At 35.4% G+C, this 144179-nt stretch overlaps 4 protein-coding genes across 6 annotated transcripts in view; 2 read left to right on the top strand and 2 right to left on the bottom strand.

Annotated features, from left to right (window-relative positions):
- The window catches only part of TEX30 (testis expressed 30), a 21725-nt gene extending 5753 nt beyond the window's left edge, over positions 1–15972 (bottom strand). The window contains exons 1-3 of one of the 2 annotated variants that reach the window (XM_044667185.1): positions 15892–15972; positions 749–822; positions 236–481 (exon numbers count right to left, since the gene is read on the bottom strand). In XM_044667185.1, coding sequence (XP_044523120.1) covers positions 236–481; positions 749–766 — 264 coding nt within the window. In that variant the 5' untranslated portion in view covers positions 767–822; positions 15892–15972. Of the gene's footprint in view, positions 1–235; positions 482–748; positions 823–15451; positions 15591–15891 lie in introns of those variants that run through there. The other variant, XM_044667186.1, reaches the window with a different exon arrangement.
- An 8972-nt stretch (positions 15973–24944) lies between these two features.
- POGLUT2 (protein O-glucosyltransferase 2) lies at positions 24945–45704 on the bottom strand. The gene is made up of 10 exons (XM_044667184.1): positions 45529–45704; positions 43887–44092; positions 40589–40794; positions 39656–39733; positions 36699–36871; positions 36255–36492; positions 33892–34101; positions 32701–32790; positions 27059–27166; positions 24945–25141 (listed from the first exon to the last, which is right to left on the bottom strand). The coding sequence occupies exons 1-10, from the start codon at positions 45702–45704 to the stop codon at positions 25124–25126; spliced, it is 1503 nt and encodes a 500-aa protein (XP_044523119.1). The 3' UTR covers positions 24945–25123.
- A 12257-nt stretch (positions 45705–57961) lies between these two features.
- On the top strand, positions 57962–101322 carry BIVM (basic, immunoglobulin-like variable motif containing). 2 transcript variants are annotated; one of them, XM_044670541.1, is made up of 10 exons: positions 57962–57999; positions 67818–68398; positions 71509–71635; positions 75033–75128; positions 75999–76103; positions 77745–77839; positions 95560–95692; positions 97100–97183; positions 97843–97939; positions 99607–101322. In XM_044670541.1, exons 2-10 carry the CDS (start codon positions 67918–67920, stop codon positions 99898–99900), a joined length of 1512 nt encoding a protein of 503 aa, XP_044526476.1. In that variant the 5' UTR covers positions 57962–57999; positions 67818–67917; the 3' UTR covers positions 99901–101322. The 2 variants fall into 2 exon arrangements, with proteins under 2 accessions (XP_044526476.1, XP_044526475.1); XM_044670540.1 differs by having other exon boundaries at positions 97097–97183.
- A 4170-nt stretch (positions 101323–105492) lies between these two features.
- On the top strand, positions 105493–141900 carry ERCC5 (ERCC excision repair 5, endonuclease). The gene is made up of 16 exons (XM_044669339.1): positions 105493–105580; positions 108357–108532; positions 111019–111134; positions 111884–111970; positions 114082–114142; positions 119687–119830; positions 120665–120872; positions 121312–121751; positions 122361–122472; positions 123561–123898; positions 124512–124631; positions 125962–126175; positions 126829–126973; positions 130400–130600; positions 132247–132331; positions 140958–141900. The coding sequence occupies exons 1-16, from the start codon at positions 105493–105495 to the stop codon at positions 141549–141551; spliced, it is 3129 nt and encodes a 1042-aa protein (XP_044525274.1). The 3' UTR covers positions 141552–141900.
- The last annotated feature ends 2279 nt before the right edge of the window (positions 141901–144179 follow it).

Genomic DNA, 144179 nt, shown 5'->3' with positions numbered 1-144179 from the left:
TCTGAAGCAAGATTCTGGACTCTAAATTCAGCCCTATCAACTAAGTCAAATACCCTGAGGAAAGTGACTACATCATCATCTTTTTGAGAACCTTGTTTAAAAACAGGATTTTTATAATTGTTTACTAAATAAATACCCCAAAAGTATAACTAAAACCAAATGAATATAATCACTTTCTCTGGATTTTCTCACACAGAATCTTTCTTTATGAAACATAGCAAACAACTTATCTTACCAAAACAGCTTTATATGCCTTTATTCGGTGTGTGATATTGAGGCCTTTACATGTAAACCTCAGGCACAGGATCCCATTACTTGCAAGGTGGTTTGCCAGTGATTTCAAATGAGGAAAATTCATATCTCCTGCAGCTCCATGGGTAAGAATCACTGCATATATTAACACCTGATCAGTTAATATCTTGTCAGGGACAGTACAAACAGCATCCAGGTTCTTATTTCCAAAAGGAATTTTCAGATTAACCTTTAAAGGAACAGACCAAAGAGACAAATAATTACTTCCTAGCCCAAGTAACACTACTAAGATTATTTAGTTGTGAGAAATAGCCCAGCATTTGTTACAGAGTTATAACACCTGTTTCTCAGAGAGAGAACAGGATATAAACAAGTAAGATTATTATTGAAGGCTGAAATTGGAAAGAAAAGATGGCCTGAAGTTAAATGTCTTAGGGAAAAAAAGAGGAAAACCAAGAATCGAGAAAAAAAGTACACAAATGAACACATACATTACCTCTGAATAATTACTCATTGTCAGGATCAGTTTGGAAACAAAACATATACTTCTCTGAAGCGAACACTTTCAACCTGAAATCAGAAAACAACACTGGGGTGAATGACCACCTTGAACAGTTAAGAGAAACACATTAAAAGCCAAGTTCCGTTCTAATTGATTATGTCACACTGAATGTTGAGTACCGAAGGTTCTTTTCAACGTTTCTCACGGTTCCCATGGATATTCTTCATTAGTTTTATGACCTAGGGGAGTAAGCAAGTAGTAAAAAGAAAAGAGTAAAATACCAAGGCAAGACGGTACAGTGGGAAAAGATGGTTTTTGCTAGCTACCTTACCACTTGTGAGTCTTTGGCTCTTTTTTCAAAAGCCACAAAAAAGAACTCCTTCCCATCTCTAATAACAACAATAATAATGATGATAAGGATATTAGCCAACACTGGCATATTGCTTTAAAGTTTTCAAACACTCTCATCTGATACAATAACCCTATGAGAAACTCACTATCATCCTCATTTTGCAGATGACAAAAATGAAGTTGATAAGTATTTTACCCAGGATCATCCAACTAATAAAATCTGAGGGAAGATTTAAAACTCAAGTAAGGTGTTCCTTATTACCAAATCTAGCGGTGTATCTACTATTCTACTGAATTGTCAATAAAATGAGGAAGTTGACTTTAATGATTTCCAAGGTATCTTCCAGTTCTAAATCTAAAATCCTTTGTTACGCTGGTTTAAAAAATCAACATGGAAGGTTGGATCAAATGGGTGGGCTGGAAAAGGTTGTTTTATCTCCAAAAAAGGAAGCAGAATCTCAGAGAAGTCTAGACAGGTCTCTCAACAAGAACATTAGACCATGGTGAAAACTCAACAATGAGTCTTAAAACAAATACATGTAATGAACTACACTAAACTGCTTATTTTGGTTTCTGCCATCGTAGAACCAAAGACATAGAGCTGGAAGAGGACCTGAGAGGCAACCTGGTTTAATCAGAGTGTGCACCCAGAATTATATAGATTTTATAATCTATATGATTCATCAGAAATATTTTATACCAAGTCTTCTGAAAATAGAGCCATGCTCTTTCCTCAGTAACACATTGCCTGCTATTTTGGGAAAACCATCCTCCAAGTCTAGAATGTATTATTTCCTCAACTCTGACTTTCAGAATCCTTCACTTTCTCCTTGTCTCTTTGATTTATTTAAGAATCTAATTTATGTAAGGCATTAAGCCCAATCAAGTATTCATAAACGGATAAAATGGGGTCCCTTCTCTCAAGGCCCTTCAAGCTACCTCCTCTAGGAAGTCTTCCCTGAGCTCTCCCTCAACACCCCAACCTGGTTAAAAATACTCTCTTGTTCCTTAAATTTTCCTAAAAAGGGTGTGTCATATTTATTCCTTTGGCTCTGTTACTCCCAATCTTAAATATTTACCTACATATATTATAGCAGTGGTTCCCAAACTTTTTTGGCCTACCACCCCCTTTCCAGAAAAAATATTGCTTAGCCCCCTGGAAATTAATTTTTTTTAATTTTAATAGCAATTAATAGGAAAGATAAATGCACCTGTGGCCATCACCGCTCCCCTGGATCGCTGCAGCACCCACCGGGGGCAGTGGTGCCCACTTTGGGAATCACAGCATTATATTCCTATCTCACAACAGAATATAAAACCTTTGAGATCAGGAACTGATTTTTTTTTTAAATCTTAATATTCCCACCAGTTACACTTATGCCTTGACTGTGGCAAATATTTGATAAATGTTTACTGAATTGAAACGAATAGGATTCTAAACATCATTAACCACAGGCACTGCCAACCACAATGTAGAGCTGTGGTGTTTGGACATTATCTAAAGCCAGCCCACTTCTTTTTTTCTGTTACTATCTTATCTGTCAAAGCCTTCTATGGTCCATAATCACTTTCAGGGTCCCTACTACTGTTCCCTAGAGGAACTAGCCCTTCTTACCTTTTCTATGTATTTAGACCTTCCCTTTCTCCTGCTCTCCCCTGAAACTTTGAGAACTCAGTATTTGTTGTGGCAACAGTTATCAGAAACATTCTAGAACATTTCAGGAGTGGTATTAACTGTAGGCAGGAGATGACAGTAGAGACAGGCTTTAGGTCTTTGAAAAAGGACTGATCCTGTCCAGCTGGGAGAAAGCTAAGGGGTGTTCACACAATTAGCCAATAAACATAGAGCCAGACCAAGAAGCCCAACCCCTTCATTTTATAGGTAGGAAAACTGGCCATCAGAAAAGAGATATGATATGTCCAAGGTTATACGAGGAGATGCTTATTCACATATATGCATAGAAAATAAAAAGGAAAAAAAATCAGAATACAGTTACTCAATAAGCATCCATTAAGGAGTTATTCTGCAGCAGGTGCCATACCAGATGCTGAGCACACAAAGAAAGGCAAAATAGACCCTGCCTTCAGGCACCTTCCACTCTAACGGAGAAGGCAACGTAGCTCCTACCAATACCTATCAGTAGAAGGAATGCAGCAAGCTCAGTGAGTTTCTGGTTGATGAGGTGCAGAGCCAAGGTGGCAGAGTAAATGCAGGGAAGTGACCTGAACTCTCTCAAATTCCCCTTTAAACAACTTTAAAATAGAAACTCTCAAATAGAGTTCAGATGAAATAATTTCCAACCCAAGACAATTTAGGAGACTGGCAGGAAAGGTCTGTCCCACCAGGGTGGCGGCTGAGCTGGGAGCATAGTGTGGGAGTGAGCCTTGGAGGCAGCTACATCAACTGTGGCAGCAGCTTCAGGGGTTCTGAGCCCACAGCCTGGACAATTTGTGGAAAAGAGGTTGGTTACAGGGGATCCTTTGCTGGCACTGGGTACAGGATCCTGCTGCCTTGCCCATACACAGCTCTGGTCACAATCCCAGGGTGTAGAGGACAATTAGCCCACTAGTGTTTATGGCTTATGGGGTTCAGGGACTCCAGACCCAGTTTCAGGGCAGAGAAGAGGACCTATGTTGCTGATGAAGGAGAGAGAAGGATCCTAGTCTCAGGTCCAAGGCATAGAGAAGCACTAGCTCTTTCAAGCCAGGAGAGCAGGAGCCTGAGTCATATTTCCAGGGAAATAAGGAAGGCAAATAGCATTTGCCTTCACACAGGACCAAGGGCTCTGGTCACAGGCACAGGGTAGAGAAGAGTGCTTTTGATCACTCATAGATCAAAGCAAGGCCAAGAGAACAGAGCGATTGCACCTCTCCTTTAGTCAAAACACCTTAGGAGAAATGAAAACATACAACCACCAAGAATAATTTTGAAAACAGCAACGTGGAAAATTTGAAACTTAAAATAGTGGCATCTCCACTCAGAGCAAAGCTCAAGTTTAATATAAAGTTAAAAGTAAAGAAATAGGCTAGAAAATATGAGCAAACAACAACAACAAAAAAGAACCTGACCATATGAAATCATTCCAGTGACAGAGAAGATGAAGACGCAAATTCAGAAGACAATGTAAGTTAAAACATTTATATGCTAAGCCTCAAAGAAAAATGTGAATTAGAAACAAGCCCAAAAAAGAATTTTTGGAAGAGCTCAAAAGGGATTTTAAAAATCAAATAATAGAGGTAGAGGGAAAACTGGGGGAAAAAAAATAAGAGTGATGCAAGAAAATTATGAAAAAAAAAAAGGCAACATCCTGGTAAAAGAGGCTGAAAAAATACTGAAGAAAATAATACCTTTAAAAACAGGGCAAGTGGAAGCTAATGACTCTATGAGACATCAATAAACAACAAAACAAAATTAAAACAATGAAAAATATGGAAGGAAATATGAAGTATCTCATTGGAAAAATAAATGATCTGGAAAACACCAAAGAGAGATAATTTAAAAATTATTGGACTACCTGAAAACCATGTTTTTAAAAAAAGCCTACATACTGAGGAAAATTAATGTTGTAATAGTAATGTTTCTCTATAAAACATTTCTTAAACCTTGGGTTTCAGTCTGCTTCCAAGCTAAAGTAATTTACTACCAGGCTTCAAGGAATCTCACTAGGCTGGATTCGTTTGTCTTCTATTGAATATAGGGTAGTGATCTGCTGCTATTTATTTGTAAACAAGAATTCTCTCTTGAGACATTTGAAAGAAAAAGTCTTCTTTGTTCTTGCTAAATATCTCATCTAGGTTTGGGATAACCAGAAAAGAGCTGCTGAAAATTTGGTTGAGTCAACATATTCTCTAACCAAAGATTGCCAGAAGTTGAGCTTCATAAGCTCTCTGACATTCATTTTCACAGCATGCCAGAGAAGGATATGTTGCCCACATTTCTCTAGCTATTGAGTTTTGACCCATTTCAGCCACATTTCTCTGGTTGGGGAGAGCAGGGTGTGTCTTAGTCTTAGCTTCATTCTGGCAAAGACTCACCTCCCCTGTGATGGAGTAATATGAAAGCGGAGTAGAAGTCTCTAAGTCTACCTTCTCTTTCAAAATATTCACCAATAGGGACTGTCAGGAGAGGGACAAAGGTCAAACTGTCAAGAGGTCACACTTCCTTTTATAAGCAAAAGGCAGGACTCACACGAACTTTTTTTTCCCTAAAAAGAAGCTGGAGAAAAGGATCCCTTCTTTGTTAATGGGAATTTCATGCCTCTATTAATAAACAATGTTATTCTAACACAAATGGCCTCATCTTTTCTATTGGCTAAAATCCAAACACAATCGTACTTCAAGAAAATATCAAGGACAACTGCTCTGATTTCCTAGAACCAGAGGATAAAATAGAAATAGAAATCACCTCCTGAAACAGATCCAAAATGAAAACTCTCAGGAATTCTATAGCTAAATTCCAGAGCTCTGAGGTGAAGGAGAAAATATTACAAGTAGTCAGAAAGAAACAATTCAAATATTGTGGAGTCACTATCAGGATAATACAAGATTCAGCAGCTTCTACATTAAATGTCTGGGGGGAGAGGGAGGTTTGGAATATTTTATTCCAGAAGATAAAGGAATTAGGATCACAACCAAGAAACACCTACCCAGCAAAACTGAGTACAAACCTTCAGGAGAAAAAAATGGATATTAAATGAAATAAAGGACTTTCAAACATTCCTGATGAAAAGACCAGAGCTAAAAAAGAAAATCTGACTTTCAAATATAAAACTCTAGAAAAACATAAGAAGTTAACAAAAAAGAGAAATCATAATGGAGTCAATAATGTTAAACTGTTTATGCTCCTACATGGAGAGATGATATTTGTAACCTCTAAGAATTCTATCATTATTAAGGAGAGTTAGAAATAATATACATAGAGAAGAACATGGATATGAGTTGATTATGATGGGTTAATTTCACAAAAATAAAATTAAGAGACAAGAATGAGGGATCCACTGGGTGATGGGCGAAGGAAGAGGCAGAACAAGGGAAATTATCTTATATAAAAGAGGCAATAAAAAAGAGCTTTTAAGGTGGATGGAAAGATGGGAGGTGGAGGGCAATGTCTGAACCTTACTCAGAATTAGCTCAAAAAGGGCATGACATCCACACTCAGTTGGATATACCACACTCAGTTGGATATAAAGACCAATCTTACCTGACAGGAAAGTAGGGAGAAGGATAATAAAAGAAGAGGAAGGCAGATTAAGGGAGAGAGTTGTCAGAAGCAAAACAGGCTTTGGAGGAGCGAGATTAAAAAGAGAGAGGGCAGGATAAATAAGTAGAAAAATGAGAAGGAAATAAATAATATGCAATTAGTAATTATAGCTGTGAAAGTGAATGAGATGACTTACCTATAAAAGAGAAGCCTTTGGAAGAATGGATTAATAATCAAAGTCCAATATGTTGTTTATAAAAAATGCATTTGAAATTGAAAGACACAGTAAAAATAAGGCACTAGAACAGAATCTATTATGCTTCAGCTGAAGTAAAAAAAAAAAGCAGAGGAAACAATCCTGTTTTCAAACAAAGCAAAAACAAAAATAGAACTAATTAAAATATAAAAGCAGTGAAAACTACATTATTCTAAAAGATATCATAGACAAGGAAGTAATATCAATAATAAATATATATGCCCCAAATAGTATAGGATTCAAATTCTTAAAGGAAGAGTTAAATAAGTTACAGAAGGAAATAGACAGTAAAATTATAGTACTGAGGGGCCTCAACTTTCTCCTCTCAGAGCTGGATAAATCTAATAAAAAATAAACAAGTTTAAAAAATGAATAATTTTTAAAGTTAAATAAAAAGTTTAAAGTTTAAAAAGTTAGTTTCTCTCTCTGAAGAAAACTGAATGAGAATAAAAAGAATAAAAAGAAATATACCTTTTTTTCTCAAATATACATAGCACCTATATAAAAATAACCATGTATTAGAGAATAAAAATCTCATAACCAAATGTTGTTAAGCAACATATCACTTTTCACACACATAAAGTCAGATCCAAACAAGTGAAGAAATATTAATTGTTCATGGTAGATCAAGCCAATATAACAAAAATGACAATTCTACCTAAATTAATTTAGAGCTAGAAAAAATAATAAAAGTCATCTGTAAGAACAAAAGGTTAAGAATATCAAGGGAATCAGTTTTAAAAAAGTGAAGGAAGCTGGCCTAGCAGTACCAGATCTCAAATTGTATTACTAAGTGGTAATCATCAAAATAATTTGATACTAGCTAAGGAATACAGTGGTCAATTAGTAGAATCAATTGGGTACATCATACAAAGAAATAAATAAAAGTAATCTAGTGTTTGATAAATCCAAAGATCAAGACTTTGGGGACAAGAACTCATTCTGTGATTTAAAAAAATGTGCTAGGAAAACTGGAAAGCAGTTTGGCAAAAACTAGATATAGACCAGCATCTCACACTGTATAACAAGATATGATCAAAATGGATAAATGATTTAGACATAAAGGGTAATATATCAGAAGCAAATTAGGAGAGCATTGAATATTTTACCTATTAGATCTATGGATAAGTGAAGAATTTATGGCCAAACTAGAGATAGAGAGCACAATGGGATAATTTTAATTACATTATGGATAATTTTAATTATATTAAATTAAAAAGGTTTTGCACAAACAAATGGATAATTTTAATTACATTAAATTAAAAAGGTTTTGTACAAACAAAACCAATACAACCAAGATTAGAAGGAAGGCAGGAAACTACTTAGGGAAAAAAATTAAAGCAAATTTGTCTGATAAAGGCCTCATTTCTCAAATATATAGAGAACTGAGTCAAGTTTATAAAACTGAATCATTCCCCAATTGATAAATCGTCAAAGGATATGAGCAGGCTGTTTTCAGAAGAAGAAATCAAAAATATCTATAGTCATATGAAAAATGCTATATATCACTGATTAGAGAAATGCAAATTAAAACAATTTTGAGGTATCTCACACATATCAGATTGGCTGATATGACGAAAAAGGAAAATGACAAATGTTGGAAGGGATATGGGAAAATTAGGACTCCCCTTGATTGGGAAATGGCTGAACAAATTGTGTTATATGATGGTGATGGAATACTATTGTGCAATAAGAATTGATGATCTGGAGGATTTCTATATGAATTGAAAGAACTTCCAGGAAATGATGCAGAGTGAAATGAGCAGAACCAGGAGAAAATTGTACACAGAAAGTGAAACATTGTGGAATAATCTAATGTAATGGACTTTGTTAGTAATAGAAATATGATGATTTAGGATAATCCAGAGGTTCTTATGAGAAAGAATGCTATCCACATTGAGAGGAATTGTGGAAGTAGAAACGAAGATGAAAAACATATGACTGATCACTTGTTCATATGGGTACATGATTTGGAGTTTTGGTTTCAAAAGATTGCTCTATTGTAAAAATGAATAATATGGAAATAGATATCAAGTGATAACATTTGTATAACCCAGTGGAATTGCTTGTCGGCTCTGGGAGAGGGGAGGGAAAGAAAATGTATCATGTAAATATGGGAAACAGATTTTTAAAAAGAAAAAAAATTTAAATTTAAATTTTTTTTTTAAAAAGAGCAAAAAATTGGGACATCAATGCATTGCTGGGGAGTTGTGAATTAGTCCAACCATTCTGAAGACTAGGTAACTGATCAATAAAATGAAATCAATTAATAAACTTTTTTTTAAGTATCTCTATGTGCCAAGAATTGGGTAATTAAGAAAACGAGAACATCCTTGATAGGGCAAATTAAGAAAGTAAGGAAACAGGATGGGTTTAGGAAGGCTAAATTTAGGCTTAGGTTTGCTAAGTGCTAGGGATACAAACAAAAATCCTCTCAAGGAACTTAATTTCTAAGATACAACTTCTTCCTCCCTTTCAGGAGGGGACCACATCACATAGTTCACTGAAAAAAAAAAGGTCAGGTCATAGAGGCTTCCTCTCCTCTCCAATTCCACAGTCTGACATCACCTCCTAGATTCTCCTCCAATGGTCCAAACTCAAAGGAAGACGGTTCTCCAAGATAACATCATTTTCTTTCTCTCTCTCCATATGTCCTTGATCTCATTTCCCCTTCCTTGTGTCCTTCTGGAACTTGTCCCTTCCATCATTCCCTCTCTCTCCTCAATTTTCTACCTCCCTTTAATTTGCTGGCTCCTTCCAAGCTTTACGAAAACATGCCTCAGTCTCTCCTCTCCTTGAAAAATATTCCCTTGATCCCACCATTCTTGGAAGCAATCACCTTAAGTCTCTCCTCTCTTCCGTGGCTACACTCTTAGGAAAACATCCCTATTCTCGGGACCTCCACAGCCACACTTGCACTCATTATTCGGTCCCTGGTGATGCTGCTTCCAGTTTCACCATCCAATAGAAACAGCTGTCTCCCACATTTCCCAGGGCCTTTGCTTATTCTCAATCATTGGTTCTCTGAAACCTCTGACCCTGACGACCACTCTTTCTCTCTAGATCAGGAAGTCTTAGCCATTTAAAAATAAGCCAAAACTCTTCCCTTCTGTCTTAGAAGCAAACTAAGAATTGGCTCTAAGACAAAAGTGTGGAAAGGACTAGGCAATGGGGGTTAAGGGACTTGCCCAGGATCACATAGCTAATAAGTGTCTGAGGTAAAATTTGAACTCTCCAGACTCCAGACCCAGAACCCTATCCACTATGCTACCTCACTGTCCCCAATATATTGTTTTGATTGAGATATATATATGAAGAAAATCTGGTCTCACCCCTATATGTGGTTTGAAAAGTGAGGAGTTACAATAGGGTAATAACAACTATTTTCACTTATCATGAAAATAGTTTTGACCTCATGGACTGCTCCTTGAAAGGGTCACTGGGCTTCATAGGGATCCTCCTACCATCCTTTGACTATCACTGCTCTAAGCCTATAAATTGATTACAAAAAAAAAAAAAAAAAAGGTGCTATACCAACTTAACACTAAGTAAGAGAATTCACAAGTCACTTGCTAGAGTGGGTGACAATTCCAGAAGCCACTGCCCTGCCCCTGGGGAGTACTAGGCAAATTGAAAGACTGTGATTGGTTCCTGTAAAGTGGAGGAGGGGACGGGAAGTGACATGGAAAAAGGACTATTAAAAAGTCCTGAACTTCCTGTCCAAGGGGGTTCAGTTCTTGGAACTTGACTTTTGGACTTTGCCTTCAGAGACTCTGTGTCGGGGAGCTGGGTAAGTAGCTGGCCTTCCTTTCCTGACTTCTGGAGAGATTGGTTCTGGAGAGGTCTTCCTAGTCTGACACCGGAGCAGCACTTAGGGTGATAAGCTAGACATTCTCTGTACCTACATTTCTCCAATTTCACCCTTTCTACCTCTTTGTAAATAAAGCTACTCAAAGTCATTTTGACTTAAGCTATAATATTTTTCAAATTGGTGACCACAATTTGAAAACTTTAGAACTTTCATATTAGCATAAAAACCTAAATTTCTATATTCTTACAATTTATTCAACTATGAGTCCACTATTCTAATAAAATGACAAGGCCAGTCCCTATCACAAATGCTTGTCTTTGGATGGTCCTTTTCTTGTATCTCAGTCACTTTCATGTAGTTTGATAGAATCTGTATTTTTTTTTTATTCAAAAGCTTTTTCTAAATCTAATGACAGAATCTGTATATGATTTTTCTTGTTTTTATTATTGGTGTGGTTAAATTTTCTACTATTAAACCAATGTTCCATTCCTGGTATAAATTCAACTTTATCTCTCTCATTGGCCTACTTGCTGTCTCCCACATAGGGATAAGACAGTCCATCTCTGGCATGGGACCCAGGGTTTCCTCCAGACACTCCAAACTCATGCAGGAAATTCCCTTCCTTCCTTGCATTCTTGTTTTACTGAGGAAAAGGTGATCCTGAGCAAAGAGCCCTGAGAGAAATATTCCCCTTGGGCTCTGCCCTAGATTTTGTGATGAACACAGATATACACCTCCCAGTTCTACTCTGATAAGCATCAGGTTGTAGCTAAGACATCTAATCATCCCCTGAACTAGTACAGTCATCCCTTGTGTCTTTGGGACATAAGATATCACTCTATCCTTGTTCAGGTGGCAAACCACTTCTGCTTACATGGTGACATCATCCCATCTCCTCATCTCTAGTCATGTAACCCCTGTTGTCTAAAGGGTAGAAGAAGCCCAGAACCCATCTCCTCCAGGAGAGAGCGTCTATTCTTGCACCTGTCTCCCGGCCATTCAACATTGCTTTCAAATTAATAAATCTCTTTTTATTTTTAAGCTAATTTTTGGTGTCTGTCATTCCTGTCAAGGACACCCATCCAGTTCCAGGGTTTTACTTCAAAGTTCCCCCACATCATCTCCAACTTCTAGGCCATTTCCACTCTTCAAGACAGAACAAATCATAAATGAATTTCCAAAAACAAAACAAAACAAAACAAAACAGGACAAGATGGACTCACAAGTGAATTCTATTAAACATTCAAAAAACAATTCCATTTTTGCATAAATCGTTTGCAGAAATAGCAAAAGAAGGGATCCTACAAAATTTCTTCTGTTGTGTTCCAAGTTCAGTCTAACACCAAAAGAATTTGTCACTGGAGCTCTGCTCATCTCAGGCAAAGCTTTTTCTTTTCTTTTTTTAAACCCTTAACTTCTGTGTATTGACTCCTAGGTGGAAGAGTGGTAAGGGTAGGCAATGGGGATCAAGTGACTTGCCCAGGGTCACACAGCTGGGAAGTGTCTGAGGCCGGATTTGAACCTAGGACCTCCCATCTCTAGGCCGGACTCTCAATCCACTGAGCTACCCAGCTACCCCCTCAGGCAAAGCTTTTATGGGGCTATGGAGAGAGGTAGCTCAGGTTGGTGGAACTGTCTTCCCCAGGAGCAGTGAGGGATAGGGTTTCTATAGAGGAAAAATCCAGGTCCTTCTGCCCCTCCTCTAGGTTGGGCTTGAGGAGATGGACAAGCACCCCTGGGTGGCTCTACACAGGAAGAAACTAGTGGAATTTCCCCTGATGGCTGGTCACTGGAGGGAGCCAAGTGTCTCAAGAGGCAGATAAGTGTCCCTGGTCTTTGACTGGGGCTCAGGCTGAAATTGTTTGGTGCCCAGTGGGTCTAGCCCCCAATAAGCACCCTTGGCCTTGGCATTTGTGCAGGTGCCTGGCTCAATCTAGTCTGATGTCATTTGGTGCCTCACTCAGGGGTCCCAGCCCCAATAATTTCTAGAACACAGATATTATCTTCATACATAAACCAGGCAGAATCAAAACAGAAAAAGAAAAGTAACTCAATATGCCTAATGAAGATTGCAACAGTAATTTTAAAGAAATAATTATTAGCAAAGAGGCTAACTAACACAACATATCTGAAATATTATACACTATGACTAAGTTTAATTTATACCAGGAATGCAGGATTGATTTAATATTAAGAAAAAATAAGCCATATTTAAAAATTAACAAACCAATTAACCTTATCAATAAAATAAGAAAAGTCATATACAGATTAAATCAATAGATTCAGAAAAAGCTTGTTAACGACACTAGAAAACAGAAACAAGTTAGACTTTCCTTAAAATTTTAAATAGTATATATCTAAAACCAAATTAGCTTTATATGTGAGGGATAAAGTTGAATTCATAATGTTATAGGGGAGCAAATTAGTGAACCCCTGGGTTCGGGAAGGAAACCATTCTCAAGAATGAGAGGACTCCAAACTTAGCTTAAAAGTAAAAAAAGAAAGATTTATTAGTAAGATAGGATTAATGGCCAGCAAGACAGCATGAGTGGAGCAGCCATGGGAGGCTCCCCCCCCCCCCAGTCCCCCAGTTCTCGCCCTTTTGTATCCTTTCTGGTAGTGTCTACCTGACTCCCTGCACTCAGGCAGGGAGTTGGTATAGGGTCCGTCCTAGACCCTCAGGGCCTAGACTGTCCGGGTGTGTCCAGGAGGTGTATCTCTTTGCCTATTTCAACTCAAAGGAATTCCAAAGACAATGGTCCTTGCCTTGGGGGGTCTCAAGGGCAGGAAGGGGGAAGGGAATTCCCCTGCTCACAGCCAGCCAGAGTCAAGGGGTACAGGGTCCCTGCCATCTCTGCACAATGCCCATGTCAATAACAGTAATGCAAGATTGGTATAAAAGTAGAAAATGATAAACTTAATTAACCATATCAATAAGAAAAATAAGAAAAATCATAGATTATATTCAGAAAAAAAGTTTTTTAATAAAAAAACATTTATTTCTGTTTAAGATACTAGAAACAGCCTTAAAACAATAAATAGTATATATCTAAAACTAATAGTTACCATTATATATAAGAGGGATAAGTGAGAATTTCCAATAAAATCAGAGGTAAAATAAGGTTGACCCTTGTCTCCATTTCTAAATGATATAGCTATTTATATGTATTTATATTACATATATTCATATAATTTTTATAAATTTATGTGATATAAATAAAATACATAAAATATGTTTATATATAATATAAATACTATATATTATGATTGAAGCAATAAGATAAGAAAAAGAAATTAAAGGAAAAAAAAACAAAACTATGGCTTTCTGCAGATGAAACAATGATGTACTTAAAGAATCCTAGAGACAATCAAAAATTAACTGAAACAATGATTTCATCAAACCTACAGGATATAAAATAAATTCACAGAAATCATAAACACTTCTATATAATACTGTCAACTAGGTCTTTGGGAACCCCAAGTTTGCCCTTGTCCCCTGAGAACTTGCCCCAAGGGAAGTCCCAGACTGACCTCAGATCAAATTGTACAATAGACCTTAAAGTACTTAATGATCCCAGTTTAGGTGGGACTAGTAGACAGAATCAAATGTCAAGTATCTTTTTTGTCTTAGAAGTGTCTCCCATCATATCAGAGTCCTCTTGCAGGAAGTCCAGCTCTTGGATGGCCCTTTCTTTAGTAGCCAAAGTAAATTAGGCCACTCCCTGATGCCCTAGCCTCTAGCCACAACCTCTTTTCCAAGCCTGTTTGCAAACTGTCTATGTATGCTTGCTATACCTTGTTCGCCAAAAAGGTATATAAGATCCCTATGTTCTATTATTCTTTGGAGAATCCTGTGATCCTCTCTGAGACTCTGTCCCAGAGCCCTTTTGCTCTTGGCTCTCTGTGGCTGCGAAATATTAATGGACCTGTTCTCTCCTAATTAAAGACTTGGTTTTGCTGACTACTTTAGTGGTTCTGTGTTTTTCCAGGTTGACAATACCAGTAAAACCCAGAAAGAGCAAAGATGGAAAGGAGGAAATTTAATTTAAAATAACCACTGAACTGTATAAAATACTTGAAGAGTTGATATACCAAGGTAAGCAAGAAAATTATATAAATACAACTGCCAACCACTGATTGCCAAAATATAGACCCAAATAAGTGGAAAAATACAAATTGCTCATAGGTAGTAAAAGAAAAATAATAAAAATTACAATACTACCCAAATTTCATTATTCGAAGCCATACCAATCAACTAAAGGATTATTTTACATTACTAAAAAAATAAATAAATAAATTTATATGGAGGATAAAAGATCAAGAATCTCAAGGGAAATAATTTAAAAAGTGGATACAAAAAAGTATCAGTAGCAGAATTAGATCTTTAATTAATTGTACTATAAAGCAGTAAGTATTAAAACAACCAATGGATTGTGGGAGGAAGAGGTAAAAAAAAATAGATTTCTATTAATTTTTTTAAGCAGAATGAAAAAGACTATTTGCACTGAGCTCCACCAGGAGATTCCTCGGTTCAAATTCTCTTTCTATTACTACTTCTCTGATCTTGAGCCTCATTTTCCTCGTCTGTAAAATGAGGGGGTTGGATTACTTTGGAAGATTTCCAGTTCTAAATCTAGGATTCTGCGAATGCTTTTCCTCTTTACCTCTGAGTCTTGAAACCCTTAGCCCCCTTCCCCTCCCCTTCGTCCTCCTAAATGCTTTTCTGGGTACTCCGTACATACCCAAACGGTCAGAATATCTTGGAAAGCCAAACAAGTTAAACTGTACAAGGGACACAGTCCTTTTACACTTTGGAGGGGGAAATTAAAACCTGGCGCACTGCTGGGTCCTAGTAGCGGCTCGCTGGAACGTACAGCAGAAGATAACTGGAGGACTCTCCCCTCTCAGGAGGACCCACTATTAGTCAGGAAGTACTGGGCATAGAAATACACAAATGACACCCATTCTGGCCCTTTTAGAGCTTACAGTCTTGGGGAAGGAGGGGAGGAGTGACAGGGGAAGATAACCATCTCGGCCCAATTACCCAATAGCGACACTAAAAAAGTTACAATAAAATACCTAGAACTTCCTCCCGGAAGACAATTCCTCGGATCAGGGAGAGGCACACCACACCCCACACATCCCGGGAATGGCGCGAAAACATGCCTAGGGAAATTGAGCCATTGAATCCAGAAGCACCAATCAAGCTAGCGTGGAGGTTTCTTTGGGTAATTGCACGCCAGTGCGATTATATATGCACGTTGGGTGCAGTTGTACACCCTACCCAGGAGAGGGCGCCGCTTGCCTTATTTCAAACCCTGCTTACCTGGCATTGCTCGGAGTCCGTGAGCCTACTAGACTACGCTAGGCTTTTCGCCACCCCAGCCCACTCCCACAGTCCTGGGGATGATTTGTCTTTCCCAGGACTTCGGCCCCTCTTCCCCGGGTCTGCGGGGGGGGCCGCACGCTGGCCGTTTGCCTTTCTTGTTTGCTATCTTACTGTTCCAGAGACCTCTCACCTCTGCTTCCGCCGCTTCTACTCAATAATAAAACTGTCTGTGAACCATTATTGAGCATCTACTGAACGCCATACCCCGTGACCCACCGCTAATAGTCACGCGAGCCCGCGAGGTGGACGGGCTGGCGGCGCTAGTGAACTGTGAACAGCAGAAGAGAAAGAATTTGTCCTGGAAATCCCTGGAAGGGGTGGGGAGGGAGGGAAGGAAGCGCGCATTTGTTTAGCACTTAACTGTGCGGGGCACTGCGAAAAGCTCTTGATGGTAGAGAAGGGATGAGCTCCATTTTGGGATTGAGAAAACGGGTTCCAAAGGAGACTCGGAAAAAGCGCCACCCCTTCTTTGAAGCCTCATCCCTGAGCTCGCACTCCTTCCCCCAGGAAAGGTGTCTCAAAACAAAGCAACCTCTGAAAGACTCTATTAGAGATCTTCTAACCCCAAATTTCTCAAGCTGGGTTCCATTAACTTTTTAAAAAAATATAATTTTCTATTTCAGTGGAGATGATGTCCTTTATAATCATATGTATTTTATTTTTAAAACATCTTTCTTAGAAGGGGTCTTATACGCTTCACCAAAGAGATCCATGACACCCACACAAAGGTTAAGAGCTTCCGATTCTAGGTAAATCCCGTCATTTTACAATTTAAAGGAACTTGTTCTCTCAGGACTGGGAGAGGAGAAATGGGCACAGTCAACAGCAGAAAAGGATTTAACCTGATACCCCTGGTCTAAATCCAGTGTTATTCGTTTTTTCTTTCCCTCTGCCCTCCTAGCAGGAATGCCCTGTCTCTTTAAATTAACAAAACTGCTTTTCCCAAATACCTAACTCAGCCCCAGCATTGTTTGCAGCAGTTTGTTTATTTTGTTCACTTGTTTTCAGCAGTGCCCAACCCTTCATGACCTTTTTGGGGTTTTCTTGCCAAAAATACTGGAATGGTTCGTTATTTCCTTCTCCAGCTCATTTTGCAGATGAAGAAACTGAGGCAAACAGGTTTAAATCACCTGCCCTTGGTCACACAGGTATTAAGTGTCTGAGTTCATATTTGAACTCAGGAAAATGCCTCTGGAAGACTCAATCCACTTCGTCACCTAGCGGCTCACTCAGTATATAATATATATAGAGAGAGAGAATCAAAATTGCTGAAGCAATTTATGTGAACAGATTTTTTTTTTTTACTTCAAATACTGGGCACTGTGGAAAGTGGTACATGATTTCAGAGTATACATTTGGAAGCATAATGAGAGCATTCATTAGTCTCCTTTAAGCATTTGCTAATGGCCTTGACAAGTTCATCCTTTTAAAATTTTTTCTCAGTGAGAATTTCACAGAAACCGAAAGATAAAATGAGTTGGTAGGTGTTTTTTTCTTCTACAAGACTATCCAACCATGTCTCAGATTATAAAGGGCCTGAAGCAAGGCAGAAAGAAAGGAATTTTCAGTACTTGGTAGCATGCGATTAAATTTTATTTCATTGTTCACTACTTCTTGACATCTAAATATGTATAAAATAGCCTTAATTCCATCTCTCAAGATTGGAATAGTCCTACATGGTGTATGTCCAAACTCTATATAGCAAGTCCTTCTTTCACACCAAAATCAATGGATGAAAACGTGAAGAAACAACAAGGACAATGATCAAAAAAGTAGCAAATGATCTAAATAGTTTTATATGTCTTTGGAATAAAATCTAGGTGCTCCGAACAGTGTAGGGCACATAGAAGTAGTAACTTTAGCAATTAAATATGTTTTCCTTACTCCTTCATTCACTCAGGCCTGGAATTGGGCATCAAACACTTTCTAGCTGTGTGACCATAGGCAAGTCACTTAACCCTGATTGCCTAACCCCATGGTGGTAAACCTATGCCACACATGCCAGAGGGGGCACTCAGAGCCCTCTCTGTGGACACCCACATCATCATCCCAGCACAGTTTGCCAGAGTTCATTACTAGAAAGCCCGAGGGGCATAGGCTCTCTCCATGGTCACCTCAGGATATTTCTCACATCACCCACCCCTCTAAAAGGTTTGCCATATTTGGCCTAGCCTTTGCCACTCTTTTGTCTTAGAACTGATACTAATACAGAAGGTAGAGATTTAAAGAAAGGAAAGGAAAGTATTCATATGTACAAAAATATTTATAACAGCTTTTTTTTTTAATGGCAAAAAACTGAAAACTAAGGGTGTACCTTTCAATTAGGAATGACTGAACAAATTATGGTTTATTAACGTATACTATATTTTTTTAATTTTAATTTAATTTATTTAATACATTTAGAATATTTTTCCATGGTCCCATGATTCACATCGCTTCTTACCCACTGAGACTTCAACAAACAAGTTAGCTAGATTTTGGGACTCCATTTTGGGAGTGATCTCGTAAGCTCCTTCTCCCATTACCCAACCTTGCTAAGAGACCCTTTCCAGTTTGTCTTGCAATTATAGAAAAGGATAGAAATAGAGATGGAAATAGAAATAGAAACTGAAGGAGAAGAAATGAGGGGAGAGATTCTTAGGAGTGGGAACCCCAAAGGTTCCCACCCAAGTGATGGACCCCATAGAAACAGAGAAGAGGGCACCCCCAAATCCCTCTGCCCTTCATCCCTTTCCACAATCCCTGAATTGTGATTAATAAAAGCCATTCATTAGTCAGATAGTGTTCTGGAGTGGCTGAGAAATGAGAGGGAGGGGAATCACAGCTTGGTCTGGATGCCTCCTTGTTGGAGCCAGACCACCAGCTGTGAAGTTGACTGACCCCGGGGGAGGCTTGCATGAATCCTGTCCTCATTCAGAATCAGATTGGGGTACCCAATACCTCATCTTATAGAGAAGCCTCATCCCCAACTTCTGTGGGGCGGCACAACCATCCAGGTCACCCAGTTTCAGGGTGACACCCCCTTGAAGTATCCCAGTGTATATTCAGAGGGAGGAGAGAGCTAGAAGAGAACATCTCACCTGATGGACTCTATCTCCCCTCTGTTGTAACATTGGTTTACTGGCTCTTATTATTCTTATATTCCCTCATCCCTCCAGTAGCCAACAAGCAATTCCACTGGGTTTTACACGTATCATTGATCAAGACCTATTTCCATATTATTAATATTTGCAATAGAGTGATTGCTTAGAGTCTACATCCCCAATCATGTTCCCATCAAAACATGTGATCAAGGAAATGTTTTTCTTCTGTTTTTCTACTCCCACAGTTCTTTCTCTGGATATGGATAGCTTTCTTTCTCATAAGTCCCTCAGAATTGTCCTGGATCATTGCATTGCTGCTAGTAGAGAAGTCCATTACAATCGATTATGCCACAGTGTATCTCTCTCTGTGTATAATGTTCTCCTGGTTCTGCTCCTTTCACTCTGCATCACTTCCTGAAGGTCATTCCAGTTCACATGGAATTCCTCCAGTTTATTTTTCCTTTGAGCACAATGGTATTCCATCACCAACATATACCACAATTTGTTCAGCCATTCCCCAATTGAAGGGCATACCCTCGTTTTCCAATTTTTTGCCACCACAAAGAGTGCGGCTATAAATATTTTTGTATGCATATTTTTCCTTATGATCTCTTTGGGGTACAAACCCAGCGGTGGTATGGCTGGATCAAAGGGCAGGTAGTCATTTAAAGCCCTTTGGGCAGAATTTCAAATTGCCTTCCAGAATGGTTGGATCAATTCACAATTCCACCAGTAGTGCCTTAGTGTCCCAATTTTGCTAAGGTCACATTGAATTCAGATCTTCCTGACTCAAGACCCAGTACTTGATGCACTGAGTCAGGTAGCCACTGTAATGGAATAATATTATACCATTAAATAATAAAACTAACAGGCTGATTTCAGAAAAATCCAGAGGGCTTTTTGAACTAGTGCAGAGTGAACAGAACCCGGATAATCATTTATACAATAACCACAACGTTGTAAAGACAAGCAACTTTGATGGATTTATTCAAGAACTCTGATCAAGTCATGTACAGGTTGAGACTTTTTTTGGACATGACTAATGTAGGAATTTGTTTTGCTTGACCATACATATTAGTAACCAGGGCTTTGTTTTTATTTCTTTCTCAGCTGGGGGCTAAAGGAAGAAGGAAGAAAAAGAAGAGAGGAAGAGAACACCAATCTGAAAATAAAATAAAGTAGAATTTTAAAAAGAAAGAACTCTGACTAATTCAATAATCAAGCGTGATTTCAGAAATGTAATGATGAGCTATGCTACCTATTTTCTGACAGAGAAGTATCAGATTCAAGGCATTAAATGAAAGATACATATTTAGACATGAATAATGTAAGTATATTTTTTGTTTTTGTTTTTGTTTTTTGTTTTTGTTTTTTTTAAACCCTTGTACTTCGGTGTATTGTCTCATAGGTGGAAGATTGGTAAGGGTGGGCAATGGGGGTCAAGTGACTTGCCCAGGGTCACACAGCTGGGAAGTGGCTGAGGCCAGATTTGAACCTAGGACCTCCTGTCTCTAGGCCTGACTCTCACTCCACTGAGCTACCCAGCTGCCCTGTAAGTATATTTTTTGGCTTGACTGCATATTTCACAAGTTTACAAATGTAGGTTTTTAAATTTTATTTAATGATATGAGCTGGGTTGGAGAGAATATAAATTCTTGTTAATTAAAAAACAAACAAAAAATAAAGCACACTTTCCTTAGTAAGGTTGTTTTTTTGTTATTTTTCAAAGTGAGCAGAGAGCAATTTTACTCTTCCATATTCTCTCTGAACCTGCTATTCATCTTCAATAAATTTAGTCAATCACTCAAAAAGCATTTATTAAAGGCCCATCTTCAATACTTCTACAGATCTGTGATGTCATTATTGTATATCTGGGATCAAAGTCTCACAGCACACATTCTAGTCCATTAATGCCTTCTCATTATGCATGATTCTCATCTTTGCAGTATGTTTTAATGGAAAGAGTCCTTCATTAGAAGTCCAGAAAACTTGTAGTCCAATCCTGGATAGACTGTCTGCTACTTTTGTTATCTGGGTTTTTATTGATGATTTGAATTGATAAATGTTACTCCAAATATATATATATATATATAGAAAAAACTGATAAATAGAAGTATGTATGATATGGTTATATATATATATATACACACACACACATATATATATGTATATATGTATTTTTTGGTCAAATGATACCTTTTACTATATAGAGTGCCAAGGGAAGGAGACAGCTCTAAATTTAAAATGTAAACAAAAAATATTTTTTTAAAAAAAGAAACACATTTCTTCTACAAAATCATTGTGGGACCAGCAAGAAAAAAATTTAAGAGAGCTTGCTTCATGAATGTGTTAATTTTTCTCAAATGAAATGGATTTTATTAGCCAGAATTTGGGGATAAGGATTAGGTGAGATGCTGAAGTGGGATCTTTGATCAGCCGGGGGCAGACTTTTGGCACTGAGAAAACTGAAGAGAGGTTAACAGAAATTATGTGGGGAAAAAATCTTAATTCAATCTACCTTTCCAGTCATTTCATTTTTGTATATTCTATATTATAGTCAAACTGGATTACTGTTTACTCATTGAACTTGACATTCCATTTCTTGCATTTATAAAAGCATCTCCAATGCCTGAAACCCTCATGTTCCCTCTCTTCCTTTAAAGTTTAACTCAAGTATTATATGTTTGTAATATGTCTCAATATAAAAAATTTAAGACTAGTGTGATAAATGAATTTTCTTTGTAGTTGTAATTAAAACTAACTGTGCTGGGGGAAAAAAAGCTTCCCTTGCTCCTACTTGTCCAATTCTTTGTTTCTTGCTTTTTAAAATTGCCTCTTAAGTATTTCCCCTTTGGCTCAGAGGATAAAGTGCTAGGCCTGATATCAGAAAGACTCATCTTCCTGAGTTCAAATCCAGCTGCAGACAGTTCCTAGCTGTATGACCCTGATGACAAGTCATGTCACTTAACCCTATTTGCCTCAGTTTTCTCATCTGTAAAATGAGCTGAAGGAAATAGCAATGTTCTTCTATTTCTGAAATAGTGTGTGTGTGATTATATAAGAATAGAGTTAAGACCTCCCACTGCTAATTGCTGTATAAGTACTGCGCGCTAATGGATTGCGCCACTGGAGCTCCTGCTAGTTGCAATAAGGCATTCCAAGTATATGTAGATGATAAAATATATTCTCAGAAATTTCTACTTACAACCCTAGTCTTGACTTTAAAAACAATGAGCTAAATTATCCTCATACCTTGTTACTTGTAATAGAGTAAAAACTTCTGGATGACAGATGAATTCTCTTTACCCAATGAGATACTATTAAGTGTACATGAATTTAATAAATGACTCCTTTCATATACTAAGTGCTACCCCCAATGGCAGGGAAACAATATAACTTCTAAAGTAATATGAGGTGGCTTAGGAAATAGCTTAGGATCATCAGCTTTGGTCAGCCGATAGGAAGGACATGTAGCTATCAACGCCATATTTATTTGTTATAGAAGAACTCTTTATTATTTGGGAGGGGAAATGGGGGAGAGGATAGTTATAAGAGTGTAGTTATACTATAAAAAAGGGAGGAAAATATATCAAAATATTTTTTTAAATACAGAGTAGAATGAAAGGAAATGCAAAAGCAAGGAAGATGAGAAGCAGACTTAGGCAAGTACTATAGTGTTGGGACTAATGTTTAATATGTACTTTAAAAACAAACTCCAAAATGTGTGAAGCAGATGTTCTTGGAACTTTTGTTCTCAGGACCCTATAGACTCTTAAAAATTATTGATGATCCCAAGGAATTTTGTTTGTGCGTTTTATCTATTGATGTTTATAGTATTATAAATTAAAACATAAATTTAAAACGTATTTAAAATCATAAAATACCTATTATATAACATAAATGGTATTTTTATTTTTATTTTTTAATTTTTGAAATATTTTATTTTTCCCCAATTTCATGTAAAATTTTTTTAACATTCTTTTGAAGAATTTGAGTTCCAAATTCTCTTCCTCCCTCCCACCCTACCTCTTCTCACCTTCTGAGATAGTAAGAAATCATATATATTTTTTACTTGTGCTGTCATGTAAAATAATTTTCTAAACCTAATCACATAGAAAACATTAAAAAACATAGAATTTCTTTATTTAATAAATGGCATTTTTAAGTGAAAGATGCCTTTGTTTTCCCAAACAATGAGAAGAGTGGGGTTTTTTTTGTTTTATATATTTTTAGTGTCTGGCTTGATAAAGCTAAATTCTCATATCTATCTTTTTACATAATCTGTGGTGATATTTTGGTTGAAGTATAGAAGAAAGTCTGGCCTCACATGAACACACACACCCCTAAATGAATATATACATATATATTTACCAATTAAAATACTTTTCAACTATACATATGTATACTACTAAGTGTATATGTATTTGACAAATATTTTAATAGGCAAATACAATTGTGGTATAGTATATAAATACTTTTGTCCTTGAGGACCCCCTGAATAGGGTCTTAGGGATTCACAGGGGTTCACGGAGCACACTTTGAGAGCCAATGTCATATAATTTCAGAATGTCATACAATCCAATTTTTCTGTTCTTTATATAAGGAAAAGCTATTTGTCAACTTCATGAATTAAAAAAGGAAAAATAATTTACTTCATGTTTCCAGATGAAGAATCTGAGGTTGAGCAAAGTTAAATGACTTGTCCAAGATCACATAGCTCGCAGAGAGTAAGACTAGTATTAAAACACGGGCCTTTGGACCCCAAGTTCAGTGCTCTTTTCCCTTCAGCTTTTTCCTTTCCCAATGACACATATATCTCTCTGTTGCACAGAATATTCCTTGCTCATGTCAAAATTTCTCAATAACAAATAGTGTTTTCTGATATATATGTATATAAAATAACTTCCTAAAACACACCAAATGTGTCTCAGTCACATATAGAGTGCTTTTCAATTACATTTAGCCATGATAAACATCTGGTTCATTTAATAGTAAACACATTTAATGGTAATACTTGATACCGAAAGTACATGTATATAACTATATTACCTGACTGATCCGACCATTCTGGAGGGCAATTTGGAATTATACCCAAAGGGCTATAAAACTGTGCATCCCCTTTGATCTGGTAATGCTACAAATGGGACTATATCCCAAAGAGATAATAAAAAAGGGGAAAGGACCTACTTGTACAAAAATATTTATAGCAGCTCTTTTTGTAGTGGTAAAGAATTGGAAATTGAGGGGTGTTCATCAATTGGGGAATGACTGAACAAATTGTGATACATGTTGGTGATGGAATACTATTGTGCTATAAGAAATGATAAGCAAGATTTCAGGAAAAGATCTGTGGGATCTGCTGGAAAGATCTGTGGGAACTGATGCACAGCAAAATAAGCAGTACTGAGAGAACATTATACACAATAACAACAATATTGGACGATGATTATCTGTGAAAACTTGACTACTCCCAGCAATGCAATGGATTTGGGACAATCCGGAAAGACTTGATGGGGAATGCTATCCACTTCCAGAGAAAGAACATGGTCAATGAAGGAATCATTTAATCTCTGTTTGCCTTAATCCTCTGGAGAAAGAAATGGCAAACCATTCCAATCATCTTTGCCATATTTCTGCCAAGAAAATTCCAGCAGAGGTCACAAAGAGTGGGACACAACTGAAAATAACTAAACAACAATATATTTGTTACAAGAGTTTTTTTTCTCTTTCCTTTTCTTTTTTCTTTCCTTTTCTTTTTTCCTTCACTGGTTTGAGTTTGAGAGGAAAAGAATTGTTTATTAATTAAAAAATTAAATTTGATTTAAGAAAAGGATTTATTCTAACCCTAAGATTCCATTATTCAATTATCTCTTAATATTTGACACTATATGGTTCACTAGTGACTTGAACAAATGGGCACATCTTCTGAAATAAGAGATTCTGCTTGAGAAAAAAACCTCTGAAACTACTTTTTGAAAATTTTATCCAGGAAAAAAAGCATTCTTTCCTTTTATAGATAAAATAAACAATTCACTTAATAACAAAAGACTTTAAAATAATGATTATTTTATTTTTATTACAAAACTGTAAAAATGTGTTTTAAACAAAAAGTCCTGATAATAACACTGCATATAATAAAAAAATTGTCTTTTCATAATTTGAAATATTGCACTGCAAAGTGTTTCTTGTTGTTCACTTAAGTAGTGTAATAAAAATCATCTTTTTTTCTTAAGGAACTTTTCTGAGCACCAACATTCCAAGAAAAGACGTTTCTTAACTTCATAGTTCATCTTTGGCCTGAAATTACAAGGAACAAAATTATTAATTTCCTCACAATCCTTTCATTCTCATTACTATATTTCTTTATTATTTCTTGGAATGTAAAATAGGGGAGAGAGTCAGAGCCCTCACTATGGGCCTGTGGACCCAAAGTAAATAACGTTGTGGGCTCCCCTACAGCATTTTGCCTAGGTGAAATTGGGTGAAAATGAATGTCATGAGAAGTCACTAAAGGGAGAAGAGAATATGACATAGTAGAAAGGAGACAGATTAGGATAAAGGAAAACTGGGTTTTAGTGCTGGCTCTGATTATACTCTTTTCAAATACTTAGATTATATGACTATAGGCAATTGAAACTCTACGGGATTCCCTTTCCCCAACTGCAAAAGGGAGGTCTTAGGTTTGATAATCTCTAAGGTTTTCTCAGTTTACTTTAAATCATAAAAAGACAAAGTGTGGAAGCGCTGCAGTCCTACTGCCCAGTCCTTAGTTTGCCTAAGTGATGTATATGAGGTATAATTATGGCCTAATTATATAGAATATCTAAAGTCTTTCTTCTTTTTCCTTCCTTCCATTCATTGGCAGTGAGCTCTTTTCTTTCCTACTGATTATCTCATTGCTCTTTGCCTAGTTAGTCACTAAAGTAAACTAGAGAAGGAGAGGGATAGGAGGTAGAAGAGATTATATAATTATGACAGGTGTAGGTAATGATCAATAATGTAGGTCAATAATATTACGTTATAAAATTATCCCCCCAAAACTGAGTCCTCCCTTCATTATGCTAGTGCAGAGGGATGACTGACTAGCCAACATGAATGTATATACCATAACTTTTAAAAATTATTATTATACTCACATTATTACACTTATTATTATTATTAAATTATTACACTTAATTAAAAATTATTATTACACTATTAAAGGAGCGACTGATATTGTCTACATCAAAAAAGAGAAGATTTATTCTTAAGAAGAAATTTTAGCTCTAATTTAAATTTTAAAAAATAACATTTGGAAAATTCAGGAATATAACCCCCCCAGTCAATATTATCAGCACTTACAAAGGAAATTAATCTCTTCTTAGAAAATAAAATACAATTATTAAAATATTATAAAAATAGATATTAATAAAAGCCTACTCACTTTCAAAGCATGTTTACATAAACATCTTTTTATGTTCTATTAATTAATTGCATTTCTTCTCCAAGAATTTATTAAAATCAATCACATTAAAATAATTTCCATTAAAAAGCAACTTCAGATATACAGAAATGCTCATTTAAAAATATCTTTAAAAACTCTAAGATATGCATACCTTGATAAAACCTATCATGGTTTATATAAGATCCTGGAAAATTAAATAATTCCCTTGATCTCAAAGACCTTTAAATAAAAAGTCTATTTTGTCTCTTCACAAGATCTACATTCATAAATCCATTGTATATGTGAAAATATATTTGTTTATTTTCAATAAGGACCTTTCCTTTGTCAGTGAATCCTTTATCTGACAAATACCCACAACCTATGATCACCCTCATCATTGACCATCTTCTGGATTATTGAAAAGGTATGCTAAATGGTTCCACTACCGACTCATTTTATCTAACTTCAATTAGGCACAGTACAACATAGCAATCTTTTTATTGATGCCAAATTAGATTTAAGTGGAGTATCCCTAAGAACCATCCATGAAGTCCTTGACTCAGGAGGAAATTAGAATAAAGAGGAGGGGACAGATGTGAGAAAGTATTGTGGAGGTATACTTAAAGGGAATTGGCAAATAATTGGATTTGGAGATGGGTGAGAGGAAAGAGTAAGGTTGTGACCAAGGTTTCAAATATAGAAGACTAGATGAATGGTACTACAAGTAACACTAATAAGAGTAAAGTCAGAAGAAGCACAGTTTGGAGAAACATTACAATAGCCAGACATACCTTTTTTCTATGACAGTTACAGGGAAAGAGGTCATCTTCAGACTGAGATTCCACTTTCTCCATGCCATCTCGAACTTTGGGTTCAGTCACTTGTAAACTAGCATATTCCTGGTTCAAGAAGAAAACAACACTTCCATTCTAAGATATTCTAAGATTTTCCACACCTTCTAAAGAACTGAGGATGCCTAGAACTTTATTTTTATACAATCAATGTTTGCAGATTTTGGGTTGAATATATCCTAACAACGTCCATGCCACAGAGTTCTGTTATAGGGAGATCCCTCAATCTTCTTAGCCAGTATGGGGTGGGGAGGGATATCAACAGTTCTAAACATGCACACAGTACTTGTTCTGATTCCTCCATTATATACCTAACACCTGGTTTGTACTACTCATCTATCACTTAGTACATATGTGTCTTTATCTCTATGTGTCATATCCCCAAATTGGGCAATAAGCTCCAGGAGGGCAAGTGTGGCATGTTTTATATATATATATATATATGTGTGTGTGTGTGTGTAAATAAAACTTTGTATTTCTCTCAGCTGCCAGCATAGTGTTCTGCATCAAAGACTCTTGAACTGATTTGTCTTGTACTATAGATAGATATATATTGTGAGACTTAGGGTGAGGCACTTAATTTCTCAATTCTCTAGGCAGCTATCTTAAACTATAACATTCTAGTGAAATCTCAGGTCTAGTCCCTAACTCAGACCCTATCTTTTCCTTTCCCTACCCTTCCCTCCTTTCCTTCCTTCCCCTTACCTGCTCTCTTAGATTCAATATTGAGTACTGGTTCCATGCCAGAATAGCTATAAGGGCTGTGAAACAGAGCTTACCTGACTTGTCCAAAATGACAAAGCTAGGAAGTATATATTGGCTCTCTATCTACTGAGGGACCTAGCTGCCCTCATTTTCGAATATATATCCCCCGATATACTTCCTTCCCAAGCAAGACATCCATTATAACAAATAATAAAGGAGGAAACAGGGACAGGTGCCAATCTGCCGTGGTAGAGAGAATTTCCTCACCTAGGAGTCCTCTTTTTCGGTCTCATTTCCTACACAATGATACTCAGTGACTGGAATGCAGAGGTAAAAATAGATGAGGACAATGAAAAATATATTGGAAAACATGGATCAGGAATGAAGAGTTTTAAGTTATTTAAATAATCTCTCTACTTCCTTATCTTCCACAATAGATATTTGTTTATATATTGCAATTAACTTCATGGTGGCCTTTTGATCATAAGCAACACAATTCTAGAAGAGCAAGCAACTAAGAAAGTCATGTTTTGTGGGAAGCCAATAAGAGAATAGATAAAAATCTGAGACTCCTCTTTTGACCCCTTTTATGATCCCTGTGATTTCTTGTTGAAAAGTATTGTGGCCTTCTTGAAAAGCTTTAAGTTCCTATCAAAGCTGAATTTAAAGGGTTAACACTGTTAACATAGCAAGGAATGCTGCCACCTGGTGTAGCCAAGGCCAAAATCTTAGCAGGGACAATTCAACCCTGAGAGGGATACTCCCCAACTTGGCTTTCTGATAAGAACCTAGTCAAAATTCAGCCTTGGCCTTGGTCTATTCTGAAGCCAATGTTTTGTGTTTTGATGTGACATAATTTGTAACTTCTGCGCATCTGCAAAGTTTCAGGGGGGTTCTTTTGTGTGAAATGAGTCTTGAAATATATATATATATATATAATAAACTCCATGCTCCTGGAGCCAGAGCTGGAAGCATGAGGTAAAAGACAACTCCCTTGTCCTGTCCTTATTTCCTTATCAACTAAACCGTCCTTATCAGATTATCAGAGATGATAAAGAGATCTCGACAATGTTTCATGTTGCCTTTGGATATTTGATAACATCAATTCTGCCAATTTCTCTATGTCTCTATGGAGAATCTACAACCCATTTAGCTGCAAATAATTTAGCTACAACTTGCTTATATTTCTTGGCTTTATTTATAGCAAAGATGTCAATACTGATGATTCATTTTATTCAGTGGTATGTCCCTTTGCTCATTACTCACCAAATATCTCAACTTTAAAATGCTGACTGTTAATATTTCCGAACAATTTAAAAACTGGATTTTTAGCACTCTCCAACTCTTCTTTCAACCTTTTGCTACAATTATTTTAGGAACAGAAGAGGATCACGCAGGTGTGAGGACCATTTTGCATCTGTCTTTGTTTCTGAGATTACCATGGCTGTTATGGGCAATGACTTCAACTATGTGGATCCTCAACAAACACTATCTAGTTCCAAGATGAAGCCTGAAGCTCTTTCAACTTATGTAGAACCTGCCAGAGCTTTGAGAACCTAAAGACACTTCTGTGCTCTGATGAGGCATTAATGCAGAATTCTTGTAGGCAGGGTACTGTTTTTCAATATATTAGATGAAGGGTATGAATGCAAAAGGTTATCCCAGGCCAGAGGAAGGATAGAGATTTTTCACTGGGAATCAGAGAAGGTATCATATGAGCTGGGATGAGTAAGATTTGGAAAGAAATAAAGAGAAAATAAAGGGCAATGAGGCATGCTGTGAGAAAAGGTATGGAAGTGGGAGAGTATTCAATATATACATTCATTTTGTGAATTGTCCAGAGTGGCTGAAGTATAGCACTCATAGAAGAGGATAATGTGAGAGAAGGCTAGAAAATTGTATGATAGAAGAAGGCTAGAGTTAGGGAAACTGGGTTCAGATGCTGTCTCTTATGATTCTTACTACATATGGGCCTTTGGCAAATTTCTTCATCTCCCTGGTTCTAAATTTGTAAACTATAAATTTATGAAATTAGGACTAAATAACCTTTAAAGTTCCTTTGAGTTCCAGACCTATGATCTTTTGATGCCAGGAAAGAGAGGGCCACAGTAGGTTGTAAAGGACCTTGAATGCTAGGCAAGAAGTTTGAATATTTATTAGGGACGAGTAGTGGAAGATAATGAAAGGTTTTTGAGTAGAGAAATGAGGTGATCATATCAGCATAAGAAGGAAGGTGTTTTGGCTACAATATAAAGAATGAATTGAAAGAGGCAGAAATTGGAGGCCATTTGAAAACTGCAGTGCAACCCAGATAGTTCATAGGTAATGAAGGCCTAGATTCTGCTGATGGCAGTCAGAATAGAAACAGTAGAACCAAGACTTGGTTTTTTATCTAAGAACTTTCTATTTATTAGAACTGTCTTAAAATAATAGAATATGTTGCCCCTTGATGTAGGGTTTGCTTTCCTCAGATCAGGGCTTCTTAACCTTTTGTGTATGTCATGGACCTCTTTGGTAATATGGTAGAGCCAAAGAACACTTCAGTATAATGTTTTTAAATAATTAAAGGAAATGACAATTTTTAAGTAGAGATTAACGGATATAAAGATGTAACTATTTCTTATCCAAGTTTGTGGACCTCCTGAAATCTATTCAGAGAACCCCAATTAAGAACCTCTGCTTAGATAATCAGGTGGAGCAATGGATAGAGTGCTAGGCTTAGAGTCAGGAAGACCTGAGTTCAAATACTGCCTCAGATACTAGCTGTGGCAAGTCATTTAACCTCCACCTGCCTCAGTTTCTTCATTTATAAAATGTATATAATATTTATATAAATATATAACTATGTATTCATGCACAGGTATGCATAAATATATAAATAAATATTAAATAAAATGTATATCATATTTATATTAAAAATATAATAATAGCACCTTGGTCCCATAGGTGTTGGGGGGTATTAAGTGATAAAATAATTATAAAGTGTTTAGAAGAGTTCCTGGTACACAGTTCAAGTCAGAATTGTGCTTTAGGTAGAGACTGAAACAGATGACCCCTAGGGTCCTATGCTATTGAGTCTAGTCAATGAATATGTTTTAAGTTCCTACCTTGGACAGAGGATTGTGCTCCCTCCTAGGTCCATGGTGGTGAATCTATGGCATGCATGCCAGAGGGAGTACTCAGAGCTCTCTCTGTAGGCACACATGCTGTTTTCCCAACACAAAGTTTGCCAAAGTTCATTACCAGAAAGTCAGAGGGACTTGGGGCTAGGCTGCTCCCCTCCCCTCTCTCCACGCTTCCCTGTGGACATTTCTCACATCACCCACCCTTCTAAAATGTTTACTATCATGCCGTAGGCTATATGAGATACATTTTAGAGTCAACCCAGTCCCTCCCTTCATAGAGTTTATAGTCTCTTCTCTTTACTATTTTAGTATCTCCCTTCTACCCCTTCCAATTTTCTTCTCTCCTCCTATTAAGTGAAGATTGCTGTTGTTGCTGTTGCATCTTGATAATTAACTTTTTTTTTTTTAACCCTTGTACTTCGGTGTATTGTCTCATAGGTGGAAGATTGGTAAGGGTGGGCAATGGGGGTCAAGTGACTTGCCCAGGGTCACACAGCTGGGAAGTGGCTGAGGCCGGGTTTGAACCTAGGACCTCCAGTCTCTAGGCCTGGCTCTCACTCCACTGAGCTACTCAGCTGCCCCCGATAATTAACTTTTAAAACCTTAAATCTGATGTTGAATGACACATGTACAGCATTGCATGTGGTGGTGTGGCCATTGTATCCTTGTATGACACAGACATGCCATTGTATGCTGCTGTTGTCATGACATAATGCATGTGTGTTTTATGGTGACACATGTGACACTGCTTGACGGGCATTGTTTTGTGAAAAAGAGATATCATGTAAGGCATATGTGTTGTTGTGACCAATCAGCATCATGTGTGAAATACCCATGTGTCACTGTGTGATACAGGCATGTTTCTATAAAACAAGGGCATGTCATAGCATGTTATGTGCATGTTGTTATGGAGGCACATAGTTGGCTGGTGCTGGTGTGCCCTGGCATGACAGGCACATCATTACATGGCCCAGGTGTGTCACTGAATGTTACCGGCATGTCACTGTGCCACAAGCTTATTTTTACATGAATTTGTTGTGCTGTTTGAAATAGCATATAACAACACATGCTTTGCATATGTCATGTGATGCAAGAATGTAGCTGTGTGACACATGTCTGCATGATTTGGGTGTGTTACTGCATGACATCACATCATGTAGGCATTTTGTTACTTGATGCAGATGTGTCACATTTGTGTCACTTCCTGGTCCATTTACTGACTAATAGGCTACCATCTACCCCTAAGGATTGCTATATATTATCAAGGGATAGTGACCTTTTCCATCATTTGGTCTAATGCCTAATGACCCCTTCATTTTCTTATTGTCACTGGCAGTGATCTACTTGCACCTTGGTCTTTAATCAGTTATGATGTGTCTTTGATTTTCTATCATTCACAATTGTGAAAAGATGTAGTTACACAATTTTATGTGTATGTTTGTGTATGCTTACAAATTATTGGGCAGAATAATACTTATACTATGGGGGCAAAACCACAACTTATATTTATATCACTTTTGAAAAAACTGACCTGGGGGTTAGCTAGATGGCTCAGGAGATTGAGAGCCAGGACAAGAGATGAGAGGTCCTGGGTCCAAATCTGGTATCAGACACTTCCTAGCTGTACGATCCTGGGCAAGTCACTTAACCCCCATTGCCTAGCCCTTATTGTTCTCTGCTTTGGGACCAATATACAATATTGAATCTAAGATGGAAGGTAAGGGTTTAAAAAAAAGAAAAGAAAATACTGACCTGGAAAAGCTTGAAGTAATAACAAAATATGTTATCACCCATGAGGTTGTCCCTTGCGAATTCCTGCCCTGCCTTGGCTATTGCTTTTGCCTACAGAAGAAAAAATGTCACTATTCAATCAATATTACATCATTTTACAAAGAGGCTTCTATTTTAATGTGAATGAAATGTTCCAATTTGTGTATATGATACGGTAGCATAGCCATGAGGTGAAGCCAGTAATAGAAGATGCCATGAATGGGTTTCTTATCTGGTAAGGAAGACATTTAATGTTGTGCTCCCTTTACAGGCCAAGGAAAGTCATATTAAAACAGGGTGGCTGGGGAATTCAAATTAGAGAGAAAAGAAAGTAGTGAAGAAGAATTGGAAGAAATCCATCTCCCATTTTCCCTCCCCAGGGATATATAAAATAAATGCAGCAACAATGATCTTGTGAAATGAATGAGAACTCAATTTCATTTCTATGCCTTTCAGTAGCCAATGAGGCTGCTTTTCTGAAACTCCTCATTTCAACAAAGACTACAATCACCCACTTAGGGATAGAGGAGGTAGGCTCCCTACCAGGGTGCCTAATGACCCCTTCATTTTCTTATTGCCACTGGCAGTGATCCACTTACTATATTGGGTGGCATAGCTGCTGGTGGTTTATGACAAAATCGTTAAAGAATAGAGAATTTTCAGCCACAAGTATATGAAAGGAATTGGACTGAGCATCTTCTCCTGTGCAAACTTTGAGTTTGGAAGAGGAAGGGAATGAAAGTAGCATCTATGGGGAAAATAGTTAATTTTTTTATTTCATTCAGGAATTCAGGAGTTCTATACAAATGAATCCTAAGGGCTTGTCAGAGCATTTAAATAACCAGTTTAGTAGACATTTCCTTTGGATTTCTCCATGAATCCCTCTGCCAGTATATTTCCTACTCTCCACCTCCCCCATTCATCCTTTTTTAGCTTTCCTTGGTGTGTGGTCTTCTCCCTTAGGTTATAAGCTCCTTGAGGGCAGGGATTGTCTTTATTTTGCATATATGTATCCCCAGCACTTAGCACAGTGCCTGTTCCCTAGCTGACTCTTAAATGTTGGTCGACTGACATTTGAACTACATTTCAAACCCCAGCCCCACTCACTTATCACATTACAGTAACAAAGAGTAAGTGTTTAATTGAATTGAGTCAGTAAACATTTTGCCTTACCTCTTCATCATGGTCTTTAGCCCACTGAAGTTTTTCCAAAAGATCACTCAGGTTGCTTTTCACTGGGATGTAATGTTTCCAGGGTTGCAGCTCATTATAAAAATGTTCATAATAAATAGAGTCTTGCTTTAGTACAACACTGTTACCAACGAGTAAATAAGGCAGCCGGTATGCTGCAACTGTACCATCGATATTAATCTGATACTTATGCTGTAAAACAAGATGCACCAGACAGGAATTGCAATTAGGTTTCCTTATCACCTCTTGAGACACTGTTTGGGCACTTCCCTGCTTTCACCATTTAGCTAATGTTATCATGGTAATGTTTTATTGTTACACGCATACTGCCTGGGAACTAAATGTTCATTCAGATGATGCCCTGGAGACCACAAAATCAGCAATAAAACTAACTTTGAAAGCATCTATTTTTTTTTCATTGAAGATTTTACTCAGAAGGTGACACCATAAGGAATATCGTGTTTATTTGTGAAAGTGTGATGGCTGTAGTCATTTATTTACTTCACTTTGTAGGCCTAATGAGATCACGTTCTGTACCATGTTAACTGTCTCTTTTAAACACCAGATGGCTATGCAAATGTCTTCTGGGAATAACAAGGCTTGGGACAAAAGGGCTCGAAAACTGGAACATTTGAAGAATTATAACTGGAAACCTCTAATATGTAGAGAATGCTTTGGATTAAAAAAAAAAAGAAAAAGCTCATGTGAAAATAGCAGAGGCTTTTGAGAAGTCTGTCATCATACAGAATGTAGATATACTAATGCATTGTGGTGAAGCTGTGATTTGGTTTGATTATTTTGAAAATAAAAATTTAGAACCATACTCAAATAGTCACTAAATTGAATAGCCTCTGATCCAGGGATAATATTTTAGGGATATATTCCAGAGGTCAAACCACAGAGAGAAAGGATTCATATATGCAAGGAGGCTTATAACAACCCATTTTTTAAATAATAAAAATTTGGAAAACAGATGCCCATCAACTGGAAAATGGCTGTACAAATTGTGATATATAAACATGATAGAATTATGTTGCAGTCATAGGAAACAACAAACAAAATTCAGGGAAGTAGGAGAAGAGTTGTAAGAACTGATACAAAACTCTGTCAACACCTACCCTAGTACCTTACCTCTAAAGTGCTTGATAAATGAAGCTATCAGTGATAGGAAGTACACAACAAAACACATAATGACTAATAAAGAAGAGGTAGAGCTAAAAATGTTTTTAAATTATAAAATTAATTGACGTGAAATGAAGTGAGCAAAACATTTTACTCAATGATGAAAACAATATAAAGGAAAACAACTTTAAAAGCCATCTAGTCTCTAATCAAAGCAATGAGCAATAGTGATTTCAAAAGACTGATGATCAAATGTACTTTCCATCTCTTGACAGAGGGAAAATGGACTGAGATATGAATTCTTAGACATGTCTAATGTGTTGATTTGTTTTGCTGGATTATACATATTTAAAAGGAAGAGTTTCTACTGGGGAATGGTAGGGGGGATGATTGACTGGTAGGTACTGACAGATAACCAAAAAGAGAAATATCATAAAGCATTTTTTAAAATGCACAGAAGAAAACACAAAAAGTACAAAAGGGAAAATAGATAAAACAATTTCATAATCACCTTGTTAAATTTCAAATATATTAAAGCCCATAAATATTTTTTTAAAAAACAAACTGTACAATTCAGTTTCCCATAGAAGCTCCTTATTCTTTGAATAGTAAAATGTTGTATTTGTTTACAATTGATACTTCCATACACCCGCACATGTAAAAAAATTCATTAAAAAAAAGAAATCTCATAGGCTGTAAGATGTGTTGGGGTAGAAAACTCAATAGAGCATACGTGTACTGAATGAATCATAGGGCTACCATTTTCCCTTAGCTTATCTGCCTTCCTACATTTACCACCACCACAGAATTTTCAAAGATTTCTCAGCAAAGTAAAAATTATTCAGTGAAATAAAACATTCAACAGACTGGAAAAGAGTTTGGTGGGTTAGAGCTATTCACATATTAGATACAAGAAGCTCCCTTTGATCTTAGGAAAGCAGAGGTGATATAGTATTTAACCAGAAACTAATTAGCATCTATTTTCCACCAGATGGCTTGGGAATACCCACCTGGGAGCCAAGTAATTCTTATCTGGAGCCAGATATTAATAATATGTGTGGCTGTGGGGAAAAGAGGATTAGATTAAATATTTTATGAGCAAAATGTTTTAATAAAATAGAATATAGCATGTAAATGAGGTCAAACTCTTGAGAGTTATAAGTTTGGTGACAAACATGAAAACCCTGAAAAAAAGTCTTAAAAATGTACTGGAGTCTTCTTACCTTAAAGAAATCAAAAAATGAAATGTGCTTCACAATGGGACCATATAAACTTTCATCATGTTTAAAGAAGAAAAAGTTGGTAAAAGCAGCATCTATGAGTTCTGGGTGTTTTCTACTGAGTTTTACAAGTTCAAGTCTTTCTTTCCTGCTGTCTCTTCCTCTCCAGAGGGCTGTAGTATTTTTGTTCTCCCATGGGGGTCCTGTGTTAGCCTGGACAGACATCATATCCAAACTCACTCTAAAAGACAGAAAGATCAAAAGATTTTCCCTTCTAGAACTGTCATGGACTCCCAGGTTCTATACATTAGAAAGTTATATGATTACATAATCCTAAGTAATCATATAATTGATGACTCAAGAGATAATAGTTTTATTTGGATAAAAGTCAGCAAAAAAAAAAAAATAAAATTTCCTGCTCTGAGAAAACTATAAGTGACTTCTTACCGGCCCATAGTTTCTAAAACAGAGTCAGTCAAGTCATAGGTTGGCATCACAATATCTTTGGAATCAGTAGATCCACACCAGGAAAATATGGGATGGAGGTTTGCATTGGATTTCCTTTTCTCCAAAGGCCAATCTCCTAAATTAACAAAAAACTCAACATCTGGCATTTTCACCTAAGAAAATAAAAATAATTCTGGTGATTGACTGCCATTAGAGTAGTTATTTATGTCATGTAGTTATTTCTTAGGGTAACATTTATCAGTCAAATCAGAAATGAAAATCCAGTGAAATGATCAGTCCCTGGGCCGTGATGTGTGAGCCCAAGTTGGTTTAATAATAATAAGGATGTGCTGGATGAATCATCCTTATTATTATTAAACCATCATTTCACTGAGTTTCCATTCTAATGCTGGTTGATTAATGCTTCTCTAAAAATAGATCCATTTCTCCTACAAAATCAAAATGGGAATAATGTAATAACAACAAAATAAGAAATTAAAAAATCAATTGTAGAGAGAGAAGGAGGGAGACAGAGAAAACAGGAGAAGGAGAAAGGGAAAGAAGGGAAAGGGAGGAGGGAAAGAGAGAAGGTGGTGGGGAAAGAAGTAGTAGGGTCATATGTATCCCTTTGAAAACAAGTTAAAACTTTAGTTTTTGATTGAGCAATTTATCTTTAAATCATGAAAAATATAACAAGTTGACAATCTTCTACCAACTTAAAAATAAGTTAAACCCAATGCATCATATCAACATATTCTCTCCTTCTTAATAGAGAGAGAGAATAGAAAGCTAAACTTTGAGTTAGGACTGTGGTTTAAATCTAAACTCTGATATTTAATAGCTCTGTGATCTCTGGCAAGGCAATAACCTATTGCGAACCTCAGAAAAGTCTCTGAGGCTTAGCTACAAAATTTTAGAGGGATTACCATTTGCACTGGCAATAAAACTATAAGTCCTTGCTATTTTGATTTTTCTTAATAAAAAAGTTTACTTTTATGTAGCACTTTTTTTTTGCTGACTCTCTTATTGTGCAAACAACTTCAATGTTTTTTCTATAAAAGAGAAATGGGAATTTTTCCTATATTGTTCCATATGTGTAGAATATTTGTCAAGTGCTAGGTAATCTGTTTCTTGTTTAATTGATTGGATTTCATTTATATCATACATTATACCACAAGAAAATCAAACAATTGGTGCCTTTGGTTCAATAAATGTCTTGAAAATGACTAATATAGCAAAATATTTTATATATTATTACACATGTAGAATCTATATCAGATTGCTCAGGAAGGGGAGAGGGTAAAGAAGGAAGAAAAGGCATGAGTGAATTTGGTTCCAAATTTTTAAAAATGAATGTTGAAAATTGTTTTTTACAAGTAATTGGAGAAAAATGAAAATATTAAAAACTAAACATTTGTTGATTATTCTACTGATCCATTAATTAATTGAGCAAGCATTTATTAAATTACTATTAGGTAAAGAGGCATTGTGCTAGGATTAAAGAGAAAAATAAAATGACTCTTGCACTCAAGAAACTTAAAAGGAGAGAGAGTATGGCATCATTCAACAGATTAATAATATAATGTTGACAACGGAGATACAAAGTAATTTTGTGGCACTGATTGGGGGTTCAAATAGGTTTTTTTCTGAAAAGTAGCATTTTAGCTGAAGGAAGCCAGTTATTCATTTGAGAGAGCAGTTCAGGTGAAGAAAGAGTTTATGTCAGGCACTGAGGACATCCTATTCAATGGCAAAGACTTAGGAGATGGAAATGTGTATGAGGACCAGCATAGAGACCACCCTGGCTGGAAAATAAAGTGGAACATAAAGTACTGTAAGGAAAGAAATGCAGAATAAACTTGGAAAGGCAGGCAGCAGCTAAACTGAAGCATTTAAAATGCATCTGGTGATTTTTTTCTATCCTAGAGGTAACTGGTTCCCACTGGCATTTCTTGAGTGGGAAAGTGAAATGGTGAGAACTTAGCTTTAGGAGTATCAATTTGTTAGCTGTGTGAAGGATGGAATAGGATCAGAAAGAAAGTGGGATAAAGGGAGACCAGTTCAGAGGCCATTGTAATTGTCCAGGTAAAAGGTGACGAGGTCCTGAACTAGGAGAGTTGTCATATGGCTCGACAGAGAAGAATGATGTCAGAGAGATTGTGGAGGTAAAATTGACAAGTCTTGGCAACTGGTTGGATATAGGCAAAGAGAGTGAAGGCAGAATTGAGAATGACTCCTCAATTGTGAACTTGGATGACCAACCAGCTGGAGTTTTTAATGGTAATAAGGCAGTTAGGAAGGGGAAGTGCTTTTGGGGAAAAAGATGGTGGTTTATTTTGAACATACAGAAAAACTGAGTTGGAGTTGACCAGTATGCAGTTTGTGGTATCAAGAGTTGGTGTCTGTCGATCACATGGTTCAATAGGGATATGATTGAGGATGTAGATGCTAAATGATCACTCTATTGCAAATATTAATAATATGGAAATAGGTCTTGATCAATGATACACATAAAACTCAGTGGAATTGCATGTTGGCTATGGGAGGGGGGTAGGAGGAGGGAAAGGGAAAGAAGATGAATCATGTAACCATGGACAAATACCCTAAACTAATTAAATAAATAAATAAACTTAATTTAAAAAAAGAGTTGGTGTCTGATTGTCATTTAAATTAAATTTAAATTTAATAAAGGTATCAGTCATTTAAATATGGATGTCAACATACTGCACTAGAATCTTCACTACCCAGTTCCAATTCATGTAGCTTTTAAGTATCCAAAACATCTCATTCCAAGGCTGTTTAATCTATGAGGCTGTCCTCTGCTATGGATTGTAAGGGTTATAATATAGTGCTATAATATAGAAGAACTCACTGATGTTTAACAGTCTCTAAATACTGCATAGAAAAATGCTTGAACCCAAGATAGGTATTCTAATTAAGAGATAAAATATACTCACTTTTCTGGTCAAAGAAAGTAGGATGGCATCCATGAAAATCCTAAAACCTACATGTTCACCATGAGTCTTGATATAAATCTAAAAGAAAATTTGAAACCAGTTATACCAGTAAAAAGTATTGCCTTCATTAAGAACAAGCAAGTCAGGGCAGGTATATGGCTTAATAGACAGAGAGGTAGGCCTGGAGTTAGGAGTACCTGGTTCAAATCTGGACACAGACACTTCCCAGCTGTACGACACTGGGTAAGTGATTTAATCCCAACTGCCTTCCCCTCACCACCCTTCTGCCTTAGAACCAATATAGAATTTAGTATAAATTCTAAGACAGAAGGTAAAGGTTTTAAAAAAACCAAGCAAGTCATATGGTTGTTATAGCAATTTTTGATAAAACTATGTCTAGTGATATATAAATGATGAGAAAATCTTGAAAACAAATTTAAAAAATTATTCCATGCATTATTGTATTGTGTAAAATCAATCACAAATGCAGTCATCCTGTGGTGACTCCATGTATTAACCTTATTTTACTTGGGGAGGGTGGTTCTTCAGGAGAGGTTTCTCACTATATATCTCCTTATCATGACTACATGCAGATGCCAACATATACTCACTTACCCAATTTCCTCAATAGACTCATGGATCAAACTCCCTAAGTAATGGGAGAATTGGGGAGGTACTAATCCTACCTCTTCACCATTGTGTGACCCAATAAAAATATCTTTTCCCTTATATGGAAGGATACCTTTTCTATAAAAGAAAATACCTTTTCTAAACAAGCAAGTCACCCCTTAAATATGGGTAGGTCCAAAGGCTGCCCCACCAATGTTTTTTCTGCTTTGGTGTTAATAAACTCCTTTTTAACTTTATCTTCCTGAGTTTTGTCTTTGAAATTAGAGGAAAGGACCAGACATAGAATTTTCCTTTTAACAGTACCTTGTTGTCTTTCAAGGTGTAGTGACACAAGCTCTGTCTTTGTCCAAACCTTTGCGGAATTTCTACTGAAATCTTATCTGGATCCACTGTAGGGAAGGGTGCAAGGTCTCTCTGGATCTGGGGGATACTTTGGGGGCAGTTCATCTCCTGTAGCCAGGTAGCACTATCTTCAGTAGGACAGTTGCAGTTCTCATGGTAGACAGGCCCTAATTTCATATATACAAGTCATATGTCAAAGTGTAGCAACAATAACATCATTTAATATTCTCATATCCATAATGTATTATAACCATTACATATAAAGCCAAAACTTTTGGACTAATTACAGGGGAATTATTATTAAAATTTTATTATTAACAATAATATTATTAATTATATTTATTATTAATAATAATAATATAAATATTATTAAAATATTGTTTTATTATGCTGGAATATTTTTACTTTCCATTCTTCTAGAACAATAGTGACCAAACTTATCTGGAAGTCAAGAAAGACCCACTATATACCAAATTCTGTTATGTAGTAAAAAACATTATTGTTACAATTGTATTGTCCTTTTACGTTCATATACTGATCTCCACTAAGGTAACCATCACGATAATCCCCACCTGTATCACCCATGGACAAGTGTATATTAAGAGTAAGAAAGATTATACTTATAGGCAACTTAGTACTAAGTGATAAAGTTGGGATGCTTTAATATTACTATATAGAGTCTAAACAAGAGGCTGCTTCTATTCCAGGTTGAGTTCTTCTGTTATTGATGGTAAATTTAATTTTAATGGGCAGTTATTTTTTAAAACATAAGAATATGTAAGGTTATTCCTATGCTTTGCATGAGCTCTTGAACTGAATGATCCATGGAGTGATTGGAAAGATTAGAGGTGTAAATTTATAATTGGCATTTTGGGAATGAGGAAATATGAATTGAGAAAACATGGTATAGTGGAAAGCATGGGTATAATGGAAAATGTAGAAGAGAGAATTATTAGTCTGGAAATTAGTCTTAGCATATGACATGTGAAAGTACTTTGTAAATTAGAAAATGTTATTTAAAGCTAAAGAATTACTACTAAATATGAACAATGCCATTGATGAAAATTTTGGATTATCTACATTTTTCTTTTTCTTTTTTCTCTTTGATTTTATTTTTTTAATTAACAAACACCTATTTTCTCTCTTCCTTTTTTCCATTAAAAAACAAACAAGAAAACCCTTGCCATTACTTCTTTTTCACATGATCATCCAAGCTTTGGGCTCTCCTTTGTAAATTACAGTCATCAAATTTTAATATTTACTTAATAAATGAATCCCCCCTTTAACTAAAATCCTATTTTGATGGGTCATTAAGGCATGGAAGTAAGTCTAGGTCCCAAACATCACAAACTCTGACAGGTTCTACCAAGCTAGAAAGGTTTTGAACATGAGCTCAAGGACAGATTCCATATCTATTGTCCAAGTAATAGCATAGATAAATTTAGGACAAGGGGACATGTAGTTTTCCCTAGCTGGCCTCAAGGTGATTATTTTTTTTTTTTGCCACAAAACCCAAGAAGACTGCCTACTAAGGTGTGGAAGGATTACTGTTTGCATCAGCATGAGTATCCACATTAATTAAATCAGGAATTTTGAGCCATTAAGACAATACTCTTTCTAACACTTTGGCTATAAACTTAGAGCCTGAAGCTGTTGAATAGCTACTTATTTGATCATTTTTCATCCTGGCCTTGAATTTTCCCCTAGAAAATACATCATTCTTTTTTTATTTTACTCATTGAAATAAAGATTATGTCTGTCTCAAGAACCACCAATTATGTCAGTTCTGGGAGCACAAAGTTCTGTGATTATTCTCATTGTAGGTAGCCATGACAGTCTCCTGATAAGTTTAAAATGACCTTTTGCCTTTCAAATGTTATTCAATCTATACTGAATGATCTGCGTTAAATAGGTTTTAATTTGATGGTTAACTCCTGGGAGGCAGCGCTTTTTATCCAATTTGTGTTCTCCACAGTGAACATCACTTAATATTTGTGGGATAAAGTATTGGGTAGGAGAAGAAAAAAGTGGTGACCACATTTAAGCTTCTCCATGAATAAAAAAAAAAAGGAATAGATATTTTTAAATTAATGTTCCCCAGAAACTCCAATTCCCAGCATCCCACTTTCCTCCTCATGTTACATGCATCAGATGTAGGGAGGACATAAGTTTTCTGTAGCCCTGCCTCTCTCTGTCTCTCTCTCTCTCACTCTCTTTCTATAATTGCAGCTGCTACCAGTGGGTTTTTTGAGCAGGCAGGCAGAATTTACTCACGTGGTCTTATTTTTATTAGGTAATTACATTTTTATACTTCTATTTCCTTTTTATTCCTTCTACTTTAAGTGATTATTAATAAACTTTATAAAATATAATACTTGGAGTAGTGGACATTAATTTAAATCTTATACTAACAAACTCTTTTCTAATCTATAAACATGCTATGTTATAGCAGCAAAAATATTTGGTTTTCCTTACTTAACTGCCAAGGCCAGGCTTGCTAGGTTCAGAGAAGGTTACCCACTCACTAGATGGGAATTTTTGAGAGGGAGGTCACCAGAACCTGCAAAGACAATCTAATAATAGAGAGCTTATAAACTGACTATTTGGTAGTATCTATGCCCGTGGGTATACCTTTCAAGAAAATAACAACTGTTTATTTGTCTAATTTTCCTTCATAAATTGTGTTCTTTTTTAATAAATACTCTCATTTCTCTTTAGCTAAGCAATCTATTTTTTTCAGATCCAGGTTTGAAAGATGTTTGCTCTTTTTGTTAAGCTTCTGGATCACTCCTTCATATGAATGGCTTCAATTTGCTCTTCTTTTTTGGAAACTTGGTCTCTTTATCTCAATCAGGTTTGTCTTGCCACAGTCACTTGCAGGCCTGATCACTATTGACTAACATGAGAGTTTTCCCCCATTCTGTTTCTAACAGGAGTATTTGCACCTTTATAGGTGGCCTCCTCTAGCCTAAGGCCCACTAAATTAATGCTAGCCTTAATGCAGACATCTGATATACTACAGCTCAGAAATCCCAAGCTCAAGGGAGTTACCAGCTTCAGCCACCCTACTAGCAGATTACAGGAACCCTGTACCATCATACTCAGCTTCAATTTAATCCTTAAGAGCCTTCAAAACGTGATGTTTATGGTCTAATGCCAAATTATTTCTACTAAAGAATGAGGAAATTATTATTTTCTTCTGGGTTTTCAAGAAATATGCCATGCAAAAAGTGTTGCAATTAACAATTTCTCAAATTACCTTTCAAAATATATGGAGACTTAGCCACATGCTGCCCTTGGACTTTAACTTCTATCTTTAGATTTTTATAGCTTGCATACATTCTGTATCTCACAATGAAGGAGCCATCCTTCCGGTCTAAAATCTGTACTCCAACTCGAGTAAACTGTTCATCTGGGGCTGAGATCTTAACTTGGAATACCTTTTCACCTGGTGAGGTAGTGAACCTATAGCAGAAACAATGACAAATGATAAGGACATTAAATTTTTATCTTTTATTAAGTTGTTCAGATTGGACACACAGGAAATTTATTGCTTGATCATTATTCTTTATTATTCTCCTGTACCTTGTATTTTACTCACTGTTTTCCCATTTTTTTTAGCATGCTTTTCTGGTATAGAAGTGGCAAAGATATACCACAGATGCAGAAAAATGGAAAAAAAAGGCAGTTTCTGAGGTAGCAATAATAATATTTTCAGTAGAAAATTATCCAAGAATAGTGTTAGACATATGTGGACAAGATTAATTCTGCACAAAATTCATTTTAGCAGTCAGTACATTATTATATCCTGTGGTCTGTAACCTTCCATGTATAAACCACCTCCCATTCCCCACCAACTACTTTAAATGAACAGAAGTGAAGATCCTAATAGTAATGGTTATTGAACTTTGTGCATACAAATCAGGGCCTGGTTTTTCTGAACATTGGAACAGTTGAATTACCTGGTGACCAGTCAACAATCATTTAATTTTAGAGCCAAATAGAAAACTATTTGTTCCTACCCCAAAACAACCTTTTTCCATATTTGATCATTCCAAAGATTCTGCTTCTATAGAACATTTAGAAGAATATCCATCAACGGGAAAAAGAAACCCATCAATTCAGAAGTATTTGTTTAAAAATAATAATTTAAAAAGCATTGACTATAGGACACTTTCAGTGAATTGAACTTCTTGCAGTGGTTATAGTTCTAACAAACTCAGGCTTTCATACCTTTCTACTTGCATATTAGGAATAATGTTGCAGTTTTCTTTTGAACATTTAAGTTACAAAACATGTCCAATTTCACATAAATGGAAGGGAACAATCCAAGAAGAGAAAAATGAGACCACTAGATGGAGCTGAAATGTAGCTGGTAGTCTGGAGTAAAAGTTGGACCGAAATTGATTTCAGATGTCTTAAGCTCTTTGTGGATCAGTCAGTCAATAAGCATTGGTTAAGCATTCACCATGTTCTGGGCACTGTGGTTAAGCTCTGGGCATATAAAGTCAAATTCATGACCTCAAGAAGCTCACATTCTTAACGCTGAAAAAGTCTGAGATTAAAATACAAGAGGTTCTCACCCAGAAAATGAGATATTAGAGAGCCAGGGTTGGTGGGATGGATTACGAACCTGTGTGTTTAGATTAATTTCTGGCACACGTTAGGAAGTAAAAGACTTGGCGAAAAGGGGGAAGAGCTGCCAATTATAAGGGGAATTTGGTAAATTTTTAAGAGAATCTAAACATTCTCGAAAATAAAATATTTGAAGAATTTCCCTCGCTCCCTCCCTCCTTTTCTCTTCCCCCCTCCCGGGGGTGGGGGAACCCCCAAAAGTACGAAATTAAGATAGATTTTTATCGCGCTCAAAAATAGTTTTAAAGAGAAACTGTCTTACTTACTTCTGACCTGTGGAATCCACAGCCTGAATATAGAAATACCGGGCAGGCAGAACAACCTTGGCTTTTAGGCCAGGTCCCCATATCAAACAGTTCTCTGGGTTTACTCGTCGCTCTCCACCAGTCGCAGCAAATGCTGTTCCCAGAAAGAGGTAGCAAAGCAACAAAAATCTAAACATTTACAAAGTTTACTGGCGAAACACACTAACAATGAAGTTTCCGATGTGGCCAGCACCGGCAGGGAACGTGCCACTTCTTCGGTGGAAGACACGTTCATTCACCAGTTAGCGCAGCAAACACATCTGCCAATTGCAAGAGCAAGCACATCTGAGGTAGGTTTTCCCTAATAATTATCAAACGCTATCTCGAATACCTCTACTTTCCTCAAGGAGAGTTATCAGCAGGAGATGGGGATTCTCTTTAAACTATGCTAAGTCTAAAAGATTCAGCCAAGCACCATGCTGTTCCTTTTGCAATGGACAAAATGAACTTGTCTTTCAGACTCCTGCAGCTAGAGCATCATCTTGGGTGATTGTGCCTCCAAAGGCCAGTTAAATATGAAAGCAAAAGTGATTGGCTCATTCCTCAAGGACTTGCTAAATAATCTCTTTTCCAAATGGATGTAATTGTTAAATTTCCTTTGGCTCCAGGGGATTCTGGGATCTGTAGTCCATATAAACGAAATAGCGGAAATCCGAGAGGGATAGCATTTAACAGAACTTTATTTATTCAACATGTTTACCTGTTTTAAGTGAAAAGATAAATGACATTGTTCATAAAAATCTGTACTCAGAATAGGAAAACCTGTAGTCTGGAGTCACAAAGAACTCTATTTGCTTCCTCAAAACTCAACTCTCAGAAATTGACATTTTCATATTCACTGGGTAGCTCTGTATTCACAGGGCAGAACTTTTTGAAACTGAATAACTCTTAATTGGAGACTTGAATTCTTGAGACATAAATATCACTACTCTCCTTTACTGTTTTCAAAAAGTGTGAGAATGAGGAATGGGGAATGGTGGGATGGAGGAGGGTCTTCTGGAAATAGAAAAAGAAACTTCAGTTCCCAGGGTCCCATAGGAAAGGATTTGTGTAAGACAATGGGAGGGGAAGGGGGGAACAAACGATTGAATTCTGGAAGTTGTAGTATTTCTAGATTGGGTTGTGCTTTTGTAGTGACCAGTGATCTCCATTAGACATGCTGGAGATCCTAAATGGGACCAAAGAAAAAGGCAGAGATCAGAGTTAGCCTTGAAATTTGCGCAATACAAGATCCCTCTCCACTGAATACAGACTAGGGCTCATAGTTAAGATGTGTTTTAGTTTTATATGCTTGACCACAAGTTATAAGACATCACAATAAACAAGGACAGTTAGTGGTCCCTGGCCCCTATTTATTACTTAGTAGGGTAAAATCTGCAAGAGTTTGTTGGAAAAAAAAATTTTTTAATCTTTTTAATGCAATAGTTAAATTTGCTTTTTAAAAAGTGGTCTCAAGGGTATGTACAACATGATGGGAGTAATGGTTAGAGAATTGGCCTTAGAATCAAGATCTAGGATCAAATCCTACCTCTGAAATATACTAGATATGAGACCATAGATTCATCATTTAACCTCTCAATTATTCAAGGCAACTTGGGGAATAGATACAGACAGGCATTGATAGAGGGAGTTTGCATACTGGGAGTTACTAGGAGACAGAATGGTACAGTGAAAAGAAATCAAAATTAAATCCTGGGTTTGCCACTTACTACCTTTGTGACAACAGGCAAGTGCTTTACCCTCTCTGGGTTTTAGTTTCTGTTAGACTGTCTACCAGAAGATCACCAATTCAACAAATCCAGCCCTAACATCTCCCCTGACTTTCAGTCTTACATCAGCAATAACCTGTTTGACTTCTTAAACAGTATGTCCACTAAACATTGCAAAATCAATGTGTTTAAAACAGAACTCCTTATTCCACACCCCCAAAGACTCTCCTCTTCCCAACTTTCCTCTTATTATACAACCATCCTTCTAGTCATTCAGCTTGCAACTTCTGTGTCATCCTAGATGCCTCACTCGCACTCACCACACATATACTATTGTTAACTTGGAAATAACACAGAACTACTAAAGTAGTCAGAAAAACCTTGTCTTTGATCAGGAGATAGTGTTCTATATTCAGCCACCACAGAGTTCAAGCACCTAAAAACCACACAAAGCCAAGGGCTCTGGGACTCTGGAAACCGTACATCTGGGAGAATGTACCTCATGAGATGATTCTCCCCAGTCACAGAACTTTCGGGGTTTTTATACCCTCTGTAGAACTTGGTACACCAAGCATGCATAGATAGGCTCTAAACAGGCTGCAAAGAGGCTGCAGCCAGCAGCTGGGGTATCAGGGAGCAGTCAACTACAGTGAATACAAAAGGGTCAAACCAAGAGCTGGGCCACAGGAGAGAGGACTCTAACATAATGGGAGAAGCTACTAAGACAAATAAGAGTACTCAACATTTGACTATATCTACTAGTCCCACGCAAAGTGGGATCACCAAACACTTCAAGGTCTATTGTTCAGTCCAAAACAGTTGTGCCCTGGACTTCCTGAGTGTGACTTCTCAGGGGGCAGGGACAAACTTGAAACTTGCAGAAAACCCAGCTGACGGTCTCTACTGCCCAGTCTTGTTTCCATCTGCACAATGTTTATAATATAGGTACCCTTTTCTCCACTCACATTGCTGCTGCTCTGATTAAAGGCCTTCATCATCTCATCTCTAATAGCTTTCTGGTTGGTCTACCTGCCTTAAATATTTTCCTCCTCTTTTCCATTCTCCACTCAGCTACTGATGATTTTCCTAAACTTCTATTCTGTCTATATCAAACATCACCCTACTCCCAATTCCAATGTCTCCCTATTACCTCTAGAATCAAATATAAAATTATCTGCTTTGATTTTTTTTAAATTATTTTAAACCCTTAACTTCTGTGTATTGACTTTATAGGTGGAAGATTGGTAAGGGTAGGCAATGGGGGTCAAGTGACTTGCCCAGGGTCACACAGCTGGGAAGTATCTGAGGCCAGATTTGAACCTAGGACCTCCTGTCTCTAGGCCTGGCTCTCAATCCACTGAGCTACCCAGCTACCCTATTTGCTTTGATTTTAAAGCCCTTCACAATCTGATCCTTTCCTAATGATGACCTTGTTTTATGGAACCCCCAAATTTGCCTTTGTCTCTTTGGAACTTGCCTTTGAAGTCCTAAACCGACCTTTGTTTTAGACTGAACAATAAACCTTAAAGTATCCAGTGATCTCAGCTTAGATAGAATTAATAGATATAATCAAATCCTAAGTACCCTTTTGTCTTAAAAGTTTCTCCCAGGTCTAGCTAGGCCTCTCTCAGGTAATCAGCCTGTGGCTGGAATCCTCAGTTTCTATTGTAAGCCAATCAATTGTCCTTCCTGTCCTTTATTTCCCTGAAGGTACATAGGACCCTAAGTTCTTCAGCTCAATGGAAAACTCCTTTTAAGAAGTGCATTTTCCTGGAGACAGTAAAATGATCCCTCACCTATCCTGGGAGTTATGTGCCAAAGACCCCGTGATAGGTGAAAGTCCACCAAGTAGCAGCATTATATTTATTTTATTATTCTTTGATGGTAAGCATCTTCCTCTGGCACTTGTGTTCACTGCCAGAAGCCTTAGAAGGTACAGAATGTTTGGGTGGCATAGGGCTTGAAATGAATTCAAACGTTTATGAAAACTTCACAAAAACACAACACCACAAAACAACATTTCGCGCAGTGATCAGACATGTATGTGAAGTAGACAAGGAGAGATGCTGAATGTATGGGCACAGTGTGGGAGAGCAAACAGACCAATGCTACAGTCACTGAGTCAATCAACGCCCAGGATACAGAACACAATGCTGTGGCTGGTCACCTTTCATTCCATCAGCCAATAGTATGCATGTACAACCTCACATTGGCAAACTTGTGCAAGTGTTAGTGGCATACTGCATTTCCATAGTGTACAGTACAGTATCCATCCACAAAATCCCATGATATAGTGAAAACACCATGATACAGAATTATATATATAAAACCCACAATACAGCGAAGCCGTGATAAGTGAACCATGATATAGCAAGGGATGACTGTATTCCCAGAGCCCCAGGGTTTGTCTCTGTGTGGTATCTTGCACATGATTCTGTATGGATGTGTTAGAAAATTGGCTTCCTTGTCCTGATTAAAGACTTGTTCTTTCTAACTACTTTGGTGGTTCCATGTTTTTTAAGATTGACACTATCTTTCCAATATTCTTACATTTTATTCCCTTCCACATATTCTATGATCCAGTAACACTGGCCTTTTTGCTGTTCTTTATACTTAATCCTTCATCATCTCCTGATGCCCTGTCGTATTTTTTTCTTAAGAACTTTTTTTCAGTTAATAAACATTCATCTTCTCTTTCCCCATGGAAAAAAGAAAGAACAATAAAACCTTTGTAATAAAGATAGTCAAACAAAACACATTTTTATATTGGCCATATCCAAAAATATAACCTCTGTGTGAGATGAAATAAAATGACTGCCCACCCAAATTATAATTACAAACCTGGAATCAGAGAGTGAATAGTAAAAGATGCAGTTTTTATTCTTACTCCTGAGTAAGGGGACATACCCTAATGGCAATACCCAATGCATGGTTGCAGATACAAGCATTTTATAGATTCTTGATGCAAGACTCTCACCCCCTCTGTCCGATACCCCATGGTCTGGGGGGTCGGAATTTACAATCTAGGTGCAAAATTCTACCCAGTCAAAAAACAAGAAGTTACATAGCATGAGCTTCATCAAATCTTCCACCAGAGGTAGGGGAGGTTATGGAGAGATAGCCATATCCTCAGGAGGGTCTCCTTTGGCTCCTAAAAGTCAGATGAGATAAGGAAGTAGGATAGCCTAATGGTCTTCTTTCCTGATAAAAGAGACCTCCCAATTCACTGGGCCAGTGGCAATAACAGAATGTCCTTGAGGTCTTTTTTTGAAACCCTAAGCAGGCTTCCATTTCCTGATGGGGTCTAGAGTGGAGGTTCCCCCCTGAGAAGAACAAATTAATTCTTTTCTCTCCACACAACCTTTCTTTCATGAGGTGATTTATGCCTTTCCAAGGGCTTTCCTGTCCTTTTTTTAAGGCTCAGCTTAAATCCTACTTCTCATATAGAGGTCATTTTATATTCTCACTCACTGTAGGTTTTTTTTCAATGAGATTACCTCTCATTGACATTGTAAATAGCTTGAATCTACATAGCTGCACATTGTCTCCCTTATTAGAATATGACCTCCATGAGGGCAAGAATCACAGGGATGATATTTTGGCCTTTTTTTGTATCCCCAAAATTTACAGTATATGTACCCTTCTCTCCTCTCACAGAGCTTCCTTGCTAATAATCACTTCATTACTTTACCCCTGGAACATTGCAATAGTCTTTTGCTTGTTCTACCCGACTCAAGTATCATTGACTTGTTAAAAAGGAGAATTCTACCTTGGACTTTCTCCTTGACTAAAGAGGCAAAACTTAGGAAGAGATAGTTAAAAATGAATTTATTTACACATCAAAGCAGAGTGAGTTGGTAGGCTGGACACTAGACCAATGAAGAATTCAAATTGAACTCTGCTTTTATGGAAAGGAATAAGTCTCTTTTCTATAAGGGCAAAGATATTTTGATTGGATCACATAAAATCATGAGAAGGATCAGTGAAAGTTCATAACAACTGCTGCCACATCCTCATTAAAAGGAAATGGAATTGGTACTAAAGGTATAGGATTAGATCCCTCAATGACTACCCTCTCCTTCAGGACTGCCCACCCTAGGAAATTGGCTACATGTGACCAAAGTCAAGTAAGGTTAAAACATGGTGTGTTTTTGAAATTTTGAGGTCTCTGAGCTAAATTTCCCTGTGACCTCACTGGCTTCCTATGGACATTTCCAGGTCTCTGAATTTCATTTCCCAATAGCTTCCTGGCTTATGTAATGACATAAACAGTTACGTATTGATGTGGACCAGAGGTTAAAAATGAATGGCTGGGCTTGCACTGTCTCTCTTTCTGGCTGCAGCAGCATGGTGGTGGAGGTAATGGTGGGTCTTTCAAACACAGCCTAAGCTAGCATGGCACGTACCTTTATTTTTCTAATGGCTACCAATAAATCTTTTAAAACCATAATATTTTAAATCCTTCTATATTCATTTTATTATTTACATTGAATTCATTTCAGAATGGCTCTTCACTAGTTACTGATTTTACACAAAATACCCCTTCAGTGCTAACCATACTTATGGTGTAACTCTACAGTGAGATCTATATTGTTTCTCTATCCTATTGTTCCTGTACGAGACAGAATTGAGTGTGCTATTCTCAGAATGAGTATTCAGTTTACAAAGGCTAGTTTGTTACTTTTTGTTGACTGAGGACTCTGGGACAAGTTTGGGAGGGAGATTGATGAAAGATAGAAAGGAAAATAAACAACTCGGTTGCTTCCCTTACCCCACCTGTGCTGGGTTGGAAACACAGGTGTTTTGGATTGTAGGTCAAAGTCTGGTTGGGAATGGGTGGGGCTGACAGGACCTAAGAAGCGCTTTTTGGGGGGAACTTGTATTTATTGCCTGTTTGTTGCCTAGTCAGTCTGCACTTCTTAGCCCATCATTGAAGTGCTCTCTTTCATGAAGGAAATAAACAACTGCCTCCTTTTACTCCTACCTTCTGATTTCAGGTTTTGTTTATTTGAGTGAGTAGTTCACTTTTCATCATTTTTTATCTCACACATTCCTAATCTCTATTGATTGTACAGAGTCAATTTGAGTGAATATTATTGGTTATGAAGTTGGGATAGTTAAACTTACAACAGGATGCAAGTGTATTGGGGGCCAAAAGTAGAGGGAGACCTCATTTTACTCAAACTCAACACATTTGAGTTCAGGTATATGTAATTGGTGATAAAAAAAATCAGAAAAAATATGTAGACTAAAAAAAATTAGTTATACACTAAATCTGAGACATTCTCTCAAGACAAGTAAAGTCTCAAAGCATTTCACCCAATCATGCTGAATTTTGCTCTGAGAAGCATTAGTGAAAGTCATTGCATTGTTTTACACCAATTAGCTGCTGTGTGTTTGTCCAGAATTCTTGCTTATAACAAGTCATATCCTCACTAGAGCAATGCTTCTTTAAGTTTCATTAATGCTACTTATTTTTTACATGTTGATATAATTTTAATAATCATTTTCTGAAATTCTGTAATCTATGTTCTTTCTCTCCCTCTCACGTGTCTTCCCTCCTCCCCAAGATGGTAGGCAATACAATATAGGTTGTACATTTATTATCATATAATGCATATTTCTACATTTGTCATGTTGTGAAATAAGATACATATCACTAACACTAGTTATAAATTCATAAAGGAAATAAAGTGAAAATAGATATGCTTCAATCTGCATTCAGACTTAGCCAGTTCCTTTTTGGTAGTGAATAGACTTTTTCATCATGAAATCCCTGTAGTCGTCTTTGATCCTTGCATTGCTGATAATAGCATACTTTTCACAGTTGAAAATGGTAATACACAATTGCTGTTATTGTGTATAATATTCTGGTGATTCTGCTTGCTTCACTTTATATCACTTTATATAAGTCTTTCCAGGATTTTTTTTTGTGTGTGATCATTTTGCTTCTCATTTCTAAGGGCTCAATCATATTCCATTACAATCATATACTATTTCTTGTTCAGCCATTCTCCAACTGATGGATATCTCTTCAATTTCCAATTCTTTGCCACCAAAAAGAGAGCTGCTATAAATATTTTCATATAAGTAGGTCTTTTCATCTTGTTTTTTATTTCTCTGAGATATAGACCTAGTAGTGGTATTGCTGGATCAAAAGGTTATACCTTGTTTAATGGTCCATTGGGCATGGTTCCAAATTGCTCTCAAGAATAGTTAGATGGGTTCACACAGTTCCACCAACAGTATATTGGTGTCTCAATTTTGCCATACTCCCTGTAATATTTGTCAAATTTTCCTCTTTTTGTCATATAATCTGCCTGATGGGTGTGAGGTAGAAACTTAGAGATATTTCAAATTGCATTTTTCTAAATAATAGTGATTTGGAGCATTTTTTCATATGACAAAAGATAGGTTTACTTTCTTCATTTGAAAACTGCCTGTTCATAACCTTTGTCAACTGGAGAATGCTATGCAATCTTATAAATTTGATTCAATTCTCTTATATATTTAAGAAATGAGGTCTTTGTCAGAGACACTTGCTATAAAGAAACATTTCCTGTTTGTTGTTTCCCATCTAGTTGAACTGGTTATGTTTGTCAAAAAATCTTTAAATTAAATGTTATCTTTTTTACATTTTGTTTGGTTACACTTCCCTTACTTGTAGTTATAGCAAGTAAACTATTTTGTGCTCCCCTAATTTATGGTATCACTCTTTATTTCTAAATCATGTATCTATTTTGACTTTATCTTGGTATAGTAGAGTGTGAGTTGTTGGTCTATGTAAGCTTAAAAATTAATATACAATAACTCCAAGTATTATATTCAATAAGATTTATTAATAATAACTTGAATCAAAAGGAATAAAAAGACAAAAGTAAAAGCCTGAATAAAGCCAGATTTCCAAACCTCACCCTGGGAAAAGAGAGCAAGAGGATGGGGTTACAGCAAACTTATTTATAATATGTAAGGATGCTACCTGGATGAAGGGAAAAGGATTCTGGGAGATGAAGTCCAAGGGTTCAAGATTCCTAATTACACAGTTATGACTTGTTTCTGCCATACTATTTTCTAGTTTTTCTAGCAGTTTTTGTTAAATAGTGAGTTCTTGCAAAAGCTTGGATTTGGGGGTCACTAGGTTATTGTGGTCATTTTTATGATTAAAATTATCTCAAGAGACTGATTTTTGTATAAGAGTATAATTTTATTGATTATGCCAGGTTTATTGGTTAGGCCAGTATCATAACTAATAAAGTGATAGAGTCTCCATGGCTCTTTTGCAATCAAGGACAAACCAAACTGGGACAGGCAGCCTAATAGATAAATTTAAAAAAAGTTTTGGAGTTCATTATTTAGTCCTTCCCTTGACCATCCCAAAACATCTTTAACTGATGATAGCTGCTGATTAAGAGATGGTCCCTCAACCTATTCACCACTCCCTATCCTTAAAGGCTGTGTAAGGAAAAATGCTCCATCCTGCTATGGCTATCTAATGGCCTTCAACCCTTGGTTTCCCCTGGCATCAGCCTGAGTGTCAGCATGCTGCATCACTACAGAGGGAGGAGCTAGGAGAATATATAAGGCCAGAGAGGTACCAACGAACTCTTTCTACTTCCACTCTTGAATATAAAGGTGTGGAAATAATGTATAGTCCAAAAAGCCAGCTAAATGGAAATGCTATAATCTGGTTAATTCCTTCCCTAAGAGAAATCCACCTCCATCTCCTCTATCTGCATTTCATCTCTCATCTCTCACTTCAATTTTATTAAAAAACCATTAAAAACTCTGGCCAGGTGCCCTATTTTTTATTGTATGAAGGTGGACAGGCAAAATAAGGACTTTTCTACCCTTTATCTACTAACAAAATTCTGTTAAAAAGGAACACATCCCTTGGAATTCCCAAAGACAAAGAAAATGCAAAGCGCAGCAGACTAGATGGTATCTCTGATCCAGATCTCAGACATAGGAAATATATGAAAAATAAATTCTCACATTATTTACTACTGTGTGTTGAATGCTATATCTATTCCACTGATCCACTATTCTTATTTTTTAATCAATTGCAGAGTGTTTTGATGGTTGCTATTTTATAATATACTTTGAGATCTGGTATAGCTAAGCTACTTTCCTTTGTATTATTTCTCCCCATTAATTCTCTTGATATTTTGTTCTTCCTGATGAATTTTATTATTTTTTCTATCTCCATGAAATAATTTTTGGGTAGTTTGATTGGAACACAGAATAAATAAATTAACTTAGGCAGAATTGTCATTTTTATTAAATTGACACAGCCAACCGATGAACAATTCATGTTTTTCCAGTTGTTTAGATCTAACTTTATGTGTGAAATGTGTTTTGTTATTGTGTTCATATAGTTCCTACATTTGTCTTGGCAGGTAGACCCTCAGGTATTTTATATTATCTACAGTTATTTTAAATGGGATTCCTCTTTCTACCTATCGGTGTCCCTGACAAATTGTGACTTTCCCCTTTGCAATTTCAGCATATCATGGGTTGGCAAAATTAATTAAATGGGAATTTGGGGGGCGTTTTGTTTAAGTCAATGACATGTGAAAGCCAGCAGATGACAAAGAAAAAATCTAGAGACTCAGAAATGCATAAAACATATTTATGGTATTGTATAACACCAACATATTTTTATCTTTTAATTCCAAAATTATATACAATTTCTTTTTTAAAGTTAAAATAGTAAAAAGTTAAAATTTGTGAAAAGAACATGAAAGCCAACAGAGGAAACACAAAGGTAAGAAATGTAGAGATATCATAAAAAATTTAATAACTCATAAATGCACTTAAGCTACTGTATACACCCCACAAAAGAAAAAGAAAAAATTCAGACTTCTTTTCTGGTATGAAAGGAAGGCCAAAATAATTTATGTGGATTTTCCACATCTCAAGGGTACTTGCCCCTAACCCCTCATGATGTAGAAGGGATACCTATATTTAGTTTTTAATGATGGCCTTGAAGTATAAAAGGAGTGATGCTGGTAGCTCTGATAAGCCTAACAGAAGTCATAAAATATTTATTAAATAAAGTGGTTTGATATTATGTGTGATTTTCAGCTTACTAGAAGGGTCTTGGAACATTGTGGTAGAATAAAATAGTCTTATTCCAAAAATCACAATCCCATGTTTCCTTCAATGTCATAGATTTGAATAAATGTAGTTAAGCAGAGTCATAATCTCATATATTCTTTATGGAGACAAACCTTGTTAAATTAGCTTTATGGGTAAACTAAGTCAGGTTAGAGATTAAAACACTCAGAGGGCTCACCATTTACTAATTCAATTGGGGGGGATTTACATATCACCAATGTCACTGAGAAAATGTAGTAAATAGAAACATCATGAAACAAACAAGCAAACGAAAAGCCAAAGTAACACAATAATGATAATCAATATTAAATAACATCGTCTCTTTTTAACTTGGTAACCCATTCCAAGTGGTCATTTAATCAGCATATCTTCCTTTGGACTTTCTGGAACAGGTATCATTTTCAGGGGATCCTCCAAGTAGATCTGCTTCTCTGGTTCTAAGTTACTTGTAGAGATTCTTAAGTAATTCTGTTTAAATTGATAAGACTCAACAAAATTTAGTACAACCTCCTAAATTTGCTTTGCCAGTAACCAGTTCATGCGATGAGAATTAACTCAAACTGTGTGGATCTAACCCTATTAATAACAGAGCTATAAGAACAATAAATTAGGAATCAATAATTTACCCAAAACTTCAGGGAATTTCAGTTTAATACTCCACTTGCTCTTTTTATCTTTAACTAGATTTTGTACCTGATATGTACAAGAGACTGAAGGAAGACTCAAGAAAAAAAATCATAGTAATCTGGCTTGGTAAAACAAGCCCCTTTGTCTTTTAATATTTTCAGACAGGGACTTGATTTAATATTCTTCCCAGTGTGACCGTGTGAAACTTTACAACACTCCCAATTCCTCAGCACAGGGTTTCTCCACATAGTAAGGACCTAAAAAATGCTTGTCGAATGGCTGAGTTTTTTCAATCAATCTTCTGGTAGCACAGTCCTCAGTGCCTTCACCATCCTCGTGCCCCTCCCCCACCTCCCCCGGGGTCTACTGCAGCTTTCGAAAGAAGAAGAAATTTGAGGAAAGGCCTTTAAGTGCTATCCGATCCAAATACATTTAAACTCATCGGGGCCTTTCCTCATTCCACATTTCATCTATGCAAGTCTCTTTTCAGGCTCAGCACCAGAATCGGACAAGCAACTACTTTTGAACCACACCTCCCCCCTGGCTGTCACTAAGCTCGGATCAGGAAAGAGGCTAAGCAGTGGGCCCGGGCCCCTTCTGTAGCAAGGCCAGGATTTATTTTTGCTTCAGTGGACGTATGAATACGGACATCTACAACCTTTCCTGCTGCAGCTACGGTGACCTTTCCCCCAGGACACAGAAGCCGGTGGAAAAATGCGAATCCACAGTGTGTGTAAGAGACCTAAGCATTGCCTCTGTCCCGCCCTCCGGCCACCCGATTTGGGAGCTGAGCCCTCAGCTTCCGGTGCTGGGGACGGGGCGGGGCATCCCGGCATCCTCTGACTGGCTAAGACTTTCTCCACCTCTTCTCCTACTTGGCCAACCCCAGGGAGGTAGAAACCACATCTCCGGAGGGGAGGGAGAAGCGGCTAGCCGGGGCTGGAACCGCGAGGCTGCTGTGGCTCTGCAGCTGCCCGGGGTGAGTGAGTGCGTGCGTACGTGCATGGGGCCGGTCTTGGGGTACCTCTTTCCTGGCTCGCATCCTCCTCTCGCCCGGGCCCCCGCTGTGGGAACCTTCGGCCGTCGCCAGACCACTTGGAGCAAGCTAGCCGCACTGCCCTGTTGCTCCTGCTTCTCCCAATCTGCTCCGGGGCCACCTCGACCGGGAGACAAGGTGTGAGACTGAAGACCCTAAGTCTCCTACCCTTCTGCCCCACTTCTCCTGCTGCCAGCCTTCGTGCTGAGCCAGAGGAGCAGATACTAAGTCCTTGAGCTGCAGGAAAAAAAGAGGGAAAGCAGTGTCTAGTTTTTTCACCACCTCCCTCCCCCCCCCCCCCCCTTGGAGTCAGGATGCTTGTCTCTTGTGTGTGCCCTTAGCAGGATCATAGGGTGGAAGAGTCAGCTAGGTAGTCTAGGCTTCCTGCTGGCGATCCAGCACGGGAGGGGGAGGGGGAGGAGGAGGAAGGAATATGGCCTTAAGGATAGGTGAAAGCTGAGGTATACATTATATGTACCATGTTGCACCAACAGGGAAAGGGGAATGGAGGGGAGTAAAGGCTGGCTGCAGTCCTTAGGTTCGTTATTGCCTAATGGATCTAAAACTACAGAGAAAGGTAATCTTTGGTCTAGCCCAGGCTCTCTACTCTTGACCTGATATTTGATCTTGATGAGCCAATTTAACTTTTCCAAAGCCTCAGTTTCCCCTTGTGTTAAAATGGATGCACTAGTAGGAGGCTTAGGGAACAGTATTGACTTTTCAAGGAATAGCTTCTTTAGTGCATCCCCTCTTTAAACTCGGTATCTAACAGTCATAGCTCACAAAAAGAGCAACGGCAAACAAATTAAGTGTTCTGCTTTGCAAAAGCTATTTTGTGTTTACTGGGTTTAACGTGATTCTTTTAAATAGCAAACTTTTAAAATATTCATTTGAGGTTCAGTTTACATGCAGCTTTTCAGGAATGACTCTGATGCCTAAGGTGAGGAGCACTTGCTATAAATGTGTTTATAAATAAATTATGAATAGCTTTCTTTTAGAAGAAACCAGAACTGAGCTCACAGTGTTTTAGGTTCATTTCATTAAGTCATAAACAGCAACATTTGACATAGAGTTATCTGGCAACTCTGCAATACAGTTGATAAAAAGAGAAGGCTCAGAAAAGCCCAAGTAGATATGATAAGGCTAATAATAACAATAACAAATTTATGTAGAATTTCTTGTTTACAAAGAGTTTTATCAAAACCACTCCATTAGGTGGGTAGTGGATATATTATTACTACTATGTAAAATATGAGGAAACTGAGGCTTACAGAGGTTCAATGACTCGATTCACAGAGCTAGTAAGTGTTAGTGCTGGGATTTGAATCCAAGCTTCCTACTATAGTCATTAACTTAAGGAGAGTTCAGTAAGAAACTCTTTATATTTACTTTATGTATTTATTTTAAAAATCCTTACTTTCTATCTTTTCCCATCTTTGAATCAAAACTTTGTTGGTTCTAAGGCAGAAGAGGCAAGGGAGGGGAGGGTTAAGTGACTTGCCCATGGTCACACAGTTAGGAACAATCTGAGTTCAGATTTGAACCCAGGACCTCCTGACTCCAGGCTTGGATCTCAATCTACTGAGCCACCTAACTGCTCCCTTTATTTTTTATTTTTATTTTAGGTAAAATTCTTAAACACACAAACACACACACACACACACACACACACACACACACACACACAACCTCTTATCCTCTGTCTTAGAATCAATACTAGGTATTGGTTCCAAGAAAGAAGAGCAATAAAGGCCAGGCAGTTGGAGTTAGTGACTTGCTCAGGGTCACACAGCTAGGAAGGGTCAGAGATTAGATTTGAACCCAGGACTTCCTACCTCTAAGCTGGGCTCTCTATCTACTGATTACCTATCTGCTCCCTTTTGGTACAGTTCTATTAAACTTAGTTATTTATTTTCATAGTCCATATTAGATTTTAAACTGCAAATTAGAAGAAGAGGCTTCTAGAGATATTATATTGATAGCACCAATAAAGGAGAGATGATATCTTGATCATTTCATCATTCATTCATGCATTCCTTCAGTGTCTATCAGTGCTGGATATGTTCAAGAATACTGTGCTAGGTCCTGGGGATACAAAGACAAAAAAATGAAACAGTATACTTTTAAGCAATCTCTTTTTACTGGAAATAAACATGTATGAAAACATACCAATATTAAACGAGTATTGCCAGATTTGGAACTTATAATTCTCCTATTTCTCCCAAATTTAGGGAGATGGTACTAACACCTGGTGAATCAGGAAAATCTTATTTTTTTGAACTGAGAGTGAGGAAATAGCAAATGTTATAAAATCAAACAGAATTTTCCAAAATACATAGTACTGTGGGGCAAGCAGCTCTACATACCTTAGTAACTCTTGAAAGTATCACTGTTTTATAGTGCCCTACAATAATTGATATTCATAAGGATGACTTTGAGTAATGAGGAAAAGTTTGAATTATGGGCATTGTGTTATGTTTCAGAAAGCCTTCCATCCATCCATGATGGTCAAGTTTTTGTTTTTTTGGAATTTAGAGGAAAATGTATGTATAGATAGATATGCGTATATATGTATATATAAAAATAGATGTGTATATATGCATATATATATACAGCAGCCACTCATAATACTTAAATCTTAGATAAACCAGAGTTTTCAACTTTGCCATGCTAGACAGAGCTGGTGAGAAGTATAAACATAAGACAATTGGTTTTTAATGTACCTTCCTTCTTTTAATGTCCCTTGTCAGTGGACAGTACTGATGTTGAGGATGAAAAGAACCTGACGCTCAGTAATCTCCAGATTACATTGTCAATCTTGTCCAGAATTTACCATTCATTTTCGAAGATACCCTTTGTTTTTAATAGAACAATAAAGATAACTCAAGGCAAGAATAGTTCTTTTTGTACTATTTGTACTATATACTTTCTATGTGTATATATATATATACGTATATATATATAGTACATATATATGTACTATAGTACTTTTTGTACTATTTGTAACTTGTGGGTTAATCTTGTTTTATATTGACAGGACCTCAAGCTCAGTTGGAAGGCACCTTAGGAGCCCATCTTGTCCAGATCAAACATTAACAGGAATCTTCTCTTCAATATCTACAATAAGTGAATAGTATATTTCTAATTGAAGAACTCTAGCCATGGGCATCAGGGGCATCAGTTCCTGAGATTGTTTTGTAAAGCTCTAATTATTATGAAGCTGTTTCTTCCATCTTGGTGAAAATTTCCTGGTTGTAATGCCACCCTGTTGTTCCTAGTTTCGCTTGTAGAGCTAAGTAGAATACATTTTACCCTTCTCTTAAATGATAGAAATATTTGAATTCAGCAATTATAGGACCTACCCTAAGACTTTCCTTCTCAGGATTAAATAGCTGGCTTGGTATTCCTGTTTTCTCACTATTTGTTCCCATGAGAATCACTGAAACTTCCTACCGACCATTATGTTTGATAAGTCTTGAGAGACTGTCGTGTCCCAGATTCGTGCCTTAGAAAGACAACATGTTTTCTTTTTGGTGAGGTCAGGTCATCATGACTCCATTGGTAGCTCTCAAAAGAGAATCACTGTCTACTTCTAATCATCTTTTTCTCCTCTGACTAATACTGGTGGCCTGTCTCTAGATGCTACTTATGAGTCCTCATCATTATTCCTTCCTGAGAGGTTGTCTTCTCTTAAGTGGATGCAGCTTTTGCTGTCTATGGGAAGTGCATATTTATGTAGGTACATATTCAGCTCCAAAGGTTTGGTTGCCTTATTCATCTTCTTTTTGAGAGATGTATTCTATACTCCAAACTCCTGGTGTAGGTCAGGATTCTCTTTTACATCTTGAGATTTTTTTTCTTTTTTGTTTTTCCTTTGAAGTGGTACTCCATTGATTTTCTCATCCACATAAAAGCAATTACCTTTGTTTGGAAAGAACACTTTTTGATTAAATCTGTCAGTCAGAATCAAGTATGAACAGGGTCTGTATTTATATCTTCTTGAATCAATCAAAGCCATTGTGTGAAAACCTGGCCACCTCCTAAGCAATTTGTATAAAAGGAAGGAGTAATTTCAGAACCAGATAAAGATTTTGAGGATCCAAATCACTGGGACAACTAGTGAAAGGAGAATGAAAAGATAGGCCTGAGCTGTGATATAAAAGGGAGATATTAAAAAGGACAGGCAACTCTCAGGCATGTCAGAGCAGAGGAACTGGGTGGGTGTACACCACCAGCATATGTACTGAAGGACCTTTTGCTAAGAAAAGATTTGCTCTTTCTTCAGCTTCTCCTTTTGCTGCCCGACTTGCCATAGACACTAACATAATCTGTTATATCTGAATTTCTGTATCACCCATGGAGAAACTAGGCGTTAAAGAGATAGATATAAATATAAATTTGGACAAAGAGCCTAACCTTTACCTAAATGTTAAGAATTTTTTTACTGGAGGTTAGAGCAATTTTAATTGCACTTATAGTTTTTTTAATCTTGAAAAAAATTCCATAAAGCCACATAAGAAGGACATAATGGGCCATTAATGTTGCCCCTGGACTTAAGATGAACTAATTATTATACTGGTGTTGTATATTCCCCTAGTCCTTTTACCTTCTCCCATAGTAGGGAACCTAATCTTCATTTTGCTAAAACATGAATGTTATTTTGCCTGGTAGGAAACACCTATCTGAGAAGGAAATTGCCTTTTATTGCTTTTATATCACTGATTATAAAACATATAATCCTTTAGTTGGGCATCTGCAACTATAATTTTAGAAATAGTCCCAATTAGTAAATTAATTGTATAAAGGCATGGTGGTAGAGAGAGAGTTAGCTTATGAGCTTCTGTTATTGACCTTGGAATGTTAAGTGCACAGGTTGACTGAATCCCGATTCCTGAAAAAGATAACAGAAACAATCATTGAGCAAGTTGTAGAAATTAGGAATTTCTTAAAAGTGCAAGATGGTATTTGCTTTTGTGAAGGATTTATAGTCATTTTAAGTTCCTCAGAGCTTTAGAACTGATAGGTGTTTCTGGCTTATTTTTAAGTCTGCTTCCACAGTCAGTATAGTAAGTTAAGTTTGATTATTTCAGTCTATATTATTTATAGAATCAATTAGAAATGCCTGAAAAAATGTATCACAATAAGATTCATTCCCATATTTACTGTGATTGTTACTTCCACACTGCATTGATGGATAGTGCTTGTGATGTATCACGAACCATATATTTGTAGAAGTTAGGACATTTAAAAGAGGCCCTGATCTTTTTAAATCCTTCTGATATCTAAATAAGTCTTAGTTAGTGCTAAATCACCAGAAGGACAAAAGCAAATGAGGACTACCTGTCTTAAACCTTTATTGGAATTTATTAACACTCTTAGCAAATATTTCCTAAACTCTAGTAACACTTTCTGAACATTTGGTTTTGTTAATCATTTGTGTTAATTAACTGTCAAAAGCCTATAAAACAAACTGAATATCTATACAAGGTCTTTGCCACAGGTTTCTTGTGGTGAGGCCAACTCTGGATATTTTCAGCTCTGGACTATGGCCGAGATATGTTTATTTGTTACATATCATAGTATTTTTAGGACACAGAGAAAATTGCCTTTGTCTTCTGTACTAGTTGGACTTGAGTCTATTGTTTTCCCTGCTAACTCTTTGCTAATTCCTATAGCTAATGAGCATAACAAACTTCTTGTCATTGGATGGGGAGCTTGTTCATTGGGGTGCCTAATTTGGATCTCTTTGTAGTTGAAAAATTTTCTCTTTAATCAGTGTATTTCTACCACATCTCTAATGTAAACTAAAGTTGCCTGTTATAGGCAATGTTCCATATCTGTAGATCCTCAACTTTCCAGAGAAGCTTGAAGATGTGGCTTCTCATATCTCTTGTTTGGGACCAAGACTGGCAATAATAAATTTCCAGGATTCAGTTTTTTTTTTTTAATAACCTTTACCATCTGTCTTAGAACCAAAATAATGTATTGGTCACCCAGCTAGGAAGTGTCTGAGGTCAGATTTGAACCCAGGACCTTCCATCTCTGGGCCTGGCTCTTAATCCATTGAACCATGCAGCTGCCCCCTGGCTTTTTGGTATTAGTGTTACATTCATGTAATATACTTTTTCACGTTATTCCCCAATTGATGGTTATCTACATCATTTCTAGTTCTTTGCTTCTACAAAAATTGATAGTATGAATATTTTAGTATACCTAGGTTTTTTTTTTTTTCCATTGGCCTCTTTTTTTTTTTTTTTTTTAAACCCTTACCTTCCGTCTTGGAGTCAATACTGTGTATTGGCTTCAAGGCAGAAGAGTGGTAAGGGTAGGCAATGAGGGTCAAGTGACTTGCCCTGGATCACACAGATGGGAAGTGGCTGAGGCCAGATTTGAACCTAGGCCCTCCCGTGTCTAGGCCTAACTCTCAATCCACTGAGCTACTCAGCTGCCCCCCCATTGGCCTCTTTTTGACCATATGCCTGCAATGGAACCTCTTGAGTCAGAAGTTATTAACATGTTAGTTACTCAGTTCACACAATTCCAGATTGCTTTCCATCAATGTATCAATGTGCTTGTCTTTTCACGACCCCTCCAGCAATGACTTGCTATTTTTGGTCATTTTTGCTAACTTACTGGGTTCAAGGTAAAACCTCAGAGTTATTTTGATTGGAGTTCATCTTAGTAGTGCTTTGCAACACTCCTTCATATAGTTTATAGTTTGTAATTCTTTTGAAAACTGTTCATATCCTTTACCCATGATGACTTAGGTAGAAATCTTAGAGCTATGTTTTTCTTTTTTTCTTTTCTCAGTTTATCATTATTTTAGTTCTCTTCCAACATTGTCCTCTCTTTATGTCTTCTGTGATCATATTCCTTATAGGACTAAACAAAAATTCAAATAGCATTGCCCATCCTGAAAGATAGCTTCTATCACCCCTAAGTATATTTACTCTTTTAAAATATTTGAGACCCTTTGAAAAGTTGTTTTCACAGAAAAACAAAACAAAACTAAGAACAGCATTTAATGTTTATTAGATAATTTTATAGAAAACTAGATTGGGATGTGATTAAGTGCTGGTCATGAATTGGGAAGATGTGTATTTAGCTCTTACCAGCTGTGAGATTGTTGGCTAGTCAAAGCCCTCCATAATGTGATGCCCTCTATTTTTCCAGTTTATTTACACCTTACTTCACATGTGCTCTTCAATTCAGTGACTAACCTCTTTGTTATTCCTTATAGAAGACACTCCATCTTGCTACTCCTTACATTTTCATTGGCTATTTCCTATGACTGAAAATATCTCCTTTATCTCTATCTCCTGGCTTCCCTTCAAATTCCCAGCTCTGATCACATCTTCTGGAAGATAGCTCTCAGGATTTTTCTTAATGCCAATGATGCCTACCTTTTTATTATTTCCAATTTATCCTGCATTTTTCACATTACATTATTATTTATATATTGTCTCCCTTATTAGACTATGAGCTCCTTGAAAACAGGGATTGTCTTCCTATTTTTTTATCTTCATTCCTAGGCATAGTGCTTGGCACATTTGTTGTTCAGTTGTTTAAGGAATGTCCAACTCTTCATGATACCTTTTGGGGATTTCTTGGCAAAGAAATTGGAATGGTTTTCTATTTCCTTCTCCAGCTCTCTTAACAGATGAGGAAACTGAGTCCAACAGGGTTAAGTGATTTACTGTTGGTCACACAGCTAGTGTCTGAGGTCACATTTGAATTCAGGTCTTTCTAACCCCCAAGTACAGTACACTCTACTGTACCACTTAGCTATTACCTGACTGGCACATAGTAGGCTCTTTTTTTTTTTAAACCCTTGTACTTTGGTGTATTGTCTCATAGGTGGAAGATTGGTAAGGGTGGGCAATGGGAGTCAAGTGACTTGCCCAGGGTCACACAGCTGGGAAGTGGCTGAGGCCGGGTTTGAACCTCCTGTCTCTAGGCCTGACTTTCACTCCACTGAGCTACCCAGCTGCCCTGTAGGCTCTTAATAAATGCTTGTTGACTTAACTTCTCCATGTATGAGACAACTCTCCAAGATTATAAGGTACAGAGCAAGTATGATCTGTCTTGACAGAAGAAAATTATGTACTGAGTTTCCATACTAGTAAAATCAAAGTTTACCCCAAAACATTTGCTTATGGGATGCTAAAGTTTAAAAAAAAGGTAAGTTCAAAATTTAGCGTGATGGATTTAAGGCAGATTAATTCTATACTAGTGGACATAATTAAACAGTAGAATGGGTTTTTAAATTTCCCCAAAATGTTGTTGTTCAATCATGTTCAAGTCTTCGTGACTCCATTTCTTGGCAAAGGTACTGGAGTGGTTTGTCATTTCCTTCTTTTTATTTCCTTTCTTTCATTTTACAGATGATAAAACAGAGGCAAACAGTTATATGACTTGCCTGAGGGTCACACAGCTATTTGAACTCAGGATTTGATACACAGTCTTTGAACTCAAGTCTTCCCCCTTACTTTGTCTATTTTGCCACCTAGCTGCCTAAAAAAATGAAATATTTATGGAGGAATATATACATATACACATATGTATATTGAATAAATGTATTTTGTTACAAAGTTCTTTCACATAGATAGCCTATAAACAGATATTTATTCCTTCTCTCCTCTTCTTCCACCTCTACCTGCTGTTTTAGTCATGGGGCAAGCCAGCCTCAAAGAAATAAGTAATTTGCTCAAAGGCATATAACTAATTTGGGCAACATTTCTGAAAGAAACTTGGGTTTTCTGATTCTAGGGACATAGTCTTTCTACTTTACTGTTTGACTTTTCTGTAGATTAATCCTTTAAATACTTTTTATTTTCTACATGTTTTGATATACTTTTGATATATTTGATACTTTTCATAAAAAAGTACTTATTTTTAATAGTCTTTGAAGGTTGTTGATGTTTTTCTTTTATTTAGAGTTAGGATTGGGGCTGGACTATTGACCTGTCAGATTCCTTTTAGCTCTGACATTTGTGCTTCTATAAATAAGGAAATTGTTGGAAGAGCTACCTGTTTTGCCAAGAGTTGGAAAGATCAAAGAATAGTAGAATGGTGATTAAGTCCTTTGAAAATCTGTACCCTCAGGTGTATGCCCCCTACAGAGAAAGGTTTCTCCTAAAGTTACTTTTGATTATATTTACCTGGGGTTTCTGTTATACTCTTATCTCTGGTTCCCAAGTTCTATATTCAATTACTTGTTTAAACTTTTGTCTACTTTCTTCCAAAGGTAACTAGCTTGAACTTGAAAATCAACTCCCTTCTTAAACTTTAAGATTTCTTAAACTTAAATTTTTAAGATTGCCTCTTGTCAGGTGATAGATTTCTCTACTTGGCTGATTGAGCTATTTCAGTTAAGTTCTTTGATATTCATCATACATATTTTCAGAGTTTGCATAATTTACCTTCAAAAAAACATAATTTCCTAGTACCTAGCACAATATTGGATTGACACATAGTAGGCACTTAATAAATACTTGTTGGCTAAACAAGTTGTGGCATATGATTGTGATAAAATACTACTGTACTGTAGGGAATGATTGATTGTTTTAAAAATTAATGTTTTATTTTAAAATAATATAAATATATAAGTATAAAATAATATAAAATGATAAGAAATAATTGCTCCAGCAGCCATTAATAACTAAGGGTGAAATATCATTTAATAGTAAACATTTCATTTCTTTTTGGGGCATGTGTTTGCTTGCTGATCTGTTTCTCCTTGTCCCACCCTCTTTACACAGGTGTTCCAAATAACCCCATGTAAATCTTGGAAGAATGCTATAGACTGTTGAAATTGTTGCAAGAAATCTTTCTGGAAACAATATTTTGTCATTTCATTCAATGCCTAACATTGTAGACACAGAAAGATCAAATGATTCTGGAAACGGTGACCATAAGCTTGAAAGAAAATCTCCAGAGCAGAATCTGAAAGTTGCTGTCAAATCCTTCTCCCCCACGGATGCCCCAACAACACCACTGGGTTCTGGTGGAGATGGTCGTTATCCATGGAGTTGTCCAGTGACTCATACTCGAGAAAAAATCTATGCGATCTGCTCAGACTATGCCTTTCTCAACCAGGCAACCTCAATCTATAAAACTCCCAATTCAACTCTTTCTTCTTGCCTTGCCAATAGCACTTCTGTAACTGTTGGAAATAATTCATCCAGATATATTGGTATCCCAACTAGTTCCTCAGAGATCATCTACAATGAAGATAGTAACTTGGAAACCTTATCTAATAGTTTTGGCAAGCTACCACTTGCCTGGGAAATTGATAAGTCGGAATTCAATGGAGTGACTGCAAACTTGAAAAATAAAACAGGTAAGGGAACACTCAATTCAAATGTAAAGGAAAATGCTATCTTTTAATAAGGATATATTTGGAGAAATAAATGATTTAAAATAATTCTCCCTAAATATGAAGGTGGAAATTATTATCTAATAAAAGAATTATGCATATCTATCTTTGTGCCTTTTGGAGGCAGCTCTATGCTATTTTCATATCTTAAAATTATCACCTTTTTAAAGGTATTTTCTTTTTGCATTCCATTTTGTATAACATAATACCTCTGTGTTGTAAGTTTTAAGTTTTCATGGAGCCTTTACATTTATTAACAATGGGGATGGTGGTATGTGGAATATATCTTTTTATGCCCATGTTATAGTTGAGCAAAATGAGACTAAGTTAAATGAATTGCCCCTCTTCACTCTGCAAGTCAGTGGCTAAGCTTAAACTAGAACCCATGTCTATCAACCTGATAATAATTATAGAGAAAACACTTCCTAAATTTTAAAGTGCTATATAAATACTACCTCTTCCCTTTCTTCCTTTCTTCCAGAATGATTGAGCTAGAGTGAAAAAGTAGAGATTTGCTATCAGGATTAGTTTGTGGTGAATTCTCCTAGATCTTTCTTCCCACCATATTCCACCCTAGTTCTACCCCAGGAATATCTCTCTAGTAAGCCAAATGAACCCATACAACACCAAATGCAATTCCATCTTTGAGCCTACTTAAGATTAAATGAGAATGTTTGGATTTCATGGCATATGCTTCTTTGGAATGTATGACAGACACATGTCCCATAAGGATTATAGGAATTAAATGGCCAAGGAAGATAGAACACATGAATACAAACCACTGAGCAGGCCTGTTTGAGCTATAATTAAGGGATTAAGATTAGGTGTGCAGAGCCCTGTACTTCAGTGTCAGATCTTTTTTCCTGTCAGGTCCCAGATCCAATTTTTTTAAGTGACTGAAAGATGATTAGAAACCCAGTAAGCATGGCAGGAGGTAGGTTTTCTATTTTCTATAGCTCTGGAAACCAAATCTTATAGCTAGAAGAGGAAAAAACATTCATTGAATCATAGGCTATTATGATAACAAGTGACCTTGAAGATCATGCAGTCCATTGTACCCCTTTACATATCAAGGAATCAAAGATCAGAGAGGTAAGTATCCAATTTGTCATAACAAACTGGTAAAAATTAAGTTGTATCTGAGAAGGATCAGAAGAAATAATTTAAGGGGGAAATTTGCTACCTATTCTTAAAATTTTCATTACCACAAAATTCCATCTAGAATAATGAAATTCCCTTTATAATAATAACATGTGATTCTAGTCAATCATTGGCTGCATTTTTTTGGTTACAGTTTTGAGCAAGTCTGCTAACACGGATTAAAGTTGAAGCCTAGTGTTTAGATGACCTTTCTTTTAGTACGTCTGAATATTTATTTATTTATTTTTTGGGATTGCCAAAGCATTAATGAAAGAGGTGTACGAGTGGTTAGAATTGTGTGGTCTTGAAGCCCTGAGTTTGCATCCTGCCTGACACATACTAGCAATATGACTATGTGCAAGGCACTTCTAAGCCCTCCCTGGCAGCCATTGAAAACTATAAGGAACAGATCTGAGCTGGATCAGTGGAGGGAGTTCTATACTAGGAGTCTTCTGTACTAGTGAAATCAAAGTTCTGAAGCTCTTGCACCCAAATTCTCTGAAAAGGCTTATGATAAGAAAGAACTCTCTTTCAGGTAATTCAGGTAAATAAAATAGTGGATATTTCATTTAAATAAAAAGTCACATAAGTATAATTATTTTATAATATTTAACCCATTTAATAAATTCTATTTATTTATTTATTTAATCTATACCTTTACCTTCTTTCCTAGTATTGGTTCTAGGAAGGTAGAGGGGGCAAGGGCTAGGCAATGGAGACCAAGTGACTTGTCCAGAGTCAAACAGCTGAGAAGGCCAGATTTTAATCCAAGTCTTCCAAGCTACTCAATTTGTTTATTTTTAAATAAAGATCTGAGCCTGCAATCCAGAAAATGTATGTTCAAATTCTTTTTCTGATATTAACTTTTTGAGCATAGGCAAGTAGAGCATGCATCTACTTGCCATGGATGGAAAAGATCCTCATTAGTAAAATGAGGATAATTATCTATCTGTATCTGTTTGTCTTCGTCTGCCTGTCTATATCTATCTATCTATCTATCTATCTATCTATCTATCTATCTATCTATCTATCTATCTATCTGTCTCTGTGTTTGCCTGTCCTTCTGTTTATTTGTCCTCCCATTTGTCTGCCCATCCATCTGTCTGTCTCTCTGGCAGTGGATAGAGTAGTGGACCTGGAGTCAGGGATATAAGTCTTCCCAAGTTTATATCTGGCCTTAGACATTTACTAACTGGGTGACCCTGAGCAAGTCACTTAACCCTGTTTGCCTCAGTTTCCTAGAGCTGGCAAATGGCAAACTGCTGTAACATCTTTGCCAAGAAAACCCCAAATGGGGTCTTGAAGAGTCAGAATAGACTGAACAACAATATCTATTGTATCTGACTCAGTGAGTGTTATGAGGCCTAAATGAAACATTGTCTGTAAATTGCTTTGTAATCTTTAAAGTGGAATATAAATGTCATTTGTTATTATTAATGTGATTAAAACTTCAATGAAATTAAGATTTTATTGGGTTATATGTCTATAGGAAGTTTGCAGTGTTTTTGGCTTTTTAAAAAATCTTTGAACCAGGGATATTTTTAAATGCTGCTTATATGTAATTATTTGAAAATTAATCTGTAGTCTGAAGTATTCAAAAATAGTACTTTTCATATATTATCTTAATTCTTTTAATGGCTTTTTGCCATATAGTTATTTCATTTTCCAGATGTGACTAAAGGTCTCTAGATAATTTATAAGCTGAATGACAGAATTTTGAGACTCTGGAAAAAAACATTTTTGATATTTCAGTAAGGAATTTCTTTTTGTAGCAAGGGTGCATCTCTAGAAGCAAATTAGTTATTTAAATGTGCTCGAGAGTATCATTTTTAATGATACTGACAATCTCTTCTAGGTTTTACTGCACATTTAGAAGCTATTGTAATTGTAGCATACTATGAGCTAGTTAGTAATTCCAAGATTTTCTTTTTCAGGAAATGTGAAGAAACAAGTTTCTAAAAAAAAGTCTTCAGAAAAAAAGGGAAAACACAACAAGGAGTGTCCACAGTATTCTCCTCTTGAAGATATTAAGCAGCGGAAAGTATTAGACCTAAGGCGATGGTAGTATTTTAATAGCATTTGTCACATAGTTAAAATCATGTTTGACTTAAACTTGTTTGTTACTAATTTATATGAAATTTCTATGCTAATACAGGCAAAACCTACTAAGTGAAGGGAGACGAAGATACAAAGAAGTGTGAAGTAGTACCTGTCCTCATGGTGCCTATAGTTTGGTTATAGAAACAGGAAATATACGTAAATGATACATAACTACGAGTAGCATATAGGTTCCAATACCATTTTTACTAGTTTGACTAGGTCTTTAATTTCTGGACTTCAGGTTCCTCATCCATAAAATAAGGAGAATGGAGCTAATAACCCCTAAGGTTTCTTCTAGTGCAGTAGATATAGTACTGGGCTTGGAGCCATAAATAACTGAGTTCAAATCCTACCCCAGATATGTACTAGCATTGTGACCCCACTGGGAAAGTCACTTAGCCTCAGCTTCCATTTCCTCATCTGGATTTGAGTAGGGAGTAGTCATTAAGGAAAAGGCAATCCAGGAAAGTGAATGGAGGAAGCAGTATTTAAAATGAATTTGATGGAAAGCTAAATATAAATTAAGATGAGGTAGAGGGCATTTCAGGCAGGGACAGTGTGAGCAAAGGTGCCCAAGTGGGAATTTGTATGTCATACTTTAAAGAATAATAGAACAATTTGTCTTTGAGTTGAGAAGAGAAGGTTGTGAGAAGAGAAGGTTGAAAAGATAGATGAAGGCTATATTGTTAAATACTTAAATTTTAATTAAAGGATATTAGAGTTAATCCTATGGGAAATTTTTGTGGTTGTTCAGTTGTTTCAGTTGTATGCAACTTTTTGTATTCCCATTTGGAATTTTCCTGGCTAGACACTAGAGTGGATTATTATTTCCTTCTCCAACTCATTTTACAGATGAAGAAATTGAGGTAAACAGAATTAAATGACTTGACCAGGGTCACCTTGCTTTATAGGTATCTGAGCTTAGATTTGAACTCAGGAAGATGAGTCTTCCTGACTCCAGAGCTGGTATTCTATCCTCTGGGCCACCCAGCTGTCCTGTGGGAAACAGAAAGTGATTAAAAATTACAAATGTAAGGAGTGAAGAATATAATTCTGTCTTTGAGAACAAATTATTAGCATCCATATCACGGCATGTTTAGATCTTGTTGATAATACCTACCTATTTGTTATCAAAGAATTGAAATATAGAGTAGGTGTGACATGAGTTATTTGGAAAATTTCTATATTTTTTTCTATTTTAAGTCAACTCTAGATGACTCAGGTAAGAATAATGGAGGCAGGTAGGCAGGGGATTGGGCCTAAAGTCAGGAAGACATCTTCCTGAGTTCAAATCTGGCCTCAAACACTTAACTGGGTGACCCTGGGCAAATCACTTAATTCTCTTTGCCTCAGTTCCTAATCTGTGCAATGAACTGGAAAAGGAAATGACAAACTATATCTTTGTCAAAGAAAGTCCCAAATGGGGTCATGAAGATATAACTGAAAGAAATGAACAAAAACAAGAAGTAATTTAGATTACAGTTTATCAAAGCCTTCAGTTTTCTTTATCTCCATCTTTAGGGCTATTACACTATTCACTGATCCCATTGCTAGAGCATAACCAGAGAAAGAAAGATAGTATAAAAGTAAAATTCAAAGTTTCTTGAGTTGTTTTTATTATACTGAATTGTTTAAATAGTTTCCTGTTTACAGAAATTAGGTTGTAAATTCTTTGAGGTGTTGAAAAAGGACATTGGAATAGAAGCCCTGAATTCTAGTTTTGTGTTTGCTAGTAATAAACTATGTAATCTTGAACAGGTCAGTTAAGATTTCTGAGCTTCACTTTCCTTTTTTTTTTTAAATTAGAAGATTGGAGTAGATGATCTTTAAGATCTTTAAGATCTTTTCTAAGATCTTTTCTAAGATCTAAGCTCTGAGAGCAGGGATTCTGTTTTGGGCTCCTTTTAAAGTTATGAGTCATAGCTCAGTGCCTTGAATAAAGTAGCCAGTTGATTAATATTTGATTAAAACATTTTATTCACGTTGGTATGTGTCTGCTCTGTGATCATATTGGTATGTAAAGCCTTTTCGAAGTCATAAGAAAGAAGTAAAATCAGCTGAAATAGCATTATAAAAGAATTTGAAGAAAAATGTTTGTGCCTTTTTTTTCAAATTGATATTGAGAAATGCAGAGCATCATTGGTAAGAATATACAAGATGAGGCTTATCTGGGTTATGATCTGAGTAATCATGGAGAGAATGCCCCATTAGAGACCAAGAAGCTACTGAAGGATTGACAATGGTAAGGTAGAAAGAATTCTGCACTCTAAAAATCAGAAGACCTAGGTTCTAACACCAGTCCCTTTATTTAGCAATTGTATGGGCAAGTCGGTCACTGAACGTTTATTATGTACTTTCTACATGCCAGGCACTAAATGCTGTGGTTAGAGAGACAAAACCAGTTCCTGCTTTCAGGGAGGATTCTAATTCTAATGAGAGACAACATGAAACAACTAGTTACATTTTGTGTTCAGTAGTTCAGTGGCCCCATTTGGGGTTTTCTTGATAGAAATACTGGAGCAGGTTGCTATTTCCTTTCTCCAGCTCATTTACAGGTGAGGAAACCAAAGCAAACAGGGTTAAGTGACTTGCCCAAAGTCACCTAGCTAGTAAGTGTCTGAGGCCAGATTTAAACTTGATAAGACTCCTGATTCCAAGCTCTATCCACTGGGCCATCTAGCTGCCCAACTATGTACATACAAGCTGCAGAGTAGATGAAGATATCTTAGAGTTGGGTTGGGGGATAGGATCCGAGATGGGAAGTCAGGAGGTAGAAACGAGGAAAGAGAGCATTTTCTGCATAGGGAACAGACATAAAAAGGCCGATGGGAGACAGAGTTATATTTGTTGCACATGATTCTTAAATCTATTTTTCCAACCCTAACTCCTGCCCTCTAGTCTTGCATCTTCATTCTGTGTGCCTTTGTAGTGGCTGTTCTTCATGTCTCGAATGCCCTCCATCCTCATCTTAGCCTCATAAAATTCCTCTCTTCCTTCAAAACACAGGTTAAGCTTCTACATGAAACTTTCTTTTCTCTCAACTGCTTTTCTCCTCCCTCCCTAACTACTTTGTATTTAACAACTACTCTGTATTCTTTTTACATTGCTTCTGTATATGTTTACTTATGAAACTGTTGCTTTCTTTATTAGAGCTTAAACTTCTTGAAAATCGATTGTTTCATTCATGGCTTGTATCCTCAGCCCCTAATACAGAGCCTGGCAAATAGTAGGTGCTTAATAAAAGCTTGTTGATTGCTGTTTTATAACCTGAAACCTACAATTTTCACATGAGCTTTGATAAACTACTTACTTGCATAGTTTATATTCAGATAACCCAATTGAGCTCTTCTCTTCTCAGGTACTGTATTAGTCGACCTCAATATAAGACTTCCTGCGGTATTTCCTCATTGATATCTTGTTGGAACTTCTTGTACAGCACAATGGGAGCTGGAAAGTAAGTCATGCGTATTCACTGATACAGTGTTCCCCAAATGTTCTTGGAACTTGACTTTTAGCCTCTGAGCACACAGGAGCCATTTTTCCTGCCTTAGGGCTGGCTCTTCTGCTTGCTCACCTCTGGACAAAAGCAAAAAAGTGTGGGCCCAGGTCACTACTGCTTGGCCCAGGAATTTTTACTTTCTCTGTTTCTGACCTCTTTGGGAACCTGCTCTTATGGACTCTCCTATTTGGTGCTGGTCTTAGTGTGGACACCTGATGGACTTCGCCACAGAAGCTCAGAGCTCCCAAGAGCAAGAGATCTGCCAGCCTTGGCCTTGCTGGAGGCAGGGCCTGTTGGCATGTGCTGCCTCTCCCGACTCGGACTTCTGTTTTAAAATTGGGAGCAGCTGGGTAGCTCAGTGGATTGAGAACGAGGTCCAGAGATCAGAGGTCCTGGGTTCAAATCTGGTCTCAGATACTTCCTAGCTGGGTGACCCTGGGCAAGTCACTTAACCCCAATGCCTAGCACTTAAAGCTATATCTCTTTGATAATTTGCCTTTGTTAAAGTTTTTATTTTTGTTGTATGGATGTGTGTATGTGTGTATATAAACATATGTCTGCACATGCATGTGTCCACATATGCATATGCATCTATGTATGTGTGCATATATAAATATGTATTTGGAGTTGTGGTTGGTCATTTATATTGTTCAGAGTTCCATAGTCTTTCAAAGCTATTTGTCTTGATATTATCTTAGTTATTATATAAATATGTAGATATTTTGGAATATAAAAATAAAAATATCAATAAAATATCAATACATAAAATAGAAGCATTACATAAATATAAGTATATATTTATTATGAATTATGTTTTTCTTATAGCCTTCCACCTGTTACTCAAGAAGAGGCTTTACACATTTTGGGCTTTCAACCCCCATTTGAAGATATTCGGTTTGGTCCTTTTACTGGAAATACTACATTAATGAGGTATGAAGTAACATTTATGACAATCCAATTTTATTTTATTTTCAGGTCCAAATTTTCCACTCCCTCAATCTTCCTTTCACCCTATCCCTTACAACGAAAGCAAGAAAAACAAAATTTGCTACAAACATATGTATTCAAGGAAAAAAACATTTGTAAGTTGGCCCCATCTAGAAAATATACTACATTAATGGGGTTATGAAGAAACCTTTGTGAAAATTCAAATTTATTTTATTTTTGGTTCTGAATTCTCTTTCTTCCATCTCTTCCTTCCTCCCTCCAACTGAGAAAGCAAGAGAAACAAATCTTACAATGAATATGTAATGTCAAGCAAAAAAATTTTCCTTTTGACTGTCTCATTCTCACACATGCTTATATGCACATGTATATGAATAAAATGTATGTGTAAATAGACACATACACACATTTCCCCATTCTATACTCTGAGGCCATCACTTCTCTCTGGAGATGGATAGCATGTTTCAGCATGAGGCTTCTGGAATTCTGGTCGGTTATTCTAGTGATTGGAGTTCCAGTCTCTCAAAGTTATTTGTCTTGACAATAATGTTATTATGTAATTTGTTCTCTGTCTTGTTCACTTTGTATTAGCTTATGCAAGTTAAAGCAACCTGTATATAAAAGGATAACCTCTAAATCATAGATCCTAATTTTTTAAAAGTTTATTTATTTAATTAATTTAGAATATTTTTCCATGGTTATATGAATTATGTTCTTTCCCTCCCCTCTTCCTACCTCCCTCTGTAGCCAATGAGCAATTCCACTGGGTTTTTACATGTGTCATTCATAGATCCTAATTTTTATTTTTATTCTTAAGGTTAATTTTATTACTGCCTTTTGTCTTTACATTATAGCCAAATACTAGTTACAGTAACTACATCTGACAATGCAAATCTACTGTTCTCTCCCAGTAGACTTCTGCCTACCTCTTGAGGGGGTAAGGCTTCCTTACTTACCTTCTGAGACCTTCATTGCTTTTTTAGTTACTTAGAGTTGAACTTGCTTTTAATAATCTTTTCATTTATATTGTTGTAGCCATTTTGTACATTGTTCCCTCACATCACTGCATCAGTTCATAGAAATCTTTCCATAATTTTCTGAGTTTTTATTTTCATTCCACACTGAAACATATTCAATGTTATTCATATATTATAGTTTTTTCCTTCTCTACTATTTAAAAAAAAAAACCCTTTCCTTCTGTCTTATAGTCAGTACCAAGTATCAGTTCCAAGGCGGAAAATCGATAAGGGCTAGACAATTGGGGTTAAGTCCCTTGTCCAGGGTCACACATCTAGGAAGTTTCTGGGACTAGGTCTGAACCTAGGGATTTCTTCTATCTCTGATTAATGCACAATCCACTGAGATACTTAGCTACTCCTTCCTGCTCTGCTATTACTTGATCGATGAACACCTACTTTATTTTCAGTTATATACTTATTTTTAAAAACATTAGTGCTTCAGGAGGTTTACTTGATAGCAAGGCACATATTTTATTTGAGGTTTCTGTAAAATATTATTATATATTTTTAAAAATATTATATAGTCAACTCTTAAAGTTTCATTTGAATTCATGTCGATTATTTTCTTCAAAAAATTGTTTTCTAATAAGTCTTCTTGCTTTTTCAGATGGTTTAGACAAATTAATGACCACTTCCATGTAAAAGGCTGTTCTTATGTTCTCTATAAACCTCATGGGAAGAATAAAACAGCAGGAGAAACTGGTAAGTATAACATCAAAATAATTGAGGTGTGTTTTTTTCCTTTTAGTATATTTTGAGTATAACTTTTGATAATAGTCACTAAAGATTAATTTATTAATTTTTCCACAGATAGCTTAAGTATCATAGATTTAGAGCTAAAAAGGATCTTAGAGGTCATGTAGTGCAACTCATTTTACAGAGAAGAAAACTATCAAACTACCCCCCCTTTCCTATTTTATTTAACCCATCTAAATATTTGAATTAGCAGAGGCAGCTAGTTGTATTGTAGTGAAAAAAAATTAAATACAATATCTTAAAATCTGGGGTTATTAAGCCCTGTCATTTGGACTTGGTAAGTCACTTAACCCAGATTGGCCTCAGTTCCTTATTTGTAAACATGGGAATAATACTCAACCTCAGGATTATTGTGATGATCTAATGAGATAATATGTGTGAAATGTCATACATATATAGTTAGGTACATAGATATAATGTATGCATATTAGATAATATTGTGCCCTCACTAGTTAGTTAGCATGCCATACCTGGTTAATTAAACCAAGAAGAAGAATTTCCTGAGGCATAAAAAGGAATCTTGAACTGCAGTGGATAATGATACCAGTTCTTAAATCCATGGTGGGTAATAACACAGAGTTTTCCTTTTGACCTTAGGTTTCCAAGACTGGTCCATTTCTTAGAAAATAGTCTCAGAGAAGCTAAGGGAATGATGATGGGGGCAGACCCAAAGAATTTATATTCATCATCATACATTTTTAGATTCATGCACTACACCTTTTTTCTAATACTAATATTTGCCATAGGCCAAAATATGTTTTAAAAAATGTTTTCAGTGATTTTTTCATACTAATGTCATGGGCTAAAAGAAAGATATTTTAGATTTCAAATATATATGATTGTGGGTATACTTATTGTCCAGAACAGTGATGGACAAACTATGGCCTGTGGAGCTACAGCTCCCTGAAATGTTCTATCCAGCCATAGGACATTATTCCTAATCTGACGAATACAATAAGTAGGATACAATACAATGAAACTTCAAAAGAGTTACCTTAGAAACAGACTGACAGATGAGAATTTCCTTTCCTTTGGCCCCCTCTTTAAAAAATTTGCCCATCACTGGTCTACAATGTAGATTCAGGTCCTTTACATATTTTAAAAATATCTTCCTTTAGAACACATTTCTAAAGATTAAGAGATTTTATTATAGATGTACCTAATCAAAACTAATTTTTTTCTTCTAAATCATACTTAGTTTTATTCCTTTTTTTTTTTTTTTAAACCCTTGTACTTCGGTGTATTGTCTCATAGGTGGAAGATTGGTAAGGGTGGGCAATGGGGGTCAAGTGACTTGCCCAGGGCCACACAGCTGGGAAGTGTCTGAGGCCGGGTTTGAACCTAGGACCTCCTGTCTCCAGGCCCGACTCTCACTCCACTGAGCTACCCAGCTGCCCTAGTTTTATTCCTTTTTTATGTTTCTTGTTTCTATTTTTAGATAGCCTACCAAGTTCCTCCTTATGTGGACAATAGCTATTTGTAGTTTAGTCATGACTCTTTGGGAATAAGAGGTTGCTATTTATTTATTTAGAATGCTTTAGTAAATCTATATCTCTAGAATGTTCAGAACTTCTCTTCTTGTTTGATAAATGATCTTAGAGTTAGCTAAAAGGTATTTGTACTACCACATTGTGTATTGAGTCTAAGAAACACTTCTAAGTTTATGCTGGCTTCCAGAATATCACTTTATCCCAATTCCTCTGTTTCTTCCCCATCTTCCCTTTCCCCTCACCCTCATCACAGTTCATTGGAGGAACTTTGAGGACTGATAAACCATAAACTTAGGTTACCAATTTCACTTTCATTCTCTGGAGTGGACTTTTTATGATTTTATCATTATATTATATCCATAGTACAGAAAGATATTTTCATATCAGAGTTCCATCATTTGGATAACAAAATATTTATTTTGGGGAGATAAATTTTTTTGGATGCTCTTTCTTATATCATTGCCACTTGCCTCCGACACTCCCATTCAATAGAGAAGTCCATTATGAAAAATATAATCAAGAAAACAAATTAATACCATGGCCATGTCTGAAAATGTATGCTCTATATCAGGGGTCGGCAACCATTTTGACCGTGAAAGCCATAAATGCCACATTTTTTAAAATGTAATTTCATGAGAGCCGTACAGTGCTCACAGTGAGCGCTCCTGTAACAGCGCCTGAAAAAAATTGACTTTATGGCTCCTGCAGAAAGAGCCATATCTGGCCCTCAAAAGAGCCAGATGCCAACCCCTGCTCTATATCATAACTCTAGTCCTCCACTTCTTAGAGAGAGAGAGACAGATAGCATGCTTTACCCTCTTCTCTGAAGACATGATTAGTCACTGCATAGATCAGAGTTGCAAAGTCTTTCATTGTTGCTTTTCTTTTTCATTATCGAGGTCATCATGTAAACTGCTCTTCTTCTTATTTCATTTTCCACAAATTCATAAAAAAGTCGAAGTTGTTCTTACTTCCTCACATTTGGCATGTCTTATATCATGATAATGTTCCATTATGTTCATAGACCACAATTTGTTTAATCATTCAGTAGTTAGGAAGTAAAATCTATTTTTATATATACTTTTTTCTTTGTCATTAACCTCCTTGGGGTGTATGTCTAATGGCTGCATCACTGGTCAGAGTATGTATAGTTTATTTTCTGCTGGGGTATTATTTACTATTGGGCAGCTATATGGAATAGTGGATAGAATTTTGGACTTGGAATTAGGGAGTCTTGAAGTAAAATCCTATCTCAAACCTTTTCTAGCCCTGTGACCCTAGGCAAATTATTTAACTTTGCTTAGACTTTTCATATCCACAAAATGGGGATAATAATAGTACTCACCTCACAGGTTGGGTGAGAGGGTCAATTAAGATAACATGTAAAGTGCTTTGAAAACTTTAATGTACAAAATAAATGCTAGCTATTGATATCATAACTTAAAATTATTTTCCACATCACTTGTTCAGATTTATAGCTCTACTAACAATTCAAATTGTGTTCTTGTCTCCTTCCAATATTAAGGGCATGGAGTAAAGCTTAATAGTTTGAATTTGCACCTCTTTTTTTGACCAGGATCACATAGCCAATATCTGTCAAAGGTAGGAACTGAGTCCAGGTTTGCTGACTTCAGTGCAAGCTCTTTATCCACTATGTTCTGCTGCTTTTCACAGTACTCTTTTTATTAGAGATTTGAAACATTTTTGTTTGATACTTCACATTGTTATTGATACATCTTGATAATTGGCTTTTGATTATTATCAAATCTTTTGACTTCTCATCTTTGCCAAATACATCTTAATCTCATGTATTTATATTGATTCCCTATATCTCAGACCATGAATATCTTTTAACCTTTATTTTAAATCTTATTATATTAATTTTGTTTGTGCAGAGGTTTTTGAATTTTATATAATGAAAGCTTTCCATTTTTCTTCTTTGATCACTTCTGTCTATTATTTAGTTAAAAATTCTCCCCTTAGATATATTTGTCCTTTCATTCTCTGCTAATTTTTTTATGATGGGACCCTTTATATTTAGATTGTGTGTACCTTTGCAGCTTATTGTGATAAAATAGGATACGTTTGATTTAAACCTAATTTTTGTTAAACTGTTTTTTAGTTTGTCATGGAGTCATGGCCAAATAGGAAGTCTTTACTCTAATATTAATTAAAAACTTACTAAAAACTAGGCTTATTAAAACTAGATTGGACTTATTAAAAACTAGGCTATTGTAAAGGGTCTTGCTTAGCCAATCTGTTCAATTTTTAGTAACTTTTTTTAGCTTCCACAAAATAGTATTGATAGTCATTGCTTTATCTTATAGCTTGAGATCTGGTAATGGTAGACTCATTTCATTCTTACTATTTTTTATTCTTTCCTTTAAGATTCTTGACCTTTATTGCTTTCAGATGAATTTTGTTATTACTTTGTTTCCAGGTTGCTACTATTTTGTCTAGATCCAAAAAGTTCTATATAATTTCCCATTCTTTTTTCCTTTCTTCTTTCTTTATCAATCCTTGGTATTTGTTATTATTGTTATTTTTCAGTTTTGTCTGACTCTTTGCGACTCTTCAGCATTTAAGCTTATTCAGTTCAGTTCAACTAGAAACCAAAAGTGTATACCTGTATATTTCTCTCATTTTTTTGTGTTCACATCTCTTATGGAATGTAGCATAAAGCACTTAAATGTCAGTGTATTATAGATAGCAGAGTAATCTGAATACTATTAGTAATCTGTGGTGATAGTATAAATTTGTACTCTTTCCTTAAACTAAGGCTGCATCAACATGCATAATTTGGTCATTGTTGTTGTTGTTGTTGTTGTTGTTTTTATAAACCCCTACCTTCTGTCTTAGAATCAATACTGTGTATTGGTTCCAAGGCAGAGTGATAAGGATTAGGCAATGGGGGTTAAGTGACTTGACCAGGATCACACAGCTAGGAAGTGTCTGAGGTCAGATTTGAACCTAGGACCTCCCATCTCTAGGCCTGGCTCTCAATCCACTGAGCCCCTGTTCATTGTTCTGATGGACTCTTCTAGTCATTTAGTCAAGCATAAGAACTGGTTATAGAGAAAACATGCCTCTTCACATGTAGTCTAGGTTAGCCATGTGACCATATATTCACTTCATTGTTCATTGTTACCCTGAGATTTCTGCCCTCTCAGTAAACTGCCTACCATTTTGAGTTTTTTAAGGTATATTTTTTCCTGCCAGCATGTTTATCATTTATTTATTTATTTATATTAAAGGCCAACAGGGTTAAGTGACTTTCCCAGGGTCACACAGCTAGAAAGTGTTTGAGGCTGGATTTAAACTCAGGTCTTCCTGTATGTCTATCATTTATATATGTATATCTATAGACATATATGTATCTCCATACTGATGAAAAGGAGCTAAGTGGTTGAATTTCTGAGTGTGTTTTTGGCTTCAAGACTAAATCTTTCTATATAACTAAAAGACTGTATGTGTTTATGACTATATGTAGAGATAATTGTTATCGGGAATAATACTTTAAATTTTAGTGGTAAAATATTACTTTGGAACTCATATGCAGTAGCAGTATGCAAATCATTATGGTAATACTTTTCATTTTCAATTGTTGCCCTTATAAACTTGGCCCAATATTGCCATTTTTTTAGACCATGTGATAGCACATTAATAACTTTTTTGGGGGGTTTACTTAAATATGAAATAATTTTTGACATACTTAATATTAAAGTCTCTGTTAAGATTATGAATTTTATAGCTTACAGAAAACACATCTCCTTAATAAAGGGAATTCTAAAACTGTTTAGTTATTTTGCTTATGCCCTTTCTAAAATAAATCAGACATCATTGACTATTCTTAAGGTCCCAGAATATGCAGAGTATTCTTCATAAATACATTTTTAGCATTCTCAAATGCCTGACTGCAGCTCACATTGCCTCTTGCATAAAAATGGAAGAATCATATTCAGCAATGCTCATCACTGATATTCCAATAACTCTGAGATCAGTGCTCATCAACTGACCAGTACACTAGGACTGCCTTCTTGGTAGTCTACATTATTTCCAGAACCAGTGGTAGTCAGGTGAAGACATATCAAGGAATGGGTCATCAGGCGGGAAGGTGTCCATCTAGGGAATCTGGCTTGTGCTATGTGACATATTTTGTGACTCCCTTGAAACCAGAAATATGTCCTTAATGAACTCTGTTATAGGGAGGTGGTGTAGGCTTTAAGACTATCTTCTCTCTTATCTTTTTGCTGTATGTATAATTTTCTTTTCTCCCTATATATTGTTCCTTTTTACCCCTGCCTTTCTTTCCTTAATAACAAATTTTCTCAGTAAATGCCCTCCTTCTTTAGGTGCACTCTGACACATTTGCAAATGAAAATGATGAAATAAACAGATGTAGATCAATATTTCCTAAATCATATTTGAGGAGTTCTCATTGTAAATCTAGCAGATGTCTATATTCTTGGGACAAAAGTTAGTTCTGAAGGCAGAGTGAGAAATGGATGACTGATGTGAAACTAGGTTCAGAAACAAAGGGGAAATAGAGGAAATCAGAGATACAAATGAGTGGCACTGAAGATGATAACATGCATAGTAAAGAATTAAAGATACCAGTACAATTATTGACTTTTCTAATGTTGTCTTCAGATCCATGTGCTAAGAATGTATAAACAATGAGAGGGTAGGACTACTAGATTGTTCTCTGTCACCTTTGCCTAGCTGTGGCCATCCCTGACTAAGAATTTTTACCAATCCTTTGGTCTTTTGAATAGAAGTAGCAGCCATAATTCAGGAAGTAAGGAAGAACTATGGGGCTAAGCTAACAGACTCGGGATAAAATGGACTGACTGATGTTGCATCAAGTTTGACATTATAATGGGACATTTGAAAAGATCCCAAGTGACAGTGTACATTGTGATATTGTGAAATTAGAGAGATACAGCTCATTATGAATTGTGAGGAAAAAGAGAAGTCATATTTAAAAATTCATCAGCTACTATGTGTCGGGGAAAGGACAATCCTTAGGATGTAATCAAATGACAGAAGCGTCCTGGATCAGAGAAAGTTTAGGGTACAACATTCTAGAATTCCAAAGTTTCTCTCTGAAATGTATATGACCTCTGAAGGTCCATTCCAACTCTAAGATTCTATTCCATTATTTTAATAGGAATTGACGTTAGACTTACTGGATGGTAACTTCCAGCATCTCTTCTCTTCCTCTTGTGAAGATCAGTACTGCATTTGCTTTTTTCCAATATTCTGGTACCTCCCCAGTTCTTCATGACTTTTCAAAAATAAATATTTATGGTTCGGTAAGTTTATTAGCAAATTCCCTTAACACTTTAGGATGCATGTTTCTTGGTTCTACTGACATTTATATGTTTAAAATTACCCCAAGTCTATTCATCTGCTTCTACCTTTCCAATTAATTATCTTTTCTTTTTTTTTTCCTGGTCAGTGGGCAAAAAACTGGATTTCCATTTCTTCCTATTTCTCTGTTAAAAAGTGAATAAAAAGGAAAAAAGTCCTCAGTTTCCCCTTTTAGTTATTGTTACCTTTTCTTCATAGAAGTTTTAATGTCTTGTGGTTTTCTGTTTTCTTTACCTTTTTCTTTCCATTTTATACTTCCTTCTCAGTATTTCTTGTTCTTTTGTGTACTCTTGAAAAGGCATGTCTATTCTTATTTGATTTTGATTTCTTAAAAGATAGTACAACTTGTTCTACACTTGTGACTTTCTTTAGGTTTCCTGATTCATTAGTTTGTCTTCTTGATGTCTAGTACCATTTTCTCACCAATTCCTTTTCTTATAAAGGTACATTCAGGGAGCCTGGAAACTTTTAATACCAGGCTTTTCTAATTTAATTGCAAAGTATGTAATGCTATTTTGCTACTATCTATGCTATAAAAATGTCTTTCATTTATTCATTATCTTTCTTTCCTTCCTCTTCTGTGAATCCTCTTCTCCACCTTCTCCCAGAGCCTGTCTTTCTTTCCCTCAATACTTGGTAGAGAAATATTTGATCCTAGATTGGTGCTGAAGAAATTATGTTGACTTAACATTTAGCTACATAAGTTAGCACTTGGGACTTCAGAATAAAATTTTTAGGTCTGATTAGTTTAAGAGTTGGTTCAAAAATTTGCATTTTCTTTCCTCACAACTCCAATATCTCTAGAAAGACTTTTATTCCTATAGATACTTTTAATTTTTCTCACCAGAGTTTTACATTCATTGCCAAAGTATGTCTATGGTTTTAAGCACTTCTAACTTAGATGTGTGGGTATATATACATATAGATACCTAAATATAGACTGATATATTTTATATGTATATATGTTTGTCTCTCTCCTGGAGAGGAGAATAATATGTATATATGTATACACATGTGTATTTATACACACATATATAAATACTATACATGTATATAGAGAAATATGGAAATTACCTTCTATTAAATATATTAGCTATTTAATAAAAGAGAAATTATATCTCAGAAAGAAAATAATGGTGGATAGCAAGATATAATTTTGATTCCCTTTGATTTAATTGTAATACCTTAGATAAATCTCTTAATACACCTGTGACTGTTTCCAAAATATAGATAACATTTGCTCCATACATCAAAAATTGATTGAAATATAAAATGCTTTGAAATGAAAATATACTTATGATATTCAAGCATATTTTAAAATAATTAAATTACATTACATTAAAAAATTTAAAATAATTTAAGCCTTTTCCTGAATTACTTGCCTTTCAATTAGATACAAGCTAACAAATTTTCAGTTAAACAATGAAAGAAATAATTCTGTATTTTAGGGGGAAATTGGATGGTTTTAGCTGAATGGATATTCTTTCCTCCTTTTCCTTTTGAATATTTTATATATTTTGACATTTTCATATCTCAGTAAATGAAATTTAGCAAAAGCAAAAAAATACTTTATGGATTCAACTAGGCCAATTCTGTTGATTACTATTGTGTTTCAAATTTGAAAACTCTTGTATTGCTCAAGGGATATTTAAAAACAAACAAATACTCTTACCATCTTGGAATTCATAGTAGTAGAGAGACAGTATTGAATAATATATGCAATATGCTTAAACTTTCAGAAAATAAATTTCAGAATATTCTTTAGGAAAACTACATGTGACATAGTTCCTAATGACTAAGAAATAAATGATTATGGAAGAATGAAATTTGGAGTAACCACTTGAATAATATTAAGGAACAAAGCTGGCACAAGGTACTTGGGCATCCTGGTCAGGGGTCAAAAATGACATCCATCAGTGTCTAAAAAATTGTACTTCCTGTATACCAGAGACTTTGAACATTCACATTAGTACAAGTGATAACCTACCACAAAATAAATACCTATTTATCATAAGGTGCAGCATTTTCTACCATTAAAACTAGGTTAATTTACAAAATTTAATATTAATCCATGTTCTTAATTGTACTCTTTACATTTTATGCCTAAGAGGAGTTGCCTATTGGTCTATCCCTATTTTCAATTGTATTAATGAGGAAGAAATGAGGAGGATTCCGCTAAAGAAGCTGATGTGGCTGCACAGAGACCTTTAAGTCCAGTTTTAAGAAAGACATGCTTACAGCCTCAGACACTTCCCAGCTGTGTGACCCTAGGCAAGTCACTTGACCCCCATTGCCCACCCTTACCACTCTTCCACCTAGGAGCCAATACACAGAAGTTAAGGGTTTAAAAAAAAAGAAATGCTTTAAAGATAGAATTGGTACATAATCAAAGGCTTTTAGGATAGTACAGGAATGGTAGATAGAGAATAGCACAAAGTGCTTAAAGGTCAGAGGAAGCTTAGATTTAAAAAAAATGTTAATGCAAAGAGTAATTTTTTAAAAAAAATTTTGCTTAGAATAAAAAACAAGGTAAGAAAACTCAGGGTTTAGAGAGATGATAGATTGTGAAAAAATAGACTTTTAAAAATATTATGTGACATTGAGACAGAGGACATTTTGTTCTTGTCTTCTCTACTAGGGAAAATGACTCTCACAATAGAATAGGTAGAACACATATTTAAAAAATGATATTAAAGTCTATGGTAGTGGGAAAGAGACAGACAGAAAAGACAGAGAGATAGAGAAACACAGGGAGAAATTCTAGATGCTTTGAATAAGTTCAGGACTATAATCCTAGACAAATTCCATCTTGGAGTATTGAAAGAACTTTTGTATATAATTTTTTGTAAAATCATATAGTCGGGGAGAGATGTCAAAAGGCTTGAAAACAGGGGAAATGTTGTCTTGCTTTCCAAAAAAATGTGATTCTGGAAACTATACCCCACTGAACATGGTGTATTGATCACTGACAGAATTCTAAAACAAATCCTTAAAATGATTGTGAATGTTTAGAAAAGAATTGGCTTAAGAGTCTACATAAGTTCAATTAAAATAAGTATAAGATTAAGTCTTTGTGCTTTTATTTTCTCCTCTCTAAAGTGAAGCAATTGAACTAATTGCTTACACTGTGCCATGTAGTGTGTGTGTGTGTGTGTGTGTGTGTGTGTGTGTGTGTGTGTGTGTGTCCTTTTAAGTTTTCAACAAAACCATCCATCTGAATTACTTTTACGTACAATTATAAATCTAAACCTGGGAGAGAAGCACTCTAGAGGCCGTGAAACCAATCCTCTCATTTTATAATAGAGGAAACTGAAGCTCATAGAGTTCCATTAAGTGATTTGCTCCAGGTCACGAAGTAGAGTATAAAAAGCAGGGTTTGAACCCAGGTCTCCTATTCCAATCAGTGCTGTTTGTTAGGAGTGTCAGTGAGGGATACTTTTATGGTCTGAATACTTGCCTGACTTTAAACTTTTTTTGGAAATTAACACTTTAAAACTTTCTAGGAATTAATTTAATATAAGCAAGTTAATATCATTTAGTACTGTATAACTATAAAGCAGCTAGGTGATAGAAGTGGATAGAGTAGTGGGCTTGGGGTCAGGAAGACCCAAGTTCAAGTTAGGTCTTAGGCACTATGTGTGACTCTGGACAAATCACTTAACCCTGTTTGTCTCAGTTTCCTCATCTGTAAAATGAGTTGGAGAAGGAAATGGAAAACTAGTATTCAAGAAAATCCCAAATTGGAGACATGAGTCATATCTGACTGAAACAACTGGACAACGACTGTATTCATCTTTGCTATTTTAAATTTTTTGTCAATTTAAAACCGTGATATGTGGGTCTGAGACATCTTTGATTATTTCTACTTATATTTACTTTGGTCATAGTTTCTTCCCATATTTTTTAACCTTTAGTTGATGTCCTTGGTTTATTTTATTTTATTTTTTTCATTTTTCTACTGTTGTCTACAAGATTTTGAGCCAAGATACTTTTATATGAGAAAGAGTCCACCTATATGATTCATTATATTGATGTTGTTACAAAATCTAGAAACTATTGAGTTATACGTATGATAGCTAGGGATTATCAGGAGCTATGGAGCAATTAGATTCGTTTTACATAAAATACATTTTTTTAAACCCTTACCTTCCATCTTAGAATCAGTACTCTGTATTGGTTCTAAGACAGAAGAGTGGTAAGAGCTAGGCAAATGGAGTTAAATGACTTGCCCAGGGTCACACAGCTAGGAAGTGTCTGAGGCCAGATTTGAACCTAGGACCTCCTGTCTCTAGGCCTGGCTCTCAATCCACTGAGCTACCCAGCTGCCCCTGAAATACATTTTTTACAATCTAAAAAAGCAACTAATCTAATGTGAGGAATTTTGCCTCTTGGATTTTTCAAGCTTTCTTCCTTAATACTTTATGAAGGACCTTTTCTACTTTGTTAGTTGCATTTCACTACTTTTCTAATAAGTACCAAGTAGAAGAATAGCCCTTTTTCTGACAACATGCAGGATTAGTAGTCAGAATATGATAGTGACCCAATATTTTCAAAGAGAATAAAGTAAAAACTTGTGCCAGTGGCTTAGCAGAACATTAGTTTCATCTTTTATTTCAAGAGGCCTATTTAATCAGTAGATAATTAAAATAATGATGTTAAATTATGTTTGAAATAAAAGAAACCAGCTTAAAATATTCAGAAAATCCTAGTGTTCCATTTTTTGCATATGTATATGTAGGCATATCTTGTTTTATATTTTTGTTATGCATTTACACTTGTTTCATCATAGCTATTTGCATGTATATCAGAGCTCTACTCTTTTGTCACTTTGTGGTAGGAAGGTGAGCCAGGGATTTTAAATGATCACAAACTTTTTCAATTCTTGGAAATCTGCATAGTCTTTGACTATCACTATAGACTGCTTCTAAGGCCCAACTTAAATAAATTATAGCTTTTTGCCTGGTTGGCTTCAGGTGGGAAATTCTAGCCACCATCACTCAGTGATTATCTACAGAAGTCATAGAAGTATGTTTGGTGCAATCTTTGTGGAAGGAGATCCACATCAGTAGATCTTAAAATTTTTGGAGGAAGAATGTGACTCCATATCATTTTTACTCTGATGAGTTGTCATGGAGGGTGGGTGACTCTGTGTCTTAAAGGCTATGCCAAATGGAGTTAAAGCTCCAGAAGCTCCTATAAGTCTAGAAAGACTTTGAGTCTAGGACTGGTGATGGACTTTATGCCATTAATCCCAGGACCTGGTAAATTCTGAGAGTATCACAGATTAGAGCTTGAAGGGACTTTGGAGAACATATAGTCCAATTCTCTTATTTTACAGGTGAAGAAACTGAATCTTAGGGAAGTTGCACGGGGTCAGGTACCTAAGAAGTATTAGAATTATAGTTTAAATCTGGGTCTTCCTGACTCCATATCCAGGATGCTACCCACTAACTATATTGTTTCTTCACCAGGCAGTCAACCACCAAATGATGAATTATTTTGTTTACAGCAACTCATGAAAGCATCTCAAAGCATAGTTTCATGAGTTATAGATTTGATCTGCAACAGTGGAAGAAGTACATACATCAATGAAATCATGGATCTTTGAAGTATTTGCATCATAGGTCACCGATTCTAGAAAGGCTAGGATAGTCTCTTACCTAAACTTTGCATCTCCTCTAATGCCCAACACAGCATTATGTGAATAGTAAATGGTTACTGTTTTTTTTTTTAAACTTGTTGAATTAAATGTAATATTATGTAATTTTTATCCTAAAATCTGAAGTGAAATGAATTCAGGAAGCATTTATTAAGCACCTATTTTGTGTCAGGCTCTGTGATAATTGCTAATGTTACAGAGAAAGAAATACAGTAAAAAAAATAGTCCCTGTCCATAGGGATTTTACAGTAGAATAGGGGGAGACATCATGCAAACACCTGTGTAAAACAAAATATGGACAGGATAAACTGGAGATAACTTCAGAAGGAAGCATTAAGGAGTACTGGGGATGACTTTTTGTAGAGAGTAGGATTTTAGTTGTCATTTGAGGGAAGCCAGGGAGGTCAGGAGGTGGAAATGAGTAAGCATAAAAGATAGCCAGTGAAAATACATAGAGTGGAAAATTGAGTATTTTGTGTGAGGAATAGCAAGGAGGCCAGTTGGATCAGAGTACGTGGAAGGGAATAAGATGTAAGAAAAATGGAAAGGTAAGAAGAAGTCATATTATTAAGGGCTTTAAAAGCCAAAAAACATAGTCGATCTTGGAGATAATAGGGAAATGCTAGAGATTACTGAATATGCGAAGGACATGGTCAGACCTGCTCTTTAGGAACATCGCTCTGTTGGCTGTGTAGGGAAAGAATTAAGGAACAGATATCAACCAGAAGCCCAACCAGAAAAGAGGTAACGAGAGCCTGAACCAGAATGATGGCTCTGAGTGGAGAGAAGGGGATAGATATGAAGAGATGTTTGAAGGTAGAAGTGGCAGGACTTGACAACAGACTGGATGTGGAAGTGGTGAGAGAGAGTGAGGAGTTAAGGAGGACCTCAAGGTTGCAAGCCTGGGGATCTTGGATATGACAGTACTCTTTGATGGTAATAGGGAAGTTAAGGAATTGGAACTTGGATCTACGTAAGCAGTTTATTTTATTCCCCCACTTCCTTTTTTCCACTTCCTATCTATGTCAAAATAGAAGAATCAGTCCCTCTGAGCTTATCACCATGCCTGCAACTTAGTAAATGTTTAATAAATGCTTATTGACTGAATTTAATTTTGAAAAATCAAAATGCAACGTAACAGTTCAGTATGAAGAGATGGGCCTTGAAGTTTTTATGACTTGAGAATATGACTATTAGATACTTACTAAATGTAAAGAAGTATATTTCATAGCTAATGCTAGTCTACACCTATTAAAGATGTGAATGATTTAGAAATGAAGCATTCAGTCATACTCTTGCTTTCTAGCACTTCTAGTAGCAATAATAGAGCTGAAGTATATCAAAAATACTTTTGTGTTTATGGAAAATTTTTTACTTTCTTAGGTACAACTATACTTCTTTCCATACACTGAAGAATTATTTTTGAATCATAAGTGCAGTCAAATAGTATTAGCATGCAGTAGAGCTTTATGGAAATAGGACTGAGGCAATTGAACTATAGCATTTCTTTATTTTTCAAATGCAAATGAGACATTAAATATTTTCTAACATAACAGCATAGTAAATTTAATATTCCTTTAATGTGATTAAATTTAACAAACACATATTAAGTACCTATTTATGTACAGACACTTGAAGGGATAAGATGATAAGTGATACCACCTCTGCTCCCATAGAGTTTTCAGCTTAGTTGGGGCATTTAACATGTACACAAATGACCATAATGTAAAATGCATAAGAAAAGTTTAAACAAAGTTCTCTGGAAATTTGAGGAGGGAAAGATAGCTTCTGGACTGAGGGCTTCATGAAAACTTCAGATATGTCATGTAGCAAGATGACATTTGAGCTAGGCATCAAAAGGTAGAGTAGATTGAAGGTGGTTAGGAGAGTGTGAGGGCACAAAACAATGGTTCAGAGGTGGGAAGGCATGGGATGTGGGCTGTATTACACCTTATTGTATTAATGATAATATTTTCTATTGTACTTTATAATTTAGCACCCTGGGCAAGCATTTAAACTCTCAAAGATTCAGCTTCTTACCTGTAAAATTATGACTCACATTTCTTTGTGCTTCCTAAAGATTAAGTCTCACCATGTCATTCTTCTGCTCAAGAATGTAAGAGTTAAATTAATGTCTGATACTTTAAGTATTATTTTTATAAAATTTATTATCTGACCAAACAGAACCACATGACTAAGTTTTTCTACCTGCTCAAAAATCCCTGCTCCACTAAATCCGTGAACAGGAAGACAAGAGAGTGAGAGACAGAACTCTACAGAATTTATATTCTGTCTACGTCAGCATGTAATGACAGGAAGAGAATGGGGTGCTGGGAATTATAGTTTTGCTGAGGATCGTAGTTTTTAGAGTAACAGATTCATATTACACAAGGATAAAATACAAATTCTTCAGTTTAGTCTTTAAAGCCTTTCACAGTCGGCTTCGACATTTCCAGACTAATTTCACCTTATTCTTCTTTCTCCTTTCAGAACTCCACATTTTTAGCCAAATAGTCTTACAATTTCCCTCAAATTTGGCATTTTACCTCCTGCCTCTGTGACTTTGTGCACTGGCTCTCCTTAACGCCTTGAATGCCCACCCTCCTAATCTCTACCTCCCACAATTCCTCCTTTCATTTTAGAATCATATCCTGACATGTCTTATAGAAAGTCTTTCTTGATGCTTTTGGCTGTTAGTGCCCTCTTGTCCTCAAATTGGATTGATTATATTTATCTGTTTACATGTATCTCCCCAGGAGAATGAAAGCTCCTTAAGGGCAAACTTGTGTTATCTTATATTCTAATATCTAGTATAGTACTTTGTACATAGTAGGGATTTAATACTCCTTAGTCAATTTTGATTAATGAGTAGAATTTATTACCCCTTTTTAATAGTTTTTATCTTTTGTTTTGCTTCCTGTTTGCTCTTCACCTTTCTCCCCACAATTGGCTTTTTCACCAGACTTACTCTATTTCTGTTATCATTCTCCTTTTCTACATTGTTTTTTCCTTTTCAACAGATACCAAGTAAATGGTACTTGATTCCACTTGGTTTTTTCATTTACATCTTTAAATATTAGGTATATAAAAATTTTAATTCTCATGTAATTTATTTATGAATTAGATCATTGCCATTCCTTGCATTTTGTCAAAAAACTGCAACTTTTCCAAGGAGAATACCAGTTACAGAAAATAGAACACTCAGTTTCTTCCATGTAATATTGGATATGTTTTAGCTCTTGTGTACATTTTTCATTTATATTACTATAATGTGTTACTTTTTTATATTCTTGGACTTTAAAATAAAATGTACATAATGGCCTTTTTTTACCATGATTTCATTGGAAACTCCTCTTAGTAATTTAGATAGCAGCTATTCCACATTTCATTTTGCATTAATTTTCTATGCATAAATTTATATAAATTCTACACAGGGGAATCACCTAACGCATTGGTGGTAATACTCAGATCCTTTTAATATTTTGAGAGGCAGCAATATAACACCTAGGCTCTCTGTCAACCTGTTTTTTCTTACTTTTGGTCCTTGACTAGTCTGCCTTTTTCTTGATCTTGCATATCCTTAATTATAAGTAACATATCAGAGCTTATCTATATGTATTCTGTCTTGTCCTTTGAATCACCTGCATTTTGGACTCTCCAAAGATTTTAGTGTTCAATCATTAGTAAGATCTCCTTAAAGAGATGTTTTTTTGTTGCAAGGAGCAGTTTGGGAACATTGAAAATATTGCAAATATTCCCAAATGCTGTCTTTCCTAATTTTATTTACTTCCTCAATTCTAAACACAGTTTGTTGTCCATTGGTGTAGTGGTTGTCTAAGCTTTTGTCTGTGTTGTGTATTTAAATAGATATGTGAATATGTGTGTCCATATGCAAATAAATTAAATGGGCTACTTGTGTAGCAATAGGTCATAATCTGGGCAATGTATTTTTTTAAACACTTAATTTTTATGGTGCGATTAGTTAAATCTCAAATTATTGTGAATTTAACTGTTTTAAGCATTCTGTGTATTTAGCATAGCATCATTTTCAAATAGGGCATTTGGAGACCCTTATCATTAATTGAGAAAGCCTCCTTAGCTATTCTAATTATGAAATAAACAAATCTGTAGGAGAAAGAGCCCCTGTGTGATGTAATGATGCTCTTGGTGGGATTTACAATTATCAACAAAGACCTATGGAAGGGGCTGCTCTGTAACATTGAAAATGATTCTAAGGTATAAGGGTCTAGAGAATGTCTGTGTATTGCTGAAGACTATAAGTAAGCATTCCTTGTCTCCTTAGTTCTTTGCTGAAGTCATTAAATATGCTTTTCTTAGATATCTTAAGCTATTTTAGCAGCCACAAAATCAATTAACTGCCATCTTTATTATTATTCTGATTTAGAAGCTGATCATCCCCTTCAGTTATTGTTAGTATTTCTGGCTTAATGGACTTTTTGGTTAATGAATAATTTAGTTTTTGATGGGAAATACCAGTTAATCGAACTTTAGTTGGTGGTTTCAGGTCTTTTTATTTTTTGGTGGTCTCAGTTCTGAGGTTTGGTAAGAACCATTTTCTTGGTATAATACACCGCTGTAATTCAACAGATAAATGTCAGAAACATACAAGTAAAAAGGTTGAGAAGGTAAGAAGCTTACTGCTGCTTCTGCCAAAAAGATGGTTTATCTCCTTAAAGAGGCTTTTATGTCTCAACACTTAGAAGATGAATTCCCCTCCAATCTGTAGCTCTTCAGAAACAGTAGAAGTTCTCTTTATGTGAAGCAGGAGCTTGCATGTTGGAAAGTGCCTGTGGATTTATGGGATTTACACTGATTTGTAAATTAGGGGAAATAAGTACAGTACTGATGATTAAAGTTTATGGACTGTTAGAACATGTTCTACTAACAATGTGCTGGTAAATAAGTTTAGTATTCCTCACTTTCAGTTTAAAATTATGAAGTTATCGTGACTAAAATACTTTTTTCTCTGAAAATGGAAGCAAAAAAGTGAAACTTCTGGAAGCCTATCCTTTGCTAATGTGTCTAGCAATTTTCTTTGTATACCAAATGACATTTTCTCATAGAAATTTTTGTAAAACATTGCCACTTATGTTATAGAGACTCAGGTATTTTTCTCTTTGTAGCTTCAGGAGCATTATCAAAATTAACACATGGACTGAAAGATGAATCACTGGCTTACATTTATCATTGCCAGAATCATTACTTTTGTCCGATTGGATTTGAAGCGACACCAGTTAAAGCTAATAAAGCATACAGGTAAGCATTACTAATGTGAATTCTTCATTGGGGATCATGCTTCTTTTGCAGAAAGCTGTCTGTTTTTTGGTTTAGTTCTATAGCAACTGGCTAAGTGCTCAAAACAGTGCCAAGTTTTGTTTTTGATTACACATTGATTGCTATTTAATCTATTTATAATTTTTTTCAATTTCCTTTTGTCTGCTTTTAATTGGAAAAAAAACCTTAACTGGAAAAAATAATCTTGAAAGGATTCTCTGGGGAAACTTCAAAACAAAAGTACCTCAGACGACTCAGAAACCACCTCCAAAGAGTTTATCAACAAGGAAAAGTTAGGCATGTCAGACCTAGTTCTTATGTTTTAACTACAGAGAAATGGATTTTTTATGATAGATTGAAGTGATATGCTTGCGTAGTTAAGAGAACCAGTGAAATATTAGGTTATGGATTTTGGCTGAGGAAGGAGGACAAAAGTCATTGATAAGGAATCCTCTGGGAGTAGCATCCATTTGAATAAATTCATCATGGAGACATAATGTAATCTGAACTCTTTAGGGTTGATGGTAATGATTGGAAATAAACAGCAAGTAAATCCCAGACTGGGCTGAAGGATGAACTGCTTAAGTGGCTTGGTTATGGGAATAACATTTCTTGGGGAACATATCCATGACCACATATGCTTTTTGTTATCAAAATATACCCTCCTGAGGATGGCAGAATCTCTTCTTAAGAGAAGCAGGGAGTCACAGTTCACTTCTCAATGGGAAGTATTTGTTCAAGGTGAGGGGAAGAAGTCTTCATCCTAAAACAAATCCCTTTGCTGCCTATATTCTTTAATGGGAAGTTTCTGGCAATGACATGTGTTATTGAAATGCATCCTCAGCATTAACAAAAATATTGAGATGGGGTTTCCATTATTTCTATGATATATATATATATACAAAATATATATACATATATATATGTAATTTCACTTTATTTAATAGAATCTCCATCATTTATGACTGACTTTCCTTTTTGACCCTTTGCCCTTTAAGGGCTATTACTTCCATGACATTTTGTTAAACTTGCAGTCATCTTCAGTAAAAAATCACAAAGATGAATATGATATTTTCTTTTTTTTTTTCAGAGTCTGAGAGCTGGTATGTCTCAACTCTTCTAGTTCTAGTCTCATGATGAGATGAGACTAAATTTTATGCCAAATTTCCAGTATTTGTCAGACATTTTACAGTGCCTAAATTCTTACAGCTTTCTCAGTTTTTAGTGCTTACTGTAGTAGTATTTATATTTTTTCATTGGAACCAAATTATCATCTTGTTATAGTTAATGTAGACATCTCAAAGGAACTTAAGACTTACATTTTGAATAAGGCATTGGTGTATATTGTGTCCTGAGTTTATTCTAAATGTATTTTGTATTTATTAGCAGAAGTCATTTGTTGCAGCAAGAAGTAGAATATTGGATCTTAATAGGAGAGCCAAGTAGAAAACATCCTAGCATTCACTGTAAAAAGTAAGTTAACTTACTGTTGAATTATACTTAACTCTTTATCTGGGCCTGCCTGCAACTAAAGGAAAATATACAGTCTTTTGTATAAAATCCTATGTGAAAATATCATCTTGTGTGTATTATGCCATTTTTTTTATTTTAGGAAACTCAATTATTTACCCAGATTTTTGGATTTAAAAACACATTATTGTGAAGACCAATGCTTATAATATATTATGTCTTGTAATAATAAGGGAATAATCTGAAAAACTGAAGTATTGGCATGGTAAACCTCATTTAATTCAACGAACATTTTTGGACTCAATGTTTAAAGAGTTCTGGAACTAGAGTCAGGATACATAGGTTTAAATCCTATCTTTGCCACTTACTTCCTTAGTGACCTTGGGCATTTCACTTAGTATATCTGAGCCTCAGTTTCCTTATCTGTAAAACAATGGTATTGGAGTAGATGACTACTAAGGTCCTTTCCAACTCTCAATATGTAATCTTACATTTATTAAGCATCTGCTAAAGACACTCAGATAAAAAGGCAGAAATTAAATAGTTTCTGTCCTCAAAGAGTTTATATTCTAGTAATTGTTAACACTGTAGTAATTTATTTAAAAATTCATTAAAATTTTACACTAGTTGTTTAAAACTTCTACTTTTCTTTTTAACTCTAGATGGGCAGATATTGTTGTTGACCTTAACACTCAAAATCCAGAATACCTCGATATTCGACACTTAGAAAGGGGATTACAGTACAGAAAAACAAAGAAGGTAAGACAAGATTCTGTCTGAAGATGCATTTGCCAACTAACCAAAAAATATCATGCAGGCTAAAAGACTTAGAGATTGTTAATTTTTCCCCCTAGTCCTTTAAAATATTGCTTAGCAAAAAAAAAAAAATAGGTAGTTAGAATGGGTGAGAAAAATACAAAATGCATGGGGAGAATTAAATGAGATATAAAGGATTTCTTCTTGTTTAGATAAGGGGGTAGAGAGAGCATCTAGAAAATGGAAGTATCATTGTGGTGGGCACTGTACTGCTCTGTGAAAGGAGTGTGGTTGAGAAGTGCTTTGGACCATTGATCAAACATAAAAAAGGCAATTAGTGGGAAGAGAGCCAAGAAAATGTGGGGGAATCTGAGAAGGGAATCGCACTTTTGAGGCAGGTAGGAGGAAAGAAAGGGGAATTACAGGGGGTTTTTAGAGTTTTAGTCAATCAGTCAGCCAACAACCATTTATTAAGTGCCTAGGCACTCTGACCACACAGTTAACCATGCCTGACTGGGTGGTATAGAGGATGTAGTGTTGGACAAAGTCAGGAAAGCCCGAGTTAAAATTCTGTCTTAGACACTCATGAGCTGTGTGATCTTAAGCAAGTCACTTAACCTCTCTGTGTCTCAGTTTCAATACTAACATCTGGGGGCAGCTAGGTAGCTCAGTGGATTGAGAGCCAGGCCTAGAGATGGGAGGTCCTAGGTTCAAATCTGACCTCAGACACTTCCCAGCTGTGTGACCCTGGGCAAGTCACTTGACCCCCATTGCCTACCCTTATTACTCTTCTGCTTTGGAGCCAATACACAGTATTGATTCCAAGGCGGAAGGTAAAGGTTTAAAAAAAAATACTTACATCTACCTCCCAGATATCCCAGGATCAAATGTGACAGCATTTATAAATTACTATAAGATGTATAAAATGAAAAATGATAAAGGCTGGTATAATAATATAAATTAGTATTTTAATTAAAGCCATGTTGATAGATAAAATCATTAGACCACGCGCTTGTAAGCATTCAAAACTGCCGCCTCCATACTGTCTCCTGTTTCCTGGAAGCCCTACTCGCCAAAGAGGCCACTCCCTCCTAACCCACGAGATTTAAGCGCTCCCCTGCGTCAAGACGTCGGAAACGGAAACCAGTTGGACCATGTTGGATCACGGGAAATGTAGTTTTGATACATTTCTCAAATTACTTTTTACAGATGTTATTGATATTATTAAATTTTATCAAAAGAGACATGCACCTTTGCCTATGTAATTTTCCTTTTTTTGTCTTAATAAAGTCCAAGCACTCAAAGACCCTATTTTGTCATTTACTATATTCCTTTTTGCATTAGCCTTTGTTTCTTTATGTATCTTACTTCATCTGTAGAGAGGCAGAAATACATAATGAATAGCAGTAAGATCTGTATTCAACTTCTGATTCTGACACATATTAGCTAAATAAGTGAGATGCTTAATCTTAGTGCTCCAGGAAAATTCCTGAAACCCTGAGTTGCTGATCTCCTCTCCCCTCAAAAAAAATCTTCTCTTCCAGTCTAGTAAAATGTAAATTCCCTGTGGGTTGGGACTGAATTTTATTTATCTTTTTCAGCACTTAGCATAGGAACTTGTATATTAGGTGCTCAGTATCTATTTGCTGAATTGAATATTTGTCTTCTAGGTAGGGGGGAATCTCCATTGCATCATAGCCTTTCAGAGACTTAATTGGCAAAGATTTGGCCTTTGGAACTTCCCATTTGGAAATATTCGACAAGAACTACAACCTCCAGCCCAAACACAGGGACTTGCCAAATCCGAGAGTGAAGACAATATCTCTAAGAAGCATCATGGGCGTCTGGGCCGATCTTTGAGTGCTAGTTTTCATCAGGAGTCAGCATGGAAGAAGATGTCCAGTATTAATGAAAGAAGAAACAGTGCCTATTTGGGTTATAATGATTATGATGGAAACAATTAAATGGGTTGGGTACTGCACAAATGTTTATGAAAACTTGAAGTAGGACATACAATAATAAGGAGTTTTACTAAGTTTGTGTTATGTATGAATAGATCTCATTGCGTGGGACAAAAAGCCTTGTAGTTTTTCAGTACCTAAGCTTGTGTATGATTGTGAGTACTGATTTAAATATGTGAAAAGATAAGCACAGAGTATTGTTCTTGTAAAATTAAAGTAAATAAGCAGTCAAAATAGAAAGCAATTTCTTTTTAAAAACCAAAACAAACTGTGATTGCTGTCTAAACAAATTAAAGTATATTTAATAATCAAAATATGAACTACTTAACCAAGCATGAAATTTTAAAATAATTTTTCTCAAAATGGTCATTGAAGATTATTCTGCTTTTAAGTTCAAAAGTAGGTCATCCTCCCTTTTAAAAAGTGTAGCTGATAGAGCTATCAGTGTCTAATTTTAGCTAAGATGTATATTGATAAAGGCTCATCTGAAATTGTCCAATGTGCTTTGGTAGTTCTCTATACAAGTATCAGTATCACTACCACCACACTTCTCGCTTGTTAATCTTTTTCAGAAATCCCAAAAAGGAGACATAAGTGAAACATCTTGGATGTAATTTAGTCCATTGACTCAGTATACTCTTGCTCTTATTGACTTGGGAAATTTCTGTAAAACATAGATTAGAATTCTGAATCCTATTATTAATCCATGAGGCTTATAGATTTTTTATTTAATTGGGGGGGGGGATGGGTTAGGTGTCTGAAAAGGCAAACTACTACATAGTTATTTGGAATGGGATCTCCTAGGACTTGACTGTTCTCACTATAGGATGGAGACATAAGTTAATATAAGCAAAGCATTAAGGAAACTTTAGGCCGCTCAGTGCAACTAGGCTCTTGTTTTAATTGTCAACTGATTCAATTTTACTCTAACTGTGAATCTGCTGCTGAGTCTCTGACTCTGATCCACATAATCAATTGACACATAAAGCAATTGTTTAAGACAAAAATGAAAGCCTGAGGTATGGATTTCACTTCATTCTCACGGGAGAAATTCTGAACCCTATGCCCATTGTTGCCAACTTGTAGAAGATGGGGTTTTCTTGCTCTTTTTTTTTTCAACGGTCTTTTGGGGGTACAAATACTTTCATTATTGCAAAGGGCAAGATTTGGCAATTAATCTAAAATGTACCACCCGTAAATGCTGATTCCTAGTTTTTTTTTTTCTTAAATTCCATGTCCATTATCCACTTGTGTATTCTGCAAATGAGAATATGGTAATAGAATGCTCATTTTTTTCTAAAGGGAACACTATGTTTAAATAAAAGGGGTTAGGATTTGTAAGTTGCTGATTTTGTTAATTAAGACTGGAACTTTTAGAAAACTTTGTTCAAATAAAGCTTTGTTTTTTACTTTTAGTCATGTGAATATTTGTGAACGTGGCCATTTATTATTCAATAATTCTAAAGTTTAGTTTATTAGTAAATACTTAGCTAGTCTGAGTCAAGAAGACCTGGTTACAAGTTCTGATACTGATATAAATTGGTTATGGCATGTTGAGCTAGTAACTTGACCTCTCAGTGCCCCAGGTAGATTTCTACAATCTTACATTTCAGAACATTTGCAGATTTATAATGGCACAAGGATTTTCTCACTTAGGAATTCCCTATACAGATGAAATCTGAGGTCTGAGGAAAATCACAACAATAATAATTTGTTCAATCATTTAAGTCCTTCTAACTAGTTTTGAGTTAAGATGAAGCTCTTTTATCATGTCACTACCAGGACTATCTAAAAGACTAAACATGTCTTAGGGGACATAATTAAATATGTGGTGTATCCTGGAACACGTTTCATAATCTGGCATAACTAATACATTTCTGCAGGACTTAATAAAATGGGATGATTAAAAAATATAATTTATTTCAACTGAGCAAAAATGAGGAAAAAATAAAAATAGCAGAGAAACTGAAACTAAAGAATAATTATAAATTACATTTATAAAGTACCGTACGGTTAAAATGTGCCTTATAATTTTTCATTCAATCATTACTATCCTATGAGGGCAAAGTATAATCCTTGGAATATCGTTGGTACTTAAATGCTTGATTGCAAGGACTTTTATACCTATTTCATAGATGAGAAATTATGATATGGCAATGATTAACTAGCTAATTAATGGAAGACCCTGGGCTTAAACTTAGTCTTACTGACCCCAAGCCTAGTTCTCTTTCCACTGTCCTAAGGATGTTCAATTTGCTACTGGTACTTAACCTATTTATTTGATATGTCTTTTTAAAAATAAATACTTTGTTTTATTAATGTCTTTTTTGTTTCTATATCTGGAAAGGCTTCACTATACCCACTAAATTTCCACTAGTACTTATCTATTTATTCATCTTGACTAATTTCTAAATTATTCATCCTGACTAATTTCTCTTAAAATATTACCTTAAAGTAAGTTTTATTAATGTCTTTATTTCTACATAACTGTCATTTCTGGAAAGGTCTTCCCATACTCACTTCCAGATTCACACCAATTCTTGTAACAGATAAAAAAAGAAGGAAAAACGCCCCATACAGTGATGGTATCTGATGTGTATATACTTTTCAGTCCTTATATGCTACATCTCCACTTCTCTGTGGTGAGAAGCAACACTTCTTTAACTATTTGCATGGACCATTGTTGGTTTTTCAGTTGTACAGTTATTTCCTGTTAGTGATATTTTTATTTATATTAGTTTAGTCACTGTATACATTTTTCTTTTGATTCTGATTGTTTCACTCTATATCAACTGATAAAAGTTTCCCCTTTTTTGCTAAGTTCCTTATTAGGTTTTACTCATTTCTTTAAATGTATGTATACATTTGTATATATTTCTTGAGCCATTTCTCAGTTGATAGACACTTTATTTCTAGTTCTTTGCTACCACAGAGTGCTACTATGTACATTTTCAAATATTTGTACTGGATTATGTATCTCTGACATACTGTCAGGGCAAGATATTTTTTTCTCAGTAGCCTGAAAAAATTTCCAAGACTATGTTTCAGAGAATGTCCCAAGTGGCACTAGGAATTTACTTACCCAGGTGTTCTCAAAACTAATGAAATGACAGGTCCAATCCCTATTCCACAGATTTTTGAGCTGGAAAGGACTTTAGAAATCATTTAGTACAGATCATTTTATAGGAGACTAAAGGGAAGGGAAGGGAATAAGCATTTAATGTGCCAGGCACTGAGGCTCATTCGCTCATTCATTCATTCATTCATTCATTTATTTATTTGTTTATTTATTTATTTATTCGTTTATTCATTTACGTACTTACTCATTTATTTATTTGTTTATTTATTTATTAAAATCTCTTTTTCAAGATTTCAGAGTTGAAGTCACTCACCCAATGTCCTTAGGAATCTGAATCTAGGTACTTTGATTCCAAATCCAAAACATTTTTCATTGTACCATGAAAATTTATTTCTTTTCTTTTGTTTCTTATATGGCCACTAATTGGATCAGTGGGTCAATTGGTATGAAGTTTAGTCACTTTCCTTAATAAACATCCAGAATGGCAATTAAGTTTCAACAGCAGTACAATAGTGTATGCCTGCCATCCTACACTGAAGAGTTTCTGAAGTAACTTTTTGAGCAAAGAGTGAAAAGGCCTTTTCTTCCTAAATAAACTACATATTCTTTATTTGTTCTTAGGGGGAAAAACAGAACATCTAAAAATGAAATGTTCCATGTCTAAGAACTATTGTAGTTCATGAACACCTTGGTTAATCATTCTGTTCTTTCACTCAGATTTCTGAGCAAAATTCTCAGTTCCATCATATTCCGTATTTATTCCCTTCTCCACTATTATATTTTGAGAAATTTTCTTTATGATTGGACCTTGCCAGATTAGTCAGAAAACTTCAAAAATATCTTTTCAGAAAACATACCTTTGTACCGCAATCCTGGGACTTATCAGAGTTCAGTTCCCATTTAATGAGTCTCAAACAGCCTACAATTTTCATTCATTCACTTAAAAAATTGTTGAGCAAGGCACAGAGTCATACAAAGACAATAAGTTCTACTCTTAATCAATCCATTGGAATAGATAGAACCACACAGCAGCAGAAAGAGGACTGAATTTGACACAGAGGGTTCAAGTCTCAAGAGCTTTTTATAAAATGTGACCTTGTATAAATTACTTAGCTTCCTTATTTTCCTCATCTGTGCTAAATTTTCGCTTCACTTAGTTATTTCCATTACTCCGTTTAAGATAGTAAAAAAAAAGGTTCATTGTTCTTTTTTATTTTTACTTCTTCATTTAACAAAAGCTATTTTCCCAGAGCCATTGGGGGGGGGGGGGAAGGGGGAAGGCGTTTTCATTTATATTATTCAATTATCGTTATATTAATATGCAGTTCTATAAAAACTTTTTTTCCAATTAAAAAAATTGTCTTGCTTGCATTTCGTCAGCTGAGTACAAAAAATTGGGAGGCTATCCTCTCCAAAAAAGAGTGCTTCACTATGTTTCAGTGAACGAAACATTCATAATATCGGGCCACCCGTGTAGAGGAATGAGGAGTTGGGGCGATATAAAAGTGAATAAGACTTGATCCTCGCCCTCAAAAAAACAAAAAATCAATTTGGTATGGAAATAATTGCCTAGGGAGAGTGAACCAAGAAGGGAAAATGCTCAAGTTCCCAAGGCGGGGAAATGGGTGAGGAATTGGAACCGAGAGGAACTGGAACCTAGAGGAAGAAAAGAAAGGTGGGGGTGGGGAAGGAGAATAAAGAAGGCGAGCAGCAGGTGGGGTACAGGGAAGGGACTCTGGGAAGGTGAAACCATAACTGCCAAAGCCATTAACTGCCAACCTTAGCTGCTCCCAAGCCCATGCCCACGCCCACTTCAATGTTAGGGATGGAGTATAACAGCGGCGATCAGAGGAACGTCTTAGGTGAAGGTCAACATCCGGCGCCACACAATAGAGAAAAAAAACCCACAATTTCCGTAAGTTCCTGCTCGTAAGACGTTTCCTGCGTAAGCTCGCTTCTCTGCGCGACGTTACGTAACCTGAGACGGAAGGCGATGATTGGGCTGGTGAGAGTGATAAGGCAGGACTTCCTTCACGGAGATGGGCGTAACTTCCTGCGGAAGTCGGAGACTCTGCATTAACGTCAGTTCCAAAGGCTTTGCCTAGGTCTCTGATAGCCACCTGGAAGGTGAGGTGCTGGGGACACCTGGTGGTCACTTGCTTCTTCCCAATCCTGAATTTACTCTAACGGAGTGCGGGACAGAATAAGGAAAGAACTCGTTCAACTAGCTGCTGGGAAGAAGTTGTTCCATTTCTTAGGCCTGAGTGTTTTTATTCCTTTTCTTGTGAACTGGAAGAAGTCAAGGCGTAGCGTTGTAGTGATGGTTCTGGAGATTACTCCCTGTTGGCCACCGCCTCTTACTCTCTCCTTCCTGCCCCAGGAACCCAGCGCCTGACAGCGCCTTGACCTGCTAGAAGGTAGCATACAGCATAGGATCTCAAACATCCAAAACGCACTTACAGGTTGTTTCTAACAGCTCGGCCTCTATAAAGGTGATTTGAGGAAACCCAGACGCAATGGGAGTCCAGGGACTTTGGAAGCTGCTTGAATGCTCTGGAAGACAGATAAATCCAGAAACGCTGGAAGGAAAAATTCTTGCTGTTGGTATCCTTAAAATCATCGTGCTTTCATGAGGCAGGGAATGCTTTCTTTGGCTGTATGACTACATCATTTATAAAACGAGAGGTTTAGATTAGGTTTTTAAGATCTCTTCCAACCATAAGATCCTATAATTTTGTTTAATGCATTTTAGTTTAACTGACGCTTTGTGTCTTTATTGCACAGCACAGTGTCTGGCACAAAATGGACGCTTAATAAATACTAATTAACTTTTAATCTCTTGGACAAGTGATATTTTATTGAATTATGAATGGTATCTGGGGCACATTAGGATTATAAGCATTCTTTACATCCTAAAATCAGATTTTCTGCTTTCTATTTCTGAGAATCTTTGATCTAGAACTGAAAGGGATTATTGGGTTCAAACCTCTTCAGTTTATAGGTGAGGAAAGTGAGGTTTGTCACAGTGGCAGAAAGGTGGTTTTAAATTTCAGCTCTGTGAATCTAGGTTCAGCGTTCTTTCACTGCACATGTATGCTATATGATTCTAGATTTGCCAAACTCATCTCTAGGTCATAGCTCATAGATAAACAGCTAGAAGGAGTATTAGTGGCCAACTAGTCCAATTCCCACATTTTACAGATAAAAAAAAAATGCGGCCCATGGAGGTTGTGACTTGTGACTTGCCTAATGTCAAACATAATATGTCAGAGGTGGGATTTGAATCCAGATCCTCTTAATCTAGAGCCATAGATTTCCTTCCAAAATATGGGAGGGAGAGAGATAATTTTATTTATTTATTTGTATTATTTTAAAAGCAGGGCTACTGGTGCTATGCTTGCCACATCTAATGGTTTTTATTTAGCACTGTAGGTTAAGGCCGGGATGAGGTAAAGTTCCATAACAGTTAAAAATGACAAATGAAGACACTATTCTTTAATGCCATTCATTTGAAAAAAATAAGCTTGACTATTTGGGTATATTTATCTTGCATTAAAGTTCTCACTTAGGACAAATTGATTATAATACTGAAAAAAAGCAGAAAGAATACCATCTGATGATATTGTCTCCCTCTTGTCCCCCCCCCCCCAAGAAAAACTGTCAGATTAAGAATAAAGCTAAAGCAACTAGGATATTCAAATTACTGATCTTTGGATTGTTTAAAACATTTCTGGTGAAAGATATAGCCAGTTTTACCAAATTAAATGGACAGTTTGCAGAACCAGGAGGATTGGGTAAAAGTTGCAAAAAGGCAGATTTAGACTTAGTAGGAGAAACTCCAATTGGAATTATTTAAGAATGGCCTTAGGATATAATGGTTTCTTATTTGATGCCTTCATGTATTAATTGGATGAATCCAATTGGTAGAGAAGTTGTAGAGGTAATTCCTATAAAAGTAGAAAAAGATGGTTTCTGAGACACTTTCAGATTTTTGTGATTTAATTCACTTTCAAGTGACTGAGATGACTACAAATGTGGTTTTTTTAGCTCGATGCTGAGACATTATGACAATATGACAGGTGCTGGATTTGGATTTCCCTTTTATTGTCTTTGTGATCTTGACAACTTATTTTATATCCTTGAGTCTGTTTGCTGTTTTATAAGTAAATCCACTTCACAGTAGTGTTGTGAGGAAAGTGCTTTTTTTTACCCATTAAAGTGCTGTATATGTTTCACCTCTTCTAATATAGACCTGGCTGTAGGATTAAAGCCACTTAATATTTTTTTACCTTCTCTTTTAGAATTTAACATCTTGTAGAAACTATGGCTCATTAGTATGGTACATTAATTTCCTACAAATACATAATCTTTCTAGAATAAAATAGAAGTAAGAAGCCATTGAATCTTCTTACTCTTTTAGGTTTTGGTGTAATTAGAAACATTTTTGTGTTCAAAATATTTCAGCTCATTTAATTTTATGGACTTCCCCCCCCCTTTTTAGTTTAGTTATGCTTTCTTCGATATTTAGGCTAATTGTAAGACTTAAAATTGATCTGCTTTGTTGTTTATTAAGTACTTCTTGTGAGACTTTGGGCAAGTCACTCTATGCTTCCTTTGCCTTCTCTAAAATGAGAGGAATTAGACAGTGGGTTCTAATGTACCTTGTAGCTCTAAGTCTTATGATGATATAATTACTTTTTTGTATTTTTATTGATTTTAGTTGAAATGTTGTAGTGTGAAATGCAGTATGTTGCACTGGCTATAGAGAACTGGTCTCAGAGCCAGAACAGCTTAGGTTAGAGTTCATTCTCTGACAGATACTGTCTTTGTGGTGCTGGACAAGTCACTTGACCTCTTAGTTCTCAGGGGAACTCTCTAACACTAAGTTGGAGAGAAGATACTGACCTGCACACCAGTGAAATTATAGGTCCAGTCCTTTCCCCCCATCACTTATTCCTACAACAGCAATTCGTATAAATCCCTTTGTTTTATGCACAATTAGTAAATTAATGAATTATTAAACAACTAGATTTTTAAAGGTCAGATATTGAACAGTTACGAAATTTCTTAGAGCTCTACCAGTTATCAGCATATGATTTATGAAGTAGATGTTTAGTGCCTTTTTAATAAATGTTTACCAGAGCACAAACAAATTCAGTTTAGAAACATTGTTATATAAAAATATAAATTAATTGCTTAAAGTAAGACTTTTGGGTTCTGGTTTCAGAGATGATTAAAAAAAACAGTTTGGTAGATAGTAGCAGTAGATCAAGCAGTTAAATAAACTAGTTATAAATAGTTTACATTGTAGTTGATTTCCATTGAGTGTTAAATGTATTTTTAAAAATTTGAAAGCATTTTCCATTGATGATTCTTACAGATATTAGTATTTGGTTAAATCAAGCACTTAAAGGAGTCAGAGACAGACATGGAAACTCAGTTGAAAATGCCCATCTTCTTACTTTGTTTCATCGACTTTGCAAGCTGTTATTTTTCAGAATTCGACCAATTTTTGTTTTTGATGGGGAAGCACCACTGTTGAAGAAACAAACTTTGGTATGTGGTTTTTTTCTTAACTCCCCTAGCCTCCATTTCCATTTTTTAACATCGTCATTTAGAGTTGGCCCCATCCTTAGACCTTTTTACTACCTGTAATTGTTTGAAGTTTAAGGTGGTGGAATTCTAAAATACTCTTTTCTGATCACAGATCCCCATTTTGTTTCTCCCACTGCCTTATTTTTCATTTACCTACTCTTTCTCCCAATAGTAACTGCACAAACTATTCTAGCTTTCTCCCTTTTGCCCTAATCTTTTTTCTCTATGGCCTTCTCTACTCTCACTTATGAGCTACTTCCTGCTTCTGGAGGAAATCACCATACTATGTGAACTGAATCTACTGTGACTCACATTATTAAACTTCTAACTGGCCTTTACCACTACACAGTAATCCTTCTGGTCATTGCTGAATCTCATCACCCATTTACTTTTCAGCACTTTGCAGTATGGCTTCTGACTTTACTTTTGAGTCTGCTGAAATTATTCTTTCAAAGATCTCCTTTTCTACCCTTCCAAGGGGCTGTTCCAAATCTTCACCTCTGAGCTCTCAGGTATTCTCTCAGCTATTTGTATATCTCCTCCAATCAAATGACTGACCACACCACTTTACTGAGAAAATTGAGGTCATTTGCTTGAAAATAATAATAATAATAATAACAACAATTATTATTATTATTATTATATAATAGCTTTTATATAGCATGTTAGGCCTCAGTTTTCTCAACTATAAAATGAGCTGGTAAAGGAAATGACAAACCACTCCAGTGTCTTTGCCAAGAAAACTACTTATGAGGTCATGAAGAATTGGACATGACTGAAAAACAACTAAACAAAAAGTATTTGTAAAGACATTTACAAATATTATCTAATCTTATCCTCTGTGCCTGATAATTACAGAACGTAAATTGGAACATTTGTCCATAAATATGTTATATGGAAAATGATTTATTGTAAGCAGTGTCAGATATGGACATTCTGAAAGTCCTTGAGAGAATGCAGTATGACAGTAGCATATTAAAAATTGCAGGACAAAGTATATATTTTTTAAGGACTAAGTTGAAGAATTTATAGTATTTTCAAGTATGAGAAAAGAGAATTTTAAAATAAAGGCTAGAAAGTAAAGGAATTAGTGAAGAGTAAATTCAACAAATTCATGTTATAGAGAAACTCATTTCATATACTTATATTTTTAATACTCACTTTATACATAGTACAAAGAAATCCTCATATACTTAATTTTATTTTTCTCATCCTCTCAATATATTATCCTTGATCTCTTCTTATTCGCTGCTAAACTCATAGAAAAAGTAAAATGATTCGATTTGGACAGCTGTGAACATGCCATCTCCTAGCTTCAATGACCTTTGAGACAAAGTATAAAATCATTAGCCTGGCATTTAGAGATACCTACAGTTGACTCCTGACCTAATCATCCCTTTCATTTCACAGTGCTCTAATGTTCATTCTTTAAGTTCAATCTGTATTAGACTACTGGTATTTCTCAAATTTGATATTCCATATTTAACTTCCAGTAATTTATATAGGTCATCCCTTAAAGGTACCAGAATGTATTCCTTATTTATTTCCTTTTAGAATTCTCCTCCTTCCAGACTTAGGTTAGGTGATACTTCTCTGGAGCCTTTATAATTATCCCCAGCTGAAAATGTTATTTATATATTGAAATTTTGAGTACTATAGAGATTTCCTTTACCCTCAATACACACTGCCTTGTATTTAATCATTTACATATTCTTTTCTTTTTCATAGACTAAGCTCTTCAAAGAAAAGAACTGAGCCTTTAAAAAAAATCTTGGTATCTCCAGTGTTTTTACATACTAGACATTTAGTGAGTTGTTGTTCAATTGAATTACTTGTCTCATACTTTGTGACAAACATGATTATTAACAGAAAAGTTGTGCTTGTTTTCTGTTTTTACTTCTGAGGACTAAGAAACTTGAATTTGACTAATGGAAAGCAAATCATAGAAAGTGTTGATCTCATTTCCTTTTTGATTGATGTCTTCACAAAAATGCAGTTTAAGTCAACGTAAGACAGTAACATATTAAAAAGAAGTTGAATGTGACCAGCTTTTAAACAGACCAAAATGGTATACAGGAATATCAAAATAATCACTTTATGAGGTAGTAAATTCTTTAAATAATGCTACATTCTTCAGGACATTTTGAAAGCCTATTTTTTTGGGATTATCTCTAGCATATGCAGCTAATTCTTTTGAATGTATTAGTATGCCTTCTTTTAAGGGCAAATTTTATTTTTTGAAACAATCAAAATTCATTTGAGTCAATGAATATGTTTGGCAGTAGAAGAGAGAAGCAGAGAGGTGTGATTAAAAAGAACAACCAAAACTGATAACAACAAATGCCTATAAAGTAATGAGATATATTTTTTCTTTTGTATTTTACAGAATGGCTCTGAAAGTATTTCAGAGCCAATTTGTTCTCTGCCTTAAAACTATTTCTTTGTAGGCTAAAAGAAGACAAAGAAAAGATTTGGCATCCAGTGACTCCAAGAAAACTACAGAAAAACTTTTGAAGACATTCTTAAAAAGACAAGCTATCAAAACTGCTTTGAGAAGCAAAAGGTAAGATTTTTGGTATGTTTGAAATTAAGTACCTTCTTTGGTTTAGCTTACTGTCTACTTAATTTTACTTTAGCTTACAACACATATAAGACAGAAATCTTGCATGCAAACCATGGCATACTATAATGGGAATAGCATTGTGAGAAGAGTAAAAAAAAAACCTGGGTCTAGGCCTCCCTTTGCAAGTTATTTAATCTCTGAATTTCTTTACTCACATGCCAAATAGAAGTAAAAATAATTATTGTGCTTGTTAAAACAAGTTTGATTTTAAGGATCAAATGGCATTATTTAGAACACATTTAATATAACATATTTAAAAGTACACTATTGGTTATGCAAAGATCTTCTCTTTTGAGGGACCTTAGACCTTACAGAGTGATAGGTGAAAGGAAGGAAAGAAACAAGTACTTATACTTGAGTACTGAGTCCTGGAGATATAAGTATAAGCACAAAGAAATACAAAAAGAGAGGGATGTAGGAGTGCTGTCTTTTTCACTCTGTATCACTTCTCTTATATATTAACAGAAGCAATAACAGAAGAGGAAACAGCTTAGAATGTAGTTTAAAGGAGCAGATTTACTTCTGATTTTGTAAGTAGCAACAGTAGGCATATTAAATCATTCTTAGGAGAAATATATTGCTTTTTTATTTCATCAAGAGGGGTGAAAGGTATATTATGTTTGGAAGGGTGATTTTTTAAAATTGAGATTCTGGTATTTTATGATATCTTTTTGAATATTTTCTTTAAGAGATGAAGCACTTCCTAGTCTTACTCAAGTTCAAAGAGAAGACGACATCTATGTTTTGCCTTCATTACAAGAGGAGGAGAAAAATAGGTATACATTTTTTTATTTTAAAAAATTACAAGCATAATTCATACTGCAGTCATAAAGATTTAAACCTTAATCTCTAACAAAGACAAAGCCAGAGTGGAATTACAGTCTTTTTAGAACTATATAAAACGACTCATTTAGCAAACTTCCTGTTGTGATTTGTAATGCATTATTTGTTTTCTTAGTTAAAGACTTCTGTATTTTTGCCTTGGTAATCAAAGGGTATATATTCAGAACTTGCAATATGATTTTCAAGTTTTTCTTAAGCTTTTACTGGAGCATATTTAATTCTGATGACTAATGTTCACAAGGCTATACTCAAAAGTTTTCCCACAAAATGGATTACTGCCTTTTAATTTGAACCTCAATAGAATTAAATTCATTTAATCGTTCAACAGAAATTCCAAATTTGAGGACATTTTTGAGACTGTGGGTGTTGCAGCACTTATTTGAAACAGAATTAAATCTCCCCAAAACTTAACATGTAAAAAATGTACAGTATGTGAAAAGACTTGATTTTACATTATAGCAAACTGTAACAAAATTTGGAACTGTCCAGTTAATTTGTATCATATTGTTTTGAGAAAATAAGTACAGTATAATATTTGGTATGCAAGCATTTTAATTGTTCTCCAGTATTTCAGAACTTGTCATACTGTTGAGGTCCTCATTTCTGTCACCACATTAGTATTAACCACAAAACTTATAAATCATTTTGACTGCTTTTCTCTCTTCCTTCTTCCTCTCATAGTCAAGCATCAAATCCTGTAGATTCTTTCGCAGTGTCTCATGAATCTTTATCTTCTTTTCCTTTACCATTGCCACCATCTTAAATACAGATGGACATCACTTCATACTTTGCTTATTTCAGTAACAGTTCTCGCTGCTATTAAACCATCACCACTGCTGTTGGATTATTTTTCCTTAGTTATTATTTTCATGTCATTACCCAACTTCTCAAAAACCTTACATAGCTTCCCATTGCCAAAAATATTAAAACTCTACCTTAGTATTCATGAACTAGGACCTAGGCTGGTCCTAAATTATAGACAATTTTTCCATTATCTACCACCATTGCTAAATATGAACAAAATACTTCAGGCAGCATTGAGGGCTCAGTAACTCTTCTATCCATAACTTGTGTATTCCTTGGTTCTGTGTTCCCTTCTCCTGGAATGCCCCTTTCTTTTCTCCTTTTCAAGTCTTACCCACTTTTCAAGTCTCAGCTTGAATCCCACTTAATTCCATGAAATCTTCTTGTTTTCTATATCTTATAGTGACCTATCCTTCCTTTAATATCTATATCATTTATATTATCACTCAGTCATAATATGCTATCTTAACATCTGTATTTCTTCCACTATTTTTAAAAAAACTCTTACATTTCCAACCTTTCATGTTTTATCTCTTCCATATAAAATATGAAGTCTTCGGGGGCATGAACCATGTGTACTTGGTATTGTCCACATTGTAGCAATTGAAATTTGAGAGAGATAGTATTCCTTAATTTTAAGATGATTTATTATTTTACTGGTCAGGACATTCTAATTATGGTCAAATGATTCTCTTGACCATCATAAGACAAACGGAAACTCTTGACCCAGATACTTATGTGCATTTTTGGGAGCTCATTATTCAGCTCCTTCCTTGAATATCCCAAGACAGTTCTAATTGGTGATCAACTATTTAGGCAGTGGTCCATCAGGCCCTCAGTCCTTCCCCAAACTGACACGTGAAGTTTTATATGTATACCAGAAAAGAATCACTTTAGAACTATCCTTTTAGTCAGAATCTGTGAAAGGGCCATATTCCAAAAGAAAAAGAATGCAAAAATCTATAGCCTGAATGGAGCCAGATCTGAGAATTCTCTCTAATACAGAGGAACTGATTTTGGACCTTTATAGTCTAGGACTCGGATATGAAAATAATGCAGTATATGAAAAATAAATTCTCACAACATCATGTAGTACAGTGTTATGCATATAATTGTTCAAAGTATTTAATTGAATTTATAGTCAATAGGAAAATATTTTAATGAATGTAAATAAATAGAAATAGAAAGTGTTTTAATGTGTACTAAAACTTCCAGCCTTTTTTGTTAATTGAAATTTTAGCTCAGAGGAGGAAGATGAAAAGGAATGGCAAATAAGAATGAACCAAAAACAAGCATTACAGGTAATCAAAAGCTTCAAAAGCCATAAATATTTTTTTCTTGGAATGTAAAAAAACCAATATATTTGATTATGTATATGTAAAAATGTCTTTTTAAAATTAAAACTGATGCTTTGTTCTGTTTAGAGAATATGTTTATTGGGTGGATTAACTGCAGTCCATGTTTATTAAGCAGAATAGGTATTAATATTATTTGGTAGCACAATTTTCTTTTGTTTATGTCAGTACTTCAAGGATTTCTGGTTTTATCAGTGAAGGTATTTGTTTCCCTTGAATGGATTTTAGCCACCTTGTTTTCTTTAGGTAGGTGGTTTTCTTTAGCTTCTGTGACTTTAAAAAAAGTCATCTTTTAGAAGCCAACTTCATTTATATTCACCTAGTCTGTTCCTTGAATGTCAAACATACAGTTCATTTATCAAGTCCTTTTCCAGCTTTGTTGGACTTTGGAGAGCTTGTGCTTCCCTGGCATAGTCTTTAAGAAGTCTGGGTCTCTTGACTAGTGTAGGAAAAGCACAAATTACAATGTAACTACTATAAGGCAGTTTATTTTGGGCGTAATTATATTTTTGCGTCTTATAAGAAAGATTTTTAAAATTGAGAGATGTTTAGTGAGAGAAGGAGATGGGTTGTTTATATAGTGAGAGAGCAGGGAAACAGATTTATGGTACATATGCTCTGCTGGTATCCATGCAGTGTTGACATCTAGAGGCAGGTTCTCAGCATATTTGGGAGACACCTTGTGGAGGATTTATTGGAGGACATGGGCAAGGGTTGCATAGGATGAGCAGCTTTGGCTGCTTGCAATCTGCATTATTGGAAGGAATGTCCCTAATTGATAGAATGAAAGCTTCATTAAAATATTTCTTATAAAATAAGATAAAGATGAATAAAAGCATTACTTTTAGTTTCTTATAGCTAGGAAGTGCTTAAATGTTAATTAAAAATACTCTACTAGATGAATTTTTCTTTTTTGACTAAAACAAATTATCATTAATCATAATATGGCCTTGGTAGTTAGGGATTCAGCCTTAGAACCAGAAGGACTTGAATTCCTGCCTCTGATATGTGCTTGACTTTGTGATCCTAGGCAAGTAACTTAACCCCTCAGGACTCTAGGCAACTCTTTGAGACTATAAGTTGCAGAGAAGGTACCAACTTGTATTAGTAGAAGGAATTTCTTTATTTGGAAGTTTTATGATGGAAATAAAAAATGATCCAATTCCCTATCCCTAACAATAATATATAAATCAAAACTTGGAAAATGCTAGAGAATTTCAGTTTGAAAATTTTTAAAGTTACTTTTGTGGAAGCTGCTATTTTCTCCTTCCCTCCAGTCTGAATTCCTATTTATGTGGCCCAACATAACTTCAAAATAAACTATTTTGTGTTACTTATTATTTGATCTTATATTTGTTTTTTAAATATCTTATTCTTTAGAAAAATTTTCCATGGTTACATGATTCATGTTTTTTTTTCCCCCATCACCCCACCCCCCATAGCCAACGCGCATTTCCATTGGTTTTAACATGTGTCATTGATCAAGACTTATTTCCATATTATTGATAGTTGCATTGGTGTGGTCGTTTCAAGTCTACATCCCAAATCATGTCCGCATAAACCCATTTGTTCAAGCAGTTGCTTTTCTTCTGTTTCCACTCCTGTAGTTCTTCCTCTAAATGTGGGTAGCTTTTCCATAAATCTCTCAGAATTGTCCTAGATCATTGCATTGTTGCTAGTACAGGAGTCCATTAAATTCAATTGTACCACAGTGTATCAGTCTCTGTACAATGTTCTCCTGGTTTTGCTCCTTTCACTCTGCATCAATTCCTGGAGGTCATTCCAGTTCACATGGAATTCCTCCAGTTTATCATTCCTTTGAGCACAATAGTATTCCATCACCAGCATATACCGCAATTTGTTCAACCATTCCCCAATTGAAGGACATACCCTCGTTTTCCAGTTTTTTGCCACCACAAAAAAAGCGTGGCTATAAATATTTTTGTACAAGTCTTTTTATCTATGATCTCTTTGTGGTACAAACCCAACAATAGTATGGTTGGATCGAAGGGCAGACAGTCTTTTAGAGTTCTTTGGGCATAGTTCCAAATTGCCATCTGGAATGGTTGGATCAGTTCTGTTGTGAGGAAGATTAGATTAGGTATTGATTATGTATTGATTAGGATGTACCTAGCAGGAAGGAGCTGGAGCTGGGAATTCCAGGTTGGAATGAAGGAGGAGGAAGTATGTCTGTGCCCTGAGTGAGGACTCCATTAGTGGTGGGCAAGAAACTGTTGCCAGCCTGGGAGACCTCAGAGCAAAGGACACCCTGCTTCCTGTTTTCCCCTGGGATCCTGAGTGTGGCATCTAGCAAAAGAACAAGAACTACAGAGCCAAGGGAGGAGGAGAAGTTTGAGTTCTGGAGCTCAGTGCTTCAAGCAAAACCCTTACTACCTCCTGTCTCTAGGCCTGACTCTCACTCCACTGAGCTACCCAGCTGCCCCCCAGTACCATATTGTTTTGATGAGCACTTCTTTATAGTATAGTTTAATATCTGATTCTGCTAGGCCACCTTCCTTCACTTTTTTTTTTCATTATTTCCCTTGATATTCTTGATCTTTTGCTCTTCTAAATGAACTTTGTTATGGTTTTTTCTAATTCAGTAAAAAAAAAAAAATTTGGTAGTTTGATAGGTATGGCACTAAATAGGTAAATTAGTTTGGGTAGAATGGTCATTTTAATTATGTTAGATCGTCCTACCCATGAGCAATCAATGTTTTTCTAATTGTTTAGATCTAGTTTTAACTGTTTGGAAAGTGTTTTGTAGTTGTGTTTGTATAATTCCTATGTTTGTTTTGGTAGATAGATTCCTAAGGTGTCTAAGGTGATTTTAAATGGTGTTTCTCATTCTAACTCTTGCTGCTGTGATGTGTTGGAAATATATAGAAATACTGATGATTTATGTGCATTTATTTTGTATCCTGCAACTTTGCTAAAGTTGTTGATTATGTCTATTAGCTTTTTAGTTGATTCTCTAGGATTTTTTAAGTAGACCATCATATCATCTGCAAAGAGTGATAGCTTAGTCTCCTCATTGCCTATTTTAATACCTTCAATTTCTTTTTCTTCTCTAATTGCTACTGCTAGTGTTTCTAGTACAATAGAGTGATAATGGGCATCCTTGTTTCACACCTGATCTTATTGGAAAGGCTTCTAATTTATCCCCATTGCATATGATGCTTGTTGATGGTTTTAGATATATACTCTTTATTACTTTCAGGAAAGGTCCTTCTATTCCTATACTTTCTAGTGTTTTCAATAGGAATGGGTGCTGTATTTTGTCAAAGGCCTTTTCAGCATCTATTGAGATAATCATGTGATTTTTGTTGGTTTGCTTGTTGATATGGTCAATTATGTGAATGGTTTTCCTGATGTTGAACCATCCTTGCATTCCTGGTATAAATCCCACCAGATCATAATGAATAACCCTCGTGATCACTTACTGGAGTCTTTTTGGTAGTATTCTATTTAAGATTTTTGCATCTATGTTCATTAATGAGATTGGTCTGTAGTTTTCTTTCTCAGTTTTTGATCTACCTGGCTTTGGGATCAGTACCATATTGGTGTCATAAAAGGAGTTTGGTAAAACTCCTTCTTTGCTTATTATGCCAAATAGTTTGTATAGTATTGGAATTAGTTGTTCTTTGAAGGTTTAATAGAATTCACTTGTGAATCCATCTAGTCTTGGGGATTTTTTCTTAGGGAGTTCTTTGATGGATTATTCAATTTCTTTTTCTGATATGGGATTATTTAAGTATTCTATCTCTTCTACTGTTAATCTAGGCAATTTGTATTTTTGTAAATATTCATCCATCTCACCTAGATTGCTATATTTATTGCCATATAATTGGGCAAAATAGTTTTTAATGATTGCCTTGATTTCCTCTTCATTAGAGGTGAGGTCTCCCTTTTTCAATCTTATCTTTCTTAACAGATTATAAGCTCTTTGAGGTCATGGGCCATGTCTTATTTAGGAAAGCATTTTGCAAATCTTAAAATACTATGCAGATCCAAGCTTTTATGTTTTTAAAGTGTTTTTATTCAAAACTTCATACTTTATGAAATGAAGATTTCCATGTACAAAATATTAAAGGATTTACATGAAGCAGAATCTCTGTTATGTAGTTTGCTTATCTTTTTTTTTTAAACCCTTAACTTCTGTGTATTGGCTCCTAGGTAGAAAAGTGGTAAGGGTAGGCAATGGGAGTCAAATGACTTGCCCAGGGTCACACAGCTGGGAAGTGTCTGAGGCCGGATTTGAACCTATGACCTTCCGTCCCTAGGCCTGACTCTCAATCCACTGAGCTACCCAGCTGCCCCTTGTCTTTTAAAGTATATAATAGATTCATTATGAAACTTTCAGAACTGTATTGCTTGTCTAGGTTCTTCTGTTAGTTCCTTATATTGTCTTCTGCACTTAAAAAAATATACTTCAGTGGATCTTACTCTTTTGGGGAGAGGATCTCCCTGGGTACTTGGGTGCTCTGGGATTGTGATTGATCATTGCATTGACCAGAGTTCTTGTCTTTCCACATTATTTTGTTTTGTTATACTGTTATTGTATAAATTGTTCTCATGGTCCTGGAGATCTGTTATAAATATAAACTTTGTGTCTCTCCCTTTTTCTTTGCATATAGCAGATCTTTTTTTTTTTTTACCCCTTAAATATTTATTAAATATATACCATGTGGTAGACGTTATAGAGGCATGGTCACATAAGTAGTGGCTATTTGATAGTTTAGTGAATGTTTGTAGTTTTTCTTGAGTACTTATCAAAAGTTTTATGTTTAATAGTGTCGAAGAAATACTCACTTGTGTATGTGCATACATGCCTGCACACACATATAAGAAGCAACATCATGTAGTATATGTAGAATTAGCCTTGGATTTATGAATACTTGGTTTTGGGTTGTGAGTTTAATTCTTTATTTTTATTTATTTTTAAACCTTTACCTTCTGCCTTAGTAACAACTCTAAGAGAGAAGGGCAAGGGCTAGGAAAATGGAGTTGTGACTTGCTCATGGTTACACAGCTAGGAAGTGTTTGAGGTCAGATTTGAACCCAAGACCTCCTGTCATTTCTAGGTCTAGTTCTCTATTCATTGAACCTAGATACCCTCTGATTTTTTTTATATGACTATGTTCAGGCTACTTCTTAGAGGCCCAAGCATCTCTTTAAGAATATAACATATATAAGTTGCTGATCTGTATTGATGGAAGAAGTTTCTATCCTGAGAATTCATCACAGTGATGAAATTGTTGGTCTGGATAATTCCTCACCAAGTTCTGTCCTGAATATATTTTATACATACACACATATAGTATGTGCATCTATCTATATAAATACAAATAAATATCAATATATGAATACTGTGTGTATGTGTCCCTTTCCCTTGAGAGTAAATCAGAGTTTTCATTTTAACAGTTTTAAGCAGATAGACACTGTTTTACATATACTTAATTTTATAATTTTATATTTTAATACATTTAGGAAGAGTTCTTTCATAATCCTAATGCTATAGATATTGAGTCTGAAGACTTCAGTTGTCTACCACCAGAAGTAAAGCATGAAATCTTGACTGATATGAAAGAATTCACTAAGCGAAGAAGAACGTTGTTTGAAGCGATGCCAGAGGTAAAATACATAGCTTGTTCATTCTGTGAATAATTTTACTTATTATCTTAAAAGGAACCTAGACATCTTATGTATGAAAATACCCATCTATAGTACCACAACTGAGTCAAAGAAGCATGAATATCTTGGCACTGCCTGTGTTTTACATATTACATATGGAACTACTGTGTTTCATAAAGGAAAATCTTTTAAGGGCAGCTCAGTATAAGGAAAAACTTAGATTTTTAAGGAAACACTCGGGTTTTTCTGAAGTTGAATGGGATCGAAGGAATTATCCCTCACCAGCAGTTAACTAGATGACCATTTGCTAAGCATGCCATAGAAGGGACTCATGGCCAGGTACAAATTAGGCTGGATGGTTTCTAAGATCCCTTCCAACTCTGAAATTCCATGATTCTGAAGGAAAATCACTTTTATACCTAAACTACATTAAATTTTCAAAAGCCTCATTGTTTATGAAATGTATCCATAAGTTCTTTCTTTTGTCCAATTCTTACTATTTTTAACATGTTTTGAAAATAAATTTAATAGTCTTTCATGAGTCACAGGATCATAGATTTAGAGCTATAATAATTTGAAATAATTCAGTACTATCCTTTCATTTCACAGATGAGTCATCTGAGGCTCTGAAAGTTTTGAACTTGCTCGGTCACCTGGGTACAAAGTGTCTCTATCCTACTTCCTTCGTTTTAAAACCACAATTTAATTTTTTTAATAATCTAGTGAAATAATAACATCAATAGAAAAATATCTAATATGAAAAGAAGTCAGTCTTTGGTTTGTGGGGAAATATAGTCATAATATCCCTATTTAAATTATTTATTTTGTTTTAAGGAGTCCAATGACTTTTCAGCATATCAACTCAAAGGTTTGCTTAAAAAAAACAACTTGAACCGACACATAGAAAGTGTACAAAAAGAAATGAATCAACAGCATTCAGGTGATATCCAAAGACAATATGAAAATGAAGGGGGTTTTATGAAGGTGGTGGAAGCAAGGAAAGTAATTTCTGAAGATACTTCTCATTACATCTTGATAAAAGGTATCAGTTTTAAGTCCTTAATTTGATGGCAAGCTGAACTTATAATAACAAAATCTGTCTTTCATCTGTGAATTTTGTAAATTGCAGTCCAAAAGAGTATAATTGATGATCTAAATGAATTCTTATGTGCTTAACAACACAATTAGTAAAACTGCTAATGGGTTCAATTCAGCAAACATGTATAATACTTAAGCTGATACAGAAAGAGCACTGAGAAGACTGCTTAGTTGAGATTAAAAAGTATACCTAAGAGATAACTCCTATTTTCTTACTTCAGTTTCCTTTGAAGTCATTGAATGTGGAATTCAGATGTTAATTGCTGTTTTCCTGAACTTAGATACTGAAATTATTTATAAGAATAAACTATTTTCATTCATTTTGTTAAATTGTGTTGTCACATTGTGATGGTACATATTGAATATCTCAATTTTTTTTAAAGGCAACCAAACTAAGAAAGCTGAAGAAATGGATACTAAATCAGTTCTTCCTTCTTCTAGTAAAATGTGTAGCCCACATCCTTTTGATGCAAAGCCATCATCGTCATTTGAGAAGCAAAAGGCAGAGAAAGATATTTATACTGATTCAGCAGCCCCTCCCTCCCCAAGGACCCTATTAGCTATCCAGGCTGCCATGATGGAAAGTAGCTCAGAAGAAGAGCTGGAGAATGAAAATAAAAAGCAGTTCAGAGTGAAAAAAGCACATAACTCCACCAATATAGTTGAAGGCTCTGTATCACCTAGAACTCTATTGGCAATTCAAGGAATTCTTGATGATGATATGAAAACAGATGAGAAGAAAAACTCTCAAATTGGAGTGTCAGAAGTTACAGAGAGTCTTATGAATGGTACAGAAGAGGAAGATGAATGTCATAAAGTTAGAGTAAGCAAAGAAATACAATTTCCAACAGTATCTCTTTCAGAAACTATATTTATACAAGGAGATGAATGCAACGTTAAGAATGAACACAAATCTAAACCTACAACTCATTCAGTAAATACTATCCTTTTAGAAAAGAATGAATCTATTATGAATCTAGAAGAACTAGGATCAATAAATCATTCAGCAAATATAGTCCTTGGGCCAAGTATTAAATCTACTTTAAAGAATGAAAAAGAGCCAATTCTTACAACTCATTCAGGGAGTTCAGTTAACCTAGATATTAGTGAATCTGGAGTTGAGGATAGAAAAGAACCACACATGTCAATTGAATTGACAAGTACTGTTTTTGTATCTGAAGATAATAAAAATCTTATGATTCCTGAAATTGAAAAGGATATTTTCATATCTCCAAATAAGTGTGATTCCTCTGTGATGGTTGTTTCAAGTGATAAGGAAATACAATATAAAAAATCTTCTGAAATTGAAACTAACTCTTTTCAAGAAGCAGATAATTTACAATCAATAAATGCTCCTTTGGTGGCAGTAAGTCCTCTTGCTACAGCAAAAGCTATAGTAAGCCATAAACCCAGTGAACATGAAAATTCGCAGAAAACTCTACAAGATGGTGAAAAGAATGAATCTTTAGCTCAAGATTTAATTTCAGCAACAGCAGAGACTGTGACATTAACAGAAATGAACTCAGAAGAAAGTGAATCTGATGGTAGGTGCTGTCATTCTTTTTACCCTTAGGTTCTTTAGTAGGGAATATAAAAGCATGTTAAAGTAAACATCTAATTATAATTAAGTTCACACACATTGATAACTGTTAATTCAATTCCATAAACTTATTAACAATGTACTATACTCTGGACATATGGCATGTATACAGATAAATAAATAGAAAGCAATTTGAGAGAAAGTACAGGCAGCAGGAATTTGTTAAGTGCTTACTATGTGCCGGACACTTAGGGGATCAGGAAAAACTTACTTTAGCAATTATGTGTCAGTTGGGCTTTGAAGGAACCTATTCCCAGAGGTACAGGCATATGGTACATATATTCCATGTTGTGTCAATGGGACATGGAATACTAAAAAAGCTAGTTTTGAAACAAAGCCAATTTTGGGAACTTGGAATGTATAAAGGAGAATAATAGAAATTTGGAAAGCTAAATTGGAGCTAATTTTATTCCTTTGAAGAGAATTAAAAATCAATAACAAAATACTGGTTTTAACCTAAGAGTGTACTGCCTATATAGGATTAAAATTAGTGTTTGAGAAAATTAAATGAATTACTTTTTAAATGGTTGCCTAAATTATTTGATTCCAACTTGAAAAAAGCCAAATTGATATCTCATTTAAATATGAGAGAAATTGGTATTCATTTGTCACATTTAATGCTTTCCCCTTAAACTTTCACTATTGAAATGCAGTTCTTGTTTTCATCAGTGAATATATTATTAAAATTTTTATGGTCACATAAAAAATTTAGAAGAGAACCTTTAGTAGTAATGCCAAGGAAGGAGAGAGGTGATCACAAATGATAAAATAGATAATTTCAATTACATGAAATTGAAAAACTTTCACTTGAACAAAAAAAATACAAGTAGTAAAGAAATGAGATTATCAACGGGGGAGAAATCTGTGTCAGATATTTCTTTAATTTAAATAGGTAAAAGCATGAACCATTTTCTATTGTATAAGTGTTTATTAATGGATATAAACAAATAATTCTCAAAAGAATTATACATGTTTAACAGCCATATGAATAAAAGTATAACAGTTTTTAAGAAAAAAATCTTTTGGGGAAAGCTTTTGCAAGTAGTTCTTTAAATTGTTTCATTTGTCAAATATTAATGCTAAAAAAAAAAAATGACCCTTATTTTGGAACAGGTAGTTTCATTGAAGTAGACAATGAAAGTAGTAGTGATGAACTTCAGGCTGATTTACACGAAGTATTCAGTCCTCTCACTGAGCTTGGGGAAAAGCCTGAAGAAGAAGCTATAGACACCAAGAGAAAAGGACCTGTTGGGGCTACTGAAAACCTCCCAAGAGACTCTCCTGAAAGTATAGAGTCAGCCAAGCAACCAGAGGAAGGGACTGAAAAAGAAACAGATGAAACAATCAATGAGTGGGAAGATATTAATTTGGTAAAGTGTTTAATCATATTTTACCTTACTATGAAAGAAAACTATAAGTTAGTAGCAGTTGTCTTCAAAGACTTATAGGATATACACAATGTGGTATTGCATATTTCTTCATTTCTTTTTGCTGATCCCATTTTATGTAATGATAACATCACTGATTGACTTCATTTTCCCCTGTTCTTTGTTTAAAGAAGATAAGCCAAAAATAATGGTTTTACTCACAAAGTCTAATGAAATTCCTTATAAGAAGAAAAAACATATTAGTAATTTCAGTTAAAAAAACACATAATGTTTAGATAGTGCTCATTATGTGCCAGGCACTATGCTAAGAGCTTTATAGAACTCTTATTTACTTAGTTCTTTAAGGTTTGCAAAAAGTTTTACAAATATTAATCTTTTCTTGCCTACCAAGCAACCCTAGGAAGTAGATGCTATTATTATCTTCGTTTACTAGATAAAGAAATTGAGTCAGAAGTTAAGTGACTGGACTCAGCTCAACTTTTTAGTGTCTGAAACTAGATTTGAACTTCTCTTTCTTACTCCAGGTCTTGCACTCTATGCACTGTACCACCTAGTTATTTTTAAGTTTAAGAATTAAAATATAATTCATATACAGGAGGAACTGGAAGCTCTGGAGAACAATCTTTTAGTAGAACAGAATTCACTGAAAGCTCAAAAACAGCATCAAGAACGGATTGCTGCAACTGTAACAGGCCAGATGTTCTTGGAAAGTCAGGTAGGTTAATTCTGTTGTAATTCTAATCCTTTAAATTCTCATATTTTTATTTTGGTCAGTTAATAGTTATTTAGCATCTGCTATAGGCCAGACACTGTTAGGAGTTGGGATACAAATATAAAATCGAGATAGTCTCTGGCCTCACAAAAGTTTATATTCTACATGTAGGGAAGTGGTGGCTAGAGAAAGGCTTTTTGGTCCTAGATAGTTAAAGGCATGGGGAATAGAGCCATATTGCAGTGGATTGTCATGTTCTTTCTGCAATGACAATATTAATTTGATTGTTTCCTCAGCAATAGTTGAAAAGATGGGACAACTTGGGACAGGGCTATGACACATTGGAAAGGCAAGTAGTTAGATGTCTACACTGGCAAGGCCTTTGGGGTCCTGGTTGATAGTGGGATAGAGCCTGGTCTGGAAGTCTGGGGCTCTTTAGAAATAGTTTGGGTTTCAGCATTACATCAAGTACATTTGGCCATGGGTTACTTTAAAATTTAAATATGTTGGTGGACCTGGAAATGTAAGTATGGGGAACTCAGGAGAATGAAATTGTCTTAAATCATTATGTAAAACATTGCAACAAGTAAAGTTTTGTTAACCCTTAAATATATATAGAATAAAAATCCATAAAAACATTTTAAAATTGAAGAAACTGAGCTTCTGTTAGTTTTGAACATTTCTCTTTTAAAATGTATTTTTGAAACATTCACATTTCTCTTTAAAAAACACAAAATGCTATTGCTAACAATTTTCTGGCATAACCTTTATTGACATTGGATAGATTAGTAGTTTCTAAAATGGGGGCCATGGAATGAGCCAAAGGGAACCACAACTTCATCCCAATGGTTATGTGATCAACCAGTTGAAGAGTGGGATAACTGGTCTTATTCCACCCACAGCCATCATAATCACCATGGGCTTGTCTGCAACACAATAACAATATCCTTTTCAGTACTTCTCCACTCTGCTTACTCCAACCAGGGGCTTTTTTTGTGGCTACCTCAGTCTTGGACCCCTAAGGGAGGTTATTACTTAATCCAATCCAAATACCTCAAGTAGCTATGCAGGCTAAATTGTTACATGATTATTATTATGGTGGTACATGTATATCATTTATAAATAAGAAAATGATAGGTTATATGCTCAAAAATGTTTTAATGAGAAAGGTGTACAATCAAAAAAGTTTAGAGGCAACTGATATAGATTGCCAGCACTTCTCAGGAGATGTGGTTTGGGAAATTGTATTATATAAACCTTTAAAATGTGGATTTTACTGAGCCCAAAGCAAGCTAGTATGCTTTTCATTAAGTCTCTTCTGCATTATCAATAGGAACTACTACGATTATTTGGCATTCCTTACATTGAAGCTCCTATGGAGGCAGAGGCTCAGTGTGCCATTTTGGACCTGACTGATCAGACATCTGGAACAATCACTGATGATAGTGATATCTGGCTTTTTGGAGCACGGCATGTGTATAAAAATTTCTTTAGTAAAGACAAGTTTGTAGAATATTACCAGTATGTCGACTTCCACAACCAGCTAGGTAAGACCTTGAAGGTTTGTGTTTACATATTTGTTTATTCACACTAATTAAACATTTATTAAATATCAACTCTTTGTATTGTACTTCTAGGACAAGGTTCAAAAAGTGAGATTATTGTTTTATTTTTTTTTCTTAGATAGTTCATTACCTAAAGACGAGGGCTGTAAATGGGTTTACTTTCTGAAAAAAATCTTAAGGCTTTTAAAGTATAATTTATTTTCTGGTGACCAATATAATGATTTGTGTTAGTGGTGGCTTTGTGTGTATAAACTTTCACACATTCATGCAGCCATATATACTTTTATATAGTATTTTCCAGTTTAAATACTTGACTGATTAGGCAGTGAAGGCATGGAATCATGTTTAAAAGACTCATAATTAGACCTGGGCAGAAACTAGAGATGGTAGAACTAGAGGAACAGATTAATTCTGTTGGGTTCTGGACTTTGTAGTTCTGGAGCTAGTATACCAGGAATTGATAGTTATATTTTTCTTAAGTTATCTAGAAATGCTTATTTGGTTAACAACTTCTCTTTTAAAATGGTAAAAATATTGATATCTTGAAGAAATATGACAGTGCTTAGCAAAATACTTGGCACATAGTAGGAATTTAATAAATGTTTACTAATTGATTTATGTCTCCTATCCTATAGGATTAGACCGGAGCAAACTAATTAATCTGGCCTATTTGCTTGGAAGTGATTACACAGAAGGTATACCAACTGTTGGCTGTGTAACTGCCATGGAAATTCTTAATGAATTTCCTGGACGTGGTTTGGAACCTCTCTTAAAATTTTCGTGAGTCCTTATTTAATGTGCTTTACTTTTTAAAATAAAAGACATATACAGGACTTTTTTTTAATGATTTTTAACTGAAAAAAAAAAAAAAGACAGAGGTAGCATTGAGAATACAAGTGTGACCCAAATTGCTTAATGAAATCCTCAAAGATGACTGTTATCCAGAGATAAGAGGAAGTGACCTTATTTGAATTTGAGTTCCAGAGTCACTTTATGTCAGTGGTGTGTGTGTGTGTGTGTGCACATAAAAGGGAAAGGTGACTGGATGAAGGTGGACCAACGTTTTTTTTTATCCTGTGGAATGTCACAATGAAGAAATGAGCCTCTGGTGTGTAATGCCCTAGGGAATTTCTCTCTCCTGGTTGCCTTTCCTTCCTATTGTTGCATATCATTTAGGGGAGCCAGTGTGTCCAGTGGTATAATTTAGTATCTCCTATTCCCGTGTTGTTGAAAATATGGTATGTGTGCCCTGGTAAGCTGGAGGGGACTGCTCCATGCCCATCTCTACCACACCTGAGGATAATTTTCACATCCCTCCTCTTCCTTCCCACTATCTGGGGTAAAGCAGGGAGCTCACAGGTGGCTTGAAGGTGCAGTTTGGGCACACAATCTCTAAGAGGTTCATCAACACTTTCCTAGACTGATAGACCTCTAGTTTTTAGAGCAGCATTAGGGCCTCTGCAGCACACAGAATCAAGGATGAATGTTTAAGATTTGTTCTAGGTAGCCATATATGCTTAACTAATTTTAAAGAACTGTGGCTAATGTCACTTTATATCAACTTCCATTCTTTAAAACATTTGAAGGTATTTAGATTGTTAGAAATAAAAATTGAACTTGGAATTTTTGACTGATAAACTTCAGTAAGACTGTTGGCCTAGATAATAACTCATCCAGACCTAAAATTCTGGAGTTCTGTCTCCCACAAAGAAGTTTTTGCTTTAGTGTGCTTGCCACTGAATATCTATGATGTACTTCCATGACCACTTTGGAACACTTTTCCTTAGTGTGCTGTAATGTAATTAGATTTAGAGTCAAACTGCCTGTATTTAGGTTCTAGTTCTGAAACTGATGTAGATCTAGCTGTTTATAGGTAGATCATGATTTCTCAAACCTCCTATTCTGTAAAATAGGAATGATTATGTCTTATCTGTCAGTATTTTTGTGAGGAAAGCACTTCGTAAGCCTTAAAGGGAAATATAGGGGTGCCATGATTTTACTGTTGTTCATTATTATTATTTTTTATTTTTACTCTTAGAGAATTCTAACATTACAAATAGGCTATGTAATAGATTTATACTATTTAGTGTCTCATTGAGTACGTCTGTTTGTATCGTTCCACGTGTGTCCCATTTTACTCAACATTTAAATACCTTTTTAAGATGTTCTTAAAAGAACCTTAAAGACGCTTTTCATCCAATATGACCAAATTTTTATGCCTTATTCATGATTCTAATTTTTCATTTTTCTTCTGAAATCATTAACCTATTAGATAAATAGCCTAGATGTTCACAAATTATGTCATGTAATCTTAACAAGATGGTTATCTTCTCCAAACCATTTTCCTTTCTGCTTAAATAAGAGATTAATAAGAAAATAATTAAGAGATTAAACTTCCCTTATACCTATAATGAAGTGACTCTTTAAAGCCTAAATCTATTTACTGGAAAGAAGGGAGCTGGAACCTTAGTATTTTACTTTTCAAATTTTCTGACCTAATTACTTGAGAAAATTTTATTAACAGTGGATGTAGGGCAGCTAGATAGCACAGTGGGTGGAATGCCAGGCCCTGAAGTCAAGAGTACCTGGGTTCAAATGTGGCTTTAGACAGTTCTTAGTTGTGACCCTGGGCAAGTCACAACCCCAATTGCCTATACTTTACTGCTCTTCAGTCTTAGAAATGACACTTAGTATTGATCCTAATACAGAAGGTAAGGTTAAAAAAAAAAAAGAAACCATCTGTACTAGAGAGAAAGGGGCTGGAAACTTTTATTATGTCACTTTTCAAATTTTTTTTCCTAATTTCTTGAGAAAATTTTGCTATTAACAGTAGGCTATATATAGCAGGAATTTGAGTTGTTTTGTTTTTGTTTTAAAGTCTAACACATTAATTTTTTATCTGTAGCTTTAGTTTAAATTTCACTTAATTTGATATATTTGAGTATCATAACCTTTTCTTTAAGATAGTTTAGTCCTTTTATAAAGAAAGATAGTAATTACTCATTGTTACTTTAGCTTAGCCTCTAGCTTTATAAATTATCAGATTAAAAAAAAGAATCACATACTTTATTTATTGTTATTCCTTTTTAAAACCCTTACCTTCTGTCTTGGAATCAATATTGTGTATTGAGTGGTAAGGGCTAGGCAAAGGGGGTTAAGTGACTTGTCCAGGGTCACATAGCTAGAAAATGTCTGAGGTCAGATTTAAACCTAGGACCTCCCATCTCTAGGCCTGATTCTCAATCCACTGAGCTACCTAGCTGCTTTAGATTACATATTTTAGAGTGGGAAAGGATTTTAGAAATCAATTAGTCCACCCCTAACATTTTATTGATGGGAAAACAGGACCTACAGTGTGAGATGACTTGCATAAGACTTCAAAAGTTGTTAAGTGTCTGTGCCAGGTTTTAAGCCTAGGCCCTCAGATCCCAAATTGACCTCTTTTTCCTGTACCATGCTGCTTTGACTCAATTCCCTTTTCCCCTTGTTATTTCCACTTTAATACAGGAATACATTTTATTAATGGTTAAAATTTTAAAGCACTTATAAGTTAAATTTTACTAGTGAATTTAAATGCATATTATCTCATTTTTTCAATTGAAAGTCCCTTAAACAACAGAGCATATTAGTAATACTTATGTATAAAGTTATCAGATCACCTAACTATCCTATCTCTAAGGCAGGCGGAGATTGATAGAGATAATTTGCAAGACTGAAAGATGATTTAATGTTTCCCTTTCAGTTAATAAATATTTTCATTTTTTCCTAATGCTTGTCTTAGGTTTTGGGTTTGGGAGGTAGCACTTTTGTGAGAGGGAAAGAAGGGCCAGAAAAATGTTGAAGCTTATGTTTTTATGGTCCTCACCTTGCTGCAGGGAGTGAAATGTGGGTACCTTTTGAGCACCACCAGAAGAGAGGTTGAATAAAATCTAGGATGAAAAAATGAGACCTGATTACAAATACATTTTTCTTGATTTTTTTCTTCCTTGGGTTTGGTGGGGGGAGAATAAATGTGAATAAAAATATTGTAAATGTAGAAATATGTATGTAATGGATACTGTATATCTTGCTTTCTTAGTGGATAGGGGAGGAGCTAGAAGGAGGGAGAGAATTTGGAATGGAAGAAAAAAATTAAAATACCAATAAAAATAAAAATACTATGATTTATCAGGTATTTTATGGATACCGCTTTTCTTTATTCTTTAGAGAATGGTGGAATGAAGCTCAAAAGATTAAGAAAATAAGACCCAATCCCCATGACACCAAGGTGAAAAAGAAATTGCGACAATTACAACTTTCTCCTGGTTTCCCTAACCCAGCTGTTGCAGAAGCTTACCTGAAACCTGTGGTGGATGACTCAAAAGGAGCATTCTTATGGGGAAAACCAGATCTTGAAAAAATTAGAGAATATCCTTTTCCTGCTTAATATATATGACAAAGAGGCAATGAACCATATTTTTATTTGATTTTATTTTAGACTTCAGACATGTCTAATCCAAAGGAAGTGAACCTAAATTAGGTTTTTATTTGCATCTTTTACTTAAGATTATAATCTTACTGCAAAGTAAGTATCTTTTTTATTAAAAATCTGAAGTGATATACAGTCATATATATGACTATGCTTATTCTGTTTGTATGGTTTATTCCAAAAGAATACAAAAGAATGCTGATTTTGTTCATGTTATTATCAATATGCTTCCTGGGAAAAGAAGAGTAATAAATCAATTACAAATATACATGTTTACTAGACTCTAATGATATCAGGAAGAAAATGTTGCCAGATGACTACATTGGACATATCTGGCTTTTTCATTTCTTGATCTTAGTAGACATTGAGATTATTCACAGAATCTTAGGTTTTGAACTGAAAATGTCTTCAGAATGTCATCCAGGTTAATCCCTTCTTCCTTTTACACATGAAGAAACTGAAGCCTAGAGAGAGTAAAATGATCTGCTCCAAGTTGCCCAGGTGGTACATACCAGAACTAGAATTTGAACCCAAGACCTCTGATATGAACCTGTCCATTATTTATTTATTTATTTTCTAAGCCCTTACCTTCTGTCTTGGAGTCAATACTCTGTATTGACTCCAAGACAGAAGAGTGGTAAGGGCTAGGCAATGGGTCACACAGCTGGGAAGTGTCTGAGGCCACATTTGAACCCAGGACCTCCCGTTTCTAGGCCTGGCTCTCAATCCACTGAGCTACCCAGCTGCCCCCATGAACCTGTCTATTAAGATTTTCATACTTCAAGATTATTTTCCTTAACTGGTGCCTTAGCTGTCATTGAGTGTGCCACCCAGCATGCAAAGACTTGTAAGACTAGTAATGAATAACGACACATTTATAACTAAATGTGGATATCTATGCCATGTTTGGTGAAATGTCAGTATCAGCCCTGTGTAGGGGCTATTGGCTATTGACCCAATGAAATATGATGTGAATTGGTTATGAGGAGAAGTTACTTATAAAAAATATGAGCATTATTCATTTTATTAATCAGTGTTACACAAGTCAGTGCCCAACAAATGTCCAACAATAGTTTATATCTCAAGCATATTGTTTGTATTTGTGAGGCTTATCTGGGCAGAGCTGAAGGAAGCATTCTTCAAGAGGATAACTGGAAATTGAAAGGAAACACATCAATAGCCCATGTTTATTAATTTCATGAGGAACATTGGTACAAGAACCTTTCATTCCTTGCAAAAACTTGTTTTGCTTTACTTTTCTTTTAAGGAAAATTTGTATTCTGAAAAGTCTTTATTCCATAGTTACCACTACTTGAAATCTGGAAATTTTGATATTATAATAACAAGTGGATTTGTTTTATTTGAAAGGTTTTTAGGTAGAAAGTTATATCAGATACTTGGTGAGAGTCTTACTTAATTATATCTTGACAGTTATTATTGTGATTGTCCAAGCCAATATTTTAAAGTATAGTTGTGTTTTGTTATTTTAAAATATAATTGTGATTTGATATTGTAGGGCCTTCTCTTGATCACTGTGTTGTAAAATAATTTTCTTAAAGGGATTTAGAGCCTTAACAACCTGAATGTTTTGTCAGCGTTATTTTGGCTGGAACAGGACAAAGACAGATGAATCTTTGTTACCTGTACTAAAACAGCTGAATGCACAGCAGGTAAGATTATGGTGGACTATTTTCTTAATAACTATGAGTAGAAAGCTCAAATGAACCCAAAAGGACTATATGAATTTTTAAATGGAGAAAATATTAATTTACTGTTCTGAATTATTTCACTGACTATCTGAGGTAGTGTTGTAGTACAGTGGAGAGAGAGTTAGACTTGAACTAGAAAGATTTCCTGCTTCTAGTACAATGTTGGCAAACCTTTTAGTGATCATGACAGCAACTCTGTGTGCTGGACAGAGGGGTGGAGCATGCAAAAAATGTCCTCAGGTGTGGGGGAAAGGGGGAACAGAGCAGCTCCTTCCTGCAGGCCCTGCCACTTCTTCAGCAACATGTTTCTAGTACATTCCAACTAAGAGACCTTTGATAAATTACTTAATATTTCAGGGTTCTAGGCCAAAGGTGTCAGAGGTTAGGCCAGTCAGATTAAAATGTAATTGGGAAATGCATAACAAAATAAATAAATACAGTATAATACAAATAATGTTAATTTGAGATTTTCTAAATCAATATGCGTTTTGGCTGGGATGCTTTTCTTTTATCTAGGCAGTTCTCTAAGACTTAGTTTCAGAGAAGGCAGAGATTTGCTTTAATATATTGGGAATTTCCTCACCCAAAAGTTCCATTTTTAGTGAATTCCAGGTCTGATCTCTATTATATACAGTTAAAAATTATGAAAGTTTTATGTAAGAAAACATTGGAAAACTAATTATTGACTTTCAGTGCTGGCTTAAACGAAATTGGAAAGTAGATTAAATTTTTCTTTTTCTCTCTCTTTTTAAAGGTTCCCATTGTATTTGGGGAAATTGATTTAATAAATTCATGCATATCCTTGTGTTAATGATTTGGTGTGTTGACCCTCTCAGTTATAACATAAGATTTATAACATATACACTTTTATGATTATCTGATTCCATTCCCTAATTTTACAGATAAGCAAATTTAGGCCCATAGAAATAGAAACAAAGCAATTTATAATCTACTTCCAGGGAAGAGATTTGTGGGGAGTCTGAGTTGAGTTTGACCTCCATATCCTTAAAAAGAAGCTATTTATAAAAAGTGACATTTTCTAAGAAGACTTTACTTAAAATCAAACTGTAATTCTGTCTTGATTTGTTGTTTTTTCCTATAATTCCCTCTTTTTTTAAAAAAGGTATTTATTTTTAACTGACTTAAAATTTTTTTGGTTCTAAATTTTCATCTTCCTTCCGATCTTTTCCCTGTTTATTGAGAAGACAAACAATTTGATAACAATTTCCATGTAAAGTCATGCAAAACATTTCCATATCAACCATTTGCAGATAAAAAGAATAAGAACAGTAGAGTGCAGTTAATCTGTTCTTTCTCTGGAGGTGGATAATGTTTTTTGTCATGAATCCAATGATTTTGGATCATTGTCTTGATCAGAGTAGCTGTCTTTCACAGTTGACCTTAATTACAATATTATTATTACTGCATGAAATGTTCTTCTAGTTCTGCTTACTTCACTTTGAGATGGTTTATATAAGTCTTCCTAGGTTTTCATAAAGCCATTCAGCTTGTTATTTCTTATCAAACAATAATATTTCATTGCAATCATATAACACAACTTGTTTAATCATTTCCCAATTTATGAATATTCTCTAAATATTTTTTACATATAGATATTTTTCCCTTTTTTGTTTTTTAAAAAATCTCTTTGGGTTAATGGTTATGCATAGATTTATAGTCCTTTTGATATAGTTGCACATCATTTTTCAGAGTGGTTGGATCAGTTCACAACTCTACCAAGAGTACATGTGTGTTTCCAATTTTCCCACATATTTTCCAACATTTGTCATTTTTATTTTTAGTATTAGCCAATCTGATAAGTATGAGGTGGTAACTCAGAGTTGTTTTCATTTTCATTTCTCTAATCAATAGTGAATTAGAGCATTTTTCATATTGGTACTAGCTTTGATTTTTTCAACTGAAAACTGCTTGTTAACATTTTTTTGACCATTTACAAATAATTTTTCTTTCTTTTTTTTTTTAAACACTTACTTTCCACCTTAGAATCAATACTGTATATTGGTTCCAAAGCAGAAGAGCAGTAAGGGCTAGGCAATAGGGGTTATTGACTTGTCCAGGGTCACACAGCTAGGAAGTGTCTGAGACCAGATTTGAACCTAAGACCTCCTGTCTCCAGACCTGGCTCTCAATCCGCTGAGCTAGCCAGCTGCACCTAATTACTTGTTTTCTTATAAACTTAAATCAATCCTCTATACATTTGAGCAATGAACCCTTTATCAGAGAAACTTGCTATAAAATTCCTGCCTCCCCCCACGCCACGTTTTTGCTTTCAGTCTAGTCTTATCTATATTGGTTTTATTTGTGCAAACTCTTTTTACTTGAATTGAATCAAAATTATACATTTTGTATTCTGTAATGCTCTCTCTTTTGTTTGGTCATAAATTCTTACCTTACCTAGACAGGTAAATTTTTTCATGCTTCCCAAAATTATGTATAAACCATGTATTCATTTTAACCTTATCTTGGTATATGCTGTGAAATGTTGGTCTATATCTAATTTCTGCCAAACTACTTTCTAGTTTTCCAGCAATTTTTGTAAAATGATGAGTTCTTAATCCAAAAGCTTGGATCTTTGGGTTTATTAAATACCAGGTTATTTACTACTAGATATTATGTACCTAATCTATTCCCTTGATCCACCACTCTGTTTCTTTATCAGTATGAAATTGGTTTGATGATGACCACTTTGTAATATAATTTGAAATCTGGTACTGCTAGGCCACATTCCTTTACATTTTTTTTTGTTGATTCCTTTGATATTCTTGACCTCTTGTTCTTCCAGATAAAGTTTATTATTTTTTCTAGCTCTACAGAATAATTCTTTGTTAGTTTTATTGGTATAGCACTGAATAAATTAATTTAGTCAGAATTGTCATTTTTATTATATTGGCTTGGTCTGTATATGAGTAATATTTTAGTTGTTTAGATCTGTCTTTGTGTGAAAAATGTTTTGTAATTGTGTTTATATAGTCCCTACATAAGTCTTTAGCAGGTAGACCCACAAATATTTTATATTGTCAGCAGTTATTGTATATGGAATTTTCCTTTAGAGAAATGATGATTTTTGTGTGTTGATTTTATATCTTGCAATTTTGCTAAAATTGTTAATTATTAGTGGATTCTCTAGGGTTCTTTTAAGTATTCTATCATATCTTCTATGAAGATTGATGGTTTATTTCTTCATTGTTAATGATTATTTCTACAGTTTCGTTTTTTTTTTTTTGCCCTCAGAGCTGACATTTCTAATACAATATTGAATAATAGTGGTCATAATGAACATCCTTGCTTTGTTCCTGATCTTACTAGGAAGGCAATTCTAACTTATCCTGATTATAAATGTTATAATAAATGATATTCCCTCCTATCTACTAGATGTATGTAGATGAAGTATAGAGGGAGGATGGGATGACACCTCCCTCCTTTATAACAGTTGCCCAGGCAGGATCCCTTAGGTCAATGGATGATATCCCTTCAGGACCCACCTGGGGTTAATTGGTATTATTTAATGGGCTCTTTAGCTGGGTAACATGGTAGGTCTCCTTCTTTACCTATTTTTTCTCATAGCTTATATAAGTATCAGGATTAATTGTTCTTAAATATTTGGTAGAATCATTTGTAAATCCATCTGGTACTAGGGATTTTTTTTTCTTAAGAAGTTCATTAATGAATTGTTCAATTTCTTTTTCTAAAATAAGGTTATTTAAATATTCTATTTCCTCTTCTAATCTGAGTAATTTGTATTTTTGTAAATATTCATCCATTTCACTTTGTCATTTTTATTAGCATGTAGGTGTGCAAAGTAACTCATAATAATTTATTTCATCATCATTTTTACTGCATTCATTCTTTTCATTTTTGATACTGGTAATTTGATTTTCTTTCTTTTTTTAAATCAAGTTAACCAGTGTTTTACTTTTGTTCTTGTTTTTCATAAAATCAGCTCTTAGTTTCTATTTATTAGTTCAGTGGTCTTTTTTTTTACTTTCAGTTTTATTAATCTCTCCTTTGATTTTCAGGATTTCCATTTTGATGTTTAATTGGGGATTTAAAATTGATTCTTTTTCTACTTTAAAAAATTTGCATCCCCTTATTCATTGATCTGCTTTCTTAATTGATGTGTTTATTTTACCTTAATTTCTACATTTCATAAATTTTGGTGTGATGTCTTATTTGTTGTCATTCTCATTAGTGAAATTATTGATTGTTTCTATCATTTGTTCTTTGACCCACTCATTCTTTAGGATTAGATTATTTAGTTTCCAGTTGAAGAAAAAAAAACACCTTATCTTCCATATTAGAATCAATACTAGATATTGGTTCCAAGTTAGAAGAATGGTAAGGGTTAGGCGGTGGGAGTTAGGTGACTTGCTCAGGATTATATAGCTAGACATTGTCTGAGGCAAGATTTCAACCCAGGACCTCCTATTTCTGGGCCTGACTGTCAATCCCCTGAATCACCTAGCTGCCCCCTCCAATTAATTTTTAATCTTTTTTATAGAATATACTTTTATTGCATTATGATCAGAAAAGGAAGTATTTAATATTTTTGCTTTTTTGTATTTGGTTGTGAGGTTTTTATTCCCTAATACCTGGTCAGTTCTTGTGAAAGTGCCAGGTATGACAGAGAAAAAATATATTCCTTTTTGTTCCTATTTAATTTTCTCTAGAGGTCTTTCATATCAAACTTTTCTGTCATTCTGTTCATCTCTTTAACTTCTTTATTTTTTGGTTAGATTTATTTAGTTTTGAAAGGGGAAAGTTGAGGACCTCCACTAGTATAGTTTTACTGTTTGTTTCCCTCTTAACTCATTGGCTCTTCCTTTAAGAATTTCGATGCTATGCCATTGGGTGTTAAGTGGTATGTATGTTGGTGTTTATACTATGCTATTAACACATGTTAATGCTATGCCATTTAGGCTGTGTGTGTGTGTGTGTGTGTGTATATATATATATATATATACATATATATATATATACATATATATATATATATATAATGACTGTTAACAAGATGGAATTTCTCTTCTTATCTCTTTTAAGTAGATTTCTTTTTGCTTTTGTTTTTTTTTTTTTTGAGATCATGATTGCTACCCCTGCCTTTTTTTACTTCAACTAAAAGATAATAGATTCTACTCCAGTTTCTCATTTTAATTCTGTGCATCTGTTTCAAGTAGATTCTAGTTTCTTATCTGTTCTGTTTCTGTTTAGTTATGATTACTAATTGTACCTTTCCCTTCATCCTATTTTCTTCCATCTCTCTCTCTCTCTCTCTCTCTCTGTCTCTGTCTCTGTCTCTCTGTCTCTGTCTCTCTCTCTCTCTCTGTCTCTCTCTGTCTCTGTCTCTCTCTCTCTCTCTGTCTCTCTCTCCCTCTCCCTCTCTCTCTTCCTCTCTCCCTCTCTCTCTCTCTCTCCCCCTCCTCTCATTCTCCCTTTTCCTCTCCTCAAAAGGTTCCATCTTTGAACCAATTTAGGTGAGAGTGAGGTTCAAGTGTTGTCCCTCCCCATTTTCCTTGCATGACTTCTTTATGTGAGATATTTTCCCTCCTTCATTCCTCCTTCCAGTGCATCTCTCTTTCTTGCTTATCCATTAAAAAAAAATCCATCCCAATGTAATCAACACACTCCTGTTGTCTTCTATTTATGTAAAGTGCTTCCGACTACTCTAATGATCACAGATTTCCAAGGTATTTCTTGTATCATCTTCCTATATGGGATTATAAACATTTTGACCTTATTGAGTCTCATTTGATTTCTCTTTCATGTTTAAAATGTTCTGTTTCTCTTGAGTCTTGCATTTTGATGGTAAAATTTTCTATTCCTTTCTGGTCTTTTCATCAGGAATGTTTAAAGGTCTTCTCTCTTATTAAATGTCCATTTTTTTTCTCCTGAAGGATTATACTCAATTTTTCTGGGTAGGTTATTCTTGCATGTAATCCTTGCTCCCTTGCCTTTTTGGAATATCCTATTCTAAGCCCTCTTCTCCTTTAATGTGAGGGCTGAGAAATCTTGTGCAATCCTGACTTTAGCTCTGTGGTATTTGAATGCTTTCTTTCTCTCTGTTTGAAATTTTTCTTTCTCCTGGGGATTCCATAACTTGCCTATAATATTTCTGGGAATTTTCACTTTGATATCTCTTTTAGGAGGTAGTTGGCATATTTTTTTAGTTTTAGTTTTCCCTTCTGGTTCTAGGATATTTGCTCAGTTTTCCTTTATAATTTCTTGAAATGTGACTTTTAGGTTCTTTCTTCAATCATTGTTTTCAAGCAGTCTCATAGTTCTTTTTTGAAGAAGATATTTCACATTTTCTTCTATTCCCCCCATTTTTCTGATTTTATTTTATTGTTTTTTGATATTTCATGGGGTCATTAGCTCCCACTTGCAATTTTTAAAGGAATTATTTTCTTCCTTCAGCTTTTGTTCCTTTTTTTGCATTTGGCCATTTTTAGGAGTTCTTTAAGTGAAATTTTATACCTCTTTTACCATTTGACCAGTTCTATTTTTTTAAGATATTATTTTCTTTAGTATTTTTGTGCCTTTTTTACCAAGCTGTTAATTATCTTTTCGTCACTCTAATTTCTTTCCCTAATTTCTCTTTCATCACTCTTATTTGATTTTCAAAATAATTTTTTAGCTCTTGTTGGGCTTGTGTCCACATTTTTTTTCCCCTTTGATGCTTTGCTTGTAGATGTTTTGACATTATTGTCTTCTGAGATGTCTTGATCTTTCCTGTCACTGTAGTATATTTTAATGGTCAGGTTCATTTGTTTCCTTATTTTTTCCTAGTCTTTGAGATTTATGTTTCATTTGGACTCTATTCACATGGGGCAAGGTGGAAGAGGCATTTTCTTAGAAGAGGCATTTTCTTAAGCTTCAGGCTTTTTAAAGTTTCTGCTTTTAGGGCTAGTTCTGGGATTTTGGAAGTTTTTGGTGTTTCTAAATTGGGGTGATCCAGGAAGAGGTATGGTAACTGCTCTTCTGGTCTGCACTCTAGTCTTTTCCCCTGGAAAGGCCCTTTATCCTTTTTGACCCAAAGCCCTTCTCTCTGCTCTGGAACTGTGATCGAGAACTTCAAATGGAAAGAGAAGTTGCCAAATTGGGCCTAGTCCTTGACTAGTGTCAGTTTGGTGTCCCCTATAATCTACTTCTGACTAGTTGTCAAATGCTCTTTTTGTCTTTGCTTTGAGCAACTCCCTAAACTTCTGCAATTGCTGCCATCTGCTTCCATAGCCCGCAACTGGTGGTCATCACAGGTACTCTGAGCCAGCACCACCTTGGTGAAACAGATTGGGCTGGAGAAATGTCTCATTCTGACCTTTTGTTGGCTCCGCCACTCCAGAAATTGACTTGAGGCATTAATTTTAAAATTGTTTATAGGGCAGTATTGGGAGAGCGTGACTATAGTGCTTCCTCAGCTCTACCATCTTTTTATTTTTTTATTTTTATTTTTATTTTTTATTTTTAACCCTTGTACTTCGGTGTATTGTCTCATAGGTGGAAGATTGGTAAGGGTGGGCAATGGGGGTCAAGTGACTTGCCCAGGGTCACACAGCTGGGAAGTGGCTGAAGCCGGGTTTGAACCCAGGACCTCCTGTCTCTAGGCCTGACTCTCACTCCACTGAGCTACCCAGCTGCCCCCTGCTCTACCATCTTGACTCTGTCTTATATCAGATTTTTTTTTAAAGAGGAGATTACTCTTATCACATATACTTCACAAGAAGATTGTAAGATAACAGGACAGATTATAATTTATAACATCTAGTGTTTCCCTAATTCTTCCTAAATTTGGTGGCAGTTTTTTTTGTTGTTGTTTTTTTTTTTTTTTGAAACTGGTTCTTCCTACTTTACCCAGGCTAGAAGTGCAACTTCCACTTAGAGGTCAGATCCTACGCCCAATTGGCAAAGGTTTGCTCTTCCTTACATACTCTAGTGGCCTCCTCCCAGGATGTTTACTTTATTGGTGCTGACTTAATGCAGATACTCTATTGACTTCACTTACTACATCTCAGAAATCACTAACTTAAATAATCCAGTGGCCTCAGCTTCCTTGGTAGCAAGGATTACAGGTGTATGCTCTTACATTCAGTGGCAGGATGTATTTTTTAAATCACTAATCAAGAGAATTCACAGAGAAACAATATAACCAATATAAATTATTCCCAAAGGATGTTTAACTTTTTTTTTTTTGAGAGGAGGACTGCTGTGGTTTTAGAAAATGTGTTTCTTGGATAATGCTTAAGATGACATCCAAAGAAAGAGTGAATAGGAATACATCTGGTAGAAGATGTGTACATAAACAAAGGTCTTAATTAGCAGAGTCAGTGCAGGTGCTATCAATAAAACCTAGAAAGTAAGAGAGTTTTAAAAAAAATAATCAGGAAGACCTAGAAAATAAGATCAGCTTTAGATAATCTACCTATGATAGAATTGACTTCATATGAAAGGCAACAAATTATTATTTTCTGAAATAGTAATCAGGTGTCATTCACTAGTGTTCACATGATCCTTATTTGGAGTAGTCATAAACTTTACTTCCTTTTTTGATTTGTTTTTATTTCTTCTTTTATAGACACAGCTCCACATTGATTCTTTCTTTAGGCTGATACCACACGAGAAACAACATGTTAAAGGAATTAAAAGCAAGAGACTCAACAGGGCTGTGACATGTATGCTCAGGAAAGAAAGGGAAGAAGAAGCTGGTGAAATAGAAGCAGCTACTGCTGCCATGGAGAGTGATTTTAAATCAGTTGAAAAGACAAAGGACAAAACTGAGAAGAAAAATATAGAAAATAAATCAGAAAAGCTGCAAAACTTAAAAAGAAAAGTACATTCCAGTGCCAATCAGGAGAATAAATGTGGTGGAGGTGGCTTTGTTGGAGAAGCCTATTTCTCAGCACCATCTGATATATCTTCAGGGGAAGATTATGAATGTATATCTTCAAATGAAGTCAAGAGGGGAAAACCTACCAAGCAACCAAATATTGTCTCTTCAAGTTTTCAGGAGATAACACCACATAATCCTGAAAAGAATGAAGAAGAGACTAGCAGCTCTAGTGATGAAGATGGAAAAGGAACACATATGGTTATGGTGACTGCTCGGTCTGTGTTTGAGAAAAAGAAAGGAAAACAAAGAAATGTGAGGGGGAAAAAAAGGAAAACATAGTGAACTTTTCATCTGTAACTTTGAGAACTACATGGGGTATAGATGAAGGGCTGGCTCCAGAATCAAGATGACCTGGATTCCAGGCCTCTCTCTGATACACATTAACTGTGTGACTCTGGGCAAGTCACTACATTTTTCAGAGCCTCAGGTAACTATTTAATACTAAGTTTTAGAATAGTTACTGGTCTGCATCAGTCGAAGAATTTTCTTTACCAGAAGCTCCTTATGCTCATGAAATCACAAGTCTGGATCTCAACACATATATCTGTATAAAGAGAGAAATCAGGTGCAATAAAATTTCCTAATGAATTTGTTATAGAGAGAAAATAAAAAATCCAGCACGTCATAATTTGTGTTTGAAAGTTTTATTTTTATGTTTTAAATCTAGGTTTTAAAATCTACTATAGTTTTGTTACATGCTATTTATATTCCATTCTGATCATCCCAATGGACATGTTGCACTTTTTGCATTACTTAATTGCTTTCTCCCTGACATTTTTACTCCATGTTTGCATTCATCTGAACACTCTCAGATGTTCTTGTTACCATGTATGAAATGTGTTAAACTTAACCTGGATTTGCATTCTATTTGGACCATCATTCTTGGCAGTGGAAGAGAGGAGATCCTTAATAGTTGTATAAAAAAATAGGATGTTATTTCCCACTTCATCACAAGGTTCAATTAGAAGGAGGGAAGGGAGGCCACTACTGGAAAGTATTTGGGAACTGTCCTTTGGTTGCAATAAATATTTGAGAAAGTCCTTGTCCGTAGTATGTCATACTACTCACATGAGTGTTCCACCAGAATAATTTGTCTCTTAGTACAATGGTGGTGGCTTACACCTATTTAGTGCTTTAATTTCTCAAAGCACCCTACACACATTATTTCACTTGATCTATGAAATTGGGGCTATTATCTATTTTATAGATAAGGAAACAGGCTCAAAGAAACCTCAGAGTTATATACCTCACAAGTGTCTGAGACAGGAGTCTAATCTAGTTCTAGACTTCAAAGTCCAGCTCTCTGTTCACTACAACACACAGCTTTAATAGTGGGATTTTACAAATGGAATGTATGGCTGAGGCTATAGTTTTAGTGATTATGGTTATACTATTTATTATCAGACTGGAAAGTAATACAACATTTCAGATTTTATTAGTTGGGAGGAATAGTTAATAAGTCGGATGGCAAAATCAGGTTAAAAATATTTGAATAGACCAGTATAGAAAGTCAAAATTAGCCAAAATTAATTAGGATTAAATTTAATACTGACAAATGCAGAGTTCTGGACCTTGCTTCAAAAAATCAACTATACGAATATAGACTGGTGGCAGACTTCATGTAAAAACAACTTAGGAGTTTTAGTTTAATATGAGCTAAATAACGAATTAAAGTATTGAGCTATTCTGTGTGTCGGCCTTGTGTAACTACTCTCCTTGCACCCTTTTCATTGTTACCTTACTCTTGGTGATGTCTTACACCATTCATTCTCCATCTTCTGGAATGGATTTATACTAATTCCCGTCTCCATTGAGGAAGTTTCTGGATTTGACTTAGGGGCCACCTCTTTTATGAAGCTTTTCACTAACCCACTCCTACTAAATGCAGTCTGTGTTTTGCCCAGGCCTCCCTTTTATAATTATTATTTGAATACACATCTTTATCTTCCACAATTTCCCTCCATCTTTATTCACATACTGCTGAACAAAGCTGGAAAAAGTCAAAATCTTGTTGACTGGGTCCACTACAAATTTATATTACATAATCATAATTGGATTTAGCACTGAAGTAAGCAATATTTTTATGGCCAGGGAGAGCAATGGGTATAGTGCAGGGTCTGGTGTTAGGAAGACCTGGTTCAAACATGGCCTCAGACACCAGAACTGTGATTGTGAGCAAATCACTTAGCCTCCGTTTGCTTCAGTTTCTTCATCTGTCAAATTGGGATAATAATACCTGACTTCTAGAGTTGTCCTGAGGATCAAGTAAAACGATTGTGACTTAGCAGAAGTTCTATATAAATGTTAGCACTATTAATTAATTAGCTTTCCCACTCAGAGGGACTATTCCAAAGCATTTCATTCCTTCCCAAGCTTCATGTAACACTCCTCCCTAACCTTTAGATGAGGATTTTGTCTGATACTTCACCGAAAACATTGAGCAGAACTGCCACTTCTCCTGCTTTCCTGATCTCAACTTTTAGATATTTTCCTTCATCATCTTCACTGTCTCATATGGAGGGCAAAGCAAACTCCTCAACGTGCTTCATACTTTATCCCGTTCCTTCTCATCTTTTCCAGCAGATTGTCCTCTCTATCAGCTCCATTGTCTCTCATTTTTAGTCACCTTCTTTGCTGCCTATGAGCATACCGATCTCTCCCCCATACTTAAAAAGATTTAAATTGATTTGACCCTTCCTCTTCCCCAGCTACCATCTTTTATTTCTCTTCTTGATAAACAAGACAATTGTCTATACTGTACCTTCATTTCTCTCACCCTCTGCATTCTGGCTTCTCATTATTCAAACAAATGTTTTCTCTAGAGATAATGATCTCTTAATTGCCAGATCTTAATGGTCCTTTTTTTGGTCTTCATCTTTTTTTTTTTTAATCCCTTTTCAACCCATG

Source organism: Gracilinanus agilis, chromosome 3, assembly GCF_016433145.1.
Source record: "Gracilinanus agilis isolate LMUSP501 chromosome 3, AgileGrace, whole genome shotgun sequence".
NCBI lineage: Eukaryota > Metazoa > Chordata > Mammalia > Didelphimorphia > Didelphidae > Gracilinanus > Gracilinanus agilis.
Note: the sequence above shows the minus strand (reverse complement) of the source record. Positions and strands in the feature narration are given on the sequence as shown.

What these genes read in the sequence shown, in the direction of transcription:
- ERCC5 (XM_044669339.1), top strand. Translation starts at nt 105,493, where the DNA reads ATGGGAGTCCAGGGACTTTGGAAGCTGCTTGAATGCTCTGGAAGACAG. An exon ending in CAAGAGGAGGAGAAAAATAG is followed by an intron (nt 111,971 to 114,081) that starts GTATACATTTTT and finishes TTGAAATTTTAG; the next exon opens with CTCAGAGGAGGAAGATGAAA. An exon ending in ACCAAAAACAAGCATTACAG is followed by an intron (nt 114,143 to 119,686) that starts GTAATCAAAAGC and finishes TAATACATTTAG; the next exon opens with GAAGAGTTCTTTCATAATCC.
- BIVM (XM_044670540.1), top strand. Translation starts at nt 67,918, where the DNA reads ATGCCTAACATTGTAGACACAGAAAGATCAAATGATTCTGGAAACGGT. An exon ending in AGCACAATGGGAGCTGGAAA is followed by an intron (nt 75,129 to 75,998) that starts GTAAGTCATGCG and finishes TTTTTCTTATAG; the next exon opens with CCTTCCACCTGTTACTCAAG. An exon ending in GGAAATACTACATTAATGAG is followed by an intron (nt 76,104 to 77,744) that starts GTATGAAGTAAC and finishes TTGCTTTTTCAG; the next exon opens with ATGGTTTAGACAAATTAATG.
- POGLUT2 (XM_044667184.1), bottom strand. Translation starts at nt 45,704, where the DNA reads ATGTTTAGATTTTTGTTGCTTTGCTACCTCTTTCTGGGAACAGCATTT. An exon ending in CATTTTTTGATTTCTTTAAG is followed by an intron (nt 34,102 to 36,254) that starts GTAAGAAGACTC and finishes CTTGTTTTACAG; the next exon opens with CATAAGTATCAGATTAATAT. An exon ending in ATTACTTCAAGCTTTTCCAG is followed by an intron (nt 27,167 to 32,700) that starts GTCAGTATTTTC and finishes TTCTTGAACCAG; the next exon opens with GAATATGCTAGTTTACAAGT.